General features: G+C 35.3%; 3 protein-coding genes and 1 long non-coding RNA gene across 15 annotated transcripts; 2 read left to right on the top strand and 2 right to left on the bottom strand.

Moving 5' to 3' along the window:
- The first annotated feature begins 6,512 nt into the window (after nucleotides 1-6,512).
- CNT2 (Concentrative nucleoside transporter 2) lies at nucleotides 6,513-58,441 on the top strand. Of its 6 annotated transcripts, XM_070107781.1 has the most exons (10): nucleotides 6,568-6,634; nucleotides 26,163-26,219; nucleotides 26,411-26,479; nucleotides 26,552-26,593; nucleotides 50,081-50,240; nucleotides 55,371-55,575; nucleotides 56,675-57,439; nucleotides 57,690-58,017; nucleotides 58,086-58,266; nucleotides 58,321-58,441. In XM_070107781.1, the coding sequence occupies exons 2-10, from the start codon at nucleotides 26,217-26,219 to the stop codon at nucleotides 58,416-58,418; spliced, it is 1,851 nt and encodes a 616-aa protein (XP_069963882.1). In that variant the 5' UTR covers nucleotides 6,568-6,634; nucleotides 26,163-26,216; the 3' UTR covers nucleotides 58,419-58,441. The 6 variants fall into 6 exon arrangements, with proteins under 6 accessions (XP_014095647.2, XP_036228198.2, XP_069963882.1 ...); XM_014240172.3 differs by lacking the exon at nucleotides 26,163-26,219 and having other exon boundaries at nucleotides 6,513-6,634; XM_036372305.2 differs by lacking the exon at nucleotides 26,163-26,219 and having other exon boundaries at nucleotides 6,521-6,634; nucleotides 26,423-26,479.
- Nucleotides 58,405-79,703, bottom strand: LOC106621347 (uncharacterized). Of its 2 annotated transcripts, XM_014240165.3 has the most exons (10): nucleotides 79,353-79,703; nucleotides 79,096-79,280; nucleotides 78,897-79,030; nucleotides 78,645-78,844; nucleotides 71,302-71,450; nucleotides 70,485-70,596; nucleotides 65,710-65,854; nucleotides 62,890-63,061; nucleotides 62,496-62,841; nucleotides 58,405-59,131 (listed from the first exon to the last, which is right to left on the bottom strand). In XM_014240165.3, the coding sequence occupies exons 1-10, from the start codon at nucleotides 79,674-79,676 to the stop codon at nucleotides 58,478-58,480; spliced, it is 2,421 nt and encodes an 806-aa protein (XP_014095640.2). In that variant the 5' UTR covers nucleotides 79,677-79,703; the 3' UTR covers nucleotides 58,405-58,477. The 2 variants fall into 2 exon arrangements, with proteins under 2 accessions (XP_014095640.2, XP_014095641.2); XM_014240166.3 differs by lacking the exons at nucleotides 70,485-70,596; nucleotides 71,302-71,450 and having other exon boundaries at nucleotides 79,353-79,702.
- Nucleotides 79,704-89,661: 9,958 nt separating this feature from the next.
- Nucleotides 89,662-93,407, top strand: LOC138856857 (uncharacterized). Of its 2 annotated transcripts, none has more exons than XR_011395823.1 (2): nucleotides 89,662-90,353; nucleotides 91,770-93,407. It is a non-coding gene; the product is annotated as an uncharacterized lncRNA (long non-coding RNA). The 2 variants fall into 2 exon arrangements; XR_011395822.1 differs by having other exon boundaries at nucleotides 89,662-89,973.
- Nucleotides 93,408-94,402: 995 nt separating this feature from the next.
- Nucleotides 94,403-100,039, bottom strand: zda (peptidyl-prolyl cis-trans isomerase zonda). 5 transcript variants are annotated; one of them, XR_011395821.1, is made up of 10 exons: nucleotides 99,846-100,027; nucleotides 99,373-99,784; nucleotides 99,176-99,319; nucleotides 98,886-98,968; nucleotides 98,672-98,813; nucleotides 98,451-98,618; nucleotides 98,295-98,384; nucleotides 98,099-98,239; nucleotides 94,851-96,043; nucleotides 94,403-94,743 (listed from the first exon to the last, which is right to left on the bottom strand). XR_011395821.1 is itself a non-coding variant. In XM_070107667.1 (9 exons), exons 2-9 carry the CDS (start codon nucleotides 99,751-99,753, stop codon nucleotides 94,666-94,668), a joined length of 1,227 nt encoding a protein of 408 aa, XP_069963768.1. In that variant the 5' UTR covers nucleotides 99,754-99,781; nucleotides 99,925-100,039; the 3' UTR covers nucleotides 94,403-94,665. The 5 variants fall into 5 exon arrangements, 4 of the variants coding, with proteins under 4 accessions (XP_069963768.1, XP_014095636.1, XP_069963767.1 ...); XM_070107667.1 differs by lacking the exon at nucleotides 94,851-96,043 and having other exon boundaries at nucleotides 99,373-99,781; nucleotides 99,925-100,039; XM_014240161.3 differs by lacking the exon at nucleotides 94,851-96,043 and having other exon boundaries at nucleotides 99,925-100,039.
- Nucleotides 100,040-144,179: the final 44,140 nt, after the last annotated feature.

Below are 144,179 nucleotides of genomic sequence, written 5' to 3' on the forward strand. Positions count from 1 at the left end.
TTCCACTCCTCTCTTGTGGGGAAGGCAATATTGTGGACCGAATTTAGTTTCCGTTCTATTGGATTGTGGAAATCCGTGGTTTTGGGTAGGAACGGGAATATACTGAGTATCCTTGAATGCCCCTTGTTGCATGCGACTAGTTTTGTTTCCATGAAAGCTTCCTGTCTAAGATTAATCCCAGGTAGCTCGCCTTATCTCCAATTGTTAGTCTGCAACCATTTATTATTGGCGCCGTAACTTCTGGAGCATTATGTTTTCTGGTCAACAATACAAGCTCTGTCTTACCAGCATTTAAGTTTAATCCGCACGATACTGCCCAACGATTTATATCGTCCAAGATCGTTTGCATAAGGTTTGCGAGAGTATTCGGGAATTCGTCTCTGACCGATACTGCCACATCGTCAGCGTAGGCCACAACATGTACCCCCTTCTTTTCTAGATCCACCAGCAACTTATTCATTGTCAGGACCCAGAGAAGTGGGGATAACACGCCTCCTTGAGGTGTACCTCTTATGACAGCTCTGCACATCGTTGACGCTCCCATCGTTGAAATTATTGACCTGCTCGTGAGCATCTGTTCAATTAATTTCCTGAGAGGTTCAGAGATGTCCAGATCCTTAAGCGCACTCAGTATGGCCCCAGGCTGGATATTATTGAAGGCTCCTTCTATATCTAAGAAAACAAATAGAGTGTATTCTTTAACTTCCAGAGATTTTTCAATCTCCGCCACCACAGAGCTTAGTGCTGTTTCTGTGGATTTTCCTTTGGAATACGCATGCTGCGAACCAGCCAACTTTTCTGGTTTCAGTTTGTTTCTTATATGTAATTCTATTAATCTTTCCAGAATTTTTAGAAGGAATGAGGAGAGGCTAATTGGCCTGAAGTCCTTTGGACTTGTATGCGAGCTTTTGCCTGCCTTTGGTATGTATATTACCTTGACTTCCCTCCAAAGCGAAGGGATATAGTTTAATTGCAGCGCCCCCTTAAGAATGGCAATTAACCAATTCATTATGTAATTCTGCGACTGAGCCGGGAATAGACCGTCTGATCCCGGCGACTTGAAGGGCTTAAAGCTGTTTATTGCCCAGCGTACGTTGCTTTCTGACACTATGTTTATAAGAGTGGGGTCCATTTCTGCTCCACTGTCTTGAGTATATTCCGCAGTATGGTTTTCAGAGCTGCCTGGGAAGTGGGTATCCATTAGTAGCCCAAAGGACTCTTCACTGGATACCGTCCAACTTCGGTCTGGCTTCTGAAGATTACCGATACTATGCACCGATTGTGCCATTATTTTCCTAAGTCGAGACACTTCCGCCGTGTTCTCGATATCATTGCAAAACGATTTCCATGAATTTCTTTTTGCTCTCCTAACTTCCTTTTTGTATGACCTAAGGAGGTTGTAATAATAATCCCAGTCTTGAACTGCTTTCTACATTCTTTCTGTAGCTTTTTAAGTTCTAGAGACCACCAGGGGGCCTTATTCTACCCCTGCTTCGTGTTATTGGACAAGCCACTTCTAGTGCTTGCCGGCACGATTCCGCGAGTCGATTAACGAGGATATCTAGATCCTCCTTGCTATTGGGCTGAAACGGTAGAATCATAGGGATACGTTTTTCCAGCTCTTGCATGTGCACCTGCCAGTTCGTTTTCCTATGATTCCTAAAGTTAATGCCTCTATCGGCCCTTTCCTCTATTGTACATTCAATATATCGGTGATCCGAAAAGGAATGTTCTTCGAGAACCCTCCATAGGGTTACCCTGTCAATTAGTTCTTCCGACAGAAGTGTGATATCCAGCACTTCTTGTCGGTTTCTTGTAATAAATGTTGGCGTGATTCCCTTATTACACACCAGTAACTTAGTACCTAGTAGGTAATTAAATAGACACTCACCTCTGTCATTGACATCTGTGCTGCCCCAGATTGTGTGATGCGCGTTTGAGTCGCATCCAAGTATCGTCATGCACTTGGATGCCTCGCTATCCCGTACCACCTCTTTTACCATCAGAGGTGGCACCAGCTCTTGCTCGTATGGCATATAGCACGGCACCAGCCGGAAACTGCTTGTGCCCGTTTCCCAGCTTACTGCTGCTGTGTCGTTGTTGCTGTAATTATGTAATATAAAAACATTTTTTTCTTTGCCATTATGCAGGCTCTGATTTTACCTTCACAATTAGCTATAAGTAACTTATAGTTCGGCGTCCTCAGTCCACAAATACGCCCTCCATTAACCCATGAATGCTGAATGAGGACAAATTCAGGCTGTTCCATTGCCACGCGGTTAATTTGGGCTGCTGAAGCTAGTTTGCTATGATGAAGATTAATTTATATAAGACGCATTTACTATTGTTATATCTGCGTGTTCCTGAGAGTGGCTTAAAAGCTCTTTCTCAGTATACAAGCTTGAGAGTCATAGGATCTTCCTCTACTTCGCATATCTCTTTCCCCGATGCCAGATGGTCTGCAGCATCGGCGTCCGACTTGTAAGGCGTTATCCTCACTTTCATGAACCCGTAATTTATCTCCCCGCCACTTTTCGCCAGCGGTTCGATGGATTCTTTCGTTAATAACAGCAGAATCTGCATCGTGTTGCAGGCTCTTATGAGCTGCATAATCTGGTTCGGCTGTGATGGTTTAGCTGGGATCCATACCCTTGCCCTTGGTCTGGATGGTATGTCCTTCTTGTCCACTGCTACCAATTTTGCCCCGGGGTATACCTCTCCCACCTTGGCTATAGCAGCTTTGTATAGAGCGACCGATCTCTCGTCGTCGCTAGTAATCATTTTGATCTGGCCCTGGTACCAGCCGGCATCTACGCATGACGGTGGCGGACCCGGATTACTTAATAGCACTTCCAGTGCCACATTTGTCAGCGCAGCCTGCACCAATTTCCATTGGGCTCTGGGGATTCTTCCTTCGGGAACTCCCTCATCCAGAACGCCAATGACAATTCGGTTCCGGGCCACTTCTGCAAATGATTTTGCGGGCGTTATACCCTTGGTCTTCGGCCTCTTGTCTGACGGCTTTGCCTCTTCAGCTGACCTCTGTCGCTTGGCTGCCTTTACCGGCGGCTCCAACTTGAAGTTGGGTATGACTGCTCTCGCGTAGTCAATCGATGCTTGGAGCTCCTTCGTTACCTCCTCTTTCGTTGGCGGCTTTAGCTCTACCAACCTTAGTAAGTATGCGGCGCGTCGTCTCTCCCCATACTTTGCCTTTGACGGGTCCTGCATGCTAAGCGCAGGCCACTCCCTGGCAGATGCACTTCCAGCAGCAGCCCCTTTGGCATCTCCTCCCTCCCCTGCTTCTCAGCCGTGTTTTGGCTGCAGGGTTTGGATCTGGCTGCCTCCGGCGCTACCACTTTCTGTGGGCCAGCTTTAGCTTCTGTCCCTTTACTAGTGCTTGCCTTGTCTTCTGGACCAAGCTTCGCTCCTGTCCTCTTAGTGTTTGTTGAGCTCGCTCCAAACGCTGCTCTTTTTTGGGAGCAACTAGCCCCCTCCGGCTTTTTTCCTGGAGATCCGGGCTCTCTCCGATTTTTGTTTTTAATTCTGTGTGTTTGTTTATTTGAGTTTTGGTTCATTGGTGGTCCCACGAGTGTGGGGGAAAGTATGTCCGCTTGCGCATAGCCCCCGTTGCGCAAGTAAGGCTATCTTATTACGGAGGGCGCCAGGTATCCGTAAGCTCCGTTCGAGACTGGGCTATTTAAGGGCCCCCATCCAGGTCCCTTTATAGTACCCCCGACCATGGTAAGGCTCCTTATCTGTATGCTGTGCTATTGAGGAACATCGAACACACAGATAAGAAGTCTGACCTTAGCTAGATTCCTCATGCCTACGGCAGGGGCGGACTGTTACCAGCTCGTCCCCGCTTGTGTCGTGAATCTGTGGTATCTATTACCAGTCGGCACCCTCGGGGAGGGTTCAGTGGGGGATTTTGAACTGATATATGTGGTATAAGACCAACCGGAAGTTTATAAATCTTATATTAGGTTTATGAGAGAAAAGCATCGTATTGACCCGATTTTATCTATTTCTGATATTATTACATATTATTAACAGAAAAAAATGCTCCCTGAGTTTCAGTAAGGTTCCTCACATATCATCATCACATAAGGAGTAAAATCAACGGGATGGTTGTAAATTCTGTAATTATTTATATGGGACTAGCGTAAGTTTTCGTCTGATTTTACCATTTAGGCACAAAGAAAAATACATCGACTTAATTTTATTAAGATAGCTCACATATTGGCCGATATATGTGGTATGAAGTAAACTGGAAGTTCGAAAATATTTCGATAATGTAAGGGCTAAGGGAAGTATAGACCCGATTCAATCCATTTTTGACATACAGGCATACTATTATCAGAAAAAGACTTTCTCTGAATAGCAATAATATATCTCACATATTGACCGTTATTTCCGGTTAGAACAAAAAAGTTAGCACCAGGCACTGGTGTCCACAAATTCGATAGATCGGTTGTCCGATTTTGACAATTTGTAGACTCGAGATGGTATACCTCAACGCCACTATTGGTGCAAAGTTTTGTTCCGATATATTTTTGGCACTTTATTTGTATACTGAAAAGTTAAGAATCATATGAAATTTAAAATTGTGCCATATTGGAAGTAAGCGTTGTTGTAGACCGAATTCTCCTATTTTCGCACTGTTATGTGGAAATGGTTATAGAATCTCACGTACCAAATTTCGAAATTGGTCAAGTAATTGAGACGATATATGATTTCGCCTAAATGTTGGAGGTTCCACGCCTATCGTTCAATTTTGACATCGGATCCTATAAAACCCCCTTGTACCATTCCGGATGTAAAATTTAATGTCTGACACATTTAGTTATTGCTTTATCGCACTTTTAGAAGTTTTTAACAAAACCGTTATATGGGGAGTGGACGGGATTATCATCCGATATCAGCCATTTTCAGACTGTAGTAGAAAGAGTCAAAAATATTTATTCTGTGGAAATTTTGGGTCATACCTTCTGCTCAAATATAAACGAGTCTGGCTCAAACAACAAAAACGGTTAATTATTCTTCAATATTTATTTTATCCCCTTCAAAATAGTCACCATTAGAGGCGATACACATATGCTACCTTTTTTTCCAATCTTCCTAACACTTCTGGTAGGCCGCTTTAGGTATGGCTTTCAGTTCCTTCTTCGAATTCTCTTTTATGACTTCAATCGACTGAAAATGCTTTCCACGAAGCGGCAATTTGAGTTTAGGGAAAAGAAAACACACATCACACGGTGCCATATCGGGTGAATACGGTGCTTGCGGGACAATATTTACGTTGTTTTTGGTCAAATAATCGCGTACAAGACGAGATGTATGAGCTGTATTTTGGAACAAGTCGAGCAGACACACGTCTCATGTCCAAAACATCGTGAATAATGCTATGAGCGGATCCATTTGATACGTGCACGTGATAGGCAAGACTCCCCATATGCCTTCTGCAACATTTTCATTGCGTCCGTCGCACTTATTCCATTGGAATAACAAAATTTCAAACAAACACTTTTTGCTCAACGTTAATTTCCATAGTAAAATTCGAAAACACACTCGAGGTTGACTTGTTTATAGTGCCTTAAAATAAAAACTATGTGACAGATCGCGCTCAAATTTGACATGTAAACATATAACAGTCCTGCCAACCTAAGCAAAAAAAGTATGGCCATATGTCATGTCCTTGTCGAGTTATGGATAAAGTCTCGTTTTGCGTTGAGCCGAAGGTATATCTTGAATGCTTTAGGAGATATAATGCCCCTCTCTTATGCAATTCCCTGTACCAAATTGCAGATTTATATCTTAATTTAGTGCTTAGTTATGGTTTATGGATTATGCCTATCTACAATACAAACTTCTTATGGTGCCAAGAAGCATTTTTACTAAGTTTCATAAAGATATCTTAATTTTTACTCAAGTAACAGCTTGTAAGAATTTCAACTCTTCTCGTCATCCTGATCACTTGTATATATACATGTATAACGCGATACTAACCGGACTATTTTTAGGTAATACAATAACCGTTAGGTGAACAAAACTATTATACTCTGTAGCAACATATTGCAAGAGTATACAAATTAATTATTTTTTAGCTGCTTTACTCTACTCGAAAATACTTAACAAATGTCTTTATCATTTGTCAAGTATTTTAATATTATTATACAATTGTTCACAAATTGCCAGCGCACTCCCAAAAAACGTTGCCAGTGAGACGTAAATAGCCAGTTTGTATTAATTTCCGATCGTCATTTTCTCTCTTCAAACCTGTCAACTTCGTTATTTCATTATTAAGTAAGAGCTATTAACCGTATTGTATCACTGTACGCATCTACATATATATATACATATATATATACATTTTACATATATATGTATATGTATATATATATATATATATATATGCACAAATGTCCGAGTACTTAAATTTATACTGCCTTATTACATATTCACCTATTGACATATGTACATATATAATATAGACTTGTTCTACATCATTTCAGCAGTGATGGGTTTCACCCTGCGATACCTACTTTCAGTTTGCGATTATCTGCAATCCGAAAGGTTGTATTTTAATAAATTAGAAGAAGCCCAGTGTTGCAAAAATTCTAACGGATCATAATCGGTAATTGAAAAATAGATTTAAATACAGTTAAAAGTAATTTAGAAAAAAATAAATATAAGAAAGCATGCAATAAACTGCGACTTCTCTAATAAGCTGTACAGTGCCGCCTATATTGGAATCTATCAAAATAAAGTGACAATTTTGAAAGTAATGAAGTAGAAGTCCTTATATCCGAAATTGCCATGTGAAGTGACATTTCCATCTATAGGATATAAGTAAATACATAAAGAAGTACATATTGTGCATATGTATTCTCGTAGAAAATGTCTCAAAATTCGTATCTAAAAAATATTTCGGTTATACTAGATATATGATAAACCAAATGAATGTGTCATTGTTTCATCACTGGGATTGGAGGGATATAAAAGATTACATACATATATGGTAAATGAAAGCTTCCCAATATAAAATACAGCGGAAGCAAGTCAGGCTTGCACTATTTTCAAAAAGGTTCGTTAATTAATAATTACGAATAAATTGTTGTTGGCCTCGAAAGGTTTTGTAACATGTTTATAGGATTGTAATGTGTAGTGCGAAATGCTTTTTATAAGACTTTCATAGTGTTTAGTGTGCTTAAATCATAACTTTTTTTGAGTTTTATTAAAATTTAGATTAACATACATTTCAAACGCTACAAGTTAATTAAATACGATTTCATTATATTATGACCAACTTCACTCAACTCAGTATTTTGAAATGAGAACAATTGGTTGTTTATAATGATACGCAATGATTTGGGCAATTTTCATAGAATTGAAATTATCTGAGAAATTAGTACTTATGGTGAGGCTCGTACTGGGCAACTCCGAAAATAAGACCCTCCTAATATATACTAAATTCGCAAATGAGTTAAACCCTCAAATTGTATAATAACAATTTAAACAAGTAAGGAAGGGCTAAGTTCGGATGTAACCGAACATTTTATACTCTCGCAAAGTTAAATGGTATACTCGTTTTAGATTTCTTTGTGGATCTTGCCGCCTTGTTCTATGTAGACCGATATTTTCGGTAAAATGTCAACTATAGACACTGGGGTCCACATATTCAGTACCTAGGGGCTTGAACAGTTTTGGTTTAATTTAGATAATTTTTGGTCACATACTTTAAACGCATTATTCACTCAAAGTTTTACGCCGATATAATCATTGTTGCTTGATTTGCATACTGGAATGTGAAAAAATCAGATGGAATTTAAAATGGTGTTATATGGGAAATAGGTGTGGTTGTATTCCGATTTCGCCCACTTTCGTAATATAACATAGAAATATGAAAAGAATGTTATGTACCAATTTTTGTTGAAATCGGTTAAGCAGATCCCAAGGTATGGGTTTTCACTGTCAAATTTTGAACGTGGTTCCTATAAAGTCATTTCATTCCATCCCAGGTATAAAATTTAATATCTCTGGCGTGTTTAGTGCTTGATTTATCGCGCTTTTAGTAGTTTTTAACAGTACCATTATATAGGGAGTGGGCGGAATTGTCGGCCAATTTCCCACATTTTCACACTGTCGATAGAGGTGCGCTTGCTCTCAGTGAATTTTGTTATTATAGCTTTAGTGGTTCAGGAGACATGCACATTAAACCTATAAGGGGCAGGACCACTTGACCACTTTTTAAAAAAATTTTAAACTGCAGATGCATCTCTCTAATGTGATCCTGTATACAAAATCACAGTCTTTTATCTTATTGTGAAGCTTAGTTATGGCAATTTATTTTTTTTTTTGATTAATGGCGTTTTGTAGGCATCTGCAATACCAACCGTCTTACGGTACCAAGAAACATGTGTACCAAGTTTCAATTTTTACTCAAGTTACAACTTTCACGGACTGACGGACATACAGTCACTTGGATTTCAACTCGTCTCTTCATCCTGATAATTTATATATACATAACCCTATATCTAACTCGATTAGTTTTAGGTGATACACACAACCGTTAGGTGAACAAAACTATTATACTCTGTAGCAACAAGACTGTATATTACAAATGTTTCTTTTTTTGAAGATTCATTGCGATATCTTCATTGGCGCATGTGTTAGATATTGTAGTGATTTAGCAAGATGCCTCAATTTCTACTCAAGTTACCGCTTGCACGGACAGACGGACGAAAAAAGTTTAAATATTTCATCTTTTTCACAAAAATACATTCGCATAATATATTCGCTTGTTTGTCTTAACACGTGAACAGAATCGACTACAGTACTATGTTTACAAACACGTGACTTTCTTTCTCCTATGCTCGTAACACAATAAGTTACCCTGAACAACTTGTTAAAACAGTCTCAATATAACCTGCGTCAGTCCGACCCAGGTATAAATCAAATAATAATCTAGAAGCAAATTTACGCATTCCTTTATAAAATAATAAAGGAAATAAAACGAGACAACCCGATAAGTTCGATTTATTTAACCTTATCTAAAGCTTCATATTTTAAACTTTAATTTCATTTGTCGACACTATTGTGCAAATTATGTAAATTAAACTTATAAATATCAATCGAATGGTGCTCATACAGTAAAAACCAATATATTACGTAATACATAATATGTAAATATATAAGTACTATTAGGGTTGGTTTCGTGAACCTTTTCTCATATATCATACATATTATATTACTCGTATAGAGTCATCGAATTCATTTAAAAACTAATTTAAAACAAGAATGTTTAAAATATAATATATAATATGTATATATTATATAAAAACTAATTGATAATGGTGGAGTCGAGCCGCGGTCACATGCATAAGGTATTATTCTGTAATTAATTTATTTAGAAAACTGGTATTTAGTACATATGAGAATTTCACTATTTGATAAAAAATATGAATATGTGTTGTTTAATACTACAAAATGAAGAAATTTCTAGCCAATAATGTTAGAAACGTTAAAGGGTTGATGAAAGCTGTCAGACAAACTGACGGATAAGGTTCCTGCATGGAATCTTTTGTATTTGTGAAGGGTATTATAGCTTCAATTCAACCCAAGTTAACGTTTTCCATCTCCCCAGACAGGTGTATGAGTGTGTTCGTTCTGAATTTATTGCGGCAATGTTACCTTTGATGAGAAAGCATCACGTTCCATTCGAAAATTCTGGCAACACTGCTAATCTGTTGCTCGTCACTATCAAAATAAACGCATTATAAAAATTGTGTCTGCGCGCTAAGATGGAGGAGGAATTGTCAGTGAAATTTGTAGTAAATATTAATTTTATGTTCGATATAATATATTATTATTAGTAACGAAATTCAATACTTCTGAAAAGTTTTTCACTCTTATGACTTTTCATTTTTGCAGTATTCTTTAATATTCTTTGTCTGCTTTTGTCCGTATTTATCAAAAAATTGTGACCTATCTTTTTAGACATTTCGTCTGCAATTATATTCGTTAAAACTTTCATATTTCCAAGTAACACAATCTGCGCGAAATACTTACTGCAATATTGCATCAGACTATCAACTGAGCGTCAGCAACAGAGTATAAAGTTAGCAACAGGTTTGCAGTATTGCGATAATTATTATGCAGTTCACCTATGTTTGATAGACAATGTTAACACACTCTGCTTTAAGATAACAAAAATATGTAATTCTAATATTTAAGGAAAAGCCACACACACATTTTGCAATTAGATAATGGTTCATAGATTACAGAAAGGTTAAGCCCATTCAAATACAAGGTAATTTTTTAGTAAATTTAATAAATGAATAAATTCCGATGCTTCTTTGTTAACGACATATAGTATGTGAAAATGCAATTTATGAAGTCTATAAATGATAATTCGTATTACTTCCTATCCTGATTACAATGTTTTAGAACAGAACTAGCAAAGCATAATAATATTTCAGACATTATGATCAATTATTAGCAATTATAATTCGACGTTATGTACATATGTTTTATTGAAAGTTCAATTATCTGGTAACATACATATGTATGGATATAAATATTAAACATAGTACATATGTGCAGTGCCTGCGGGTGACAAGACACCTTTTTCGATTAACTCGAACAAATTGAAAAGCGCGACAATAGTTTTATATAACTCGGTTCACGTTCCCAAACGTACCTAAGGAACACCTCCTTAAATTGTAACTAGCTTTAGTCTAAAGGTCGGTTTGCTTTGTTTCACTAGCGAAACGAGTTATATTTCCTCTTCTTATCCTCATCTACAGCAACACTGTCGAGAATAATACCTAAGAAATAAATTAATTATTAACCTAATTTAGTCTAATTCAAAATAAATTTGCCTAAAAGTGTTTAAAGCTAAGGTTTTAAATTTATTTTATTTTATATATTATATGTATATATTTTTTTAAATTGAATTCATTATATCTCAAAAATATTGAATCAAAATTTTAAGTCGATTTCAACGAAATCGACGAAGTTGGGAGTATTTTTATACCTGCCTTATGCACGCTCATCAGATTTTTTGGTGGTCAAACCTTTAAAGCGTTTTCCCCACAACTTCAAATTTGGTGTCCTTTATAATTTCAAAACTCCTGCACCAATCCTTTTGAAACTTTGAACATAGTTACTGTACATAATTTTCGCGGTAATGCCAAATTTGTGAAAAATTTTTATTTTACAATAACAAAAATTAAAAAAAAAACAAATTTTATAATAACACATACAAACAAGTAAGAAAGGGCTAAGTTCGGATGTGACCGAACATTTTATACTCTCTCAAGGTAAAGTGATATACGGGATTGTGGAATAAATTTTGATTACAAGCACTACTTCCTCCATCTATGGTTTTTAATCACAGGCAAAAAAATACACTGTTATTAAAAACAGATTATCTCTAAATTTCATTAAGATTTCTTAAGTTCGAAAATATTTATATTAGGTATTTGGGGAATAAGAGAAGTATTGACCAGATTTATTTCTATTTTTATCATAAGGGCATACTGTTATCACAAAAATATTCTCCCCGAATTTCAATTCTAGAACTCACAGACTGACCGATCGGTAAAACATATTTGGTATCTGGGCCCTTGAAAAGTTATAGTCCGATTTCGACAATTTTCGGGAGTAAGACGCAATAACTTGAAGCCTGATGTTTGATTTGTATATGTTCAGTGAGTTAGTAGTAGGTTTCAACATAATCGTTATATATAACTGTATATTTATCTCGATTAGTTTTAGGTGATACAAACAGAATTTAGGTGAACAAAACTATTATATTCTGTAGCAACATGTTGCGAGAGCATAAAAAAAGGTTTTACACACAAATGAAACATTGGATTTTAAAAAACCCCTCGTGGCTTAGGATTAGCCATGAATATGAATTATATATGCCAAAGTTCTATTTTAATCTATGAAAATTAATACATAGCGTTTCATCGAAGCAAGCATTGATGGTCCTGGGGAATGCCTTTACAAGAGAGGTGGCAATATCAATGGAAGTGAACACTTTTATCGCAGAACAAACATGCATTGCAACATCCCGATAAACGCAATTGTGCTCATGAATGTTCTTATTTAGCGTGCGCATACAGCATATACAGGGTCAATTCATTGGTTATTACCGCTATTTGTGTATAGTGGTTGGTTGAAAAATTGGTTGGTCTCACCAAGAAATAGCATACTAGCTCCAAATTTTCTCAAGTTGGTACATCTGTCGTGAGAACACAAAGTTACAAGTCTTTCTGTCAATCAATTCTTTGTTTACAAGCCATTTGAAATTGACGTGTCAGATAATTTTTTAATATGGAAAAATTTAATATTGCGCAGTAATTAGATACTTTGTTTTGAAAGGTTTAAAAGCAAAGGAAATTCATGAATAATTTTTAGAAGTGTATAAGGAGTCCTCACCTTCAAAACGCATGGTTCAATTTTGGGCTGGAGAGTTTAAACGTGCTCGTACTAGGCCACGCGAAGGACGACCCAAAACCGCAACCAGACCAGAAATCATTGAGCAAGTTCTCAGACGAACGAGTACTTCATATTTTACATGGAGAAATACATATGGAAAAGCTGTTTGGAAAGTTAGTGCCGCACATGTTAACAATTTCTCGTTATAATTTAGAGCGTTTTAAGTGGAATAAAACCGATTTCTTGCTCCGTTTTATAACCATGGATGAGACTTGGATCTACCACCATGATCCTAAATTGAATCATTGTTCAGCTCTAAAGCAGGTGAAGTCACAACAAAAAAGGTTATGACATCCGCTTCTTAGGACGCAAATAGAACTTTGTTGACTGATTATCTGCAGAAAGGTTAAATAATCATCTCCAAAAATTATTGCAGTCTTTTGGATCTGCTGGATAAAAAAATTCGTTAGAAATGACCTGGTGTGCAGTGTAATAATGTTTCATCAAGACAATGCACCTGCTCACAAAAGTGTTTTAACAATGACAAAATTCAACGAATTAAAGTACGAATTGCTTGAGCAACCACCGTATTCACCAGATTTGGTTCCCAGCGACTACTACCTCTTCATAAACCAGAAACAATTTCTTCTGGAAAGCGATATTCGTCCATTGAATAAAAAAATATATTTCGTACCAAAACAGTATTTTTTCATTTCGAGCGCAGAAACTTTTCAACCAACCTGTATACACAACATTTAAAAATGTGACTATAAATTTAAGAAAGTAAATGGCACGAGGGTCTGTTATCATTACTTAGATTAACAGTTTTATAGCAGCACTTAGAGTATTATTACTCTTGGGCAATATCACACATAATAAAATATTTTTTTGACAACCAACTGTGACAACATCTTATATTTTTTTATTACTCCTTCCTATATTTGTTTATTATTACACTATGTCACAATGTGGAGCAAAAACTTACAACCGTTCTGGTAATTACCCGTATAGTTTATAATACAAAATTTTAAGATTCTTATTTCGTAAATTTTATGTAAAACAACAAAGGAAGCGCTAATCCGGGCAATTTGCGAGGCTCAAAGACTCAACCATATACCCATCTAGTTTCATTACTAAATTTTGCTTAATTTCCGAGATATTTATATTAAAATCAACCTACCTAACACAAATCACTATATTCATGAGAATGTCATGGAAAGTTGCATACCAATAATATTCGCGCTTTATTTTAAGATAACTCACAATTCGAGGGTTATATTAGGCAATAATCCACTGGACAAACGAAAATCTTTATATACAAGGTGCGTTCCAAAGTAAACAGGACAAAAAAAAAGACAGAACAAATGGATTTATCGGCAAAATCAATTAATTTTATTCAAAATAGTCTCCTTCTGCTTTAATACAGCTTTTTGCACGGTCCAAAAGCATGTCGAACGAGTGTTTTAGCTCGTTGCCCAGTATGGCCGCCAGTATGCGTGTGCAAGCCTTTGAATGGCCTCCACGTCTGCATAACACTCCAAGGTAGAATACTGCATTAACGTTTTAGCCGGGTGGAACAAATTCCTTGTGGACAATACCCTTGGAATCATGAAAACAAATCAGCATTGTCTTCACTTTTGACTTCTCCAGGCGCGATTTTTTGGGTTTCGGCTTATTTCTCATTTATGTCCTTACGACCACTTTGAAAACTCTGAAACCACTCGTGCACTCTGCTACGGAATAGGCAATCATCGCCATTAACTTGTTTCATCAATTGAAACATTTCGGTAAAAGTTTTTCCAATTTTAAAACAAAATTTAATGTTGGCTCTTTGTTCGAAGCTCATTTTCGCACCGATGACAAAAACATACTGACACTTAAAACGCAATAACTTAAACTAAAGGATAGCAGATTCTAACGCACTAGTCGACATATAGATGCCGCCACTAGAGTTTACTTTTTTACTGTTTACTTTGGAACGCACCTTGTAATATAAGGGCTAGGAAATAGAAACCCATTATTTTCCCAATAGAAGGCTTGAGAAATCTTAATCTTGCGTATTACGTAAATTGGAGTTAGAAAGATCTCATACTTTCTCAGTTAGTTTTGTGATTACTAGACTCAGTACCAGCAAAAAGAAAATACGACATAGGTATTTGACAGTTTGATTTCGTCGATTTCGTTCCGTTAATTTTTATGTCAAAGTTGCACCATGCTGTGGAAGGCGAATTGGTAAAAATAACGGTAAAATAATGGGAATTAACAAGTTCGAGCATTATGAAAGCACTACTTAGATTGTTCAGAAGAAAAAAATTGCACAAAGAGAACCTCGATATATCGGTGCTAGAAGAGTTAACGCAAAAAACCTCATGAACCAAATTTCCATCTGCGAATTGGATTAATTTCTGAAGCGGATGATTATTAGTGATGAAAACTGGGTCGCTTACGACTTGGGTCAAATTTGTAATTCGGACCTGTACTTAAGCGGTCAGCTTTAACAAATAGGAGAGAAATTGTGTTCCATCAGAACAACACCAGGCCACATATCGATAGTGACTCGTTCGAAATTTCGGGAGCATAGTTGAGAGATTCAAATGGCATGCATCCAATTTGTATTCCGGACCTGGCACCAAGTGATTACTAATTGTTCTTGTTTGTATTTTTCACACAATTCACTAACACTGATCGTTTACCCACTTTATAAAAGAAATACCCGGGAATGTTTAGAGAATATACAATAAGTAAAGTAACTTTATTTCGAAAAGTATATACAGACTTCTTCAATTAATATTTTAAAAATGTGCGCAACGATCTCTACCATAAATATGTGAATACAAATGCTGCATATATATGTATAACATAATAATATGAATTGGTTTTATTTCTAAAGTTAATTTTTTTTATAACAATGATCTCTAAATACAAAGTAAGTGCATTGTATTGTTTTTGTTCCTTATATTTTTATCATTTAAATCTAAAAATATTAAACATATGTTATCATTATTAAAAACTAAATAAATACTTAAAGAGCACATATGATTTTTTTTTTAATTGATTGGGTTGTCCAATTAAGCGGGATTCCTGTAATTAAACGAATTATTCAATTACACGAGTATCGGTTGATTGATTTCCCGTTTGAAAATTGTGCAATTATCCGGGGGATACTGTACATACATATGTAGCATATAAATCAGTGCCACGTTATGTGTCATGAATGGGTCGCCATATTGAGCGACCGTTTTTGTTTTTTTATTACTCCTATATTTATAAAGTTATTAATTAATTTTGTAGTTTCCAGCTTTTTTTTGAAGTGGGGTTTGAAGCTTTTTACAGCTAATTCCCATTAACCACCCATATGAGGAGCGCTTGGGTAGATAAATTGCAAATTAATGCATTGTGGCGCGTACTTTTGTACAATCTCAAGTGAGACTTGTTTGATAAAGTCCACAAACTGTTTTTCGGTGGCTCTTTGAGCTCCGATAAAAGTTTTGCATTGGTTGCTCATTATTTTCGATAAATAGCAGCGTCGTCCGACAAAGCGAGCAAATGCCGTGAGGAAAGCTTCCTTTGTCAGATTAGTACATAGCTCAAGGTGCAGATCTTGCACGCTTCAATTGACAAGCCGACCCTTCACACGAAGAAGACCATTCGTGTCTAGAAATCGGATTAAAACTAAGCGTGGTCTCCTATTATCAATAGGTTTTGATTCCCTCAATAGTGATATTGCGGATGAAGTAGCGGACTTGAGTATATACGATAAGAGCGATTTTTCGACTTTCTGTGGCAATTATATTGCGCATGGGTGATTGTGACCAAGAATCGGGAAATTCTATTAACCATCGGGGGCCATTCCACCAGAGGTTGGTGGTGAGAAGGTGCAGGTTTGCACCCTCTTGTACCGAGATCGACAAGATTGTCAGTTCTGTCTACGTGTCGCCAAGTTGCTGATCCTATCAGGTCAAGTATTTGAGACGTTCGGTAAGAAATATATGTATTCCATGAATATAGTAGTTTTTCCAACCAGGCGACTACTATGTCGGATTCGTGCCAGAAATATAATTTATATTTGCCATGTTCAAAAGGAAACTGATTATTTCAGATGACACATCTTTATTTATAAATATTATTAAAAGTAAACGAACCACTTTAAGGTAAATTCCTTCTGAGTTAGAAACTACGCTCAAAAACAAAGTTTGCCTTTAATACAAGTATTTGCGAGACATTATTAATAGAATAATTCGCCAAAAGGAAAGTTTGTCAACTGAGCCATTTCAGAAAATTTAAATAGAAAACGCAACTGGTGCATCAATTCAGTGGAAATTGATCGTGCTATAACCATTTGGTTTAACCAAATGCGGCCATTAGACGCTGTAATATCTGGAAATGGTCCGTGAAAAAGCAAAGCAATTGGCCATTAAAATGAATAATAATATGAAATGGGTTGCATCAACCGCGATGAGTTTCTTCACGAAATTTTTGCAAGCTATACCCATCTTGACGACGGTTTGTCTTGCTCGATGGAAGATACGTCTGAGGACGAGGTGAAAGTTCAAACTGTGCAAGTTATACCGTCCAAAAAATTAGTTTTTGAATATATACATGTTCTTCGTAAAAAATTTAAGCCTCAAAACAAATATAATGTGATGGCTTGGTTAATTGGGCAACTAGACAACTTATGCAAATTAATTTCCATTATTATTTTCCAACAACTCTGTGGATTACATTTTTAACCTTCTGTTGGTTTGATAACACGGTCAAACAGCCTCATCCTCTAGAAAGTTCTTGGACACCAATTGAAAAAGTTCTGAAATATAAAAGGAATGAAGAAATTTCAATTGAAATAAATTAGATGCCAGTTGTACCGCTAAGGAAATATAAGGTTGTCAAATATCTCCCTTCCGCTTTTTTGCTCTTCATTCAATGCTTTATAAAAAGTGCTATTCATAAAAGTCAGGGTGCCACATACAAATACATATAAAGTTGACATCAAATTTTGTTTCATGAGAGAAGGCACAAATTTTAGCTGTGCTACAATGTAAATTATTAAAAGGGAACATCGAAAATACGCAAACTCGAAAGTTCAATAACACCACGTCAAAAAGGTACCTTCCTCTCATGATAATCGAACTCAACAAGCTACACCACTCTAAGAAGGTACCAAACAAATTTTCACCTCCTTATAAGAGAATGGCAAATAATGTATGTGCAGATGTTCTTTGGCATGCGTATTAAAGAAAATTAGAATAACAGAAAGAAATAATAGATTTTGAAGAACATTTATAGAATGAGGGAAAAATTAAAATTAAAATTAAATAAATTTAATACAAAAGGTTTATAAAAATTAAAAAAGAAATAAAACAACATCTGTGATAAGATTTAAACTTAGGCAAAGTATTTGATGTAAATTTGCAATAAGGAGCTGTGCTATACAAGCAGCACCACATACAATATATGAATATCATAATTTTTTTACTTGTTTCTAATAATCAATTTGTATCGTTCAACTAGCTTCACTTAAAAATCAAAAAGTGTAGATAAAAGTCATTGTTTGTGCGGGGCAAGAGGAAGCACGCATCAGCGTACGTGTACTTATGAATGTATGTGTGGTTTTCACATTTGTATAAATACTCATAAATAAGGGAATATGCAATAAACCTAAATATATGAACATATTTTCCTGAAATATTCTAATCATTTCAGTAAGTAAAATATGTTATTTAAAAAACTGAATTGAGATTAGCTAAAATGTCAAATAATAAAATAAAAGAAAAATAAAATTTAAGTTTCATGAGTTTCAGGATCCGAACGTAAATGCTCGTATTCGGATTGACTTAACTCCTTCACGCTTACGACTTGAGCCACCGCTAAAGTGACAACGCGATCGCTTAGCCACTGTTTAATTGTTATTCTTTGCCTATTAGATATTGTTCATGCAACGCACAAAAATGTTGAATAATGTACTCGTTTGCACTCACCGTTTATATGCGTTTATTGAAAGAAAAAAAAAGATGAAAATAGATTTTACGGCGGTATCCGCTTAGTTTATTAGGAAAGAACATACAGTCAAAGACAAAAGTTTAAATACACCAATAAAATTTCACTTTTTGTTGGAAAAAATTATTTTAACAAAAGTGTAAGTGGGCAGTTTATTTATAGTCAATTATTTACTTACATTGAAATTAAAAAAAACGTTCAATATAGCTTAGATAACTGTAAATTCATCAAAAACATAAAATTACGCGGGACAAAAGTTTAAATACATTACATAGAGTTTCATATCGCGACTAAATTAAACTAAAAGATAAGACATAAAATATATTTAGTATTTTGTTGGTCCACCTCGTGCTTCAATAACTGCTTTTAGACGGCGTGGCATAGATAGAACCAAATTTTCTGTTTCCGATGGCGCAATTTCCGACCAACGCTTTTTCAAAGCTTCTTTCAAGGATGTTTTGCTAGTTGAACACGCATTATCAATTTTCCGTTCCAATAGCTCCCAAACATGCTCAATCGGGTTCAAGTCTGGTGATTGTGGCGGACTATAGAGTTGACGAGGAGCACAATCCTTCACCAAACCCGCGGTATGCTTAGGGTCATTGTCTTGTTGGAATATCCAAGAACTTCCGAGGCCTAAGCAATCCACCGAAGACTGCATATGTTGTTCCAAAATACTTTTGTAAACATATTTGTTCATTATACCATCGATAAACGTTAGATGTCCTACGCCAGCTGCTCCCCAAACCATGACGCTACCCCCCCCATGCTTAACGGTTGGTATTAAATTTTGGGTTTGATATGCTGTTCCTGTTTTACGCCAAATTTTTGTACGAGCATTGCTTCCGAAAAGGTTGAACTTAGATTCGTCAGTAAACAGGACTCTTCTCCAAAAAGATTCATCCATATCCTTGTATTTGTTTGCAAATTCTAGACGAAGTTGCTTATTTTTCTCAGATATGAGAGGTTTTTTTCGTGGAACTCTGCTTTGATAGCTATTTTCCCGTAAGGCTCTTGCTACAGTTTTTGAGTGTACAGATTTACCAGAAGCTGCAGCGATGCTATCGGCTATCTTTGGAGCACTTATTTTGGGATTTTTTGTCACTTCTTTGATGATTAAACTAACATCTCGCCGAGAAAGCTTCCTTGGACGCCCAGACCTTGGCCTATTTTCCACGGATTTGTGCGTTTTGTACTTTCGAATAATATTTTGCACACTTGCACATTAAGGATTTTCCCTATATCTCGGTAAGATTTTCCATCTTGAAAATGTTTAATTATTAAATTTTTAACGCCACTCTCTATTTGTTTTCCTTTACCAATTTTTTTATTCTATGTCCACTCTTGGAGAAGAAATTGCTTCTAATACCGAATACAAATGTATAAGTTGCTAAATCATCGCATATAACGGCACTTTTTTCTAAAGAATTTGTGAAACATATGCGATGCGTATTTTTCAGTGGTTGTATTTAAACTTTTGTTCCCTGGAATTTTATGTTTCTGATGAATTAACCGCTATTTAAGCTACATTGGATGTTTTTTTTGGTTTCAATGTTAATAAATAATTTACTAAAATTAAACTTCATGCTTACATTTGCGTTAAAATGCTTTGCATAAAAAGTGATATTTTGTTGGTGTATTTAAACTTTTGTCTTTGACTGTATATAAAAGTTAAAAATTCCACCTAAGGTACTCGGGCGAGAAGTTGCTGCGATCGGCGGACGTCTTCACGGCTCGAATGCGTACGAAAAATAAGGGGCTCTAGTCCTGTGTTAGCCCCTTTTGAGTATTAGGTTGTGTAGAGTTGTGGGGTGATGTCTGCAGGGGTGGTGTGTGTTTATATGTGTTAGTGGGTACAGTCTTCTTGTGGATTGTGTTGGTGTGTTGTCGCTCAGTGGCGTGTATGGAGGGGGGAAGCGTAACTCATCTAGCCATCCCGGCCTCCCTAGGGGAATTCTAGCCTAGCAATCGATGTAGTTACTGCAGCGTGGCAACAACGCTGCTGAAGCCAGTGTATAATGGCCTGGGCTGCCGACGCCGCGTTGATGCCTCATGTCGCCTCGGTCTGGATGGAGGAGGACCTGCTGGTCTTCGGAGTCGACCCGGACGGCTGCTCTGCTGTGATCTGCTCGCGGCATGATGGCTTGGGGCGAGTTGTCGCCCGACGGCCCGCTTTGAGGTGCGGTGCAGCATGGTGTGGTGCGGTCTATTACACAGTGTACACTCCGGAGTCGCGTGTGCCGTAGCCAAAACAATTGAGGCAGTGCCCATGGGCTTGGGCAACCTGCTGACGTTTCATGGGCTGCATGCCTCGGAAAATGCTGCAGTGTTGCAACCGGTGTGGGCGTCGACACAGGGGGCATCGGCCGCGCTGAGGTTCCCTTAAATGTCTTGAAGAAGGTGGTAGTGGTCGGGGGCCAATTTATGGCGATTGTGCCACTGTATGGGGCAGGAATGGATCGTCAACTTGAGCGATCATTGCGGTTCGAACGGTTAGCATTTTCAATGGTTTTATCATTTGCGAGTTTACAGGTTTGTAATACGATTAATTAATTTATATTGCGGATATTAATCGGCGGTTTGAAAAACATAATAACACACAGAAAACATAATTCCACGAGCGGTTTTGTTAGTGCTCCGCTTTGAGTTTGGGGGTGAGCAATCATCGTGTATGATTACACAGCGGAAACCCTGCGGTTTTGAGGGCTTGTACCACTTGTGATAGTGACCCGTAGGCTTGTGGAAGACTGTGACTTCCAGACAAGATATCGTCTACATACGTTTGAGTTTTTAACACTTCGGTTGCCAGAGGAAATTCTGACTTGGTGTTTTCTCCCAATTCGTGGAGTGTTCGAATGGCTAAATATGGAGCACAGTTGACGCCAAAGGTAACTGTTTTTAATTTATAGTCGCGGAGTGAACTATTGGGAGATTTTCGAAAAATAATTCGCTGAAAATCTTGGTCGTCTTTATGTACGACTATTTGTCGATACATTTTCTCAACGTCCCCATTAAATACGTATTTGAATATACGCCAATTTAATATAAGGAGCATTAAATCTGGTTGGAGTGTAGGTCCCGCAAATAGAATATCACAAGAGCTAGTGGATGTTGAGGCATTGAAAACCACTCTGACTTTTGTTGTTTTTTTATCCGGCTTTACTACTACGTGATGAGGCAAGTAAAATGAATAATATTGGCCATATTCTTCTAACACGCCATCGTATTCTGGCTTAAGCAATTTATACAAAGTCTTTTTGTTTTTACAAAATTATTTCGGTCGTTAATATTCAATTTTTTGAATTTCTGACAAGATTTGAGTTTGTGCCTTCCTGTACACAGTTCACATGACGTTTGTTTATATTGTTTGGATGTGAACGATTGATTTTATAAAAAGCTTCTTGAAGCTTCTATTTAAGTCGTGTTGCACGCTTTTCGTTCTGACTATTTCTTGTCTACTCTTTCTGCGATTGGATGGTTAAAAAATCTTTCATTTGTTGCCACGTGGGGCATTTTCTTCGTGATGAAAGCGATTGCTCCCATAGAAGTAATGATTTTTCTGGTAATGTGGCGGTGCATATGTTTACCAGTATAGGGTCCCAGCTGTCTGTGGGAATATTCTGTGTCGATAAAACCGACAAACAATTTGAAACTGTGGATTGAAGTTTAATAAATTCTTCACTTGTTTCCTTTTGATTTTTTGGCAAGTTCATTAATATCGATATTTGTTTATCGACCAATATTCTTTCGTTTTCGTATCTTGATTTAAGAGCTTCCTATGCCAAATTGAAATTATCGTCATTTAGTGCGAACTGTTTGACTATGACGCCTGCTTGACCTTTTGTTTTGTATCGGAGGGGATACAATTTTTGTGCATTTGATAATTTTGGGTGGTTTATGTAAACGGCTGTAAACATGGTAAACATGTCCCGGAGGGCTGCCATTGTTCATAACCACCATGAAAAATTTCTGTGTCACATGCGGGCACCTTGAGATGGATGTCTGAACTTTCCTCTTGACTTTGTATTTGTGGCAGCTCTACTCTCGGATGTGGAGTAGGTGCAATTGCTTTTAATTAATTTTAATTGATCCGAATTCGTTGGTTTTGTTTCTTCGAACTGGTCTAAGCAGTTTTCGTACTTGGCGTAAGTCGAGGATTTAAAATTTTCAGGTAGATCTGAGTCGTCAGATTCTACTATTGCGTCATATGCAGCTTGGAGACGTGTCCAGAAATTATTAATATTTTCCTTTTTGATTTCTAATACCGATTCAGAATTGTCCTGAATCGGCGAAGATGAAAATCGAGTGCAGTATCGTATTAGACTGTCACTCTCAGCAATAAATTTAGAGTATGAAATGTCTTTACCCCTTTTTTTGCTTTGTAGCACCTTGCTTTGAGCGTGTAGCTTCTGCAGGTGTACATGGACTTTTTCATTAGAAATCATTTTTGAAACTTTTAGCAACTGAGTTGTTTTAGAATCTTTTGAGTCTGAGCTCATTTAAAATATATGTTGAATTAAATAAATAGTTTCTCAGTGTAAACTAATGAAATTTCACAAATATTCTAGTATGTATGTGGTTATATGTGTTTGAGAGAAGACTCTTTGACTTAAATAAGAGTTTCGAATAAAATTTAAAAAACAAGAACGTTTTCAATTTCCGTGTATACTCGTATATTTAATCGACAACTCTTTAAAGTTAATAAGAGTTTTTATTTCCAATTAAATGAATAAATTGCACGTATTTCGTGTTTTATCGCTTTTATATTAAATTTTTTTTTTTTTTTGTAATTTAATTTAATTTAATAGATTATTAATAAATTATTTTTAATTTTATTATGACATTGTCGTAAAATGGTCCATTCACATACATTCATTTGCCGTTCTCTTATAAGGTGGTGAAAATTTGCTTGGTACCTTGTTAGAGTGGTGTAGCTTGTTGAGTTCGATTATCATGAGGAGAAGGTATCTTTTTGACATGGTGTAATTGAACTTTCGAACTTGCGTATTTTCGATGTTCACTCTTCATAATTTAGATTTTAGCACAGCTAACATTTGCGCCTTCTCTGTTTATTAACATTCTCTGATTGGGCATTTTCAAACATGGATCCTTACCATGTTAATGTAATTATTTATTAGACGGTATACAGTATATAAATGTTTCTCTATTTCGAACTTAAGTTTTCAAACATAGTGCAATAGTTCTTCACTTGTTTTTAAACATAATGGCATTAGAATGGTATAGCAATTTTGACAGTAGTTTTTAAGAAAATTTTAAGGAAAATGTGTAAAAACTCTATTTAAGAAAATTAGTTATTATATAATATAAGACATTATTGTATAAATATATGATAGAAATTAAATAGGATAAGGACAAATGATATGTAATTTGGATATATGTATTTTTTGGCAAAATTACAGGCGAATAGGCAAATCTAAAGGGTTTAACCGGTTTGTTATTTGAATTTTTTACGGAAACAGGTTTAAGTCATCATGAATTATCCGTTGTAATGACAGTCTGCTAACTCCATGTTGCGTCGAAAAGTTGCGAGTCGAAAATCTGAATCTGTCTGAATTGACGATGTAAAAGCCGCGATTGTTTGCGAAAGCATGGTACCGCTGCACTATTCATACCCTCTGGTGGGATACCGAACCCAAGCATTGATTACAAACAAAAAACTTAAATAATAACCTGCCAAATAAAAAATAAGTAAGATTTACTTTACGATTACTCACACAGAAAAAAATTTACTACGGTTTGTTTTTGTAGCACGATTCGTGGGCCACCCTGTATTAGGTATATGGAGGCTAAGTGAATTATTGACCCGATTCTACCCATTTTTGGCAAGCGATCATATTATTATCATATAAGGATTCTCTCTGAGTTTCTATAATATATCTCACAGATTGACCGATATTTTCGAAAAAAAGTTCGCAATAGGAACTGAACAGTTTTGGTCCGATTTGGATAATTTTTAGTCATAAGCTGGTACACTTTAAAGACAATATTCGTGTAAACTTGTATCCCAATGCATTCATTGGTGCTTAATTTGTATATTGGAAAATGAAAAAATTAAATGGGATTTAAATTTATGTTATATGAGAAGTGGACGTGGTAGTCGTCCGATTTCGCCAATTTTCGAACTGCGACGTAAGAATGTCAGTATAATGCTACCTACCGAATTTGGATGATCGAGCAGGTCCCAGGATATGGGTATTCACCTAAATGTGGATGGCGACAATGGCTCCTATAAAGATGTCCCCTATGATCTCAGGTGTAAAATTTTTTGTTTCTGACCCATTTATTTATTGATTTATCGCGCTTTTATCAGTTTTACCTTAACCGTTATACGAAGAGTGGGCGGGGTTATCTTTCGATTCCATTTTGACAGTATCGGTGGGGGTGCTTAAGGGATTAGTCCTGAGAGAATGTGGTTATAATAGCATAAATGGTTTAGAAGATCCATACAATAAACCTATTAGAGACCACGTACATTTTTTCAAAATTTTCAACCCACAAGTGCGCCTTGGTGCTACGATCCCCTGTGCCAAATTACAATTTTTTTTTTTCTTTAATATTTAGTTATGGCACTTTTTAGTATTATATTATATTTTTATATATTAGAATATAAAAATTATTAGCGAAAACTTGCCGCCCTAGGCTTCGGTCACTTCAGCCACTGCTTTGAGTAACGTCATTGGCTAATTTGTTAACAGGCTCCCATGGCCCTTCCATACCATCTTGGGTGTAAAATTTAATTTTGTGAACGTGGCAATGATCTGATTTGGCCCAACTGCAATGTCAATTCTCCTTAGATTCAAAGGATAGGCAGTCACTCGGAATTCAACTCGTCTCGTCATCCTTATTATTAGTTGCCTTCGATTCGCCAAGCGTTACTCTCCATCGAATCGAACAAACTACATATATTAGCTGCTCAAACGAACGGGCAGCACTTGTGGTAACCCTGCACTAACATGATTTCTGACCCAATACTGTTATGATTCTTTCTTAGTGGAGAAATTCTTTTTTTGTGTTAAACATCGTTGCTGTAACCCCTTATTATAATTTTTTTGTGTAATTACTATAGTAGATTAAGTCTTATGTTTTGAAAATACAAGAAAAGAAAGAAACTTATATTTTCATTTGAACCATTCACAATAGTAAAACTGATCTAAAATATGCAAAGCAAAACTTGGTTGCAAATGTACGAATTCAGCTCACATGTAATTTTTTTGACGAAAGAGCAGAAGCGAGTAGAGAAATTGCGAATCGAAGTCAGCTATTTATATATACGAGATGTGTTCAGAAAATAAAGGGAATTTTAAAATTTTCAATTGTCAAAACACACATCGTACATAACCCTATATTTATCTCGATTAGTTTTCGATAATCAAATAGTCGTTAGGTGAACAAAACTTGTATACTCTGTAGCAACAAGTTGCGAGAGTATAAACATTATGAAAGTAATAAGAGTCAAAGCTTCATTTTCACCAAACGACGTTCTATTTTCATTAGTTTTTAAATAAAACCCAAAAAATTACGAATATAATATGGAATATTTAATTTCCCTATTTTTAATTATCAGAAATGTGAGGTATATAAATAAGTAAAAATTGTAGAGCGTGGCTGGCAGCAAACACAACAAATAAAAAAATTTAGTTAGATATGTTATACAACCAAATGGTAACTAACTTCTACAAGTCTTTTGATATTTTTATTAGGAACTTTCATTGCATTTTGCAATTCATTTGGCATAACAATCGGAGGAATACGGAATGGTTCGTGTAGTATCAGTATTGTAAAACAACTATTTTCGATTTAAGTTGAACAAATTAAGTTTTATGTATTCGATATATATACCAATATTATGTCACTGATTGCTGTTAAAGTTTGTCTTTTAATATTTTACTAATATGCGGATATACATTTAAAATATTTTGAAAAAGAAACAAATTAAACATTTATTTAGAATATCCCACAGGCAACTGTAATGGAAATGGAAGCAGGACAGGCAAATACCGCGTATGAAATTAGTGATGTATGTATATCACCTACACACAAAAACTAAATTTTATAACTAACCATTATTCTTACTTTCTAATGTTTATAGCCAGCAGAAAATGTGGAAGATGCCGATAACTATATGAAAAAGGTAAAAAAGAAATTTTTAATTACTGTATATATTTAGGTTTTTACTAATTTTAATGATAAATTTTAAGAATGTACATACATATATTCCCATGTGAACAACTGTAACTACTTACCTAAAACTACAGGATATCAATCAAAACGCAAAAAAATATTTTAATTTTATTCGAAAACCACGACATTATCAAGAACCCTTGTGCAGCTATAAGCAATAAAAATATTACAATGGTTTATAAATACTAAAAGTGTTAGTTCATCAATCGTTTCCCCCTGGTCCTATCCTAGACTAAATAGCATGGATCCTTATACATTGTATATGAAGGCCGAGGTAATGCTTGTACCAATTTTACCCATTTCCCCTTTCAAACTACAGTATATCCATGATTATACGTTCACTTAATTTTGGTAAAATATCTTACAGATTTGTCGCTATAGATATACGATATACAGTCAACCAGAAGTTTGAAAATCTATCATTTTGTAGATGGGGACTATAGGAAGTACTGAACCGATTTTTAGCTCCAGGCCCCATTATTGTGAAAAAAAGATGTTCATTTTATTATCTTTCACTATTTAGCTGCTTGTGAAATTATGGTCTCATTTCGATCACTTTTAGCTGAGAGATGGCAAACTTTTGAAGGTATCATTTGTCCAAAGTTGTATTCTAATATCTTTCTAAGTGTTTAATTAATATACGGTTAACAGAAACTGATGAAATTTAAAATTGTGCTATATAGGAAGTAGGAGTGGATGCCGATTTCGCTCAAAACTTTGAAGTAGTTGCTGAGATATGTGATTTCAGCGTACCACCCTGCCGTACTATATTTACTTGTATTGTATAATTTAATGCTTGTGGGGTTTTTCTTTAGCGAGTTAACGCATTTTTAGCAGTTTCCAACATAAGTTCTGCATAAGGGATGGCATAAGTATCATACCATTTAATTTATAGCATATCCAGATATGCTAGATTAACTATTTCCACTAGGTTTGATTGACATAACTTTAAAAGTTTGTAAGTCATGTGCATTAAACCTATTAGAGGCGGGACCACGTCCATTTTTTTTAAATTTTTAAGCCAGATATGTCAATCTTTACAGAAATCCTCTGTTGTCATTTTTATACTCTTACAACATGTTGCTACAGAGTATAATAGTTTTGTTCACCTAACGGCTGTATGTATCACCTAAAACTAATCGAGATAGATATAAGAATATAAACACTTACTCGTATATACATATAATATAAATGATTAGGATGACGAGACGAGTTGAAATCCGGGTAACTGATTGTTATTGTGGATAATGCGGATATTGACATCGTAGTGGATATGAAAATTGGTTAGATATGCATTCCATTTGACGAAATTTGGAATATTTTTGAAAATATTTGGGCGAATTGATTAGATTACATATTTTTTTTTTGTGTTTTTAACACTGGGGTTGTCAGAGGGAATTTTGACTTTGAATCTTCTGCCAATTCGAGGAGTGTTGGAAAATTTTAGCTTTAGCGGTAGTCGTACTACGTACCGGCCATTATTTCATCGGGTAGTTGTGGCGTTTTTAAAGTCTTCATAGTACTGATCTTCTGGGGTAGAGTTCTTCTAACTCCCAACGTTTACTTAATTGTGAATTAAGGCGTTCTTTTGATATTTCGTCAACTAGAGTTGTTAACGTGGATACTGTTTCTATAGGTTGTCCATTTAGTATCCACCCAAAAATTGTATTTTGTGCCAGAAGTATGTTTGAAATTCTCTCAATACCTTCAAGTATTGTCTGTGGTATGAGATCCCCGCCTAAAAGAATATCTATTTGAGCGAGGGTGTTCAACTTTTTGCCAATGCTTGCTATTTATTATATTATGTGATTGCTTGGAAACACTTTAGAGAGTTGCGATAGGATTATAGATTTTGCTTTAATTCGATTATCCGCTTGGATGAAAATTAGGGTAATGGGCCAGATTTTATTTGGCAGTTGTAGCCTATTTTGTGCCCTAGACGCTATGTATGATCATCGTGGTCCTTGGTCTATTTTGAAGAGTTATCCTCTGTGTTCGATGGAGATGACTGCTGTGGGTAGTAATACTCTATTTTGTATACCGTTTGAGTAGCATAGCAATTTTCGGGATTTGGTACTTCTGTTGCAAATAAACCCGTAGTTCTTTTCTTGTAAGCGCTGCTTTGCGGTGAAATAGGAAATTTGCTGTAATAAAGCATTGAGTGGTGTGTTTTGTGACAATATAAGCAATTGAAAAGGCTTTTTATATGTATGCGCATTGACAAACAGTTTGTACTAAGTCGTTTTGTTCTGACGAAATTGTTTCTTTCGTTAATTTTTAATAGTTTGAACTTCTCGCAAGATTGTAGTATATTAAACTAGTGCAGGAATTTTTGATAACATAAGAAAGAAATTCATGGAAGGTTGAAACCTTCGGAAACGAAAGATAAAAAAGTAAACATTAATGAAAAAATAATTAACTGTGGGTCTGAGGTGTGGAAAAGGAAGGGGAGAAAGTTTTCTTATAGAAAACCTTTATATGGCAATGTTGTAGTTAATAAAAATATCTATAACTTTTGCCTATAGACTTTTTTAACATAACCTCAAAATATATGTGAAAAATTCAAGTTCAATAGTTTTTTGTTTTAGTAATTTTTTTGTCTACCCTTTCTGGTATTTTGTACTGGTTAGTTAGAAAATGGTAGGTGCATATTTTTACCAGTATAGGGTCCCAACTGTCTGTGGGAATATTTTGTGTGGATAGAACCAACATTCATTAATGACGTTACTTGTTTGTGGGCCAATGTCTTTCATTTTCGTATCTCACTTTTAGAGCTTCCCAAGCCAAATTGAATCGTCAGAATCTACTATTGCGTCATGAACCGCTTGGGGGCGTGTCTAAAAATTGTCAAGATTTTTCTTTTTAATTTCTAACACCGATTCAGAGTTTTCTTGAATTGGTGAACAAGAATATCGAGTGCAGTATCTTATTGAACTATCACTTTCTAACATAAATTTAACAACCTGTTTTGAGCGTGTAGCTATTGCAGGTGTATTATGATTTTGGTCCTCATTCATTGTTTTTTATGTGTATGTTAAAACAAGGAAGTTAAAATTTTGTTCAAAGGAAACTGATTCAAATGACTTGATGAATTTTAAACCGAACTCTTTTAGGTTAAATAAATTTTTTTTTTATTCCAGATTGGATTAGTAAAAACGCGTACTTTTTTTTATTAATGCCGTTTCGTATTTACTTCCAAATAAAATATTTTATTTATATTTTATTTTAAACCGCACTTTTAATTTATTAATATATTTTATGTCCTTTTTTGAGATATATTGGTACCCTAGTAGATGGACTTGTATGTAGTTACATACTAATTTATGTTTATCTGCAATTGAGAATTCGTTGAAAAGATCAATGCGCTTTGTACACAAGCAGGAATGCGCACGACCAGAGTCAAACGACGTTCTTTAATTGACATTATATTGGTACCCTGCAAAAAATGCGACAAGTCCGAGATAAGTCCGCGATTCGTCGCAAAGGAACATGTGACTAATACCACTTTTGATTTTTTTATATGAAATGAACTGTTCCCTTATGTTTGAGCGTGTCCTATGAAGAGACTAATTGTACCCTTTTGTACCCGAATACCTACAAAAGGAGACAAATCGTTTTTATTATTTAACTGACTAGTCTGCGTAATTCTTGTGTATGGTAGCATTGAATAGAAATGTGAAAAAAAAACCCGTTCCCACATAAGCTTTTTTGTCGCCCAATTATTTATGAAACGTTCATATTTATTTCTTTTAACCGCAAAAAATTTAGTTAGTTATGAAAAGTAATAACAGAAAAACTCGACAGTTGCTGGACAACGATTAAAAATAATCAATATGTTTGCAGGAGTGGAACGAGCGGGTCTATTATTATTTGAGGTTGAGTGGCATTTATATTTGGAGTTGGACAATTTGGTATTTAATAAAACGAACTATTTGTTATTTTTTCAAGTAGGAATTAGCAAAATTTCTTAAATAAAATGTGCACCGCCGGCCGCGCCACTTGTCTCATCGTAAGTGCCCGTTTTACGCTCTTCACTGGTGTGTGCTTGTGACAATCCGTGTGTAAACGTATACGTTCACTTACGCTCTTTTAGCACATGCAAGGTTTTGCGCATTCCTTTACATACATATCTAAGTATGCACCCGGGATGGAATTTGACAGAAATTTTTTCAAACTATTCATTAACAAAAAAACGAAAACGTATTCTTAATACGTGTTTATTAATTTGATCTTATATAGCTATGCCGGAGAATTACTTTCAGGTATTGACAAAATTTTCAAAACATTCATTATTCGACGAAATCGTGAATGGATAACAATCAAATTTTTTTCTTTTTAACTTATACTGAAGGTATTGTACTCACTTAGTTCTATGAATATAACAGGCTAATTTTAATATTATATATTGATTTGATGTGCAAAACGGAAATCAGAAAATCGGAATAATTATATTAGGGATATAAGGTTTCGTAAACTACATAATTTCTAATAAATCTTGTCCACTTAATTTCATTAAAGTATCACACATTATTACCAACCTGATCTGTTTAGAGATAGGTGGAATGTCGGAAATCACTATATAGAGTATATTGGGGGCAGAAAAAGTCTGAGCCGATTACACTAACTTTTGACATTGCTCAAATATAATTGAGAACATATTTTTAAGCAATTTCATAAATATATAATATAACTCACACACTCACCGACATATTTGGCATAAGGTTTATTAGAATAAAATATAACATCACTATTTGTAGTATAAGGGAGTTGGCGTAATTCATCGACCAATTTCACATATTTTGGCATAAAACTATAGTGTACTCAATATTATACGTTCAGTTAATATTGGTAAGATATCTTACATATTAACCGATATATACGATATAAAGCCAAATGGCAGTTCGAAAATCTTTAAATTATGTTTTTTGGGCTATGGAAATTAATTGATCCGATTCCCTTTTCGACATACAGGCATACTATTATCGGTGGTCATTGATGCTTGGAAAGTGAAAGAATCAGATGGAATTAAAAATTGTGTTATATGGGAAGTAAGGGTGTAATCTGTAACAACATGTTGCAAGAGTATAAAAATAATACCTGCATTGTAGAAAGGCCTACAATTTTACAATTACCTATCTAATGTCCTAAAAAATACGCACTGGCCGCTTTACTATTTGTAAACTTTTTTTTTCCTTTTCTCGAAGTTACCTTCACTATTATTAAAAATAGTGTATGTGCTGTAATACTGTATAGTTTTCAAAATATCGTATTCTTTAAGTCGCAAATAAACATTTTACTACGAAGAGATTTCAGATATAAAAAAAATATTTTCGTCTTTCGTCAAATTGTGCCAAAAAGTAGTCGATTGTGCGTAAATTGCCTACTATAGTTAGAAGGGCGCAAAAATGCACAATTAAGCGTACTTTCCCATCATTGGTATGCACGAATTGTTTGTGCGTATTTATGGATGATAGTTAACACCACCAATCTCACAAACCGCTAAGCTCTTAACTAAACCAAATTTATTAATTAATCATAAGCAAAGAAGACCGCTTAACGTTCTTCTTTGATATGTCGAATAAGCTGGAAAGGTAATCGACACTTTAGGTAAATAAGAGAATACTGTTTATGTAAAATAAGCTAGAAATATAATTAACTCTTTAAGTAATAAATAGAATAATATATAAAAAGAAGTTAAATCAAGAAATATCCGTTTAGTTATTCATCAGAATTCATCAGCTTTGGTCTTTTTAAAAATTTTCCGATTGAGCTAAATTTTTTGCAACAACAACAACAGAAAAACCTTAGCTCGACCATGCAAATAACTAAAATAAGAAGACCCGGATAACAGCTCAATTCTGCGATTCCTACAAAAGCGACCCTTCAGAATAAAAGAGCCTCTCTTCCCAGAAGAAATCAAAACAAAAAGCTAACAGGTACAATTGAATAAAAATCAAAGTGGACGGATTAATATATCAATTTTCCAAAATGTCAGTTAGTAATTTCACCCCAGAGGATATAGCTAAATTAGTAGCTGTCCAAACGGCTAATCTAAGAGCTGAAATAATAAACAATTAACAAACCGAGTTAGTATAGTGACAAATACAATACTACACAGGTGACAGAATACGAATCTCAAACGATAAATGACTATATAACTTGCAACGAAAGCTCAGATATTGTCAATCCAATGCCAATATTTTTCAGAATTTTCTGGTAAATCCTACGTCAGCTGGAGGGAAACTAGAAGACCAATTCACATAATTGATCAGGATATGAGCGGTTTGCGACAAGGACCGAAATCCTTAATAGACTATTATAATAAAGTAAATCAAAAATTGACTTTATTAATAAACAAGACAATAATGACGCACGGGACAAACTCTGAAATCACAATACCCTTGACTTTTATAACTGGTTTTAACTATCCATTAAACCAAATACTTTTCATTTTAGCACCTACAAATTTGCCAAATGCTAAAGCGCAAGAACTGCATTCGAGCACAATTTGCTCTGCAATTTTCAAAAAACAAATATGAATTTGATTCACGAACCCACCCACAAACAAATCGAAGAATATCGAATTTCCAAAAAAATTTAAGGTATTCTCAAAGGATTACCAACCAATATCAAACAAATCCAGTACCAATGCACATTGATCAAGGGACATGGATCGGGTCATAAATAAACCTAGGCCTATACAAACAATACAAAATAATAACAAGTAAGGAAGGGCTAAGTTCAGATGTAACCGAACATTTTATACTCTCGCAAAGTTAAATGGTATACTCGTTTGAGATTTCTTTGTGGATTGACCGATATTTTCGGTAGAAGGTCAACTATAGGCACTGGGGTCCACATATTCAGTACCTAGAATCTTGAACAGTTTTGGTTCGATTTAGACAATTTTTGGTCATAAGGTGGCATACTTTAAACGTATTATATTTATTATTATTAACGCAAAGTCTTACCTCGATATAATTATTGTTGCTTGATTTGCATACTGGAAAGTGAAAAAATCTAACCACTATCTAATTTTAAACGTGGTTCCTATAAAATCATCTTATACCATCCTAGAGATAAAATTTAATGTCTCTGGCTTGTTTAGTGCTTGGTTTATCGCGCTTTTAGTATTTATTTTTTATTTAGTATTTTAACAGTACCGTTATATTGGAAGTGGGCAGGATTGTCACCCGATTTCACCCATTTTCACACTGTGGGTAGAGATGCTAAAAGCATTTGCTTCCAGTGAATTTTGTTATTAAGAGAATTTTGTTATAAGAGATGGCGTTATTGTCCATAGTACTAGTGTTACGTGTCGCATCATGTCATACTATACGGCGCTGAAAACGTGTAAATTCGCGGCTTAGGAGATATGCACAATATACCTATTAGGGGGCGGGACCACGACCACTTTTAAAAACAAATTTTAACTGCAGAGGCCCCTCCCTAATGTGATCCTGTGTATCAAATAACTTTAGTTATGGCAATTTATTTGTTTTTGATTAATGGCGTTTTGTGGGAGTGGCAGTGTTCCGATTACGCCTATCTGCAATACCAACCGTCTTACGGTACCAAGAAATATGTGCACCAAGTTTCATAAAGATATCTCACCGGGTTTCAACTCGTCGCTTCATTCTGATCATTTATATTAATATAACCCTATATCTAGCTCGATTAGTTTTAGGTAATAAAAACAACTGTTAGGTGAACAAAACTATTATACTCTGTAGCAACAAGTTGCGAGAGTATAAAAAGAGTAAAAAAGCAAATAATATTATTTAGAATGAAAGTTTTAACTTTTGGGACAAGAAAGTCCTAAGGCACCGACCGATATAAATGTTGGAAAAACCAAAAATTTAAAACAAAACAAAGATAAAGATGTTTCTGAAAATGGAAACTTTTTGAATAACTTAAGGTCAGCAGAACCTTCCAAATATCCTTCGGATAAGGTAAAAAAGAAGAATTAATACAAAATTTACATGATGAAATAATTAATAAAATTTTCAGACTGCATAGTGAAGTAAATAAAATTTACGTTTTTGTACCAATGTTTAAGCGAAATAAGAATAATTGAGGAAAGGCCAATTTAGTCAAAACCATATACTTATCCAATGTCAGTAAATAATTTCTTTAATAACGAAATCCAAAACTTATTCCAAAAACAAATACTTGGGGAAAGTAAAAGTCCATACAATTCCCCAGTATGGGTTGTTCTAAAAAAGGGAATAAATGATGACGGCAGTCCGAAAAAACTATTTCTATTGAATATATATCCAATTTTAAACCTTGAGGTAATACTTACAAATTTAGGAAAATCAAAATATTTTTCCACAATCGATTTAGAGTCTACGTTTTACCAAATATTAATGAAGGAAAACGATATAGAGGAAACGGAATTCTCGGTGGAAAATATGAATTTTTCCGAATGTCAGTTGGAATGCACCAAGCATTTTTCTAAGAGCCATGGATAACGTATTAAGGGACTATATAATAATAATTTTTTCAAAAAGTTTGGACGAACACACAAAACATTTGAATTTAGTAATTAAAATAATAAAGAATTCAAATATGAAAATATCTATTAAAAAGTCAAAATTTTACAACAGGAGGTGGAATTGTTAGGATATGTAGTAGCCAAAAATATTATTGAAGCGGATCCAAAAAAGATCGAAGCGATACAAAATTATCCAATATCAATAATCTAAAGACGATTTCTTATTTTAACAATAAACGCTTTATAATTGAATATGACAAACCAAAAACGATAATAGGTGTTCTGAAAGATTATATAAACCCAAAAGTAGTTACTGGAATATACTGCACAACTGAAATGCTTTATGAAATAAAAGACGTATAAGGTGCTATAATTAGGCAAACGCATAATAGAGCATACAGGAATTGTACTGAAAGTTTGGCCAAAATTAGGCAACAATATTAAGGCCATTAATAATTAAACAATTTAAGAAATATGCGAAAAATTGCAGTATATGCAATAGTAATATATATGAAAGGCACCCAAAACAAATTCCAATAGGTGAAGCGGCAACTCCACATAGATATTTGTTTCGCATTAAAATTAAAATTTCATTCATATATAGATTCTTACTACTAGTTGTGAGACATATTGAAGACAAATTACATTTAGAAAATAAAGTTTTGGTTTTTTAAAAATGTTAAAAGTATAGTTATAGATAATGAGCCAGGCTTAAGTACAATACAGTTAAAATCTTTAATGGAACGGCTAAATATACAAATTTATTATTGTACACCACGTCAGAGAGAGTAAAACACTAATACAGGTACGGGCAAATTACCTTGTAATATTTTATTTAATAGAGAAATTCACGAAAATTTAAAAGACACCTTGAAGAATGCTGAGGAAAAGATCTTACAGTATCATAAAAAAAAGGCTTCAAAAAAATTATCATAAAGAGGAAATTATATATGAGAAATAAGAAAAAAAATTTAATTTCGGTTGCACCGAAGCTTTAATACCCTTCACAAATACAAAGGTTACTTACAAGAACTTGATTCCGATGTAATTTCGTGAAGCTACCTCGTCAAATGAAAGAGTTTTCCATGCAAGCACTTGATTCCGATCGTTCGGTTTGTATGGCAGCTGTATGCTATAGTAATCTAATCTGAACAATTTCTTCGGAGATTACATTGTTGCCTTGGACAATAACCCAAATTAGTTGCCAAATTAGTTAAGATACCTTGACAAATAAAAAAGTTTTGCATGCAAGCACTTTACTCCAATCGTTCAGTTTATACGGCAGCTATATGCTATAGTATTTCCATCTAAACAATTTCTTCCGAGATTACATTGTTGCCTTAGGAAATAACTCATGCCAAATTTCATGAAGGTATTACGTCAAATAAAAAAGTTTCCCATACCAGCACTTGATTCGGATTGTTCATTTTTTATGGTAGCTATATGCTATAGTGGTCCGATATCAGCCATTCCGACAAATGAGCAGCTTCTTGGTGAAAGAAGGATGGGTGTAAAATTTCAGATCGATATCAGACAGACGGACGGACGCTGTTCAGGGCATAAATATATGGAGAAAAGAATAAATTAAATCCTAAATATAAAAAACAAATAGCAACATACGATTTAGGAAATAAAGTTAAAATACAAAATAGAAATAGAATAATCCATAAAGATAATATTAAAATTTAAACCTACTATTTTATAGGCACTATGAAGATATATGTTAATATTTTATTGATATTTTTATATATCACTACTATAACACCGGACATAACAGACTATACAAGGGAAAGTTTCATACTTATTGAGGAAAAAAATGCAGTAATTTTCGAAAAATGTGATTTATTATATCATTTGACGAATTCATCATTACTTGAGAATATTATACAAAAATACAAAACTGATACCGAAATAGTACTACTTGATGACTCAAGTAAGGATTCAGAAATGAAAACTGATACCAAAATAGTACTACTTGATGACTCAAGTAAGGATTCAGAAATGCGAATAATAAATACATTGTTACAAACAAGTAATGATTGACACTAATAGAATAAAAAAAGGGGTTATTAAAATAGGAACAGTTTGGAAATGGATTTCAGGCACACCGCTTAACGTTCTTCTTTGATATGTCGAATAAGCTAGAAAAGTAATCGACACTTTACGTAAATAAGAGAATAATCTGTATGTTGAATAAGCTAGAAATGTAATTTACTATTTAAGTAAATAAGAGAGTAATATATAAAAGGAAGTTAAATAAAGAAATATCAGTTTAGTTACTCATCACAACTCAAAGCGTCAAGCTTCGGTTTTTTTAAAACTTACCGATTAACCTCGGTAAATTAATTTGTATGTAATATGCTTTATGTTTAAGAATGCAATCCTACTTGTTTTTGTTTGACAAAGAATAAGGGGTATTGATGAATATTTGCCAAAAGGGACTTCGAAAATATGTACATATATAAATATATATAGATATAATTTTATTAAACTGATTCTTTTTTTTCGTTTTATTAAAGGTATTGTGTAATAATCAGTGTTACTTTACCGTACCGTTTTTTTTTTGTGCAAATGATTTAAATTTAAAAATTTAACATATAGTACGCAGTGTAGGGTATAAAGTCGCATTCAGATTCTATGCCGTATATTTATATAAATGTTCATACACATATACTTGTACTTACATACATATTTGCGCGACGAAAATAGATCGCGAAAACAGAATCGGTAAAACAGATATTTTACGTATACACTAATACAATAATAATATATCTACATATGTAAAGAAGCATTTTAATATTTAGTAAATATACGGTTTTTGGTATGAAATATATTTTATTTTTTAATATAATCACCCTTTACTTCAATACATTTATTTCAATGATCCTCCAATAATTTTATGTCATCCCTATAATGATTTTCCGAAACTCTGCAAAATACCCGTCTACGACTGTAATAGCTTCTTCATTTGACGAAAAACGCTTTCCACGAAGGAATCGTTTCAGGTTTCTGAAGAGGTAGTAGTCGCTGGTAGCCAAATCTGGTGAACACGGTGGATGCTCAAGCAATACGTACTTTATTTCGTTTAATTTTGTCATTGCTAAAACACCTTTGTGAGCATGTGCATTGTCTTGATGAAGAATTATTTTCTGTGTTGCAAACCAGGTCTTTTCTCACGAATTCATCATCATCATCATCTAGCTAATCCAAAAGGCTGCAATAATATTTAGAGTTATTGTTATACCATTCTGCAGATAATCAATCAACGAAATTCCTTATGCATCCCAAAAACTGATACCATAACCTTCTTTGTTGATCGTTGTGACTTCGCCTGAACAACCTTCGGAGCTGAACAACCAGCTTCAGTCTGCAAACGTTCTTGTTTCAATTTAGGATCATGGTGGTAGATCCAAGTCTCATCCTGTCTATCCTATTCCTGCTAAAACGCTCAAAATTATGCTGAGAAATTTATTTTCGATCCAGTTTTTGTTGAATTATTAACATGTGCGACACTAACTTTCCAAACAGCTTTTTCAAATGTAATTCTCTATGTAAAATATAAAGTACTCGTTCGTCTAAGATGTTTATGGCATAAGCAATTTCATCAAACTTGGATCTTCACTAGCAATATTATGAACTTGCTCAATGATTTTTGGTATGGTTGTGGGGTTTGATCGTCCTTCGCGTGGATCGCTTTCAAGCATAATACGAGTACGTTTAAACTCACCAGCTCAAAATTGAACCATGCGAATTAAAGGTGAGAACTCCTTATACACTTCTAACAATTGTTCATAAATTTCCCTTGCTTTTTGCTTTTAAACTTGTAAAACAAAGAATATAATCACTGCGCGATATTAAATTTTTTCCATATTAAAAAAATACTCTGACACGTCAAATTCAATTGGCTTGTAAACAAAGAATTATTTGGCAGAATAACTTGTAACTATGCATGTGTTCTTACGACAGATGTACCAACTTGAGAAAAAAAATTTGGAGCTAGTACTGTAATATAGTACTATATAAATATATAAATGATCAAGATGACGAGACGAGTAGAGATCCGATGACTATCTGTCCGTCAGTTCGTCCGTCCGTCTGTCTATCTGTGCAAGCTGTAACTCGAGTAAAAATTCAGATATATTAATGAAACTTGGTGCACATGTTCCTTGACAAACACGTACATACAAAACCTTTAAATTGTCATGACTAAGAATAAGTTATGATCCAAAACTGTAATTTTATACTTAGGGGGTCGCAATAGAAAGAGGCATATGTGGGCTATAAGTTTTGATAAAATGGAAGTGGCCCCGTCCTCTTATTGGTTTAATGTATATATATCCTAAAACACTAAAGCTACAATAACCACATTCGCTAAGGACAAATCCTATAAGAATCCCTACCTAAAACTTTCCATAAATAGTTCCTTTAACGTCTGTCACCTTATGACCCAAAATTGTCAAAATCACAGTTCCTATTGCAAACTTTTTATCTAATCTTGAGACGATTTCTTATTTTAACAATAAACGCTTTATAATTGAATATGACACACCAAAAAATATAATAGGTGTTCTGAAAGATTATATAAACCCAAAAGTAGTTACTGGAATATACTGCACAACTGAAATGCTTTATGAAATAAAAGACGTATAAGGTGCTATAATTAGGCAAACGCATAATAGAGCATACAGGAATTGTACTGAAAGTTTGGCCAAAATTAGGCAACGATATTATGGCCATTAATAATTAAACAATTTAAGAAATATGCGAAAAATTGCAGTATATGCAATAGTAATATATATGAAAGGCACCCAAAACAAATTCCAATAGGTGAAGCGGCAACTCCACATCGATATTTGTTTCGCATTAAAATTAAAATTTCATTCATATATAGATTCTTACTACTAGTTGTGAGACATATTGAAGACAAATTACATTTAGAAAATAAAGTTTTGGTTTTTTAAAAATGTTAAAAGTATAGTTATAGATAATGAGCCAGGCTTAAGTACAATACAGTTAAAATCTTTAATGGAACGGCTAAATATACAAATTTATTATTGTACACCACGTCAGAGAGAGTAAAACACTAATACAGGTACGGGCAAATTACCTTGTAATATTTTATTTAATAGAGAAATTCACGAAAATTTAAAAGACACCTTGAAGAATGCTGAGGAAAAGATCTTACAGTATCATAAAAAAAAGGCTTCAAAAAAATTATCATAAAGAGGAAATTATATATGAGAAATAAGAAAAAAAATTTAATTTCGGTTGCACCGAAGCTTTAATACCCTTCACAAATACAAAGGTTACTTACAAGAACTTGATTCCGATGTAATTTCGTGAAGCTACCTCGTCAAATGAAAGAGTTTTCCATGCAAGCACTTGATTCCGATCGTTCGGTTTGTATGGCAGCTGTATGCTATAGTAATCTAATCTGAACAATTTCTTCGGAGATTACATTGTTGCCTTGGACAATAACCCAAATTAGTTGCCAAATTAGTTAAGATACCTTGACAAATAAAAAAGTTTTGCATGCAAGCACTTTACTCCAATCGTTCAGTTTATACGGCAACTATATGCTATAGTATTTCCATCTAAACAATTTCTTCCGAGATTACATTGTTGCCTTAGGAAATAACTCATGCCAAATTTCATGAAGGTATTACGTCAAATAAAAAAGTTTCCCATACCAGCACTTGATTCGGATTGTTCATTTTTTATGGTAGCTATATGCTATAGTGGTCCGATATCAGCCATTCCGACAAATGAGCAGCTTCTTGGTGAAAGAAGGATGGGTGTAAAATTTCAGATCGATATCAGACAGACGGACGGACGCTGTTCAGGGCATAAATATATGGAGAAAAGAATAAATTAAATCCTAAATATAAAAAACAAATAGCAACATACGATTTAGGAAATAAAGTTAAAATACAAAATAGAAATAGAATAATCCATAAAGATAATATTAAAATTTAAACCTACTATTTTATAGGCACTATGAAGATATATGTTAATATTTTATTGATATTTTTATATATCACTACTATAACACCGGACATAACAGACTATACAAGGGAAAGTTTCATACTTATTGAGGAAAAAAATGCAGTAATTTTCGAAAAATGTGATTTATTATATCATTTGACGAATTCATCATTACTTGAGAATATTATACAAAAATACAAAACTGATACCGAAATAGTACTACTTGATGACTCAAGTAAGGATTCAGAAATGAAAACTGATACCAAAATAGTACTACTTGATGACTCAAGTAAGGATTCAGAAATGCGAATAATAAATACATTGTTACAAACAAGTAATGATTGACACTAATAGAATAAAAAAAGGGGTTATTAAAATAGGAACAGTTTGGAAATGGATTTCAGGCACACCGCTTAACGTTCTTCTTTGATATGTCGAATAAGCTAGAAAAGTAATCGACACTTTACGTAAATAAGAGAATAATCTTTATGTTGAATAAGCTAGAAATGTAATTTACTATTTAAGTAAATAAGAGAATAATATATAAAAGGAAGTTAAATAAAGAAATATCAGTTTAGTTACTCATCACAACTCAAAGCGTCAAGCTTCGGTTTTTTTTAAAACTTACCGACTAACCTCGGTAAATTAATTTGTATGTTTAAGTATGCAATCCTACTTGTTTTTGTTTGACAAAGAATAAGGGGTATTGATGAATATTTGCCAAAAGGGACTTCGAAAATATGTACATATATAAATATATATAGATATAATTTTATTAAACTGATTCTTTTTTTTCGTTTTATTAAAGGTATTGTGTAATAATCAGTGTTACTTTACCGTACCGTTTTTTTTTTGTGCAAATGATTTAAATTTAAAAATTTAACATATAGTACGCAGTGTAGGGTATAAAGTCGCATTCAGATTCTATGCCGTATATTTATATAAATGTTCATACACATATACTTGTACTTACATACATATTTGCGCGACGAAAATAGATCGCGAAAACAGAATCGGTAAAACAGATATTTAACGTATACACTAATACAATAATAATATATCTACATATGTAAAGAAGCATTTTAATATTTAGTAAATATACGGTTTTTGGTATGAAATATATTTTATTTTTTAATATAATCACCCTTTACTTCAATACATTTATTTCAATGATCCTCCAATAATTTTATGTCATCCCTATAATGACTTTCCGAAACTCTGCAAAATACCCGTCTACGACTGTAATAGCTTCTTCATTTGACGAAAAACGCTTTCCACGAAGGAATCGTTTCAGGTTTCTGAAGAGGTAGTAGTCGCTGGTAGCCAAATCTGGTGAACACGGTGGATGCTCAAGCAATACGTACTTTATTTCGTTTAATTTTGTCATTGCTAAAACACCTTTGTGAGCATGTGCATTGTCTTGATGAAGAATTATTTTCTGTGTTGCAAACCAGGTCTTTTCTCACGAATTCATCATCATCATCATCTAGCTAATCCAAAAGGCTGCAATAATATTTAGAGTTATTGTTATACCATTCTGCAGATAATCAATCAACGAAATTCCTTATGCATCCCAAAAACTGATACCATAACCTTCTTTGTTGATCGTTGTGACTTCGCCTGAACAACCTTCGGAGCTGAACAACCAGCTTCAGTCTGCAAACGTTCTTGTTTCAATTTAGGATCATGGTGGTAGATCCAAGTCTCATCCTGTCTATCCTATTCCTGCTAAAACGCTCAAAATTATGCTGAGAAATTTGTTTTCGATCCAGTTTTTGTTGAATTATTAACATGTGCGACACTAACTTTCCAAACAGCTTTTTCAAATGTAATTCTCTATGTAAAATATAAAGTACTCGTTCGTCTAAGATGTTTATGGCATAAGCAATTTCATCAAACTTGGATCTTCACTAGCAATATTATGAACTTGCTCAATGATTTTTGGTATGGTTGTGGGGTTTGATCGTCCTTCGCGTGGATCGCTTTCAAGCATAATACGAGTACGTTTAAACTCACCAGCTCAAAATTGAACCATGCGAATTAAAGGTGAGAACTCCTTATACACTTCTAACAATTGTTCATAAATTTCCCTTGCTTTTTGCTTTTAAACTTGTAAAACAAAGAATATAATCACTGCGCGATATTAAATTTTTTCCATATTAAAAAAATACTCTGACACGTCAAATTCAATTGGCTTGTAAACAAAGAATTATTTGGCAGAATAACTTGTAACTATGCATGTGTTCTTACGACAGATGTACCAACTTGAGAAAAAAAATTTGGAGCTAGTACTGTAATATAGTACTATATAAATATATAAATGATCAAGATGACGAGACGAGTAGAGATCCGATGTCTATCTGTCCGTCAGTTCGTCCGTCCGTCTGTCTATCTGTGCAAGCTGTAACTCGAGTAAAAATTCAGATATATTAATGAAACTTGGTGCACATGTTCCTTGACAAGCACGTACATACAAAACCTTTAAATTGTCATGACTAAGAATAAGTTATGATCCAAAACTGTAATTTTATACTTAGGGGGTCGCAATAGAAAGAGGCATATGTGGGCTATAAGTTTTGATAAAATGGAAGTGGCCCCGTCCTCTTATTGGTTTAATGTATATATATCCTAAAACACTAAAGCTACAATAACCACATTCGCTAAGGACAAATCCTATAAGAATCCCTACCTAAAACTTTCCATAAATAGTTCCTTTAACGTCTGCCACCTTATGACCCAAAATTGTCAAAATCACAGTTCCTATTGCAAACTTTTTATCGAAACTGTTGGTCAATTTGTGAAATAAATTATTGAAATTCGAAAAAAAAATCTTTGTATGTCAAAAATAGATTGAAGCGGATCAATACTTACTTTAGCCCCGATATACCTAATATAAAGATGTTCGAATTTCCGGCTGACTTTATTTCGCAAATATGTAAGTTATATTAATAAAAACTGTTTCATCCCACATACCGGATTCAAAAAAAATTTAAACCCAAAAACTCCCAACATCGGGATTCGGAATAATGAATGTTGAATTCTTTCGCAACATTTTTTAATCTTAAGCCCTTCCTTACTGGTTTATTACAAGTTTTATATCAGATAAAACTATTTTATACATACATATAATAAAATAATAAAGGATATAATACGCTTACTTTGATTCCTTCAAGGGTTAATGTATGTATGTATCATATATGTATACATGTGTCGCAAATCTCCTTCCCTTCTTCTGAAGGTTTCCAGCTGCTTATGGGCTTCTGGTGCATTTTGTTTTTTAAATCCATGCCCGTTTGTTTATACTTATGTTTTTATATTGAGGTTTGTTTTAGGTATCGCGCACGGTTTTTGGGTTCGATTGTTAAAATCTTTTGCATTTTTTGTATATATTTTTATTTTTTGAGTCACACGCACTTTTATATATATGTTTGAAATCTTTATGTGTATATTATTTGTTTTTTTTTTTTTGGGTGTATGTTAATGCACTTGTCACACACTTTGATTATTAATATGTGTATAAGTATAGAATATATATACAAGGTGCGTTCCAAAGTAAACAGTAAAAAAGTAACAAAGTAAACTCTAGTGGAGCCATCTATATGACTTCCAGTAAAAATTTCATAATATTTCATCTATAGGATTGAAGTTATTGCGTTTTAAGTGTCAGTATGTTTTTGTCATCGGTGCGGAAATGAGCTTCGAACAAAGAGCCAACATTAAATTTTGTTTTAAAATTGGTAAAACTTTTACCGAAACGTTTCAATTGATGAAAAAAGTTTATGGCGATGATTGCCTATCCCGTAGCAGAGTGCACGAGTGGTTTCAACGTTTTCAAAGCGGTCGTGAGGACATAAATGAGAAATGAGCCGAAACCCAAAATCGCGCCTGGAGAAGTCAAAAGTGAGGACAATGCTGATTTGTTTTTATGATTCCAAGGGTATTGTCCACAAAGAATTTGTTCCACCCGTCCGAAACGTGAATGCGGTATTCTTGGAGTTTTGAAGCGTTTGGTGCGCTGTATTCAATGCATTTTCCGATGAAAGGAAAGCGTTATGCAGACGTGGAGGCCATTCAAAAGGCTTGCACCGGCATACTGGCGGCCATACCGGGCAACGCGCTAAAACATTCGTTCAACATGCTTTTGGACCGTTCAAAAAGCTGTATTAAAGCAGAAGGAGACTATTTTGAATAAAATAAATTGATTTTGCCGATAAACCATTTGTTCTGTCTTTTTTTTTAAAGTCCTGTTTACTGTGGAACACACCTTGTATATTTATATATATATATTTTTGCTTTTCACTGCACTATTTCCTTAGTACTTTGGTATTTTTCTGTTTTCTATACACACTATATGTATTTGTAAAAGCTAAAACTATAGATTCCATTCGTTATGGTTCGAAGGACCATGAATCGAAAGTGCCCAATTTTATAAAAGCGCGATTTGTGTCAGCTACCAAAAAGTGGTACTTTATTTTTATTACAATTCTCACTGAATGTAACTTTAATTTAAATAACGATTCGATGTGGAACGAAATATGGAAGAAATGACCATAGACCGAAGGAGTTGCGCGCAGGATTTGTGCTTTAGAAAAAAAGAGGTGAATCAGCTGGGCGGACCATCCCTTTTGTTAGTTGGGGTGTGGAGAGTCAAAATGTGTGTTGTCAACTTGTGTGGTGATACCCCGCGGGATCGTGTATGATCCGTGTATGATCTGACTAATATCAGAATTTTCAAAAATCCGCTTGATTTACTCCATGTATGTTGGTAATAATATGTGAGGTATATTAATGAAACTAAGAGCATTTCATTCTGTGAATAGTATGTTGTATTGTTAAAAATTGATATAATCGGGTATATACTACACCTATCTCTCATAGACTTAATGTAAGATTTTCAAACTTCCGGTTGGCCTTATACCATAAATAACAGTGAATATGTAAGATATCAGCCCATCTCTTTATCTGCCCTCAATAGAGCCTATATAAAAGTTTCCGACTTTCCACCTGACAAAACGTGGTATAGTTTTATAAAATTAAATGAACAAGTTTTCTTAAAAATTACTTGATTTACCGGTGAATATGAACGAAATTGATCTAGACTTGGTCCAAACCTTATATGCCTAATATAATGAACTGCGATCCTCTGGTTAACGTTTTCACATCAACTCATTATACAATATTGTATACGTTCCACGAAACTTGGCCGTAAAGCGAAAAGCCGTATAAGGAATCGGTTATTATACTTTGGCAACTTGTTGCTACAGAATATAATAGTTTTGTTCTCCTAACGGTTGTTTGTATCACCTAAAACTAATCGAGTTAGATATAGGGTTTGGATACACATAGCCAATAAAGTCTGCGTTCACCCAACACATTTTTTTAAGTAAAGTAAAAACACAATGTAAATGGGTAATTCTATTCAAATTTTCTGCATGTATTTCTTCTTGCAAAAACAAAAATGTATATTCCTATTTTAGTTTTTGTGATAACGGGATTTTAGTGTAAGAACAAGTAAACATAGGCACCACTAAGTTTGCGTTCAGTTAGCTTGAATTGGAAATACCCTTACTTCTCATGAATTTGTTCGTTCTTTTTGTGTAGATTCTATTGTGCTTTAATATAATTAGTCGCTTAAAGAGCTCGTGGCGCGTTTTAATAATATTTCAAAAAATTAAAACCAAAGGAAAAGAAATTAGTCTGTCGGAAAGAAAAATTATCATTAAGTTGTGGAAAGATGGCGAAAGTTTCAGAAAATTGGGCTATTGGAAAAACGGAATTTTTACGTCAAAACCGCGATCTGGCCGTCCGAAAATATTATCAGCTCGGGAAGAACGGAAAATAATATATATGGTGAAAGTTAACCATCGAATTACGTCCACAAAGATTATTGAAAGCGTAAATATAACCATTAAAAAAACAAGCTATACCGAAACTGCTAGAAAAATTTTACGAAAAGCTTGATATCATGGTAGAGTCGCTCGAAAGAAACCATATATTTCACTTGTAAACAGGTGAAAGCGCATTGAATTTGCTCATAATTTTATAAATTAACAATTACAATTTGGAACAAAGTGCAGAGAATCTTGGCTTATCTTCGACGTTTTGGTTCCAACAAAATAATGACCCGAAGCATACTGTGGAAACAGTTAGACTTTGGCTCTTGTACAATGCTCCTAGACAACTTAAAACGCCCCCTCAATCACCTGACCTCAATCCTATTGAGCATCTATGGGATCTGTTGAAAAAAGAATTCGTCAGCATACAATAATGACTAAAGAGGCTTTGTGTTTAATACTTTTGTAACTAATTTTAAAGCTGAACGCAGACTTAACGGTGCCTATGTTTACTTTTCCTTACACTAAAATACCGTTATCACAAAAATTAAAATAGGAATATACATTTTTGTTTTTGCATTTTGAACTTAAAAATATAAAGAAGAAATACATGTAGAAAATTTGAACTGAATTACCTATTTACATTGTGTTTTTACTTCACATAAAAAAATAGTGTCGGGTGAACGCAGACTTTATTGGCTATGTGTTTATAAATGATCAGGATGAAGAGACGAGTTGATATACGGGTGACTGTCTGTCCGTTCGTCCGTCCGTCCGTGCAAGCTGTAACTTGAGTAAAAATTGAGATATCTTTATGAAACTTGGTACACATGTTTCTTGGTACCGTAAGACGGTTGATATTGCAGACGCCCACAAAACACCATTAATCAAACACAAATAAATTGCCATAACTAAGCCCCACAATAAGATAAAAGACTGTGATTTGGTAGACAGGATCACACTAGGGAGAGGCATCTGCAGTTAAAATTTTTTTTTAATTGGGCGTGGTCCCGCCCCCTTATAGGTTTAATGTGCATATCTCTTAAACCACTAAAGCAATCGTTTTTAGCCCCTCTATCGACAGTGTGAAAATGGGGGAAATCGGTTGACAATGCCGGCCAATTCCCATATAACGGTACTGTTACAAACTACTAAAAGCGCGATAAATCAAGCAGAGACATTAAATTTTATACCTGGGATGTTATGAGATGACTTTATAGGAACCACGTTCAAAATTAGACAGTGAAAACCCATATCTTGGGATCTGCTTAACCGATTTCAACAAAATTCGGTACATAACATTCTTTTCATATTTCGATGTTATATTACGAAAATGGGCGAAATCGGATTACAACCACACCTACTTCCCATATAACACCATTTTAAGTTCCATCTGATTTTTTCACTTTCCAGTATGCATATCAAGAAACAATGATTATATCGACGTAAAACTTTGCGTGAATAATACATTTAAAGTATGCCACCTTGTGACCAAAAGTTTTCTAAATCGAACACAAACTGTTGACTTTTTACCGAAAATATCGGTCAACATAAAACAAGGCGGCAAGATCCACAAAGACATTTACAACGAGTATACCATTTGACGTCGGTTACATCCGCACTTAGCCCTTCCTTACTTGTTTTAATACAAAATCATACGAATTAAATGCGGTTCCAAATTTGTTGAATATATAACATGGTCTTTTTATTCCATTTCAATCAAAAAAAAAATACATAACAAGTATTTACATATATTTATAAACAAGTTAATAATTCGAACTAATTCGAACAAAATGCAATATCTATAAACAAAAGTGAAACGAAAAAAAATCGCTCTTGGCTGTGCTGCTAAGAAAATGTGCCCTGCGCGGAATGCCTTAGGAATACGGATGTTTTTTGTTGTCATGTGTTAAATTTAATATTTTAAGTTATTTCCGTTATAAGGAAACATTTTAGGCCGCATATCGAAAATGTGCTTAATTCAAGAAGGCCGTTATAGCGAAATGCCATATAACGAGCGGACGTATAGCGAGGTAGCAAAATTTATACCAAATATTCAATTCTTTATTGCTCTCGATTAGTTTGTATTGTTACAAACATCCGTTAAAACATCAGTCTGATGTATCAGTTATAATGAACCAATCGTATCTCGGTAATCAATAATATATATATCAGGCGTTGTTAATCAGACAAGCCTAGGTATAATATTATATTTCGTTTAAATAAACTAAACCATTGACAAGTGTAGTGCAAAACTTTATTATTATATTAATTACTCCAGGTTTTTTAATTTTGCCAATGAAAACTAAGTGGAAATCCAATGTACTAACTTCTTCAGTTTTTACATGTTTATAAAAAGTTGAACAGATGAGAATTTCGCATATTTTCATATTCGAATTTATTAATCGAACTAATATAAAACAAATGGGTTAAAAAGTGTAAACGTAAATTTTATTAGCCCATTGGACCCTAAAGAAAAATATTTTAACAATACAATTAGAAAACGAAGTCAACTCTCTTTTAGAAGATGATTGAAAAGTCATACGTTTTAAGATTGCGAGTGTATAAAATATACATATGCACGTACATAGAGCTGAGTGTAAAATCCCACGGTAGGTTTTTTGAAAGTGTTCGATTTAGTGAATAAAAAGCACTTTATGATTCAAACGTTATGCTAACTCTTTTGTACTTGTATTATTAAAGTAAAGTTAAAAATTCAAAAAATTCTTAAGTCCCAAAAAAGGTTGAACTTTAAAAATAGTGTGAAATAAGTTGATCCAGTTACTGAATAGCGCTATTGGCAGAGGATTTATTAACAAAAGATACAGTACAGTTTAAGTTCAATGTACCAAGAGCAATTTAAAAATGTTGCATTTATAGTGAATATATGATAGTCGAAGCAAATAAGGTGATGTAGATATGACGTTTAAGGATTTTAAAGCACTTGTGCACAAATTAATATATGCATTGCGACTTGAATGTGGTATACTTACTTTTTAAAATGTACAAATGTACAATTATATACAGGTGTTTTCTTTTGGTTTCTACATACATATGTTTGTATGTGTTTTCATAGAATCTAAGTTTTGATAATCTTATCTTATATGTGTTTTGCTTTCAGATCAACAGAAGTGAATCTGCATTGAAATCCAAAAGTAGATCAAATATATCAAATATAAAACGAAGAATACGAAAAGCTTCTCAAAAGGGCCTAACAGTGGGAATACACCTTGTTGTCGCGGGATATTTCGCCTATGCTACGTATCACTATATCAATGTCGGTGAGTTTCTTATTGAAGGAATTTTAATGTTCTGAAATAAAGGCTATTTTTAATTTAATTTAATTTTTTTCTCTGTATTGAGTTTGAGTTTAATACTTCTTTTTGCTAATTACAATACTAATTAAACAAGAAAAAATGCATTAATTTGGAACTTTAGGCAAAGTGTTGACCTACTGCTACGCTACTTGCATTGGATACATACATGTCTATAAGGTGCGTTCCAAAGTAAACAGTAAAAAAGTATCAAAGTAAACTCTAGTGGCGCCATCTATATGTTGACTAGTGCATTAGAATCTGCTATCTTTTATCAACTTCCAGTAAAAATTTCATGACATTTCATTTATAGGATTGAAGTTATTGCGTTTTAAGTGTCAGTATGTTTTTGTCATCGGTGCGAAAATGAGCTTCGAACAAAGAGCCAACATTAAATTTTGTTTTAAATTGGTAAAACTTTTACCGAAACGTTTCAATTGATGAAAAAAGTTTATGGCGATGATTGCATATCCCGTAGCGGAGTGTACGAGTGGTTTCAACGTTTTCAAAGCGGTCGTGAGGATATAAATGAGAAATGAGCCGAAACCCAAAAAATCGCGCCTGGAGAAGTCAAAAGTGAGGACAATGCTGATTTGTTTTTATGATTCCAAGGGTATTGTCCACAAAGAATTTGTTTCACCCGTCCAAAACGTTAATGCGGTATTCTTGGAGTTTTGAAGCGTTTGGTGCGCTGTATTCGATGTGTTCGGCCCGAATATCGCGAAGATGGAAGTTGGCGTTTGTTGCACGCTAATGCGACGTCTCATCGATCGACGCTTATGGCCGATTATTTGACCAATAACAATTTGACATTTTAACAATCAACCACTCCTCGTATTCACCAAACCGGGCACCGTGCGACTTCTACCTTTTCGGAAAAATGCATTTGCCGATGAAAAGAAAGCGTTATGCAGACGTGGAGGCCATTCAAAAGGCTTGCACCGGCATACTGGCGGCCATACCGGGCAATGAGCTAAAACACTCGTTCAACATGCTTTTGGATAGTGCACAAAGCTGTATTAAAGCAGAAGGAGACTATTTTGATAAAATTAATTGATTTTGCCGATAAACCCATTTGTTCTGTCTTTTTATACTCTCGCAACCTGTTGCTACAGAGTATAATAGTTTTGTTCACCTAACGGTTGTTTGTAACACCTAAAAGTAATCGAGTTAGATATAGGGTTATATATATATAAATGATCAGGATGAAGAGACGAGTTGAAATCCGGTGACTGTCTGTCCGTCCGTCCGTAAAAATTGAGATATCTTTATGAAACTTGGTAGACATATTTCTTGGTACCGTGAGACGGTTGGTATTGCAGATGGGCGTAATCGGACCGCTGCTGCGCCCACAAAACGCCATTAATCAAAAACAAATAAATTGCCATAACTAAGCTCCGCAATAAGATACAAGAATTTTATTTGGCACACAGGATCACATTAGGGAGTGGCATCTGCAGTTAAAAAATTCTTTTTAAAAGTGGGCTTGGTCCCGCCTCTAATAGATTTAATGTGCATATCTCCTAAGCCGCTAATGCTATAATAACAAAATTCACTGGAAGCAAATGTTTTTAGAACCACTACCTACAGTGTGAAAATAGTTGATATCGGGTGGCAACTCCGCCCACTCCCCATATAATGGTACTGTTAAAAACTACTAAAAGCGCGATAAATCAAGCACTAAACACGCCAGAGACATTAAATTTTATCTCTGGGATGGTATGAGATGACTTTATAGGAACCGCGTTCAAAATTAGACAGTGGGCGTGGCACAGCCCACTTTTAGGTGAAAACCCATATCTTGGGATCTGCTTAACCGATTTCAACCAAATTCGGTGCATAACGTTTCTTTCATATTTCTATGTTATATTGCGAAAATGGGCTAAATCGGACAACAACCACGCCTATTTCCCATATAACACCATTTTCAATTCCATCTGATTCTTTCACTTTCCACTATGCATATCAAGCAACAATGATTATATCGGGGTAAAACTTTGCGTGAATAATACGTTTAATGTATGCCACCTTGTGACCAAAAATTGTCTAAATCGAACCAAAACTGTTCAAGCCCCTAAGTATTAAATATGTGGACCCCAGTGCCTATAGTTGACCTTCTACCGAAAATATCAGCCAATCCACAAAGAAATCTCAAACGAGTATACCATTTGACTTTGCGAGAGTATAAAATGTTCGGTTACATCCGAACTTAACTCTTCCTTACTTGTTTTTTTTTAAAGTCCTGTTTACTTTGGAACGCACCTTGTATGTAAAATTATATGAACAGGCAAAAAAAAAATTCATAATGATCGGGTGATTTGTCTTCGAGCTATCATAGGCAAATTCGAAAAATGTTTAAAAATAAACTGGTGGACCGGATTGAACTGAGCAGCTACACTTTAAATGGCCGCAACTATTGAGATATCGATTTGAAATTTTAGCATGTTATATTTAAAGGCATAACCTAACGAAGCATGCCCATTAAGTGTTTAAATAAAACCGCTTTGTAGGGCACCCATTTTAAATTCGTAACTAGCTGCCCGTTGTGTTATTAAAACTTAAACGGAAGTTATCGTTTGAAAAGAGACGGGCACATTAAATATATTAGGTGTAGTTAAAAGAAATCCATTATTTTTGCATGAAATTGAATGCTTTAATTATTACTTTTTGTATCCAGCCTTATTCAAATGGTTCTAAACGTTTTTTTGGAAAATCGTAATCGATGTTTGGACTCGGTGATTTCCATTATTTGATACATTTTTTCGATAACTGGTTTTCCAGAGCATGGTGCATCTTTGCGTTTTTAGTACGAAATGTCATCTTTCTAACGCCATCTAGCCGAACCCGATCGGATTATACAACGCGAGATACAGATAAAGAACGCCATCTATTGGAAAAATGGATTTCTTTAATATACACCTATTATATATATATATATATATATGATCAGTATAATCAGTATGATGATTTAGTCATATCAGTCTGTCTGTAGATACGCGAACCAATCTCTTAGTTTATGAGATATCGATCTGAACTTTTGTACACATACTTTTTCCCCAAAAAGATGTTCATTTGTCGGCATAGCATATAGCTGCCGTACAAACTGATCGATCATCTTCTGTGTTATGAAGGTATAGCTTTGGCGCAAGTTAATATTTTTTCTTATTTTCCTTTCAACTCACAAGTTCATTAATTCAAATATTTGATTAACAACGATATTCCAGTTTTTAATTTTGCTTAATAAGTATTAGTTCTCCTAAAACATGTGGCGACACAATGACTTAACGTCTTCGCCTGATAGTGCTACCAGAGATAAAGGGATGTCCAACTCATTCCAGCGTAAGAGCGCCTCAAAACTATTATTATATTATTATACATAAACTAGTTAAGCATCTGGAGAAACTATTTGAATAATTTTTTGTAACTTTTTTTGTTATATTAAAACAACTGATTTTTGAACTTTCAATACTTAATAAACTGAATAAATGTATTAGCTCTCAATTAATAAATGTTTTTCTACCATTTTACCATAAATTAAAAATTAATACTACGAGGAATGGCATCACAAAAGATTACATTTCATACATTTTAATTTCGCGTTTTCTTTAATTTTCATTGTTTTCCAATTTTTGTTAATGATCTTCAACAGCGGCAACAAATCTCTTTGTTCACATATTTTTTTGGTAGGGTTTCCATCTAGCCGCAGAGAACGTATATCATAGAGAAGGTTCAATTGCGGACCAGCGTGTGAATTGTCAAAACCTAACAAGATTCTATTAGTGGATTTTACCACATCTGGCTCGGAAGGAAAAATTTAACAGTGGCGCGTAAAGAGAGCTGAGAATTCAATGAAAATTATACTCAGAGATTTGCATTGATATTGCAGCTGCATGTTAGCCTTTTGGCTTATATTTTTATACGTTTATATGCAATCATGTTTATTGATATGAATATCATTTTGCGACTCTATTAAATTATGTAATCTTCAAAATAATATTTATAGTCAGTTTCGACATTATATAATTTTAATAATAATGATATAGTTTCTCTGCTAGCCGTCCCTCTTTTTTCAATTGCTAAACCTCCAGAGCTTCGACAGTTGACTGAGTTCCGGAGATTTTGACGTTTAGCAATTGCTCTCTCATTTCCAGTGACAGATGAGTTGGGTATATCTCTATCCCTTCTCTGATGCTACTATCACTAAAAAAAAATTTACTATCGTGTAGTACACTTTTTGAGATGATTTGTAAAAAATTCAGATGAAGCAGACTCATAGTTTTGTTTGACTACATGTAGATTTTAGTAAAATTTAAAAAAATTCTACGTCGTTTTAATGTTTTATATTGCGACGAACATGGATGCGAGAACAAAATAGAATCGACGATAATGATTAATAAAACGTTACGTTGTTAGTATTAGATATAAAGATAAGTGTATAGCCATTTAAATGAGACTATTATTTAACAATCTAGTAATCGAACCAAAGATTGAGTTTCAGGGTAGACGATTTATCGAGAAACCCGTTACAATATCTTGAGAAATAAATCGCCTATAATATAAAGTTTTCGTTTTTTCTAAATAAATATTAGACAATCCACGTATTTGTACAAATACATTTGAGTTGAACAAAAACCTTATCAGTCTTGCATTCAAAAATTGATTTGCAAAATCAACCTCTCACATGTATGTTTATTACTAAACCGAAATAAATTTGATATACCATTGAAAAATAGCCTTAAATATTGTTAAGATTCATACACTTCAACCGAATTTTTTTTAGAAAAAATGCAGTGTGGTTGAAAACCGTAATAGGGGCCTTAGATTCCCCAGAGTGATACCCAAAATATAATGCAATCGTCCAGACCTCCTAGTCCCAATATATCCTACTAATTTTCCACTTTTCTCCTGACATTAAACCGTTTATGTTGGTCAAAATTAAGGATATTTTAATTAAATTAATTTGACAAGTTTTCTTAGACATAATATCGTATAGCACTGAATATGAATGGTTTAAACCTCATATCCTCAATATAATAATTTTCCGGTCCTCTGGTTAAATTTAAATATTTAATATTATTATGATTTAATTTTGCGTAGAGAACAACGAGTGCGATTCCCTTCAACCAAATAAATTATGTGGCATTCAGTTCTGCAGTGGTTATGGATTATTAGTACTACTATTGGCATTCGTTTACCTTGGCCTCTTATATTTCCAAATCATAAAACCGACGGTAGGCAGGAACTTACATCGGAATTATATTTATCCATTTGGAAAGCGATGGAAGAAATTCAGTCGAACAAGGTAAATATTTACTTATTACTATACCTATTATTCGTCGGGCAGTGATCAAAAGCTGGATAAAAATTTTGCGAACGAATAATGCGGATAGACATGTGTATATGTAGGTCAATATAAAATTCTCCTGTTTTCTTTGTTTTATGATGATATTAATAACTAGCACAGGTTTTTAATGTATAACACTGACAAACAAAAGTATGTCATATAAATCATTAATAGATGATTATATTATAATTTTTTGTAAAATTTATGAACACAATTATTATATTATTTATTTAGTTCTTTTTAAACTTACTTGTTTAGTACTTCTTTAAAAGAGATTTTGTATGCTTTTAGTGCTCAAAAAAAGTAAAGTAGATTTAAATGATCTACGGAACTATTTAACCAAACCTGATACAGTTATGAGACGTATTGTTCCTTTTATTTTACTTTTGTAAAGGATTCAAGAATATCAAAATTAAGCATTTTTACTTAACTTTAGTACTTTTTTATTTCAGTTCGCTCTTCATTCTCAAACAGCTCTTAAAAGATCTTAGAGAATTAATAATTTGAATTCCTGTTAACAATCCTCGAAGACTTTTCCTATAAATCATCCATTTTCATAATTTTCCTGGAATACCATAAGCCGCTGAATAATATACTTGTACTTCTGTAATAAGTGCAAAGTCAAAACAAGATTATTATTCTTAAAAGTGACAGAATGTGAGTGCAGTTCGCAAAACTGCATTGACGATCAATTTAAACTATATTGGAGTACTTACAAAATTCCTCTCTGTTCTGTACCCGTGAACCAACTCATGGCCCTCTGTTTTTTTGTTCTATAGATTTACATACAACAAAAAAAATTTGTTTCGAAAGTAATCTCCCGTAAATACTCTAAGAAGTCAAGATTTGAGATTATTTACGAAAGTAATATACCCTGGATCCTCCATGGAGTACTTTAATGATATGTTAATGTGTTTTGTGGGTAATGTTGAAGTACTTTGTGATAATACATGAAATACCCGTGATTATAGCAGCAAAGTTATACTATTGTACAATTTGAAAAGTTTTCATACATACATATTAATTTACATGTTAATTTAATTTTCTTCCACTTTAGACTTGTATCCGGTATAATGCTCATAGTTCTTGTAATTTTGCTGGCAGTGTTTTTGTATTTTGCAACCAAGGATGATAGAAATAAATTGAGATCGCTGTTGGCTCCATGTTTACTCATATTAGCAGGTTACGTATTTTCTTCAAATCGCAAGGCAATCAATTGGCGAACCGTGATATCGGGGATAGTATGCCAATTTATTTTGGGTATCCTGTGCATTCAATGGGATGTTGGACGTAAAATCTTCGAATGTCTTGGCGATAAAGTAGCCACTTTTCTTTCGTTTAGTGATGAAGGTAGTCGTTTCGTATTTGGAGATGCAGTAATCGATGAAGGAATTTTCGCTTTTGCAATTTTGCCGGTGATATTTTTCTTCAGTTTCTTTATTTCAATTTTACACTATTGGGGTGTTATGCAATGGTTAGTTATGAAACTCGGTTGGCTGCTGCAGCAAATTTTGGGTACAACTGTTTGTGAAAGTGTTACGTCAGCCGCTAATATATTTCTCGGCATGTCAGAGAGTCCAATGCTTATTAGACCATATCTTAACAAACTTACATCCAGTGAATTGCATTCAATTATGGCCTCTGGATTCGCAACAGTCTCTGGAACGGTATTGGCAGCATATTTATCCTTTGGGGCTTCGGCAGCTCATTTAATAACTTCAAGCGTTATGGCAGCTCCAGCGGCTTTGGCTTTTTCAAAACTTTACATGCCGGAAACGGAGGACAGTCAAACTTCTTCAAAGAATATTCAACTGGAGAAATCGTACGTTAATATAGCTTATCAGCGGACAACGCTCATTTTATAAAAATTTTTAAACCACACACGATTTTCATATCACATATCAATTATTATTGACATTATGAGCCGATTTATCTTTATTTCTTATTGCCATTATCTCGCTTGTTCTTACAAATTTACATATATTATTCTTATACTCTTATGTATGTTCATTTATATTTCATAATTCCATTAAGGCTGATATGTCTATTTCATTTCATGTACAACAATACAGAGAAGACTCTTCACTACTGGACGCAGCGTCGAACGGAGCCAATAATGCCATACCAATCGTGGCAGGAATAACTGCCAATATCGTCGCTTTTGTTGCGTTTGTAGCATTCCTAAATGGCGTCGTTAACTGGCTATGTTTTTTAGTTGGGTTGGAAGACATAGATTTTGAATGGATATTTTCAAAACTTTTTATACCACTGGTGTGGACGATGGGTGTGCCCTATAAGGACTGTAATATTGTAGCACAAATTATCGCCACTAAGTCAATCATAAATGAATTTGTGGCTTATGAGCGTTTGGGCGAATACATCAAAAGTGGAGAACTGGAAGTAATAATTACAGCTCACAAACAAAAACACCATATAAGAACACCTGTGACTTCATTTTAATTTTATAGGCTCGCAGCATAAGCATAACAACATTTGCAATTTGCGGCTTTGCAAATCCGAGTGCCCTGGGCATACTCATTGGAACCCTCAGCGCTATGGCACCAAATAGGAGATATGTGATAACTTCGGTTGCCATGCGCGCATTTGTGGTTGGCAGCATAGTGTGTTTTGTATCTGCTAGTTTTGCGGGTGAGTTTTTTAGATTTTTTCACAAAATATTTTAGTTAACAACTGTTTTTCTAGGCCTTTTACTCCAGGAGGAGCAGGAAAGTCGCATGTACAATAAGTTCCTTAATGCCCCAGAACGGAAAAATATAACAATTGCTATTTTTATGTCCTAATAAAGTTTCTACTATTAATTTTACACATCATAGGTTTAAATAAGTTAATAGTTTAGGTATTAATTGTGATGATCAGTGATTTCTTCAATATCGTTACATAATTTTTTTAATTTTACAAATTCATTTTCCCTTAGTTTCTTAGAAAACATGGTAATTTTTTGTAACAATCGATTGATATTTTGTATAGTGTCTTCGATTCCACTTTCGTCGTAGGCTATATCTTTTCGTGGGCGTTTATGATGAACATACGCGGGCCTTAATCTCATCGCACTTCCACCGTTATTTTCAATGTTGGCGTAAAACTTGAAATCACCTGCAGAATTAACCGATGCTTCAAGTGCTGTTTCAAATGTGCTAACTTGAATTATATCAGGTATTTCTACTTCGTTGTAAATGGCTTCGGCAATGTTTCGAACAATCGAATAAGCTTTCTGCTTACGGAAGCTGTGGATAATTAACCAAAACGACAGCATCGGAAAGTTCATTCCATTGTGAATATTATCTTTAATAAACGTAATAATTTTTAACTGCGTTTTTTCATTTATATGTTTATTCGCCATAAGTAATAATCCAGCACTCATCAACCTTTTGAAAGATGGTTTCGCATTTATCAAGCAAGGCTTACAAACTTTTGTAAGTAGCTCCGCAATTTTCTGCTGTAAGCAATCAGAGACTTCCGCTTTATATTTCACAAGCTTGTACATGTGCGCAACCTAAAATAAACGATTGATTTTTTTTATTATATTTAAGATTTTCCCATTGATATTATTATTAATCCTACCCTCTTATACGTATTATTATTGTTTGCCATTACTTGGAAGATACAAGTTATATTTATTTGAACGTAAAAAACAAAAGGAGAAAATTTTGAAAAAAGGAATATTTTGTTAATAAGGAAGTATGTATTTAAAATCTGTTAATTAATTCTTATAGAATCCAGTCATATTCCGTATAATTTCATTAGAAACATATTTTGTTTTCGGCCCAAGATTTTTAGTTTTCCATGCATCTATAGCGCTGTTGGCTTTAGGGCAATAACAGTTCTATTGTGTATCCATACTATCTGGAGTATAGTATACAGAAATGTTAAAATAATGCAACTGATCTTGAGCTGCTGTATATGTATACTATATGAATTTTAAAATTTTAGTATATTGACTAATTCTAAGAAAAATATTTATACTTTATTTTTTATTTACTTATGAGTGTTTCTAATTGATCTAAAAAAAAAGGTTGCTACTTTCATACTTTATTGTTGTAAAATATTTTTAATGAATTTACATTATCTATTGATATGTTAATCTATCAAGTATCCTAAACTTAACAATTTAAATGCCAGCAAATACTTTAAACGGTGATTTTTCAAAATGTAAACTCACGGTTGTTACCGACAACTATAATCCAGTAGTCAGACTCAATTCGAGTGCTGATTTGTACGTTCGTCATGAAATTGCTAGATTCGTGCAAAATTATTTACTATCAACTTGTACAATTATAAATATTAACAAGTAAGGAAGGGCTAAGTTCGGATGTAACCGAACATTTTATACTCTCGCAAAGTCAAATGATATACTCGTTTTAGATTTCTTTGTGGATCTTGCCGCCTTGTTCTATGTTGACCGATATTTTCGGTAAAAAGTCAACTATAGGCACTGGGGTCCACATATTCAGTACCTAGGGGCTTGAACAGTTCGATTTAGACAATTTTTGGTCTCAAGGTGGCATACTTTAAACTTTATTATTCACGCAAAGTTTTACACCGATATAATCATTGTTGCTTGATTTGCATACGGTGCCACGCCCATTCTCTAATTTTGAACGTGGTTCTTATAAAGTCATCTAATACCATCCCAGGTATAAAATTTAATATCTCTGGCGTGTCTTGATTTATCGCGCTTTTAGTAGATTTTAACAGTACCGTTAAATGAGGAGTGGGAGGGTTGTCACCCTATTTCCCCCATTTTCACACTCGGTAGAGGTGCTAAAATCGCTTGCTGCACATAATAATGCACATTTAACCTATTAGGGGGCGGGACAACGCCCACTTCTAAAAAAAATTGCAGATGCCCCTCCCTAATGTGATCCTGTATATCAAATAACAGCCTTGTATCTTATTTGTGGGCGCAGCAGTGGTCCAATTACGCCCATCTGCAATATAAGCGTCTTACGGTACCAAGAAACATGTGTACCAAGTTTCATAAAGATATCTCAATTTATACTCAAGTTACAGCTTGCACAGACGGACAGACAGTCACCCGGACATCAACTCGTCTCTTCATCCTGATCATTTATATAAAAGCCTATATCTAACTCGATTAGTTTTAGGTGATACAAACAACCGTTAGGTGAAAAAAACTATTATACTCTGTAGCAACAAGTTGCGAGAGTATAATGACTGAGTACGAAAAAACCCGGAAATGTATAGTAGGCTTTTCTTTCTATTCGGTATTATTTAATTTAGTGCCTTTTAAAAGTAGTGTTTATTTGTTTAAAAATATAAAAAAAAATTCGACACAAGGGCACATTGTTATCGGGAAAAGATTACCTCTGAATTTCAATAATATATCTCAACTGGAATAGTTGTGTGCAAAGTGCAAAGTTTTATATACCGTAAAGTGAAAGAATCACGGGGAATTCGCTCATTTTCGTAACGTATGGCGGCGCCACGCCCAGTGCCCAAAATTTTAGCATCATCTTGATTCCATCATAACCGTCATATGGATAATGGCGTGGTTATCATCCGATTTCACCCATTTTCGCACTGTTTGAGGATTAGCCTCAGCATGTTTGGATGCTTTAGCTCCTGCTGTTGTGATTCTCTGTACCAAATTTTTGTGTTGTACATAAATTCGGAGTTTAGTTCTATGTAACGAAATTCATGGGTTGGGAAGTTAGAACCATAATATAAAATATCGGTTAAATTAAGTTGTAAATAAGTTTTAACCCTTTCTCTCTTCATCGGTATACCAGAATTAAAAAAAAAATTACTAACCGAATATCGCTAATCCAAATGCATTCATAATAAGGGGTTAGGCCTGTCTAAACCTCAAAAAAGGCCTAACTTTGATAATTCATTCTTTTAGTAAGGAAAGGGAAACGAATTTCACTCTGTCACGTTTTATTATACATGTAATTGGGTGTGTAAATAAAATTTTATATTGATAATTTGATACAAAATGGTGGCTACTGGCCAATATTTGGAAGCACCTTTTTCAAGAGAGCCTCGACGGGTGACGGTATTTCGCAATCGTGTTATATGAAACAAACAAAAAGGCCGGATCTTAGTCTACATAAAACTTGCTAGTAAAGTACGCACGTTTTTAGATATATATAAATTTTTCGCAAAATGGCAGACCCAGTTTTTACAGTTACATCTTTCGGTTCAGGATGATAGATAAATGTAGAAACAAAATACAAGCAGTGACTTAATAAATTTAAGGATAAGAACATAGAACATACAAAAAGTGTTCACAATTTACAGGCCATTTGACAGTTTTTCTTTGTGCGTTTAGAATATGACGTGCTAAAGCTGACTGACCAAAACCCTTTGATACTACAGCGAATCGGATAGGGGAACAATTTTTCTTTCTACCAATTGATGTTTTTATGACCCTGACGTGTGCTTTAAGCCAACAATATTTTAGATTTTCCTTTAGATCCTTACTGGGCCCCAACTCTTTGATAACGCGTTTAAGAGAATTTCACCGTAGTCTTATTTTAATATCAAAATTAAATCTTCTCTATCCTAAAGTTACGAAAAAATGCCGAATGGCTTAACTTTGCTTTAATTTGCTGAATATTGCCAAAATATTCATTTAACATTGTTTTCATTTGCTTATGGTCACAAATTTTTGAAAGTAGAGTAAGATAATTTAGTATTGTACAATTACACTAATATATAGGAATTGTTAAAATGTTATACTACTCTTACACATACTACTAATTTATAAAAATTAATTAATACAGTGACGAAAATTAATAACTCAAAAGACTTTAAACCGTGAGCCCGCTAAACTAACTCTGATATATGCATAGGTGCGAATAATAATTCTACGAAACAAATGAAAAAGTAATTACAAGTTTATAATAGTCCTTTAAACTCATCGCATGGCGATCAAGAATTTCTATCAATCTGCTAAGTTTGCTGATAGCTTTCGAGTTCAACAGGTTTGTATCCGATGTATTGCTTCCATTGTTTATGCAACGAAGTATGTTGTAATTATTTTGTAAGTTAATCGAATGATGAAGTTGATGATCGATATTTTCTTCCAAATTTAATCCTGAGCATAAAATTATATAATGCTCTATAAGGTGTTCAACATTAAGGCGCCGGTAATTTGAGGAAAATTGAGCGAAACGATTATTTGTTTCCACCCAGAACTGAAGTCCATCTTTGAGCTCATCAGCTCGACCGTCTTTACAGCTGTAATATTATAAGTTAATAATTAATAACAATAAAAAATAAATTCACCTTGATACTAATATCAGCAACTTAGTGCATGCAAAGGATAACGCTGAGTTTCCTTTTATAACATATTGCTGCATGTTGCCTAACAAAGTCCCGGAAGAATCCAACAGAGTCAAAGTGGCATACACATCTATTATTTCATCAAACCGAACTGCATTCACGAATATGTCTAGTCCTTTGAAATTTGAATGAAATTTTATGATATGTTAAATATTTTTAATTACACAATTATTCATACGATTTTAATTGTAAATTATGCCAAAGGAAAATTTTGAAATATATCATTACAAAAATGTAAGGGCATCGACCAAAATAACTTACCTTGGCAATTAAGATTCAAACTACATTTTGTTCGATTAGTATATCTAGAATTATTATTATTAAGGGGGTATTCTAGTCTAGAGGCATGAATATTAGGTAATAGTGTCGTAAAAAATAGGCAATAAATATTTTTACCATCCATTTTTCTATTAGTTATTTATTAACATTACAAGAATACAGGAAAAAATCAAAAAATAAAAAAGGTAAACAATTCAAAAATTATTTCAACCCTGCTAACAATCTGAAACCAAAAAAGAAGAAGTAAAGAACGGTTAAGTTCGGGTGTAACCATTTTATACTCTTGTAACTGTCATATAATATTTTGTGTGTATATTCATATTTTGCTAAGATATCTTACTCATGGATCAATATATACGTTATAAAGCCATGGGAAATAAGGGTAGTTTTGACCCGATTTTATCTATTTTTGGCATTATTACATATTATTTGATGAATAAGACGGTTTCTGTCTTTCATTAAGGTACATCACATACCATCACCAATATATAACGAGTAAAGCCAACCGGATGTTTGCAAATCCTGATATTAGTTATATGAGGGCTAGAGCTCACAGATGTACCTTAATTAAAAAACCACGCCCGCTCAATTTTATTAAGATAACTCACAAATTGACCGATAGGTATAGGTATATGGGGGCTAAGAGAAGTATTAACCCGATTCAATCCATTTTGACATAATATTATCAGGAAGGGATTTTCTCCAAATTCTAAATATGTATCTGATACATTGAACGATAATTTCGGTAAAAGTCAACCATGGACTCTTGGGTCCACATCTTCGGTATATGGGAGCTTGAACAGTTATTGCCCGATTTTGACAATTTTTAGCCTTGAGCATATCTTGAAAAAAAAATCTTTTGCAAAGTTTTATTTCAATAAATTCATTAGTGCTTGTATACTGGAAAATCAAAAAATAAGATGGAACATAAATTTGTGTTATATGGAAAGTAGGCATGGTTGTAACCCAATTTCTCCCATTTTCACACTGTAACATAGGATGCATGTCAGGATTTGGTTGAAATCGGTCAAGTGGATCGCGAGATATGGGCGGTGCCACGCCCATTATCCAAATTTGGTATTGGCTCTGATTAAGCTCAATTATGCTATTCTACGTATAACATTTAAAGTCTTTGACTTGTTTACTTAATGAGTTAACGTACTTTTAGTAGATTTAATCAAAAAAATATTGTGGAGCTTAGTTATGGCAATTTATTGGTTTTCGATTAATAGCGTTTTGTGGGCGTAGCAGTGGTCCTATTACGTCCATCTACAATACCAACCTTCTTACGGTGCCAAGAAACATGTGTACCAATTTTCATCAAGATATATCAATTCTTACTCAAGTTAAAGCTAGTAACGGGAGGTATAGAACTTTAAATTGCAATAAAACAACGGATTATTCGATTGACATGAACTTTATTTATTATGGCCTGGACATCATGGTTGTTCAATTCAGGAATGAAAAAGTTAGAAATCATGCTCAGCTCTATACCGATCACCATTGACTGTAACGTTTTGGCCATCATCGTTTTTGAAGAAGTGCGGACCAATGATTCCACCAACCCATAAAGCGCACCAAACAGTCAGTTTTTCTGGATGTAACGGGTTTTCGACATACACTTGAGGATTAGCTTCACTTCAAATGCGGCAGTTTTGTTTGTTGACGTAGCCATTCAAGCAGAAGTGCGCTTCATCGCTAAACAAAAAAAATGAACGTAGTGTGCGATACGTATTCCGCACAGAACCATTATTTTCGAAATAAAATTGCACTATTTGCAAGCGTTGTTCAGGCGTGAGTCTATTCATGATGAATTGCCAAACCAAACTCATTGTATAAATCTACTTTGGCTTATACAATGACCAAACTGAGAATAAATCACTTGACAGCTGTATATCGGTCGCCATCTTGAACAGTAATGCCAACTTAAAGTTCTATACCTCGAAAAAAAACACCCGATACAAACGGCGGGTTAGTTTTGGGCGATAAAAACAACCGTTTGTAAGAGCAAAATGTCTGGAACGACAGAAAAGTCTGAAAAATTTTTGTACCATTTTTTTGTTTTTTTCGAATTTTCAAAATTAGTAAAAAAAAAATTTTATTTGGGAATACGGCTAGTTCGAGACAAAAATTTTAGGTAAATCAGTCCAGTAGAACCTGAGAAATCGTGGGTATCGTTTTGAAAAAGACGGTTTCAAGAAAAATGCGTTTAAGTTTCAGTTCCAGTTGAACCAATTTGAATACTGGGATTGCAAAAGGCCTATATGTCCGAAAAAAAATTTAAATTTTGAGAAATCCTTTAATAGACAGGAAGATAAATTTTGAAATTATAAACAAAAAATATCGATTTTTTTTATTTCTAGAATACCGCTTTAAATTTATAAAAACAAAGAATATGTTAACACAACTAAATTTATTAATGCAATAATATCACTTTCATGTAACAAATAATTTTAAAAATGTTAACTTAATATATTTACTCACTTTGAAATAAGCGTTTCAAAATTTGGATAATCAGTTCGGCACTGCTTACAAAGTAATCATCTTTTTTATTGGAGATGTAACAACGAAGGTATGTTAGAATGAACTCGTAGGAATAGTCTCTTCCTCCAATATAATTTGATATCAACTACATCGAAATAAACAAATTAAATCATGACTGAGAAGTAAAAGCAACCGATTAAAAAACTAGAATAATAATATACTATTAAAATTTCACTGAAATATATAATCTAACCAAGTTTGAAATAGGTGAATTTTTTGAGTAATTTCACGAGATCGTACTTTTTTACTCCTATTGCAATTAAATTTTTAGTCTGAAACATACCACATAATTTTTTTTTTAATTTTCTAAATTTCTTAAATTTTTTAAATAAAAAACAAGTAAGGAAGGAAGGAATTGCAACTTGCAATGATCAAAGCCGAAGAAATATCTTCAGGTGTTGGCAAAACTTTATTTTAAGAAAGGTTGTGAAGGAATTTAACATTAATTGTTAGACGAAGTTTGACTGGATTACGATCAAATTAACTTATATTTTACTAAACTCACATATTTGCCGATATATGCTCTATAAAGTCGCTGGAAGTTCGAAAATCTTTCTGCTAGGTATATGGGGGCTAAGGAAAGTATTGATTGTACCAGCAATTTTTCATGTAGAGGCACACTATGGTATTATGAGAAAAGGATTCTCTCCGAATTGCTATAACAATCGCACAGATTGACCGATATTTTCGATAAAAAGTCAGCCATACAGACATATTCCACATATTCAGTATGTGGGGACTGGAACAGTTTTGGTCCAATTTTAACAATTTTAGACGCGAGATGACATACCTTAAAGTCACCATTTGTTTTGTTTTGTAAAGTTTTATCCAGAATGTTAAAATAGTCCTATGTACCAAATTTGATTGAAATTGGTCAAGTAATTCTGGAGATATGGGTTTTCACCTAAATGTGTAACACCTTTACACGCCCTTTTGTACCATCTCGGGTGTAAAATTGTATGTCTCTGGCGCATTTATTTATAGATTTATCGCACTATTAGTAGTTTTTAACAAAACTGTTATATAAGGAGTGGGCATGATTACAATCCGAATTCACCCATTTTCACGGGTCGGTAAAGATGTCATAAAGATTTGCCCTGAGCAAATTTAGTTATTATAGCTTGAATGGTTTAAGATATACGTACATTAAACTTATTACTGGGCGGAGCCACGCCTCCTCTTACATTTTATTTTTCAACATACATAATGCAATTCGTCGTGCCAGCTAAGTTATGACACTTTGTAGGTTTGGTTAGATTAATGGCGTTTTATGGGCATGGCAATAGTCTGATTCCGCCCATCTGCAATACTAACCACCGTGGGTGCCAAGGAGCATGTGTACGAAGTTTCATCAAGATATCTCAATTTTTACTTAAGTTATCGCTTGCATGGACAGATAGTCGCCCGGATTTCAACTCGTCTCGTCATCCTGATTCAAAATTATTTGTCATATCGAAAACGCTGAGGCAAATATGTATTTGTGGTTGTTTTTGCTAATAGAACCTCTTAGTGCCAGTTCACACACGAACTCTTTCGTCGCCCTGGTAACTTGTTTATTGTGGGCCAGGGGACGACGAGGAAAGGCGAAGGGACCGTGCCACTCGTGCTCGGTTGGCACGCTTTGTGTTCTTGTTCATAACAGCTCGCTGCTACCCTTTTCAGCATTCCTTTTCAAATTCTTTGAATGGTTGCATGAGCGCTCGGTTTCAAATGAATATATGTATACCATTCGTTCAGAAATTTGAATTCTGTTATCTATTTTTTGTATGTAATATGCATATACACATAGCCAATAAAGTCTGCGTTCACCCAACACATTTTTTTTGTGAGGGCACAATAGACCATAGGTCGCGGTGCATACCTCGAAACTAATCTAACACATTTTTTTAAGTAAAGTAAAAACACAATATAAATGGGTAATTCTATTCAAATTTTCTGCATGTGTTTCTTCTTGCAAAAACAAAAATGTATATTCCTATTTTAGTTTTTGTGATAACGGGATTTTAGTGTAAGAACAAGTAAACATAGGCACCATTAAGTCTGCGTTCAGTTAGCTTGAATTGGAAATACCGTTACTTCTCATGAATTTGTTCGTTTTTTTTGCGTATTGTGTTTTAATATAATTAGTCGTTTAAAGAGCTCGTGACGTTTTAATAATATTCCAAAAAAAAAAAACCAGAGGAAAAGAAATTAGTCTGTCGGAAAGAAAAATTATCATTAAGTTGTGGAAAGATGGCGAAAGTTTCACGAAAATTAGGCAAACTATTGGAAGTACGTATTCTTCTGTCCAGCGTGTCGTAAACAATTTAAAAAAAAAAAACGGAATTTTAAGTTAAAACCGCGATCTGGCCGTCCGAAAATTTTATCAGCTCGGAAAGAACGGAAAATTATAAATATGGTAAAAGTTAACCATTAAAAAAACAAGTTGTACCGAAACTGCTAGAAAAATTTTACGAAAAGCTTGATATCATGGTAGAGTCGCTCGAAAGAAACCATATATTTCACTTGTAAACAGGCGAAAGCGCATTGAATTTGCTCATATTTATATAAATAAGTTGCCGGAATTCTGGAGACAAGTAATATTTTGGGATGAAAGTAAATTTTGCATTTTTGGTATAAAAGGTCGACAAATTGTGTGGCGCAAGTCAGGAACAGCCCTTGAAAAGCAAAATCTTGTTGGTACAGTTAAACACGGAGGGGCGGAATTATGGTGTGGGGTTGCATGGCGGCTGGTGGTGTGGGTCAGCTTGAATTTATTGAATCCACAATGGATAAATGGGGTTATTTGAACATTTTAAAAAACAATTTGGAACAAAGTGCAGAGAATCTTGGCTTACCTTCGACGTTTTGGTTCCAACAAAATAATGACCCGAAGCATACTGTGGAAACAGTTAGACTTTGGCTCTTGTACAATGCTTCTAGACAACTTAAAACGCCCCCTCAATCACCTGACCTCAATCCTATTGAGCATCTATGGGATCTGTTGAAAAAAGAATTCGTCAGCATACAATAACAAGTAAAGAGGCTTTGCGAAGTGTTATGAAAGAAGAATGGTCCAGATTACAGCTGAGGAAACAGATAAGTTGGTAAGATCAATGCCAAATCGATTGAACGAGGTTTTAAAACAACGCGGCTATCCAACAAAATATTGAATTTAATTTTTTTCTTATAGTTTAATACTTTTGTAACTAATTTTGAAGCTGAACGCAGACTTAACGGTGCCTATGTTTACTTCTCCTTACACTAAAATACCGTTATCACAAAAATTAAAATAGGAATATACATTTTTGTTTTTGCATTTTGAACTTAACAATATAAAGAAGAAATACATGTAGAAAATTTGAAGTCAATTACCTATTAACATTGTGTTTTTACTTCACTTAAAAAATAAGGTCGGATGAACGCAGACTTTATTGGCATAGAATAATAAAAATATTTTGAAAAATTGTAAATAAGGAGAAAAACAAGATACTCAAAATTCAATTTAAATTTTTATTAACGTATACCGGTATTAAATGTAATAATATACGAGAATACATAAAAGAATTCTAATAAATATGGTAACTTTTCTTTTTTATATTTACATAAAATATCCAGATGCCTTCATACTTATGTTTTTTGTTTTGTTTTAACTGCAAAGAATTTAGTTCGAATATCATGTTATATAGAACAAGAATTTTAATTAATTCAAGGATGTTTTATCATAAATAGAAAAATGTATGAAGTAAAAAAATTATAAATTTTTAACACTTAAAGATTAGGAAATTACTGTTATAAATTCGGCCTTGAAAATATTAGTAGCGGGTATTCAATACATTCTGGCGGATTAGGGAATTTCCGACTTAATTATTTCTTTGAAGCTATGAAGCGGGTAGGTATTATGCATATTGTTCTACCACATTCATGGTAATTCATTGCAAGCAAAATGTGAGACCATCATCCCAACATACAAATGCAATATGCAACACTCTAAGTGTCACGTAGCCGAACCGCACAAACATTTGCGAAAATTTTATGAAAAGAAATGACGGAAAACAGAAAACTCGATTTGAGTTGCTGGACTCTTTCTGCTCGTGTGAATGCACAGAGCGACACCAAAAGAGAATTTGCCTATAATGAAGACCAAAGAGTCCCATGTAAACGCAATATAACGGATCAATGCTCGAATACGACCAAAAATTTATTACCCTTTGCAGTTCTTATGAGAGCGCAATGTAAATGATCAGTCACCACCGCTTTTACCGTCCGCTTCAACAGACCATACGGTAGGATATCCGCGAAAATTGGATTGGGGTGGTCAATCTTGATATTTTTAGTAATTAAAAAATTAACTTGAATATATTTGAAATATTCTTAAAATAACTCAAAATCGAATACATTTATTTATAAATAGGTAAACTATTTTTAATAGTTGGATTTTAGTGTTGAGCTTTTACATTATGAAAAATTATAACTAAAAAACTAAAAGTGTGAAAAATTGTGTATAAAAATAGAACAATTGCAACATTGGTGAAATGAAAACAAAAGAGAATAACTGATTTCTGCGTTGCAACTACGGACATAACTTTTAACAAATTTGGTTTGATAAGTACGGAAGGGAGGAATGTCGGCGACTGTTTGTGCTATAAGGCTTAGATCAACAGTACTTAACGATAGATGTGCAACAATATCTTATGTTTAGCATTAAGTATTTAATAGTTAAAAATATTTCCTACCTTTTGAAGTTCATTATTTTTATATACCAATAATAGTATATTAGATAAACCAGTCAAGACATATTTCTTAGTGCAAGTGAAAATGTTGCTCCCTCGAAGACAACTAGGCGCCCTAGAATATTCGATAAAAATTTTATTGAATTAATTGACACTTTTTTTTTAAGTTAATAACCTAGTGATAGCACCAAAGTCGAAGGTGAAATAATTCTATGAAAATGTAATTATTTTGCTAAATATACTGTAATCATTAAAAGTATGTACTTAATAGCAGCAATACTTTGGAATGAAAACTATGCTTTTTCATAATGCAATTAAATTTTAATTTTAGCAGTGAAACAACGGATACAAAAACCAAGCGTGACCTAATATGATATGACTCTGTTTTGGTAAATCTACGTAACACCGAGCATATAACAACACATCAGACGTAATGATTTACCAAGCTTAGCACTCTATGGAGTATAGCGTTTGAAACGCATTTTTATTTTAAATATTGGTTTATATCTCATAATCCACAAATTTTCATGCGGTTAGTATCGGACAATGAACAGACAACATTTTTTGTCAGTATTACTGTTTTAAAAAAACTCTTTTACGAATTTATCTTGTTGAAAGGCTAATTTAAGCGGCATTTGTCCTCTAAGAGAACTAGGGCCAAACTAGCCACAATTTGGCTAAATTTGGTTTTTTCATTAATAAAGTGCTTTAAGTGCTTTTGATTAAGTTGATTTCAGTTTATGAAATATAATATATATAAGGGTACATATGTAATATCGATTAATATCACTTAATATATATAATAAATATAAGCACTTACGACATGGAAAGGACTAAAACATCAAAAAAATTTTTTACTTCAGGAAATTCCGAGTGCTTAAAAACGGTCGTAATTCGGTATAAAATTTCTAAATAAAATGCAGTAATTCGCAAGTACTGATCCACATATTTATCATCCTCTCCAAGTTCCTGTAAAACCCATTAAATAATAATGTAAAGTATTTTATATAAATAGTATCATATATCACTTAATAAAATTTGAAAAATGTAATAAAATTTTAAAAACGTAAATTGAACAAAATTTCTTCCATTAAATTTCTACTCTCATTCACGTTCATGATAAATAATATTTCTTGAAATGAAATGATGAAAGAGAAAAGTCAAGAAAGTTATTCACTCTAAAATAACACTCGAGTCGTTGATCATAATTCAGACACACTGGGGATAATTTTTATTGACAGTAAAGTAATTTTTGTATCCATTGTGTCTATATAAATTACATGATTTAGTTAAAATTTAATAGTGTATATACGAAGCTGATCGTGAAACCGGATCGTTATTATCCGTTAAATAAATCAATTTTCTGGTGCGGTTGTTGTTATTGCAAAGTATATCTAAAAAAAACAGAAATGATTAAAGGGTAAGATTAATACCCGCCATAAAATAAGGTGGTACGTGACCCTTGCATTTCGAAAACAATATATGAAAAATTTCTTATTTTCTATTTTATTTAATAATATTTTAATGAATTTTGAAAGAATCTTTTGAAGAGATTTTATAAGTTTTTATTTAAGTCCCTTACCTTTTTTATACTCTCGCAACATGTTGCACAGAGTATAATAGTTTTGTTCACCTAATGGTTGTTTTTATCACCTAAAACTAATCGAGATAGATATGGAGTTACATATATATAAAAACAGGGTGACGAGACGAGTTGAAATCCGTACCGTACAAGCGATAACTTGAGTAAAAATTTAAATAACTTGATGAAACTTGATACACGTCCTCAAAACGCCATTAAACGAAAAAATATAGAGTGTCATAACTAAACACTAAATTAAGATACAAAATTGTAATTTGGGATCGCAGTGATAAAAAAAATAACCAAATAATAACTACGTCAACACCCCAAATAAAGGTTATGTTGAAAATTACTAAAAATGCGATAACTTACTGAATAAAAGAGCCTCTAACAGGGTGGCTGGAAAGAGCTTTATGGGAGCGTAGTACCACTTTTAGGTGATATCCTATATCTCAGGAACTACTGGACCATTTTCAATTTGGTGTGAGATTACCCAATCATTTCTATCATTCGATTGACAACGCCTACTATATGGAAAACTTATAAGTTCTATCTGGTTCTTTTACTTTACAGTATACAAATCAAATAACAATACAGTTATTAGGGTAAGATTTTGCACAAATAGTGTTCTCAACGACAAAAAAATCGTAGAAATCGAACTATAACTTTTCAGGGACCCAGACACCAAATAGGTAGGAAAAGTGCATATGGCTGATTTTTTACCGAACATATCGGTTAGTCTAGGAGTTCTTGTATTGAAATTCGGGAGAATATTTTTGTGGTAACAGCATGTCCTTGTGCCAATAATGGGTAAAATCTGGTCAATACTTCGCTTAGCCCAAATATTGGAAATTTGTAAGAAATTAAATTCCGAAAGAATCTCTTTCTAATAGTGTATCTTCTTGCATGTGATTGTAAAGAATGGATACAATACCTACTACTTTTAATTTAAATATATACTAAAAACTAGTTGTTGTTGTTGTTCTAACGGGTGTCTAGCCCCCGCTTGGATGATAAGTAATAGTTTGGTTGTCGTCGAGGTCATCTAACGGGAGGCCCAAGAAACAAGCTGTTTTGACAAGGCCGGATCATAGGGAAAAGTTTGTTAGAAGAGTTGGGTTTGTTGGGCATGCAAAGAGGTGGTTAGTATCATGCGGAGACTTATTGCACGCAGGACAAATATTTGGAAAGTCGAGGTCTATTCTGGATAAGAAGGAGTTTAACCTGCTACAATATCCAGAACAAAGTTGCGCGAGGGTCACTCTGGTTTCGCGAGGCAACTCAAGCTATACGTCTGCGATGGGTGGTGGTTTAACTCCTTGTACACCATTCACTGAGAGGGAGTCGATAAAGGTGTTGATGGCTCCACTGTGAATGGCGGTCAGTACTTTTCTTTAGTTCGTTACGTCCGAAGTCCGTTCAGCGTACTGCCTGATGTCGTCGACGTAATCAAGGAAGGACCTCTTGATGTTCCTATTTCTGCGAAAACACCCCAGCATAAACTGCTTGGAGAGGAGCTCATTATGTTCCTTAACCGGAAGCATAAGGGCCTCACTGTGCAGGTGTTCTATTGGGGACATCAATTTGTATCCCTTGATAGTCCGGACTGCAGTAAGTCAAAAGCAGTTGCACTACATCCTGGCGCCCATATAGGTGGTGCATAGTTTAGGACCGGCCGGCCGATTGCCTTGTATGTTACCAACAACATTTCTTTATCTTTTCCCCAAAAGCTGCCGGCAAGCGTTTTGAGGATTTTGTTGCGACTCTGTACTTTGGCAGTTATCGCGGTCATATAAGGAGTGAAGGAGCAGAGACTGTCTATTGTAACGCCTAAAATTTTAGGGTTATTGACTGTCGGAATTTTTGTGCCATCGACTGAAATACTCAGATCCAGTCTGTACTCCTTCCGTTATTATCCGTTAAATAAATCAATTTTCTGGTGCGGTTGTTGTTATTGCAAAGTATATCTAAAAAAAACAGAAATGATTAAAGGGTAAGATTAATACCCGCCATAAAATAAGGTGGTACGTGACCCTTGCATTTCGAAAACAATATATGAAAAATTTCTTATTTTCTATTTTATTTAATAATATTTTAATGAATTTTGAAAGAATCTTTTGAAGAGATTTTATAAGTTTTTATTTAAGTCCCTTACCTTTTTTATACTCTCGCAACATGTTGCACAGAGTATAATAGTTTTGTTCACCTAATGGTTGTTTTTATCACCTAAAACTAATCGAGATAGATATGGAGTTACATATATATAAAAACAGGGTGACGAGACGAGTTGAAATCCGTACCGTACAAGCGATAACTTGAGTAAAAATTTAAATAACTTGATGAAACTTGATACACGTCCTCAAAACGCCATTAAACGAAAAAATATAAAGTGTCATAACTAAACACTAAATTAAGATACAAAATTGTAATTTGGGATCGCAGTGATAAAAAAAATAACCAAATAATAACTACGTCAACACCCCAAATAAAGGTTATGTTGAAAATTACTAAAAATGCGATAACTTACTGAATAAAAGAGCCTCTAACAGGGTGGCTGGAAAGAGCTTTATGGGAGCGTAGTACCACTTTTAGGTGATATCCTATATCTCAGGAACTACTGGACCATTTTCAATTTGGTGTGAGATTACCCAATCATTTCTATCATTCGATTGACAACGCCTACTATATGGAAAACTTATAAGTTCTATCTGGTTCTTTTACTTTACAGTATACAAATCAAATAACAATACAGTTATTAGGGTAAGACTTTGCACAAATAGTGTCCTCAACGACAAAAAAATCGTAGAAATCGAACTATAACTTTTCAGGGACCCAGACACCAAATAGGTAGGAAAAGTGCATATGGCTGATTTTTTACCGAACATATCGGTTAGTCTAGGAGTTCTTGTATTGAAATTCGGGAGAATATTTTTGTGGTAACAGCATGTCCTTGTGCCAATAATGGGTAAAATCTGGTCAATACTTCGCTTAGCCCAAATATTGGAAATTTGTAAGAAATTAAATTCCGAAAGAATCTCTTTCTAATAGTGTATCTTCTTGCATGTGATTGTAAAGAATGGATACAATACCTACTACTTTTAATTTAAATATATACTAAAAACTAGTTGTTGTTGTTGTTCTAACGGGTGTCTAGCCCCCGCTTGGATGATAAGTAATAGTTTGGTTGTCGTCGAGGTCATCTAACGGGAGGCCCAAGAAACAAGCTGTTTCGACAAGGCCGGATCATAGGGAAAAGGTTGTTAGAAGAGTTGGGTTTGTTGGGCATGCAAAGAGGTGGTTAGTATCATGCGGAGACTTATTGCACGCAGGACAAATATTTGGAAAGTCGAGGTCTATTCTGGATAAGAAGGAGTTTAACCTGCTACAATATCCAAAACAAAGTTGCGCGAGGGTCACTCTGGTTTCGCGAGGCAACTCAAGCTATACGTCTGCGATGGGTGGTGGTTTAACTCCTTGTACACCATTCACTGAGAGGGAGTCGATAAAGGTGTTGATGGCTCCACTGTGAATGGCGGTCAGTACTTTTCTTTAGTTCGTTACGTCCGAAGTCCGTTCAGCGTACTGCCTGATGTCGTCGACGTAATCAAGGAAGGACCTCTTGATGTTCCTATTTCTGCGAAAACACCCCAGCATAAACTGCTTGGAGAGGAGCTCATTATGTTCCTTAACCGGAAGCATGAGGGCCTCACTGTGCAGGTGTTCTATTGGGGACATCAATTTGTATCCCTTGATAGTCCGGACTGCAGTAAGTCAAAAGCAGTTGCACTACATCCTGGCGCCCATATAGGTGGTGCATAGTTTAGGACCGGCCGGCCGATTGCCTTGTATGTTACCAACAACATTTCTTTATCTTTTCCCCAAAAGCTGCCGGCAAGCGTTTTGAGGATTTTGTTGCGACTCTGTACTTTGGCAGTTATCGCGGTCATATAAGGAGTGAAGGAGCAGAGACTGTCTATTGTAACGCCTAAAATTTTAGGGTTATTGACTGTCGGAATTTTTGTGCCATCGACTGAAATACTCAGATCCAGTCTGTACTCCTTTGTCCAGTTTGTGAAAATGGTCGCTGTGGATTTAGTGGGGGAGAGTGTCAGACTCCTTGCAGAGAAGAGACGAGAAAGGTCGAAGGTAGCTGTTTACTTTCGAGCACATGTCATCGATTCCATTGCCCGACGTCAATATCGTGCAGTCATCAGCGTACGAGGTCACGGAAATTCACGCTGGTAGTTCCACCCTGCGGAACCCCTTGTTTAATTCTTTTATGTTTGGAGTTTTGACCTTGAAACAGTACGGATAAATGCCGACCGCTCAGGTAGTTCATAGTCCACCGCTTCAGCCCTAGAGGGAGCGTTGATTGTTCTAGGTCCTCAAGTAGCGTTGTGTGATTGACTGTGTCAAAAGCTTTTGACAAGTCCAACGCTACGAGGATCGTGCTCTCGCAGGGTGGCTTCCGGTTAAGGCCATAAACTAACTGGACGTTTATGACGCTAAGTGCTGTAGAGGTGCTGTGTACTTTTCGGAAGCCATGCTGATGGTCTGCTAGACTCAGGTGGTGAGTGAATGTCGGGAGTAGCAAGGCCTTCAAGTGTCTTCACTACTGGGGAAAGGAGTTATCGGGCGATAAGACTCCCCTTTTTTAGCGGGTTTCCCTAGTTTCAGTAGTGGGACCACTCTTCGACTTTCCGCACATCGGGTATTTGAAGAGTGGACATCGACAAGTTGAGGACCTTGGTGAGGTAGCTTACTCCCGTCGAGCCTAGATGTTTTAGCAGCAGCATGCTTATTCCGTCAGGGCCAATGGATTTAGACGATTTGGTCTTTTTGATGACACTCTGAACCTTCCCATCGGTGAAATTAAGTGGTGCGCAGTCGTTGGGCATTTTGCGCAGCCGTCGGGTAACACATTGTTTGGCCTTGTCGGTTGTTGTTGTTGTAGCGACAGAATTCTGCCGAGTCGAAGGATTTTGCCCTTGTCGGTCGAAGGGTGCAGTGTAAACTGGTTCAACCCGTTCGTCATGCCTCCTCGCATTAGACAACGGCTTGACAGTAGTCCAAAGCTTACTCACACCGGTTGAGAGATTGTAGGACTTCAGGTGCTCTATCCATTTTGTCCGCTTATGTTGATTTGCTAATACAGCTACTTCGGCTGAATTCGCGATTGTCTCGCTCGTTTGCTAATACAGCTGCTTCGGTTGGGAAATTAGGGTGGAGTTCCGATATTCTTTCAGCCGGTATGAAGCGAGCAATAGCAGCAGCGAATTGCGGAATTGACGCTCCCCAACGATGACGTCCGTAGGAATGGGTAATGCGCTGAAGGTGCTATCAGTAAATTCTGTGAAGCCGACCCAGTTAGCTTTGGTAAAGTTAATAAAGGTGCGGTTGTCCACAGAAATAAAGTCAGGAGGTTTCTCGATCGAGATAATTATGGGCAGATGGTCTGATGCGAGAGTTAGCATAGGTCGCCAGGTTATGCTTTTTATCAGACCACCGCTAGCGATGGTAATATCAGGCTAGCTATTACAGGTGCCTATAAGTCTGGTTGGCGCTACGTCATTCATTATGCAGAATGTCGAGTCGTCAATCTGTTCCGCCAGCTTCATCCCCCTAAGATCGTTTGACAGGCAGGAATGCCAAAGATCGTGGTGCGCGTTATAGTCGACTAGCACCAAACAGACTGAGAGTCATGCTGCCTTGTGCTCCTTAGGGCCGTAGAAGTCCTTTCTTGGTCACTCGACTGGAGTGGCGACGCAGTGCGCGAACATGGTGCAGATTGCACAGCCGTTGAGACAGGTGTCGCAGTATTGCGTTGGTAGGATGGAGCCACGTAACTCGTGATCCACTCCCTATGGGTCTTAAGACCTGAGCAGGTCTTAAGTTGACTCCATACATTGCATGTGTTGCACCTAATCGAGGTGAAGTTTGGATGGAGCCTTTTAGCGCATATTAAGCAAAAGAATTCCTCGGGGCCCGGGAATGTAATGACGACAAACTTAAACTAACACTTACCGATCCAAACAGGGTTAGATCGCCGAAATAACAGCCCTTGGCCGGATAAAATCCGGGTCAATTCGGTAACGTAGAACCGGCTGTTGTGGGAATTGTAAGATGTAGAGAGAATAAAATTTTCGGTTACACCCGAACTTAGATCTTCCTTACTTGTTTTAGCTAGTTTGGATACCACGAAAATACTACGTTACCCCGCTTCAGTTGCGAGAGGATAACTACTGTCTGTAGGAAAATCCTCTTGATATTCCTGAAAGGCTGCTCTGCTTTAGGCAAGTGTCTGCTGAGATGGTTTTGGCTTAAAGATGGGGTGGTTGACGAAGAATGTTTACTCGCTGGTAGAGGAAGAGAAAAAAGCTGGGAAGGTAACGTTTTATCTTTCAGTATATATCATCATCATTACCCGATATGATAATCGTACAGTGATTAGGAAACGTTGACAGTATTCTGATTAAGGGAAATTAATTATTTTTACATACAAAGGTAAGTCTTTCGCAAATTTAAAATCCAAAACCGGTACGAATAATTGTCAAAAAAAATTTAAGTCTAATACCGCTTACCTTTTCATAAATCATCACTAAACTCCTTTCCGCATGTCGTAATAAAATACGAATAGGCGATTTTTCTTCAAGATGCTTATAACTTTTTGCGAAAGCACCATATTTCAAAGTAAATTTCGCAACAAATTTCCAAGCTTCCACCTTGGTTTTAATTTTTATAAATTTATCATTCGACACACCTAAACATAATCCTTTAATATCTACAAAATGAAATATAAAACATAGGTTGCATTCATTGTTTTGTCTGCTTACAATGGAAAATACCGCAATATTCCTCGTCACTTATTTGTCCATGAATTTCAAGACAATCCCATAATAGCTTATGTGATACGTTATGCAGGAAATTTATCCATTCTATTTGAGATGTCAAATTAGATTCTTTGGAACTAAAATAATTTTTTTTTTAACTTTAATCATTTCTAATTTAATTTAAAATGTTTAAGATACTTACTTTATTTCAAAAAATCGGCATGATTTTTGGGTTGAATCCAAAATAAGGTCAAAAAATAGACAAATTCCAGTTACATTAAATTTGTGATCACTAATATGAATAGATTTGAGAAATTCCGAAGATTCATTCAGCCAACAAGTAAGTTGGTTATAAGTTCTATCATTAACACATGTCCCATTAAGAGCCTTGTAATAAACAGTAATCGAAAAATTATTATCCAAATATACTACTATACCTAAGTATGATTTAAAACAAACCATTTTTTCGAAGTAAACTTGGCAGCAAAGCGTTAAAAATCCCCAATCAGTCCGACAAAAATTTTCATAACTATAAACCGTTTGCAACTTTTTCACCCACAGATTTAATACATCACCAGCAGTAATATCGCCGCATTCAATTGCTTTGGCAATTATACCGAAGACGTATTCTTTAGATATATTGTTGGAAATAAATTCTATATCCGAATATACAAGCTGTGTATAAGTAATGTCAGTACTTTTAAAATTATCCATCGTCATATCAAAATTTAAACTTTCTCTGAAATTGCGGGCAATTGGAGCTAACACTGTATCGATATACATAGAGACTGATGAAGTTACATTTACTATCGTAATCAATAATTTTATGAAATGATCCCACCCCTGCAAGTTTACTATCTCTACATTTACACACAGATTCTTTTGTAACCCAAACCGATTTTTGAAGGAGAAGGGACGACGAGGAAAGACGAAGGGACCGTGCCACTCGTGTTCAGGTGCCACGTTTTGTGTTCTTGTTCGTAACATCTCGCTGCTACCCTTTTCAGCATTCCTTTTCACTTTCAAATTCTTTGAATGGTTGCAAGAGCGCTCGGTTTCAAATAAATTCGTTCACAAATTTGAATTCTGTTATCTATTTTTTGTATGTAATATGCAAATATGTATGCATAGAATAATAGAAATATTTTGAGAAATTGTAAATAAGGAGAAAATTAAGATATAGATTATGGAGTAAAGAAATTATGAATTTTTAACAATTAAAGATTAGGAAATTTCTGTTATAAATTTGGCCTTGAAAATATTAGTAGCGGATATTCAAAACATTCTGGTGGATTAGGGAATTCCCGTCTTAAGTATTTCTTTGAAACTATTAAGCGGGTAGGTATTATGCATATGGTTCTACTATATTCATGGTAATTCATTGCCAACAACTTAACACTTATTGCTCATTATTCGAGCTTTCAACTTCTTGCTTATGTCTCAATTTCTCTTAACACGACAACACTTTAACTAGAACGAACAGTGTTACTGTAGAAAGGAAAATAGAGCTGTCAAACCACCGAAATTACAGTTAATTTTTAGCAATGGATTTCCATATAGATATTTAGACATCTATTCCTAAACATTAGCAATGTGCAGTCTCCATTGCAAATTTAATATAAAGATATGTGTATTTAATGCAAGTAGCATAACAGTAGGCTATCACTTTGATTAAAGTTCTCAACTACAAGAATGATAGAATTCAAGATTACACCAGCCGCAATTCTTGCGAGTTGAGAAGAACAAGCGTGAAAAACTGTCAAATAGCCGGTAAATTGTAAACAAAAAGGTAAACACTTAAAAAAAAAAAACAAGTGAAATTAATAGAATCATGTTGCGTGACAATATTTGCCAATTAAGTGGATGGTTGCAAAGAAGAAGAAGTTTATGGTATTGTACACAAATATACACATATCTATACACATACAAGGCATTCTTCCCAATTCTTTCCATGCAGGTACCATAGCTTGCTGCTCTCGTTATAGCAGGGATAATGGGATGCCCAACTCTTTCCAGTGTGAAAGCGCCGCAAAATTAGCGTTTTTTATAACATTTTCCATTGGAGCCAGATCGGACAAAATAATAATTTTTGGAATTTAAATTAAAATATCCATCATTTATTAAGATTAAATATTATTATATAAAATCAAAAGAATAAATGTATTAGCTCTCAATTAATAAATTTTTTTAAAAATTTTCAATTGAAAATCAATACCACTTAGCATGACATCACAAAAGATATCATCACATCCATTTCAATTCCGCGTTTTTTTTTCATTTTCATTGTTTTCCAATTTTTGTTAGTGATCTCTCTGTTTACAATTTTTTTCTGTAGGATTTTAATCTGGCCGTCCCTCTTTTTCCAATTGCTAAACGTCAGACCAACTGTTTGAGTTCAGTAGGTTTTGACGTTTATCAATTGCGCACTCATTTCCAGTGAGAGACGAGTTGGGCATCTCTTTATCTCTGCGTTATAGCCTGTGCCACAGTATGAGAAAAGAGTTTTGTGGCCCTTTTTACTATTTGCCTTTTAGTCCCGGTGACATTTAAGTAATTGGCAGAGATTTTATGAGTAATGGGTAAATCTGCCGAAGTGCATAACATAAGCTCCAAAATAATATCCTTTTTAACAGGCTTCCCATTTAATAAAAACCCTTTATCAAAAAAATGTTTTCGAAGAAGTTTTATTAAATGAGGATCTCCAAAAACGATTATTTCACACAAAAAGTAAATGAATAAAAAAATGTAATTAACGTTGTAACATATCAACAAAACAAAATATGTGTCTAGGTTTTTTTTTAATGTTCAGCTCCGCAAAAAGTTATCTGTCTAATCTAAATCACAGACTATCCCAACTACAGTGTATCCAGTTGAGTCCGACGGTTTATCGTAGCAGCTTAATCTCATCAAAACTCAATATACATAATTTTTGAATATTGTCCATGAGCGTAAAAGCAGAAAATATTTTAAAAACTTGTTTGACTAAATCTCTGCTGATGTCGATTTTTTGGTATGATAAAGATTTACTTACTTTTGACGACTATGCTCCTTATTTAATGTTTTGCTGTGAATATGTAATATAAATTACATTAGTTGTCTTAATAAATTGCCAGGGAAAGAGTTACTTACATTTGGCTGCGTAATTTTGTTAATTCTCCTCAAAATAATAAATAGATGTATCGTGGATATTTAGATGTTGAGGCTTCTTCATTATCTTTGGGGACGGGCACATTCTCTTTATTCTGTTCATCAACAGAGCTGGATGCTTATAGTAAATTTTTCGTCTCCTTCAGTACCAAAAAATAATTATTCTTCAAATGAGTTTAAATTAAATACATAAATATTTGTAATAATTACTGATTTACCTTTATTTCTGCATTATATTCAAAAAAGTAGTATCCCTCATTTTTTGTTCCTTCAGCTCAAGGTCCTTATTTTTTGTTGAAAGCGCTTTTCCAGCCCCGCACTTCACCTAAAGTCTTTTTACAAATCCTAATACAAATATTACAAAAAGTTAAATACAATTTATTAGTAGTATTTAGTTTATAACATCGTCATTCACAAAATTATCCCTGCAAATTTAAAAAAGATTTACGATTAAATTTTTCATTTCTCCTACAAAAAGTTATAAATTTTTGGCGACTTTTATATCCGAAGGAAAACTGAAAAATCTTGTTTTCATTAGTATATTTGCATATACTATTTTGTATTAATTGTAACTTGCCACTGCATTTCATTTTAAAAAATCAATATTCTTTATACTAATAAATTTAAATAAATACAACTTCAAACAAATTAAGTTAATTTCATGAAATAACAAAAGTGTTTACATCTTTGTTTACTATTTACATGCTTTTCTATGTTTTTTCATCATAACTCGTAAGAATTACGTCACAACATGGCGGCATTATGTAATTAGTTTTTGTAAGAATTGTCACAGCCTAAGCCGACTTACCGAAACTAATTGTAAATCATTTGCGTAATCTTGTGTCCTATCATTCTTGCTTAACTAGAAATAAATCAGAACGCAAATGAATACATTTTTATACTGTTGCAACATGTTGTTACAGAGCGATTGGAGCAATCGAGTTAGATATAGGGTTATATGTATATATATAAACTATCAGGTTGAAGAGACGAGTTGAAATCCTTGAGAAAAATTGAGATATCTTGAAGAAACTTGGTACATATGTTTTTGGCGCCGTAAGACGGTTGGTATTGCAGATGAGCCTAATTGGACCATTGCCACGCCCACAAAACGCCATTAATCAAAATCCAACTAAATGCCATAACTAAGCTCCACAATAAGATACAATACGGTTATTTTGTATAACGAAACCCATTAAAGAGGGGCATCTGCAGTTTAAATTTTTTGTTTGAAGTGGGCGAGATCTCGCCATCTAATGATTTTAATGTGCATATATCTTAAAACACTAAAGCTATAATAACCAAATTTACCCAGGAGAAATATTCATAGCACCACTATCGACAGTGTAAAAATGGGTGAAATTGGGTGACAACCCCGTTCACTCCCCATATAACGGTTTTGATTAAATCGATATTCGAGTTTACAACTTATTGCTCAAAGCTTAAGTGCTCTTAACACGACAACACTCTAACTAGAACTGCTGCACAATCCGGCAGACCTTATATAGAAAACCTTTAACAAAAGTTCGCTACTAGAACATTCTGGCAACTACGATCGTCCCGATTAGACATATTTGCGGTACCAAACGCTTCAAGCCGTTGCAGATGAACCACCTTCATTTTATTCCTTGGCTTTCCAATATTCTGTACACGATACGCTACATCGTTGAGTCGTTTAATAACCTGGTATGACGCAATTAGACTGTTTGGGAGACAAAGCTTTCGTTTCGGGTTATATAACAATACCCAATCGCCTTCAATAAACCCCCCACAGTTTTTTGCCTTGTCATATTTTGCTTTAATTTTGTCTTACCATAGCATGTACAGTGTATCACAAAATAAGTATGCACTATGTATGTGCGTAAAAAAAGTCATATCAATTGCTAAATAAAAATAAAACTTGTCGTGTTTTTTACAATAACAATTACACATAACATCGCCTTCTTGAGTATGATAGATCGATGTCATTCACATTTCCCGTTATTAAGAACCGTTGGATTTTCTCAGTAAAAACCAAAAATCATTTCACATAAATATGTATGCAATTCACCATTTCACTATGTTTTCGGCTGGCACACAGTATTCGTCCCCTTCAAAATCACTAAATAGCTATTTTTTGTTTAAGATATAAAGATTTCCAAGTTTTAATAATATTTCAAGCGTAAATTAATTTAAATTTTGATCAGGGCGCCGCGCGGAAGAGAACTATCACAAGATTTAAAGATGTTATAATAAAACTACATAAAGAAAAAAAAGTCAGAGGCAAATTGGAAAAATAACAAATAAAAGTAGTTCTACTATTCAAAAAATAATAGAAAAATATAAAAAAGGGGGAAATACACAAACTAACGAAAGATCTGGGCGGCCAAAAATATTTGATGATACATGTGAACCCAAAGAAGAGTGCACCAAAAGTGAGTACAGAGATTGAAAACGAGATTGGTAAAACCTGCAATCCCCAAACTATTCGTCGAATACTGTATGATGCTGGCTACCATGGTCGTAATGTCCGCAAAAAACCATTCATAAACAACACTAACAGACAAAAAAGATTGAAGTTTGTGACGAAAAAAAATACAATATTTTTGGCTCGAAAGTGCGGCTAGATTGGGACTTGAAGAATCATTTGTAATATAACACGACAATTATCCAAAACACACCGCTCGCATTGTTAAGGAATGGCTTCTTTACAAAACACCCAAACAATTAAAAACACCAGCCCAATCTCCTGATGTCAACCCTATCGATCATTTATGGGATTATTTAGAGATTTTATTAAGAAAATCAGAAGACACCAAATAACCAGCAAAGAATCTTTGAAAGCTGCGTTAATCGAAGAATGGCGATAGATTTCACCTTCAGTAACCCAAAAGCTGGAGAAGTCCATGCCATCCAGGTTGAGTGCAATTAAAAAATCTAAAGGATATCCAATGAAATATTAACCGTCCATCAAAACTCAAAAATAAACCCGTTAGAACTGTTTTTTCCCAATTTATTTTTAGTGCATACATACTTTAGTGACGTAGTTTTAAGCTATTGGAACATTCTTTTCTGTAATTTGAAAAATTATTACTTTAAGTTTGGGTGAAATAATTAAAAAAATATAAAAAAAAATTGGTTAATAATATTAGTTTTAAGGCTTTTTTCGCATGACAAAACAGATAAACATGCTGCATACTTATTTTTGTGATACACTGTATATTCCTCATCTTATATTCTAGGGTGCTGTTGAATTTCTTAGCATTCCTTCCTCCGTTGGCTTTAATTCCAAATTTCAAATCATTCGGTAGTCGCAGATCATTACCAAAAATTACCCTAGCTGGAGTCTGCCCCGTTGTTTCATGTACAGCAGACGAAAAGCCATCAGGAACAAGGATATATGGCTATCCCAATCTTTTTGATACTTGTACAAAACTTTTCTCAAATATTCCTCCAAAGTTTGATTGACTCGTTCCACCATGACATCGGACTGCAGATGTAATGTAGTTGTACGGGTTTTCCGGCTACCTAGTTTCTGGCACATCTCCTGTATTAGAGCTGATTCAAAATGTCTCCCTTGGTCAGAATGTAATTCTATTGGAACACCATATCTCGATACCCAATTGTTGATGAATACATCCGCTACTGTTCCTGCCTCTTGGTTAGGAATTGCGTATACCGCTAGCCATTTGTAGAAATAGTCCATGACTACCAAAACATATTTGTTTCCTAATTTACTGATAGGAAATGGACCAACTACATTCATGGCAATTCACTCAAATGGCGCACCTGAATTGTACTGCTTCATCTGACCATGATTCCTGAACCTCGGCCCTTTAGCAGCAATGCACTAGACACAACTAGCAATCCACTCCGTAACTGATTGACGATGTATATGTGTCCTCCACTTGGACCGTTGTGCAGCTCGTTGAGAGCTTCGGGAATTCTTACTTTCGGAACAATCATCAGAGTTCGGGAACTTTGCCCATCCTCACTTTCCCATACGCGATGCAAGCAGCCCGATACTAACTTTAAAATATTCCATTGTGCCTAATAAGCCTTTACGACTGAGCTTTCTGCAGCTATTTCTTCTGTCGTTGGATGTTTATCCATCTCCAATCCATGTATTACACTTTTCAATTCTGGATCTTCTTGCTGACATTTCCATAGCTCCTCCGGGTCCCAGTCTGATGTCATAGTAATTAATCGGACTTCTATAATGTCTTCTTTGGCCTCAGCTTTCGAGCAATGTATGCATTCCAAATAAGAGGACGGCGGGACATGGCATCAGCATTTCCATGACTACTACCTACTACTATGTTCTATAGAGAAGTCGTAACTTTGGAGTCTATCAACCCACCGTGCCAACTTCTGGGTTCCGGAATTGTAGAAGCCATTTTAATGCTGCATTATCAGTCATATAAAGGTACTTATGAAAATATTGATGCACTTCACCAATGCCAGTAATTCCCTCCGAGTAACACAATAATTTCTCTCTGGCTTGCTTATTTTCTCGCTGTAATATGCAAATACTTTCTCATGCCCATCGATGAGTTGTGATGGAACGCCTTCTACTGCAAACCCACTAGCATCCGTATCCAAAATAAACGCTGATCCTGGGATCGGGTATGCTAACATTGGCGCATTACTTAACCGTGGATAACTGTCTTTCTTCGTTACATCATTCAACCTTCTATAATCCACACAGAGTCTCATGTTACCATCTTTCTTCTTCACAAGTGGTACAGGTGAGCTCCACTTTTGTTCTTCCTGGTTTGGCATCGTCTTTAGCAAATATAGATAAGTATCTGAGAAGAAGTTGTTTAGCCTTATTTTGATGGTTTGCCTCTAGTTCCTCGGCCCATGTGTTAATTTCACTCGATATGTAGTTTTCGTCCATGGAATCTTCCTCAACACCTATTTCGCAATTTATCACGGCCTCAATCTTTTGACACTGTCCTAATATAGCTCCTTTGGAGAGTTAGATTGGTAACTTGCACTCATTAAGTACTCTTTCTGGAACACGTTTATCTTGTCTTTTCATAGACAGGGTTTCGCCTATAAGTAAGTCTGGTGTAGATTCTTTTGTGGACTCAACAATCCACAACTTGTTTGGCCCATAGTCTCCATCTATTTCTCCCTAAATAACTGCTTCTGATTTTGGTGGAATCTGCTGGCTATCTGCTGTTATCACTCGTCTAATGTTGTACTTATTATCGTAACCGAGCATAAGTGGCACTTCTTTATTTGTATAGGTCATAATCCTGTTCTCTATGTCAATTTTGATTCCTTGATTCGCTAGAAAGTCTACTCCAATTATGACTTCGTCGACGATTTCTGCCACTATAAAATTGTGCAACACTGTTGCCTTTCCAATTGCGATTACTCGTATTTCCGCTTATTTGTGAAATGGAGATTACATGACATTTGCTTGCGGGCTGGCTTGCTTTAGTTTAACGATTTGTTGGATTTGACATTTTCTTGATCTTCCTCAGCTTAGAGTGGTTACGGTTGCCTGCAATATGGCCACTTTTTCCGCAGTTAAAGCATTTAACCGTACCATCATTTTTCTTACGCGCTTCCGTAGATTTTTCTCTCCTCGTTTCTAGAGTCTTTCCCCAGGTAGAGAAACTCATAGACCTGTACAATAGGGGTCGAATTCCAAGGAAGGTGCTGTTATGTGCTCAGCATACCCACAGCATAGGCAGGTTGGTCGACACTGCCTTGCACTCGGTAGTGTCATGGCTAGAAGGAGCCTTAAACTATGCTGTGGGTACCTTCCTTGATATCGAGGGGACCTTCAACAACGTACTGCCGGAGCCGGTTATTGGAGCTTTCAATAAGTTTAAGGTCGAAGCTTATCTCAAGCGTATCGTCAATAGTCTGATATGGGACAGAACGGTTGTGGCGGAGTTGGAAGGCCACTTCGGAAAGTAAATAGAGGCACCCCGTAGGGTCACGTTCTTTCCTCTTTGTTTTGGATCCTGGAACGAGGCTGCCGAGAGGTAGCTCACGCGGACGATGTAGCTCTTTTGGTAAAATGAAAATCTCCGTTTACGATCTCATCCAGAAAGAAATAGATTAGCCGTAAATTAAATTAAATTGAACTAGTTTTATTTACTAGGAGATACACAATCTCTGATGTACCTCTTCCCTCATTGGGAGCCTCTATTCTTTATCCAGTGAACAGGACGAAGTACTTAGGGCTTATCCTGAATGGGAAGTTCTGATGGAAGCCAAAAATCGAGAGGAGGATGAGGAAGGCATCACCTTTTGTTGTTGTAGAAGAGCAATTGGGTAGAGGTGGGGTGTGGCACAAAAATTTTCTGGCTCTATGAAACCGTAGTTAAGCTAATAATGTTTTACGGGGTCGTTGTGTGGTGGAAGGCCGTCGGAAAAACTACAGCTGGATATATGAGAGACCCAGATAAGGGACACTTTGAAATTCTCCACTTCTTCGATTCCATTTCTTAGAATCTAGACCACTGTCGTTTGAAGAGAGTGCAGTGAGCTTTTTTACGGATGGATCAAATTTAGAAGTCAGGGTAAGGAGGTGGAGTCTTCTGTCGGGAGCTCTTCATTAAGTCTAGTTTCAGAATACCAGATCACTATAGCGTCTTTCAAGATAAGGTGGCTGCTATCTAGGTAGAGGTAGATATACTGCTCCTCTTTAGCAACAGTTTCAAGTTCTATGATCCCTCTAACGACATGGTGTGTTTTGGCACCATTCAATAACCATTCATGCAAACAATCTATGTTTTAATGCATATCCAATCCCCACATGAGTCGCTAGGCTCATGTCGTAAACACGGCAACAGAAGAGTTCCAGGTGAGGCAACGAGGCTTCGAGGAAGTCTACCACTACGATGTGTTTAATCATTAAAGGTGGGTAGTTGCTACTTAGGTCCCGCTTTGTGTTTATAACCATCGCGGAAGCTACCACCTCGAATAAGGGTTAATTTCGACATGGGTCTAAACGTCAAGATTGGAAAGTCTACAATGGGTAACCGTGTATCAACATATCTCTCTGCTCCGGCAACCTACACAACAGATTTGGAGGTACAAAAGTCAACAACATTAACACGAATTCTATACCGGAAATCACAATTGAGGCCCTATGCTCCAGTGGGAAATACAGATATAACCTGATACGGCCTATCTTATCTTATAAGAGCGCAACGTAAATGAACACTCACCACCGCTTCTATCGTCTGTAACGTGAGATTTCCGCGAAAATTGGATTTTTCCGTAAAAACAAGGCAGCTGATTGCTCTCTTACAACGTAGGGTTACAATTCTCGATATTTTGTAGTAATTAATATACAAACTTGAAAATATTTGCATATTCTTAAACTTAATCAAAATCACAGACGAATACATTTATTTATAAATAAGTAGACTATTTTTTATTTACAAAATAAACTTGTATATATTTGTCTTATTCTTAAACTAACTCAAAATCACAATCGAATGCATTTATTTTTAGGTAGACTATTTTTAATACTTGGATTTTAGTGTTGAGATTTTACATTATGAAAAATTATAACTAAAAAACTAAATGTGTGCAAAATCATGTATACAGATTGAGCGATGGCAACATTGCTCAAATGTGAGCAAGAGAGAACAATTGTTTTCTACGTTGTCACTACGGGCATAACTTTTGACAAATTTTGTCTGATACGGACGGTAAGTACGGAAGGGTGGCACATCGTACACTAATTCCACAATAACGATCTGCTATTAAAGGCTGACGGAATGGCAGCTATAAGTAAGAAAAGAAAACTCGAATAATGAGTAATAAAACGTTTAGTTGTTGGAATTAGAAATAAAGATAAGTGTTTAGCCATTAAATTGGAACTTTTATTTAACAATCCAGTGATTGAACTCCAAAGTAGAGTTTCATCGTACCTGATATGTGGAGTAAATCCGTTACATTATTAAAAACGATTAGAGAGGTAAGTTAAATGTAAGGGATTGTGAGGAGAATGTAAGAATTCTTAAACAAGTTTCAAGTTATCAGTCCCCCAGATTTTATCACCATTTTGGACTTTTAGATACTTTGTGATTTTGTTGTTTTTCAAGACAGGTGATCGGATATTATTATGGTTACTAAAACTAGAATTGGATTTATCAAATTGATATAAATTAATACTACAGTTATAGTTTCCACCTCAATTGCATTTTGGTTGAAGTTTTGACATTCTGTATTATCGTTATCGTCTCAATCCGTAAAAAATATCGGTTGAAGTGTTTTCGATCTTCAACTTTATTGTGGTATTATGGTTTACAACTTAGTGCGGTTCATTTCGGAAACTTAATACATAATGGAAAAGGGGTAACTAAGCTTTAAAATAATTTCATACTATTTTTTTTTTAAATCGTCTTATTTTTACGCGTAGATTACAAATCCGTAAGCGGAAAGTGAATTTTTTCAATATTTCTATTTTGTTTCAAATTATTTAAAAAAAAATCGTTATTTTATTTTTTTTATAAATATGCATTAAAAATAAAAAATTGTGATACATTTAGTTTAATTATTTTATTATTTTCTTTGAAAAAATTACATATTGTTCATGTTTTTTGGGGTGTTTACTCCTCTTCTTCATAAACGTTTTTGAAACTTTATATTAAAATATCAGTGTTAGTGCACTTTTATTGTGATATTAATAATTACACATACTCTGCATCGTGATGAAAATTATCATTGAGGTTGAGAGCAGCAAAAAGAAGTTTGACGCGATTGAACTATGAACACCCCGGTTTTGGACCGACCAGGGTTATTTTTTTGAAGCGCGGCCGAAGGCCGCCAGTGCGGAAAGGAGTTCGACAATCTCCGATATTCGTCCATACCATCAGAACACGGCGCAAAAGAAATTGTGACTGTTACATTTCTTCAGTATATGTTTTTCATAAGAAAATGTTTAACACGCTGAACTGGTAATTACAGCTAAGTGATCTGAATTTTACAGAATTTTGCCGCTACAACAACAACAACTAAGTGACTTGAATATGTGATATGTGCAAAGTGTGTTAAATAAATTTTGAAAAATATACATAAATTATTGAAAACATGCACTTTCCGCTCACGGATTTGTAATCTACGCGTAAAAATAAGACGATTTAAAAAAAAAACATTTAATTTGTGAGGCCTCCTTAGTTGGGGGACCTAAACTGTACATTTACCATAAATATATACAAAAAATCAAGGTTACAACAAAATTAAAAAACTTTTCTAGCTCATGGAAAAAATATCCCAAAACTGGATTAGCCAAGTTACAATTTGAAAGCAGTAAAACAAAAATTACGAGCCTGTGTTAAATGTTACGAACATAAGGAGTCGATACAATATACCATTTCTAACAATGCACTTTTTGAGTAAAATTAAATATTTATCACGTTTTGCTTCTCTTCAGTCATTTGGGAATTATCCAATACAAACATATACAGTGTTCCATATTTATTAGAACCTCCTAAACAACTACAGAAATCGTTAAAATAATTTCCACTACATTGTTCATAACTACCGTTAGCAAGGAAAGGGAAAGTAGCGGCCAATGTTTGTGGAAATGTGCCTTCATCTCATTTAGCAAAAAGCTAAATGCTTCCTTATCTACACAAAACAAACTTTCGCCTCAAAATTAATCTATTCTATTCTATTCTATCTACACAAAACAAACTTTCTAACTAATGTCCACTTTAACATTAATTCCCCTTGAATTGTTTTAATTTTTCGTTTTTTTCCATTTTTTAGATTGGCAAAAAAGAGTTTGATTGCTATCAAGGTGAATTGATTTTACTTAAATTCAACGAGTGGAGTTACAAACAATAATTAAGGTATAAGATGTTTGCCCATGCCTGTCGAGGGATGACTGCTATAAAAACTGTTTTTATAATCGGTGAACTTATTTCTATTGGATATTGTAACGAATTTCTCGATAAATCGTCTACCTTGTAACTCAATCTTGAGTTCGACCACTGGATTGTTAAGTAAAAGTCCCAATTCAATGGCTATAAACTTATCTTTATTTCTATTTACAACAACTTAACGCTTTATTACTCATTATCCGAGTTTACAATTTCTTAGTTATACCTTAATTGGTCTTTACACGGCAGGACTTTAACTAGAACTGTATTCTGCAAAAGCCGGGAGCCTTATATATTAGAACGTTCCCAAAACATCACCACTCAAACATTCTGGCCACCATGAATTTCGCTATCTGCATGATTCTTAGAAATTGTCGAAAGCCTGTTTCTAGCTATCATCCGTGCTCGTCACAATACATATGTTTGATATACGGTTGTCTATGGTTACTATATTCCACTGTATAAACCCACAAGTAACAAAAGTATAAGCTGTTTTCTAAGAACCTACACAGCTGAGAACACCTGATCGAAATCTGCCTTTTTTGACACAGAAATGTATTTCTAATGGAACACATTAATGAAAACTTTCAAGAAAAGTTTCTTGCATATTTATTGCTTTACCTCACCATCTCTGCGGTAGCAATGTAAGCGCGTTTCCGATCTGTTTTGGATGCTCGGTTTTCATATATTCAGCCATATAACATTTTCGTATGTTCTAAATTAACCTACTTTTCATAACAAATATAACTAGAAAAAATATATATATATAAAATCTGGTACAATTCAGGAATAGTAATTACATTAACAATATGAGTCGAAATAATATATAATAAAATAAATATAATAAAATTAGATCCAATTCCATTGTATTCATCAAAAAATACAAGTCAAAACAATCTACTTGTACTAATTTCAACAAAAACCAAAATAATTAGAAAATACCAGGTGATATTCTGGAACAACAATAATATTAATAAAAACAATGTACTAAGTAATAAATAATATTTACACATGTAATAAAAAACATCCTTAAAGGGAAATATTTTAAAACATAACACGGCATCACATTATAGCAGAAATGAGGCATTTAGACGTTTTAGTAGTAGAATACTAGTAGGATACCCGTACCAAATGCGAAATTAGTACTTTAATATTTCGTATTAAGTGTGACATGTTTGCGTATGTGTTAGTGAAAACTTAGGATTGGTTACATGTAGATTTATACAAAGCTATAATCGCACTAGTTTCTACGGAATTGTATACGTCAGCTGTTTGATATGCCGCTGCCGTTTTCAAAATGTTCAAGAAACTGGCTTCAGGACGCCATTTGCAGACAAGGAAATTTCGTTGTCGCTACGTCGTGTAGTGCAGTCGTCTATGTGTTTAAAGCATAAGCATTCGGTGTATTTTGTTGCTGTGCACTGCTGCAGTTCCCTCATAGTATAAACCTACATATAATATATATATATTGTAGATTTATAGAAGAGAATGTTCTCAATGAGTAATAAACGCTTATATGAAGCAATTTTCTAGTTTAATTTGTAGTGTAATTAGCAGACAGGTATTTTATATACATTTTATTAATTTTTCTAATATATTTAAAAATTTAAATAACAGGATAAACATTTAAACTTTTTTTTAACTTCAACTGTCAAAATTTGGCTTTTAAACTTTTTAAAATGTAAAATTTATTTACACCATAGTAAAATTTTATATCCCAATTCAACATAGAGAAAAATGTTACTGATAGGGTTAAAGAAAATATGTATACGTTTTTATACGAACGTTTCCAATCGAATAGGACATTTTTTAATGCGCAGGAATCTAGTAATTTCAACAATCAGACAATTAATTTTTCGCACACTAACTACAAAGGAGTCACAACTCAAAAATTTTTAAAATTATTTTTTTCATTTATCACAATATACTTATCTACCTACCCAAGAAATTTCAGTCATCACTATCTTATTTAACTGGAAAATAACCGTTAGGTGCGTTGTTGTTGTAGTAGCGGCAAAAACATTATTGAACTAATTTTGAGGAATGGTGCCGAGTTGACAATCCTTGGACGCATAAAAATCCGGGTCCGTTCCGGTTACTTAGACTAGACTGTCGAGGGAACGGGTGTTAAGTAAGTCGTTTGCATCGTTTGTGCAGTATCAACTAAAAATCACTATTTGTAGTTAGGTCGCTAGTACTGAAATAAATCGTAAATTTTCCGCTGTATTCTGCGAACTTGTATCTCTTTGTCTGAAAAATGTGATTTTAATACAGATGAATTATTTGAAATGTGTCAATTTCGATGAAATAATTAAATTATCACGATGTTAATCGATGCCTTGACATAAAAATGTTTCTTAATTTTCCTGTTAAACTTAGTAAAACGCTCTTTAAAGAAGATATTCAACGTTATGGACGACATGACTGTAAAAAATTAATAATTTTTACAGTAAGTGTTATAAATCTGACGTCTAATCTTTGTTTTTGATCACTCTATTTTTGGTAATGTAAAAACATATGTTCTGGAAGGATATTTATATCATCTCCAATCTTCCTTTATATTAAAATATATTTACGAATAAAAAAAGAAAACACTTAAATCCCACACTATAAATCACTAAAAAATTTACAAAATAAACAAATAATAATTGAACAGGAATTTTATCCGATTCTAATTTTCTTGTTGTTAAATGCTTTATCAATTTTTTAATTTTTGATTATTAAATGAACTGATTTTGTAGTTCGTCGCAAACAGTCGGCTTTTATCTTTTTGTGCACTAAATCTAGTATTTGTATCTATATATAGCAACGCCGGCTACACCAATTAAAATTGATCCCATTAAATATCCTATAAGTTTAAGCTGAAAAGATAAAAACAAACATATATGTAATTAATATATTATGCTGATAGAAGAACAGACAGCAGATAAAACCAAACATATATGTAAATAATATATAATATAAGTACGTATAGGCGGTCTTCGATTTGCCAATCGGGCAGCAGTTGTGGTGCAACCCTGCTTTAACTTGTCTTCTGACTCATGCGAAATTGAATCTGTGTTCTGATTTCTTCTTCTTTTGCGTTAAATACGTTGCTGTAACCATTTTTCTATAAATTATTATAATTGATTTTAAGTCTTATGTTTTAAAAAAAGAAGAAAAAAAATGTATTTAAAATTCCATGTCATTTCTACCATTCACAATAGTGAAAGTGAGCTAAAATATGCAACACAAAACTTGGCAGCACTGAAGATTGAAGTTATACCAAGGTATCCGCATACGCTCCTGCTTCAATTCAACTCGATAAATTTGTTGGTGCTTTTACGTGTAAATTTTTGACAAGAGAGCAAAGAAATGACCAATCGAAATATATATAGCTATTACATATATTGCATGGATAAAATGATCCAAAACTCTTTGATTCGAGAGAGCGCTGTCAAAGTCCACATTTTTTATAACATTTGACAGTGGTGCTACTAAGGAAAGAAATAAGTTTTGATTGAATTTTTTAATGTATTTCTTGGGTATTTTTTGGTTTCCAATTTACAGAAAAATATACATAACTAAAATTAGTTTAACAAGCTAGATATCCTATATGACTTCTAAATATAAGTACATGTATTTTTTAATCACAAAAGATTTTCAAAATTAATGTTTAAAACTAAATTTAACAAAATATTTTAATATTTCAAAACACCTAAAAGTTTTAAATAACCTTAAAATTAACCTTATTTCTTTTTTTATACACTCTATAAATAAATCTTTTGATAATTTATTCGGAAGTTAAAGTTTACATAACATTTGCTCGGAATTCTAAGCAAAATATGTATATACGTTGACAATTGGTACTGCTTAACAAAACAATACTCTGCGACAAAATAACCGCTCTTTCTAAAAAACAAAACTATATTAAATCTCTTTAAATAAAGATTACAAATATACGTAAAAGTCAACAAAAAATCTGATCTCACAAATTACCTACTGATTTCGCAATTTATTTCTGCGGGATTCTTAGTGGTAGTTCATTGTTTTGCTTGTCATCTGTTCACTAGCTCATGAACTCGTGGTTTTTCTTGGCAGCACTGAAAGTTCATGAGCTCTCTCAGAAGGCAAAGAGAGGCTCTCTCAGAAGGCAAAGAGAGGAGTTTCGGATCATTTTATCTATGATATATTGTTAGAACATAGAAAGGGTTCAATTGTAAAATATTTAACACACATATTATTTATACATTTATACACTAAATGTCAAAATATGGCAATAAGACACGTAAAAAGTGGATAAAAGTGATGAAAGTTCTACATCTGAGGAGCTATACGACCAAAATTAGGGCATAACATTATTTTCAAATTATTGTTATAGTGTGTAAAAGAGTGAAATTGGACTACATGCACTCCTAGCTCAAAAAACCGTATATTTCGGTCAATATGTGTTTATTTAAATGAAATAATAATAACCAAACGATTACCCTCCTCCCGGTCAACCGACGTGATTGGCGCAATCCGCATACGTGCGGAATTAGCCGAGTCAGAAAAGGCAAGACAGTTTTTTAAATGTTGAGATCTAAAACTGCTCAGCTACAGCAACAAAAATTTCAACAGAGAAGATTTATAGTTACGATATAATAAATTGTTATATTTTCATTTATTAAGAGAAAACAATAAAGTCTTTTTTAAACTGCCTCGAAAAGCGAACCGGGATATTAAATTTATTTTCAGACAGGAGAAATCAAGGCCTTGGGATCCATGTTTCCACACAGGGATTGTATCGCCTCACTAGCACCCAGCAGAATTTTGGAATTTATCAACATGCTGGGCCTAGATGATTCGATATGACTTAGGGGAGGGCACAATAGACCATAGGTCGCTGTGCATACCTCAAAATTAATCTATTCTATTCCGTGTATATAACATCCGTATGCTTATGTTCCCTAAAACCCAATGATACATGGTTTACAAATTCAAGCAAGTTTGTTAGAGTCGATTTCCCTTTACGAAATCCATGCTGAGATGAGGAAATTAACGGAGAAATCGAAAAGGTTATATGGTCATTGATGATATGCTGAGATGAGGAAATTAACGGAGAAATCGGAAAGGTTATATGGTCAGTGATGATAGCTTCAAAAAGTTTAGGTATAATTGATAGTTTTGCGATACCTCTATAGTTTTCAATGTTGAAGGAAATATACCGTGTTTAAGTATTCTTGTCAAAGGCAAGTAAATATATTTGGCACTATTTTTTAGGAAGCATGAGGGTATCATGTCTGTGCCGTAACTAAAAGATGGCTTTAACTTATTTAAACTAAGTAGGACGTCTTTTTCAGAAATAATTAGATCGTTAATTAAAGTATTCGAACACAGCACGTGTTGATAACAAAAAATTTTGGAAGAATTATAACAGTAGTTTGAACGAAATTATGTGAATTAAATTAATTTTAAATAATTTCGCGCTGAATATAATTTCATTCATATCGGTCTAGACCTTGGTCTATCACCCCTATAACGCCATCAACTCTTATTAGAGTAGATTGAAACTGCTCTGGGGTTTCAAGTAGACTGGCTTCTGCCTTACGCAAACAACAATCTGAAACAGTTAATGTCCAACGCAAGCATAATGGCAACTATAATCCGACAGCTTTCCGCAATAGTAACATCAAATCTCATATTACTAATATAATGACTTCCGATTAGCTGGTTGATTTTTTCTTCATATATAACAAATATATACACAATACATTAAATAGAGTCCCGTTAGTTATGTGATATATGAGTACATCTAATTTGATAAAAAAAGAAGCAAAATTTGGTAATGGAACTAGGTGAGTCTATGGCTTATAATATAAGTTAGGGAGATACAAAATATTAGAGAAAAAAGATTTTATTCCATTCACGGGTTCTTCGAAAAATTAATTTTGAGTTCATTAGCAAGATTTTTTAGTAAAAACTTTGTCGACACCTGAAAATATTTCACCGCCTTAGAGCCTCAACAGTTGCGAGATATTTTTAATAATTATTTTTCAATACCAATGTAATTAAAAAAATATGTTGTCCAAGATAAATATGATCCGACAAACGGAAACCCAACAATTTACTAATTTAATATGTGATATATTTTTGAATAACACAGTTTTGATAGCGTGATATGTCATAATTGTTGGCTACTTGGTATCAAAAAGGATTTGGCAACAATCTGTTTAAAAATTTATACCAATTGCATACCTTCGAGCTTTCAATGTTTTGTTGCTTCTGCGGTTGTTTATGCTTCTGTTCAAGTTTTTTTGCTTGTCCCAGCATTTTTTGATACATTTCTTTTTCGTTGTGTTCTTCTCTGCGTGCTTTGATTATCAACTTTGCTAAGTCCTGTGTAATAAAATTAGTTCAATATGTTTACAACAAAACTATTAATAGCACAAACCTGCTGTATTGCTTTACTATCTGGTTCGAATGTAGCAGCCTTTTGTAATAAAATAATAGCACCTTTCGTATCTCCTTTTCCTTCGAGAATCTTTTCAATGAGTTACGTTTAGATTATTTATGAAATAATGCAAAATGAAGATTATTATATACTTACTCGTCCCTTTCGATACAAAGCCTTAGAATTGCTTGGCTGGCAACGTAGTACGTTCTCTACCGACTTCAAAGCAGCATCAAACGCTGAAATTTTTATTTGAGCCATTGCCAGATTATTGTAGACAACCAATCTATCCTCGAGTAATGTTTGCAAATCGCTATTAGAAAACTTATACACAGAAAGGTAAATATGTATTTAAATAAGTACAAATATGTACTCACTTCCAAATCTTCCTTATCGAACATAGAATCAGGATCACCATCGCGATCATCCAAGAATTCTAGTGCACGCCTATACAACTGAATAGCCGTATTGTATTCATTACGGTTATACCAGAAGTTTGCCCGTTCCTTTTTACGTGTTCTATATGTATATAATACATTAATGATTAAAATATATATATATATAAGACAACATGGTGTTAATATTACTAACCCGTAATTCCTGCGTACTTCAAAGGACTTTAAATCCGAAAAATCCTCATTTTTACAATTTAGTAAATGTACTTCATATATTAGCTGTAGAAATTTAGAAAAAAATTATCAGTTATTTGTACTAAAATAATAGTTCAAATTTGATTGACAGAATATTAACATAATACCGGATGGATCTCAATGAATTTTAATTCACCAGCTTTCCGAAAGCCTTTTGTTTTCTTCTACCCGGCAATATGTATAGAGGAGTTTCAAAGTGTAAGTTTGTATACGGTATATTATTTTTCTTACTGTTGAATCTGCAGGCACGCTGGCGCTTTCATTTTCATCATTTTTTAAACCAAGGCTACCATAAGCAAATCTTGCATCGATAGTAACTTCAGCAACTTCGCCAATGTTCATTAAAGGAATAACCATGTCGAGTCCTTGTACAACCTAAACATTAAAATGTTATTATAAAATATATACAGCAATATAAATCCGGAAACCTCGTAATCGCCAACGTGAATTTGATAATTTTCCTTTTTCTCAACAACGATTCCATTAGGCATTCGACCATTAAATGTAACTGTTACCAGATCTCCTCTTGCTGGCCGAGCAATTAGTTGAGACTGTTTTATAACACGTTTAACTAACTGGCCATTACCTAACACATCACACGGCTCATTATCTCCAATTGAAACACCAACTCCACTCCCTTCAAGTTTAATATTTTCTTGCTGATTTTTTGCATTTTTAGTCCCAATTTGAAAGCTGTCTTTTTCCTCTCCTTTAACATCCGATTCTTTTACATGTGCTGATTTAGTTTCTAATTCGTTTATATTGGAAAGGTCCTCAAATGAACTACTACTGGATTTTTCAGTGTCCATTGTATGCAATGTACTTTAAAGTAGGTTTCTACTGAAAACGACAAATTATGGTAAATTATTTTCATGCGGATAAAAGGTATTATTCTCAATACCTAGAGTAAAGCGCGTTCTAAATATTGCACCAATTTTAATAAACTATATTGTGGTCTACAAAATATTCTATGAACTTACAAAGGAATTTTTTTACTAAACCAATTCAATTTGTGGAAATTCTTAATTTTCCTTCGTCAGCACGCAAAATTCAGCATACAGCTGGTCAGCAATATATCAGTTTTACGATAGTAAATATATATCGTTACCGAAGAGTTCGATACAATTTAAGGGTAACTTCTAAACTAACAACTACATTGCGCGCGTAAGCGTGGGATACGATTTGGGTATGGGTACGTATTAGATGGCATTCAATGGGTACGTATTAAATGGCATTCGATATACCATCCCACGATTTCAAGGTTAAGAGGGGTATGGTTGGATAGAGGAGATTCTCCAGATAAAGAGCAGAGAATTTTCAATTGAAAATTAATACTACTTAGCATGGCATCACAAAAGATTTCATCATATAAATTTCAATTTCGCGTTTTCTTTCATTTTCATTGTTTTCCAATTTTTATTAGTGATCTTCAACAGCAGCAACAAATGTCTCTGTTGACATATTTTCCTGTAGGATTTCAATCTGGCCGTCCTTTTTTTTCAATTGCTAAACGTCAGACCTCCTGAAATTTGACAGTTGCCTGAGTTCAAAAGGTTTTGACGTTTAGCAATTTCCAGTGAGAGATGAGTTGGGCATCTCTTTATCTCTGATTTAACATGTACGACAATCAAGCGTACAATTTTTTAATACTTCGTGTAATGTATATATTTATTAAAAAAAAATGTGTGTCATATTGTTTGTCCCGTTTAAGCTTATTGGGGCTTTAAAGGTCATTACCCTATCTGCCTCCACGCTGCAGGGTTGAGAATCTTACCAGATGCCAGCTGCAGAAGCTATTAAAAGAAGGCGAGGTTGCGTTTGCGAAATTAAGACTTAAACACTTGGGAGCTCACACTTTCAGATAGCCCACTGAGCCAGTAATTAAACGCCCAATTTGTATTGACCTAGAAAGAACTTACCGATCCAAATAGGGTTAGATCGCCGAAATAACAGCCCTTGGCCCGATAAAATCCGCGTCAATTCCGGTAACGTAGAACCGGCTGTTGTGGGAATTGTGGTATTGACCTCAAGACGCTTCGTCGACTTAAAAGATCGTAGTCGTAGGTTGTTGTTGTTGTAGAGGCAGAATTCTGCTGATTTGACAGTCCTTGGCAGGAATAAATCCGGGTCCGTTCCGGTTACGTAGACCCGACTGTTGTGGGAACGGGAGTCTCTATTGTTATGGCTTCACAAACGACTACATAAAGTAGTCCGCTATTAATGAGCCGCCATTAAACTTAACCTAACCTAAGGCTACAGAGTTCTAATTAAGTGACTTTTATGCTCACGTAAATACTCGCAGTTCCTCTGATTCTGATCACTGGTGTACGTATACTATCACTTACGCTCTTTTAGCACATGCTAAACTCCTGCCCATCCCTGCGCATGACAATGTATCAAAAAATTTAACTAATAAGATTGACTACGTAGGATAATTACAAAATATAAATTAAAAATCAAGTATAAACAATGTTCTAAAGCACAAAGGACAATGTTTTATATAAGTTTAAGATTGCATACATTGCAAAAAGCAAAAATAGTTTAGATTTAACAGAAATAAGAGTTATACAATATTTTGCTATGTATATAAGAGTTATACAATATTTTGCTATGTATATAACATAATGTTACGTATTTTTATACTCATAATATTAATAATAAATAATAACTTATTTGTAAGTATTATACAAACAGGGTGAGTTTTTCTAAAAGTGTGTGAAGGTTCTGTCAACGAGAAAATTTCATATGAGGAAGAAAATGAGCGAACAGTAAAAAGACGGGCAGTCAGTCGATAGCTAAGCATTATCCAGGCGCACTCGCTCTTTTAGTTTCTTGTCACTTATCTCAAATCTACAATCATGGATTTATCTATGTCTACAATTGGGGACCCTTTTCGAGACTAAATTTGAGCTAATCGAGAAAATAAAGCATAAAATTTAAAGCCATTAACCAACAAGCGAATTTCGTCCAGACTGTTCTATGAGAAGCAGTATCATTTGAAGCAGTCCCTAATAGTGGAAGCGAAAAGTGAACGTAGCGGTTGTAGTAGAGCTTTGCAGCTAAGAGTTTGAAGCAAAGCGATTTTCATCAGCAGCAAACTATTGAGAGCCGATACATAAGAGCAGTTTACTTCAGCAGCGACAGCAAAGTTAAAAACTGTTGGAATTTAAAATTTTGCCATACGAAGACGAAGGGGAGTTAAAGAAGAAGACACAGAGCCGAACGAAGACGAGGAGAGACGCTAAAAAAGATTAAGTATAACAGAAAGCTGAAGGTAGACGAAGAGGAATGGAAGAAGGAGGAGTAAGCCGAAAACCGAAAGAAGACGAAGGTTATCATAAAAAAATTACACGAAATAAATAAGTGTGTATATTAAAAGCATATAAATCTAATAGGAATATACGAATATGTAAACACTCAGCCAACATATGTATTTACGTAAATAATGTAATAAATGTTTGCGAAATGCAATATTTGATTAATGTATGTTTATAAAAAGTGTTTACGTTTAAACTGCAGTAAGGTGAAGGAATTCGTTTTAACCCAATTTGCATTAACAAATTTCGAATTCATGTGAAATTTATACAAACAGGGAGAGTTTTTAGTACAAATTATGTAAAAACGTTAGCATTGATCGTTGAATTACTAAGAGCTAAATAATTTTGACGCAATTTGAAGAATAAGATAAATTACTTACTCTATTTTAAATCTATACATTTTATAAGATAACATTTAACTACTTTATTTATATTTAAGATACATAAGTAGTTTTTATAAACATTTTAACAATTTACTAGTAAACACAGTAGCGACAATGAAATCAATGCGGACGCTATTTTAAAAATTACCGTGACGACTATGAAAGATAAGTTGAGAGAAATGGATTAGGAGTGAAGTGAAGCGAGCGATTTGCAGTCGAACCAGTCAGAATGCGATTTTACTCAAAAACAGTCTGAGTCACCTATACCCATACGCCGTCCGCATTGTACTCTTGAAGAAAGCCTTTCAACTTTTGATGGAACTGATACGTCTGATATACAGAAGTGGATTGACCAGAAGAAAAAGTGCAGAAATTGTAAATTGAAATGAGGTATACAAATTTATTTACGCGAAACAGTTGTTGCGTGGTGCTGCAATACTTTACATAGGTAGTCAAACCGGCCTATGTGATTGGAATTCCTTCAAATTAGCACTTAATAATGAATTGGCAATAAGTTACTAGCAGCAGGCGTGAATAAGACGTTGGAAAGAAAACAGAAGAAGAAATGGGAAACGTATCGTGAATATTTATATGCTTTGATAGATATAGCAAAATCAATACGCTTGGATGAAGAAAGTTTGTTGTAATATTTCAGAGGCGGTTTTCCTGGATTTAAATATAGCAATACTTTGCTTTACCATGCTAAAATAGTGACCGAGCTTAAATAATAGTTAGCAGTTTATGAAATCCTAAGAAAGTGCAAGAATACAATGAAGTTAATCAAAAAAGTATAATTCTTCGATTAGATCAAAAACCGAAAGGAGATTTGAAAAAAGTGGTGACCTATCGCACATAACTAGAGATTGTGCGAGCAAGCAATTCAAATAATTTAAATGTCAATGTCATAGCTCTTTTGAGTGTAAACTACCAAAGAGTGCATACACAAAGCGGGTCCAGGGCCATGTAGATTTAATTGATTAAGTTAATGAAATGGGATACATTTAACAGGATGGGCAAATATATACAGCTAATCCCAAAACAAAGACAACTATTTGGTAACGGTGCAGGCGAAATATCCACGATAGGAAGTATTAAGATACAGGTGCTAATCGATGAGAGCAATGTTAATCTGACGTTTCAAAAGGTAGTAATAGGAGATATTACTTGTATATACGAAGCGATTCTTGGTAAATCAATTTTCAAACAGTTCAAAGAGAGGGTTACTATACCAGTTAATGAAGATGTGACAGCAGAAGGAATCGAAACAGTGATGATTTTATGACAGATGTTTTCTCAAATTTATGTTTTAGTATAGATTTTTAGGAACAAGACATTGATTTGAGTCACCTTAATAAAAAGAGGGAAAAGACGGTAAAACAAATATCAAAAACTATATACCGTAGAATAATGATAATTCACCAGTGAATAATACAATTATCTCACTGATGAAGTTCCTGTTTACCAACCAACTCGTAGGGTGTCTTATGAGGACCAACAAATAATAGATAAACAAGTCGCACAGTGTTTAGATGAAGGCATAATACCATAGATAAAATGATCCGAAACTCCTCTCTTTGCTTTCTGAACTTTCAGTGCTGCCAAAAAAAACCACCATGAGCTACTGAACAGATGACAACCAAAACAATAAACTACCACTAAAAATCCGGCAGAAATAAATTGCGAAATCAGTGGGTAATTTGTGAGTTCAGATTTTTTGGTGACTTTTACGTATATTTCTAATCTTTATTTAAAGAGTTTTAATATAGCTTTGATTTTAAAAAAGAGCGTGTATTTTGTCGCAGAGTATTGTTTTTCTTACCAGTACGAATTGTCAACGTATATACATATTTTGGCTAGAATTCCCAGCAAATGTTATGTAAACTTTGAATTCCGAATAGATTATCGAAAGATATTTGTTTATTCAGTATATAAAAACTAACTAGTATTCATGTTTAGCTTATTTAAAACTTGAAAGTGTTTTGAAATATTAAAATATTTTGTTAAAATTAGTTTTAAAAGTTAATTTAGAAAATATTGTGTGATTAAAATATACACGTACATATATTTAGAAGTCATATTAGGATATCTAGCTTGTTAAACTAATTTTAATTATGTATATTTTTCTGTAAAATGAAAACCGAAAAATACCCAAGAAATACATTAAAAAATATCAAAACGTATTTCTTTCACTAGTGGCACCATTGTCAAATGTTATAAAAAATGTGGACTTTGACAGCGCTCTCTCAAATCAAAGAGTTTCGGATCGTTTTATCCATGCATAATACGTCCAAGCTGCTCACGTTACGCTTCATTTGTAGTACTCGTGTCAAGAATTGCAAAGCATTGTATAAGCCTACAAGTAGCCAAAGAATCAGCTGTTTTCGTATGTGTGTGAAACAGCCGTGATCACCTGATCGAATATGCCTTTTTTTAACACAGAGTTTTAAATAAAAGGTTTTGTGTAACAATTTGCACTTAAAATGGAAATATCTGGAAAACTGTACGTTTCCGGCGCCAATAGTTATATATATTCGTGATCTGGAGAATCTCCTCTATCCAACCATACCCCTCTTAACCCTGAAATCGTGGGATGCTAAACTAAAGTTTTCCCATTGCTTTTCCTCACCACCTCTGTGTTTGTTTCCCCAGGACTAAACCGGTAAACTAAGAATTTAAATATTCAACAGACAAAGAATTTTTACTCACAACAACATAAACATGTAAGTTAAAAGAGATAAAATTGGAAACATTTAATAATATTTCAATACAATAAATAATAATTTAAATAATACTATGTAAATTTAATCTTTAGGAACTAAAACAACCGAAAAATATTTGAATATGGAATAAAAACATTCTTAAAGTTATTAATTTTAAAACAAAAACGGCAACACACTAGAGCAGATTTCTGTCATTTGAACGTTTTAGTAATAGAATATGGGTTGTCAGCCCGTACAAAGTGTGATTTTAGTAGCAGAATATTGGTTGGCAAATCGTACCAAGTGTGATTTTAGTAGTAGAATTTTCGAGGCAACCCGTACCAAGTGGGATATTTTTGCGTGTGTATTAGTGAAAATCTTAGGATTGGCTACTTACAGATTTATACAATGTTGCAAAGTGACAACTCATTAGTGCCGTTTCACACAGGGATTCAAAAGAGTCTCATACCAGTTTATTGTGGGCGAGGGGACGACGAGGAAAGACGAAGGGACCGTGCCACTCGTGTTCGGGTGGAACGCTTTGTGTTCTTGTTCGTAACAGCTCGCTGCTACCCTTTTCAGCATTCCTTTTCACTTTCAAATTCTTTGAATGGTTGCAAGAGCGCTCGGTTTCAAATAAATTCGTTTACAAATTTGAATTCTGTTATCTATTTTTGTATGTAATATGCAAATACGTATGCATAGAATAATAGAAATATTATGACAAATTGTAAATAAGGAGAAAATTAAGATATAGATTATGGAGTAAAGAAATTATGAATTTTTAATACGGAGTAAAGAAATTATGAGTTTTTAATACTTAAAGATTAGGAAATTCCTATTATAAATTTGGCCTTGAAAAGATTAGTAGCGGATATTCAATACATTCTTGTGGATTAGGGAATTCCCGTCTTTAGTATTTCTTTGAAACTATTTAGCGGGTAGGTACTTGTATTATGCATATTGTTCTACCATATTCATGGTAATTCATTGCAAGCAAAATGTGTGACCATCATCTCAACATACAAATGAAATACGCAGCACGCAGTGTTGCGCAGTCGAACCGCACAAATATTTACGAAAATTTTGTGAAAAGGAATGCAGAAAAACTAGACTCGAGTTGCTGGACTCTTTTTGACCGGCACTTAGTGCCGTTTCAGACAGGGACTCAAAAGAGTCTCATACCAGTTTATTGTGGGTGAGGGGATGACGAGGAAAGACGAAGGGACCGTGCCACTCGTGTTCGGGTGGCACGCTTTGTGTTCTTGTTCGTAACAGCTCGCTGCTACCCTTTTCAGCATTCCTTTTCACTTTCAAATTCTTTGAATGGTTGCAAGAGCGCTCGGTTTCAAATGAATTCGATCGCAAATTTGAGTTCTGTTATCTATTTTTGTATGTAATATGCAAATACGTATGCATAGAATAATAGAAATATTATGACAAATTGTAAATAAGGAGAAAATTAAGATATAGATTATGGAGTAAAGAAATTATGAATTTTTAATACGGAGTAAAGAAATTATGAGTTGTTAATACTTAAAGATTAGGAAATTGCTATTATAAATTTGGCCTTGAAAATATTAGTTGCGGATATTCAATACATTCTTGTGGATTAGGGAATTCCCGTCTTTAGTATTTTTTTGAAACTATTTAGCGGGTAGGTACTTGTACTATGCATATTGTTCTACCATATTCATGGTAATTCATTGCAAGCAAAATGTGTGACCATCATCTCAGCATACAAATGAAATACGCAGCACGCAGTGTTGCGCGGTGTTGCGCAGTCGAACCGCACAAATATTTACGAACATTTTGTGAAAAGGAATGCAGAAAAACTAGACTCGAGTTGCTGGACTATTTTTGACCGTGTGAATGCCCAGAGCGACACCAAAAGAAAATTTGAAAAACATCAGACTCTTTTGCATCCCTGTCTGAAACGGCACTTATGGAGCAAATTCAACAATGTCTATTTGGATAAAGGTATGTATGTATATAGCGGCCTTTACACGGTCATTCATGTTTGCAAGCATGTGCGGCGTAATGAGTAGAATGAGCGTGTAAACATAATAAATTCGTGTTTGTCATACATGTGCGATGGTTTTTAAAAATTTTTAAAAACATGATGTTGTTATGAACATGTTTTATGGTGTAAACGCTTGCATCATGCACGCAGTATATTTTTTCAGTCGTAAACAAACATTGAAGCGTAATGACGTCACGGATAAACGAAGAACTGTGGAAGGACTTCTTTGAAATTTATCTAAGTGTTCTGGATTATAATTTTTAAAAAAAATCATATAATATAAAAAAAAACATATAAATAAAAAAAATTATAACAAAGAAACAATACAAGTCATAATAAAATATCCTGGTTTTATGATGAACGTTTTAAATTAAATTAGCAAATAAAATTTAGTTGCACGTTGTTCAAAAATATTTGTTTCGTTCCCTGAAATGTCGTTTCACACTGCTTTTGTTAGCTATTTTTAGCGGGTTTATTTCTGGCATCCCGCCTTTTTTGACATCAGCTGTTCGAATTTCACTGATTTTAATAATCAGGGAAAGATAATAACAGAAAAATCAGCGAAAATGAGAGAGTCTCGCTTCATGTCATCCTTGATGTTGCTTCGTTCACAAATAACAGAGAAATAAAGTATGATTGCATGTTCGACCGTTTAAAGTGCCGTTTCAGACAGGGACGCAAAAGAGTCTCAAACCAGTTTATTGTGGGCGAGGGGACGACGAGGAAAGACGAAGGGACCGTGCCACTCGTGTTCGGGTGGCACGCTTTGTGTTCTTGTTCGTAACAGCTCGCTGCTACCCTTTTCAGCATTCCTTTTCACTTTCAAATCCTTTGAATGGTTGCAAGAGCGCTCGGTTTCAAATGAATTCGATCGCAAATTTGAGTTCTGTTATCTATTTTTGTATGTAATATGCAAATATGTATGCATAGAATAATAGAAATATTATGACAAATTGTAAATAAGGAGAAAATTAAGATATAGATTATGGAGTAAAGAAATTATGAATTTTTAATACGCAGTAAAGAAATTATGAGTTTTTAATACTTAAAGATTAGGAAATTGCTATTATAAATTTGGCCTTGAAAATATTAGTTGCGGATATTCAATACATTCTTGTGGATTAGGGAATTCCCGTCTTTAGTATTTTTTTGAAACTATTTAGCGGGTAGGTACTTGTACTATGCATATTGTTCTACCATATTCATGGTAATTCATTGCAAGCAAAATGTGTGACCATCATCTCAACATACAAATGAAATACGCAGCATGCAGTGTTGCGCGGTGTTGCGCAGTCGAACCGCACAAATATTTACGAACATTTTGTGAAAAGGAATGCAGAAAAACTAGACTCGAGTTGCTGGACTCTTTTTGACCGTGTGAATGCCCAGAGCGACACCAAAAGAAAATTTGAAAAAGATCAGACTCTTTTGCATCCCTGTCTGAAACGGCACAAACGAAAACCAGTTTTTTTTGCATCATACCATGTTTGCATACAAAAATGACCGTGTAAAGGTCGCTTATCAATGTTGGTATCATATGTATTATAACGTGGTTCGTTTAATCAAAATGCGTACGCAGTTCAGACACGCAACCAAATGTTTTGGGAAGTCAATTGCAAGGTGAATTCAGATTCATTGCTTTTAATTTAAGCTCTAGAGAAAATAGAAAAGGTATTCAAGTTAGCATCAGAAACAGAATTGAGGATAAAAAATGTGAATACCTTAAGAGCTTTTAGGCTATATTGTAGAGAACGGGACTATCACACCAAGTGATGATAAAATAAGAGTTATAAAAAATTTACCATTACCGCAGACTAGGAAAGCATTGCAAAGATTCTTATACTGTACAAGTATGTCTTATTTTCGCCACTTTATTAAAAATTACCCCTAATTGCAAAATCGTTATGTTGAAGAAAGGTGCAAAGCTTAGAATGGACGTCAGTCATTTAGTTTCGTTTCAGTATCTGAATACAGCTCTTATTTAACAACAGCCCCCACAATGTTTAATTTAAATGCATCAATTTATAGTTACGGCCTTCTAAAAAGGAACTCCGAGGATCAACAGTAAAATGATTATTGACTGTAACGCTTTCTTTATGACTTTAGAGAAAAGGACACACATTTACGCATAGCACGATGGGCAATGTATTTTTAGGAATATTCCAAATTGAACACCGACGAGAAACACAAATAAAACATGTTGATCCCCTTAGCAGGATTTGCTGTATATAATGTTTCTACACTAGGTAGAAAAAGTCTCCCCTCACCAATTCGTGGAATGTGTTTCAATAAAAATATTATTCAAATATATACGTTTTTGAAGTTCTTTTCAGAATATCAGATGCGCATGCTAATAGCATTACAGTCGCCAAATTTCATGGAATTCCTATGTGCGTTTGCAAAGTTAACGGCATTTTTTGAATTCTACTAATGGAAAATAAACAGAAAAAGTATCCGCGCACAGCTTTAATCGGAATGAGTGTAAAAGGCAAAGAAATAAGTGTTGATGAGCGGAAAATAATATTAAAATTAAGGGAGGACGGTAAAATCTTTCGTAAAATTGGACATACAGCGGAACTTGTTCGCTTTTTTCTTCTTTACAATGCAACAAACAGCTACATTAACCTCCACAATCACCTGACCTCAATCCAATAGAGCATTTATGGGCTCTATTGCAGCGCAGAATTCGCACACATACGATTACCAGCAAAGAAATGCTCAAGACCGTTATATTGGACGAATGGAGTAAAATGTCAGCCCAAGATACGAGAAAATTAGTACATTCCATGCCTAAACGTCTAGCAGAAGCTCTAAAATTTCGGGGCTACCCCACCAGCTATTAAACTTTTTGTAATTACTTGGTATTATTGTGTTCTGGTTGATGAGCGAAGACTTTTAAGTTAATTGTTTTTAAAATGAAAATGAACTCTGTGGCTTTTGTTTATTGAATAATTTAAAAAAAAAGTAGATTTTTTTAAGCGAAAAGATATGATTTAATAACACAAAAAAAAAATTCTTAATTGGTCAATTGGTCAAACTTTTATTTTAGTTCAAAAGATTTTGTACCCAGTGAGCGGAGACTTTTTCTACCTAGTGTATATGTATAGTGATATTCTATACAAATGCCAAGCTTTATAGTTAATTGTGTTGCCAGCACAGATGGATAGAGAGATAATAAGTAATTCGAAATCTAGTAAAAATGTATGGCTGATAGATAAAGAAAATAAAACCGCTTGACATTCCTGATAGACCACATTGGTCCTCTCACAACGATACGAAAGCGGTATAATTATATTTTCGTAGTCGTTGATATTTTTTCCAAGCTTAGGTGGCTCTACCCGACAAAAGATACTGGTACGGTTGAAGTAATTGATCGGTTGACGAAACAGGAAACCACGTTTGACAACCCGAAATGAGTCATTACAGATAGAGGTTCTGCATTTACATCGCAGACTTTCGAGGATTATTGTAAGAAAACTCACACAGAGTACCCAACATTTACTCATAACGATTGCCCTGAGGGAGTGGCCAAGTGGAGCGGATACATAAGATAGTTATACGAATGTTAGCAACACTGTCGGAAGATAATCTACATCATTGGTACAAATACATTGGCAAAGTTCAACAATACGTCAACAATTCTCCTCCGAGCCGAGCACATGGGGCTTTCAGAATCACCACGATTGAACGAAAATATGGAAACTGAAGTGATTGAACCGGTTGAGGAAATTGCAATGAGGCGCGACAATTAAATAGACAGAATATTTCTGCTATTCAAGAAGAAAATCGTCGAAATTACAGCCGCAAACGCAAAGCAAATATTAATTATAGTATAGATGACCTAGTATTTTTATAATATATAAGTATTAAAAAGTTATCACACGGACATTAAAAGGTTAAAAGATCGATGAAGTCGAGGGACCTAATTTGATCTCAACAGTAACAAGACATGGAGTTCAGAATTCGGGTCGATTCCTGGCAACAGGAAGTAGACGTAACTTTTTAACTTTTGGTCGTAATCAAATGCGTCCCTGAAACTGATGAAGATATGAAGAAGTAAATAATCGAAAGCAAAAAGACAGGCACTCAGCTGATTGCTAGGCATTACCCAGCACAGTAGTAAACCTTTTCCTGGTAGCAATCTTGGATTCTCAATGGTAGAAACGCAGTAGTAAATGCTGGGGAAATTTTATTTCTCAAATAACAAATGATGATATAAACGTCATAGTGTGTCATATTTTGTGCTCAAAAAATACATTTACTTTTAATCAAATATTCTGTAACTAGCGAGTTGTTATGAAAAAAAATGCAGCCCTGGTGCCAACAATTTCTTGGTGGTGAGTTTTCTCTAGGCTGCATTTGTTTACATTTGACAAGCACATAGCAAATATTTTTATACTCTCGCAACATGTTGCTACAGAGTATAATAGTTTTTTGTTTAATAATTACGAACTAGAACGAATTTTAGTAATTTATATATGTATACTTTCTTCAAGGTAAGGTTAGGTTAGGTTAGGTTAGGGGGTCGATCCCAAGAAGGATCACACTTGGACAGCTTAAACGCCGGTCCGTTGTGGTACCCAAAACTCCTATGAACCGGATCCCATACATGTCGACAAAGCGCTTTGTGCCTATGACAAACTTGTTGAGACGGTCAATATCTGTTTCGGCCAAATCTTCTGGCCCCCAAAAGTGTGATTGCCGAGATATTTCAATCTCAACCTAGCAAAAGCCGGACAGTGGAGGAGAAAGTGCCGGGATGTTTCCACTTCACTCTCCTCCATACAGCTTTGACAACTACCATCGGATAGTATTCTTAGCCGCACCGCATGAGTTCCCATTGGACAGTGCCCAGTGAGAACTCCTACCATGGCAGCGAGGTGAACTTTGTTCAAGGCGAGAAGATCCCCCGACCTCCTGCGATCCACTCTCGTCCAGAAGGATCGCGCAGGAGCTGGTCGTCGACCAGCGTCTCCTGAGCGCATGCGAGGTCCATTGGTCCAGAGCCAGAATGCAAGACGTTAGTGGAGAACCAACTCGATCCCAATCCGATGTGAGCGGGGCAAGGGCGCCCCCCCTGGCCAGCTCATCGGCCTTGCAATTCCCAGCACCCAAACGAGCCTGATATTGAAGTCTGAGTAGCCTGATGCTAATTCTAGTGTGGACAGACACTCCTTGACTAGCTTTGAATGCACGGTTCGCGCACTCAGGGCTTGTATTGCCGCTCTGCTGTCTGAGTGAATGTTCACCTCTCTAAACGAAGCTGCACTCCGCCACCTTCATCGCGGCCACTTCCGCCTGAAAAACGCTACAGTGGTCCGGTAGCCTGAAGCAAAGATTGACGGAGAGCTCTATACAGAAAACCCCCACTCCAACTTTCCCTCCTAGCTTCGACCCATCCGTGTAAAAGCTCACCGCGCCTCTTCTCCAGCGACTTCTTCCCCTCCACATCTCCCTCATAGGGATATGAGCAGAGAAAAGGCCGCCTCGAGTGGCCGCTGTGACGCAGTGATCCAAATTTTCAGGAATGCAGCTGAAGGAGGAGAGAATTGTGGCGTGTTTTTGTTCGGACCTCTTCAAAAGTCCAGCTTCCCTGAGCCTAATAGCACACCTCGCAGCAATGCACCTACCGGCAATGTCCACAGGTGCTACATTTAATATAGCGTTGAGAGAGATGCACCGGAGATTCTGCTGAGCGCCGCTCTTTGGATTCGCTCAAGCTTTTTTGCCAGGGTAGTCTTTTCGAGCGCCCTCCACCAGACTAACACACCATAGAACAATATTGGCTTGACTACGGTTTCGTAGAGCCAGAGCACCACTTTTGGTGAGAGTCCCCACCTTTTCTCTATAGCTCCCCTGCAGCAATATAAGGCGACTGATGCCTTCTGGACTCTCTTCTCGATGTTCGGCCGCCAAGAAAGCTTTCTATCAAGGATAAGCCCTAGGTATTTCACCTTATCAACAGGTTGAAGACGTGAACCCCCGAAAGAGGGGAGAGGCACATTTGGGATCTTATACCTCCTAGTAAATAAAACCATTTCGGTTTTACTTGGGTAGGTTTAGGTACCCTTCGATGAGCTCATAGACGGTTTTCAGGAATTTACGTTTAACCATAAGAACCACATCATCAGCATAGGCTATCACCCGGCAGCCTTGCTCCTCGAGTTCTATAAGTAGGTCGTTTACCACCAAGATCCAGAGCAGTGGGGAGAGTACTCCTCCCTGCGGAGTTCCCCTACTAACCTTTCTGGTTGAATTGGCACTACCCCACTCCGCTACGACAGTTCTGTTGCAAAAAAGACTGAAAATGAGGTGTTTGAAGTTCGATTCCACCTCAAACTTTTCGAGGGCTTTAACCATTGCCTCTGGCCGCACGTTATTGAAGGCCCCTTCGATGTCGAGAAAGGTGCCTACTGCAAATTCCATGTGCAACAGAAACGAGGATAGGCTCATGGGTCTGAAATCTTTTGCACCGGCATGAGAGCTTTTTTCCGGCCTTCGGAATAAACGTAACCTTAACCTGTCTCCAGGCCTTCGGGACATGGCCCAATCTAACACAGTTCGCGTAGATGGGGGCCAGCCAGCTACATGACAACTTAACCGTGCGCTGTAGTTGCGCCGGTATGATGCCATGAAGGGCTTGAATGATTTCAGGGCCCAGGTAAGGTGACGCTCATCCAGAAGGTCCAAGAAGCTCCCCCAGTGGCACTTCTTCAGTAGAGCGATTCAGCGGAAAATGAGCATCTAGGAGTAGCTTCAGCGATTCCTCGCTACTCGTAGTCCACCCGCTATCTGCATTTCTTATTTGCAAGAATGCGTCGAAACCTTAAGGGCTCGTGACAACCCTCTACGCTGCCGCAGAAGGCTCTCCACGAAGCCCTCTTGGCTTTATTCAACTCGGACTTGTAAATGGCCAGTCCGGCCTTGTACAACATCCAGTCGTCACCAGAGGCACTTTTACGGGCTTTATTGAAGAGTCTTCTATTCAAAGATCTAATCTCCGTTAGCTCCGAAGTCCACCAAGGGGGTTTCCCTTTACTTTTCTGAGTTTTCAGAGGACAGGAGCTTTCAAGAGTAGTTCTACTAACAGAGCTGAAAACCTCGACGAGCTCCTTAATCGCGTCCGCAGATAGGATCGAACCTGTCAGGCGCGGTTGGAAGAGCTGATAGAAGCTTCCTGCAATACAGGACCCAATTGGTATTCCTGACGTTTCTGTAAGTTCTATGCTTCGGGCGCGAGGCGTCCCAGCTGAACCCAATATATTTATGATCAAAAAAGGAGTGGTCGTCTAGAACTCTCCATTTCGAGATCAAGGGAGCAATTTCCCTAGAGGCTAGCGTGACGTCAAGGACTTCTTCAATTTACATTTAAATGTTTATTTTCAATATAGAACTTTTAGAATTTATAGAACTTAATATATAAATTATATAAAATTTTTGCTGATGATTCCCTCCGGGCCCGGAGTTCTCGAAAAAATTAAGTGAATAGTTAAAAAAAAAATGCTTTTGATAGGTGATTAGTTCGAACATTTATTTAAACGTTGTGATTACCGGTAAAAGAACGTTTTTTCGCCTTTATAGATTGTCACGACAAAACCGGCAAAACTATTGCCACTATAATTTGCAAAACTTTTGAAATTACAACATTGGAAGATTGCCGAGGACAGAGCTTCGATAATGGTAGTAATATGAGCCGTAAATATGAAGGAGCGCTAAATAACATCTTACATAAAAATAAGCATGCAGCTCTTTCGCCCTGTGTTGCCCACAAACTGATATTGGCTGGACTCGACACGGCTGAAAACTGCGCTCGTGAAATAACTTTTTGGTGTCGTTCAAAAAAGTTTCTGTATTTTCAGTAGCAGCATACAACAACGGTAAATTCGGAAATCCAAAATACCCAATTCACTGCACTGTTTTTCTAATACAAGGTGGTGTGCTAGAATCAATGCCTTCTAGTGATTTGCTAAAAATCTTCCGGATTGATAAACGCTTTGAAAGAAATTAAAAACTCAACTTTGCGGCAGAAACTCGTCGGGAGTTTGATAGAATTTTGAAATATATTCAGTCAAACAATGAAAGAAAATTGGTCAATGCTACTATGACGCTGAAGTTAAAAATATTATATGGAAAGTAGGGCTCTTAAAATTATTTGAATAACCTGAAAACCGATCATTCGATTAGCCGGCTTGTAACCATTCTATGAATATTAACCGTATAATACTATTCGAATAGTCGTTCTCCTGTGACTATTCGAATAGTTGCTATGCTTCAAATATTTGAATAAATGAAAATTGTTTGAAATCCAAGCAGCCTTTGATTTGTGCCCATAATTTTATTACGAATGTTTCACTTTTTTCAATAAAAATAAGAAAATAAATGAACGCTTACTATTCGAATAGTCGACAACGAACGGTAAATCGAATAGTCGAAAAAGAGCGGTTAATAGAATAGTCGACGATTATATAACGGATAGTACAAATCTAATATTATTATTCGAATATCCGCGAAATTGGATTTTTCCCATAGAAACGAGTGAGCTGAGAGAGAAATCTCTTACAACGCAGGGTTGCCCTTACAACGGAAGGGAGGAATGACGGTGACTGTTTGAGCTATTAGTCGAATACCAAGAGCTCTAACAAGCAAATCCACAATAAGCCTTCTTGTGGATTTGCAATTTCTACGCGACCAGTGAAAAGCTATAATTGTTGCAGATAATATATACCATGTCGAGACGACTTTACCATCAACAAGAAGAAAAAACACGCAAACGACCTATATGAAGAAGTGGAATAAAGTGGCAGTATAGAAGAAATTGAATTCAAAAGAAGTCGTTTTTATTTCTGTCAGTTCCATGATATGAAAGAAGATGAACTCAAATGCAAAAAAATTTTCAAAAAAATATTCCGTTGATGTATCTAATAAGTTGTCCAGTGAAGCCTTACTCCATACAACTTAACGAATGCCATCAATGTTCGAAGATTAGGGAGACTTTTTCCAAATATTTGCATCGCTTTGGGAATATTTTACACTTTACCTGTTTCTGTTTCAAATGGTGGTTTAGTGCTTTAGCAAGAATCAAAAATTTTCATCGATCATGCTCGTCACTACGCAGAATTTCAGATCTAGCTACACTGTGCCTAGAGGCAGAATCAGCCAAGAAGTTGGATTTACAGACTATTATCGACGCATTCGCTGTCGCCAAAGCTCGAAATATTTACTTGTAAGTTCCAAAAAATTGAAGTATTGGAGGATTTTAAACTGCATGTTCAAAAATTTAATCATCATAGATAAATAGATTTCAAAAGAACCGATTTTTCATTAGTTAGATCGTAAAAAAAATGTTGTTTTTATAACATTAGAAACGTTCCTGTAGGGAACGGTGGACGCTCTCGGCGGCCCTGTGTGGAGGCGAAGTAGTTCGTATAAATATTTATTATTAAATGAACATGTACCTAAAATTACATGTAAACTATTCTAGCACTTTCTTTCTTTTTATCATTCATACATTGTAATGCTCTTAATACATTTAAATAAAGTTAATCGTTCTCAAGAATGATAGAAAACAAGTTTACGTCAATCGCCATCTTGTGACGTAATTCTGTTGAGTTGAAAAAAAGAACCATCGAACAGCATTGTAACAAAAACGTAAATACTTTTGTTAATTCGTGTAATAGACTTAATTTATTAGCTAAAACTTAAACTTTTACTGAAATTAATAATTCATTAATAAATTACGGAAAAATTTGGTCATTTTTAAATAAATACACAACAACAAAAATACAACATAATTGCCAATTAAGTGAATGATTGTGATTGCGATATATCCAGCAGTAGTACACAAGCATATACATACATATATTAATAATAGTTCTGATGTATTTAAATGAACTTATAAAGAAAAGACTCAGAAATTACGTACATTATTATAAATATATATATTAATAATGATTCTGATGTTTTTAAACGAAGTTATAGTGAATAGACTCTGAAATTATAATTATTATACCTATGAAATTAATTTCTCCTTTAAAAAATTAACAATTTTTATATCCGAAGAAAAATTGAAAAAATCTCGTTTATATATTATATATAATATATTTTATAATTTGCATAATAGTTATTGCAACTTTCCACAGATCAGGGGTAAAGGCAAGGATGACCTGACGCGAGACCAGAGAACGTGTATCGTAGAGAAGGTTCATGGTGTGCCGATTGTCAACATGGTCCGCTTGACGGAGGGTTACTCGCCCAGAGAACTTAGAAAAACGAGAAGCTGCAAATTGAATTTTGTATGATGCTCGATTGGACGGCTAACAGAGCTGAAAAATTCAGATAAGGGAGTTCACCAATTCCTGTAGTATTTGCTGTTAATTAACATAAATGAGACTTTACAACAACGTTCTCTTGCGGAAATACGTATCTCCCAACATAAAGAGAAAAATGAAATGAAATGAATGAGAAAACAAAATATACAAATGTCACTTCACATTTGCATGATTATTTTTTGCCATATAAACGATTTTTATGATGAAAAATTGATAAAATATGATTTTTTTGCACAAATGCTACATTGATAAAATGTGAAAGATCATGCAAAAAATGATATTTTACTATTTTCATAATTTTTTAATTTCAATTGTTACAGAATTAATAATTTACGTACGTACATATGTATATCAATATGTTATATTATTTAATATAATAATATATTATCCTTTATCAATAAATACATGTCCGCGCACTGCTCTATATGTAAGTATGTATGTACAAATATGCGATTGACCTTGCAAAATAAGTAATGCATACGCAAATCTACATATATACATATATGTATATGCGTACAAATGTAAGTATGTGAGCCAATAGAATAATAATAAAAAATACAAACATTGTTATACAAAAACAACAATTGTCTCAAATATCATGAGCAGCGTCAAAAATCAGTATGGCAGCCAAATTGACAAATCCTAAATTTATAGTAAATCACACAACAACAACATTTTCATTCATGAACGCTGGCGTACATGCAATAAGCTAAGTCGTTTCATTCATTCAAACGCCTTACACATCTCCCCGAGCATGCGTTTGCCTGCAAGCGTCTTTTCGCGACGATGGCAAAAGCTAGAAATTATAAATTTAACAACTTTTTTATGTTCCCTCTAGAAGGGAAAAGTGACAACCCTGCAAGCCCACAAAACACAAAAAAAAGTGACAAAAGTTGCAACAAAGCGTTTGTCGATTTAAAATATTTTACAATCCTAAAATATTTTAACGTGACTTGCAAAAATCTGCGTCAATATGTATGCATGCTCATATATAAACTAACATATTTACAATGATTTGTGGACAAAGCTGTTAGAGCGTCAAGGGAAGCGGTAACAATCGGCGAGCGTTCGTTTATTTTTCGGCACATCTCAGATTTTCTACCAACAACACAATGTTGTGACGCTTTGTCGTCGCATCAGTCCTTCGATTATGTAGTATTAACTCCGAGGCATTTTGTTATTGGTAGTGCACTTAGGGCACTCCCAGAGCGGAAAATGTCAGCTAACATCAGCAACGTACAACGATGGAATCAGGTCACAAGCAATAAACAGATGTTTTGGAACAGATGGTCAAATGAATACATCATCGAACTTCAAGTACGATCAAAGTGGTTTTCGGAGCGACCAAACATCAATAACAACTCAATGGTTATCATCCATAAAGAAAACTTACCACCACAAAAATGGCATATTGGAAGAGTTATAAACTGTATTCCAGGAAACTTAAACCAGCAAGCAAAATGTGAGACCATCAATCCCAACATATAAATGAAATATGCAACACACTAAGTGTTGCGCAGTCGAACCACACAAATATTTGCGAACATTTTATGAAAAGGAATGACAGAAAAACTCGAATTAAGTTGCTGGACTCTTTTTGGTCATGTGAATGCGCAGAGCGACACCAAAAGAGAATTTGCCGATAATGAGGGTCAAAGGAGTCCCAATGTAATAGCACACTAAGTAAAGTTCATTCGTATCTTTCCCTCAACGGTTCAAATAAATCACGTCAATCATCATTTTATATTAGGTTTGTATCTTTACTGCTAACTATCTTTAGCTATATGAAGTGATTATAAAAACAACATTTGATATTTTCTCGCTCGTTTCTGCTGGTTTTCCGTTTCTTTACATTTTCGTTATTTTGCTCTTTGTGAGAGTAACTGTAAATTTTCTTTCCCTGATAACTAGCAGTCCCTATCAGTTAAGATACATAGTTATTTACACTCACAGCGATCGGTTGTCATGTCATCATCAGAAGACGATTTATATTTATTGGCGACTGTTAATTGAACTCTTTAATTGAAAAAAAAGTAAGCTCATAGGAAAAAGAAGAAATAGTGGTATGTATGATACAAAAACCGAAAGCAAGTTACAAATAAAAATCCTTTAGACAATTTGAAATTATCAAGCAAAATAAAAACATATGGAAACCGCTATCTCTCCGACTTTTTTCGCTTCTTCTCAGCAAGGAGATTAACACCTTCCCACAAAATCCACAGCGACCATATTCCCTAACTGGACGAAGAAATACAAACTATATCTAAACATTACAATCGATGGCATAATAATTCAGACAGTCAATTACCCTAAGATGTTAGGTGTAACTTTTGACAGCTTGTGCTCATTCTCTCCTCATACGACCGCGATAACTGCCAAAGTACAGAGCCGCAACAAAATCCTAAAGTCGCTTGCCGGCAGCACATAGCAAAAATACAAAGAAACGTTGCTGGCAACATACAAGGCAATCGGGTGGCCGGTCTTAAGCTACGCTGCACCGATATGGCCACTTGGATGTAGTGCAACGCAGACGAAGAAGCATCTGACATGTCAGAACACTGCACTCCGGACTATTACGGGATGCCTCTTGATGTCTCCGGACGAACACCTACCCAGCAAGGCCCGTATGTTTCCGATTAAGCATAACAACGAGATCAATCCCAAGCAGTTTCTGCTGGGACGTTTTCGCTGAAACCCTCCTGCAGTCGTCTGCTTGAAGCCGATCCGCCTCAAGAGGTCCTTCCTTTACTAAATGGCGTACTTGGAGTCAAACCACTATCCATTGCAGACGAAGAGCTTGAGTTGCCACGAGAATCTAGAGTGACCATTGCGTAACTTCGCTCTGGGTACTGTAGCAGGTTTAACTCCTACTTATCTAAAATCGACCCAGATATACTTGTATAAAATATATGTGTATATGTAATAAATATATGTACAGTATGCAACGAGTCCTCGCGTGACACAAACCACGTCTTTGCATGCCTCACGAACCCCACACAACTAATACCGTTCTCCATGTGGTCCGACCCCGTCGAAACAGCCGTTTTCTGGGCATACCGTTATGTGACTTCAATGACAATAAATCTGAACCTTACCACCCAAGCGGAAATTACCATAACTTTCTGCCAATTAAATTAAAAACCCAATGATTTTAATTATGAAAAGTTCAGTAAATCTTAACATCACTTTAATAAAATATTGTATATTATAAAAATAAAACAAAACAAACAAATTTAAATGACATTGCCGAACAAATAGTGCATACACAAACCAACATACATACATATGTATATGCGTACACATGTATTGTAAATATGTGACCCGCAAAAACTGCAAACGTTCTACAAAAACCTCAATCGTCACAAGTCAATATGCCAGCCAAATAACCGAAGCCCAAATTTATAGTAAATTACACAACAACAACATTTTCATTCATGAACGCAAGTGTACTTTCAACAAGTGCCTTTTCGTGACGAAGTCTAAAGCTAAAAATCATAAATTGAACAAATTTCTGATGTTCCCTCTAGAAGGGAAAAGTTGCAACCCCACAAATATGAGTATTAAAATATTTTAGAATAAATGTGACAACATAGTATATTTGTCGGTTATTACTCAAGAAACTATCACATGTTAAGTACATTCAATTCTATGAGGAATTGAACCACAATAAATCCTGATAAATCAGGAAACACTGTGATTCAGTTATTTATAGAATTGAACTACAACAAATATCAATAACTCACCAAAGATTCGAGAACCTTTTTTCATTCTACCTCGATTATATCTTCTTCTTCCAATTTTTGCTTCATCAATTTCTGCTATAATTCCAGGTCCACCAATCAAATCACTGTCCACCAATCTTCGTACTGTTTATCAAGCGCTATTCCACAAATTTCCCGACAAAATTAATATCTGTCAGCAACAGTTTCTGATGAAATTTGTTTATCTGTTAAACTACCTTCTCGGATGGCTTGTAGAAACGTGAAATCGAATACAAATGCATATGTTAGTATCATCACTGCACCAGGTGAAATACGTGAATTTTCAAACCAAGTATTTTGAGCAGCGGATATTTCATGAGAATTTGTTTTTTTTGATAACGGCACCGAAATGATCCGCAAAAGTCTTTCAAAAAAAGCATTTGCCGTTTATGTTTTTACAATACATTTCTTCTGGTAATAATTTCAATCTTCGAAGCCACTGTAAACACTCATGACGATTTCTGATTTTTTCTCCAATTGTATAGAAATTCAAAACTTCCATTTTAACTAATTTATATATAATTCTAACACTTTCTTTACAGCTTTATTGACTCGGATAATCAATAAAAATTTAAGATTGGAATTGCAATCAATAAATTTTAAGAATGAGAGCCATGGCGCTAGTACGGTCAAAGTTGGAATTTAATTTGCGATCAATAAAAGCAATTAATAATTTATGAGAATAAGAACAACGGCGCAAATACGGATAAATGTCGAATTTAAATTATTTTGGCGGGTAATTTTAGAATTTGAAATGTTGGCGATAATTTTTAAGAATGAGAGCAGTGGCGCTACTACGGAAAAATGTGGAGTTTAATGTATTTTCATATATCAAATTTGAAAAATCTTCTCTTTTATTATAATTATAATTAATAAAAATTGAAGTTTAAAGAGAGTGATATATCCTCTTTAACATTGCTTTTTTTTATTCAGATCTCCTATTTGAAATGGCGGCCTTTGGCCGCGCTTCAAAAAAATAACCCTGGTCGGTCCAAAACCGGGGTGTTCATAATTCAATCGCGTCAAACTCCTTTCTGCACTGGCGGCCTTCGGCCGCGCTTCAAAAAAATAACCCTGGTCGGTCAAAACCGGGGTGTTCATAATTCGAACGCGTCAAACTCCTTTTTGCTGCTCTCAACCTCAATCTTAGATAAAAGAATATTTAATTTTGTCATGAAGACACGTAAGGCGTTTTTCCCATTCTTATCATTTAGACATTTAATAATCTCTGTTTGATTAAACGTAGTGTTAATTTTTATTAACTAAATTATAATAATATAATACATTGACTGACCCTTGTCGAAGAGTACTCATTTCCTGTTCTATGATAAGTAAGTTGTCTGCGTATGCAAAGTCAAGTCGACTTATTATGGCGTCAAATTGTTGAACCAAAAATTATCGCCAACATTTCAAATTCTAAAATTACCCGCCAAAATAATTTAAATTCGACATTTATCCGTATTTGCGCCGTTGTTCTTATTCTCATAAATTATTAATTGCTTTTATTGATCGCAAATTAAATTCCAACTTTGACCGTACTAGCGCCATGGCTCTCATTCTTAAAATTTATTGATTGCAATTCCAACCTTAAATTTTTATTGATTATCCGAGTCAATAAAGCTGTAAAGAAAGTGTTAGAATTATATATAAATTAGTTAAAATGGAACTTTGAATTTCTATACAATTGGAGAAAAAATCAGAAATCGTCATGAGTGTTTACAGTGGCTTCGAAGATTGAAATTATTACCAGAAGAAATGTATTGTAAAAAACATAAACGGCAAATGCTTTTTTTGAAAGACTTTTGCGGATCATTTCGGTGCCGTTATAAAAAAAAAAACAAATTCTCATGAAATATCCGCTGCTCAAAATACTTGGTTTGAAAATTCACGTATTTCACCTGGTGCAGTGATGATACTAACATATGCATTTGTATTCGATTTCACGTTTCTACAAGCCATCCGAGAAGGTAGTTTAACAGATAAACAAATTTCATCAGAAACTGTTGCTGACAGATATTAATTTTGTCGGGAAATTTGTGGGATAGCGCTTGATAAACAGTACGAAGAAGAAGGTTTGATTGGTGGACCTGGAATTATAGCAGAAATTGATGAAGCAAAAATTGGAAGAAGAAAATATAATCGAGGTAGAATGAAAAAAGGTTCTTGAATCTTTGGTGAGTTATTGGTATTTGTTGTGGTTCAATTCTATAAATAACTGAATCACAGTGTTTCCTGATTTATCAGGATTTATTGTGGTTCAATTCCTCATAAAATTGAATGTACTTAACATGTGATAGTTTCTTGAGTTAATAACCGACAAATATACTATGTTGTCACATTTATTCTAAAATATTTTAATACTCATATTTGTGGGGTTGCAACTTTTCCCTTCTAGAGGGAACATCAGAAATTTGTTCAATTTATGATTTTTAGCTTTAGACTTCGTCACGAAAAGGCGCTTGTTGAAAGTACACTTGCGTTCATGAATGAAAATGTTGTTGTTGTGTAATTTACTATAAATTTGGGCTTCGGTTATTTGGCTGGCATATTGACTTGTGACGATTGTGGTTTTTGTAGAACGTTTGTAGTTTTTGCGGGTCACATATTTACAATACATGTGTACGCATATACATATGTATGTATGTTGGTTTGTGTATGCATTATTTGTTCGGCAATGTCATTTAAATTTGTTGGTTTTGTTTTATTTTTATAATATACAATATTTTATTAAAGTGATGTTAAGATTTAATGAACTTTTCATAATTAAAATCATCGGGGTTTTAATTTAATTGGCAGAAAGTTATGGTAATTTCCGCTTGGGTGGTAAGGTTCAGATTTATTGTCATTGAAGTCACCTAACGGTATGCCCAGAAAACGGCTGTTTCGACGGGGTCGGACCACATGGAGAACGGTATTAGTTGTGTGGGGTTCGTGAGGCATGCAAAGACGTGGTTTGTGTCACGCGAGGACTCGTTGCATACTGTACATATATTTTATACAAGTATATCTGGGTCGATTTTAGATAAGTAGGAGTTAAACCTGCTACAGTACCCAGAGCGAAGTAACGCAATGGTCACTCTAGATTCTCGTGGCAACTCAAGCTCTTCGTCTGCAATGGATAGTGGTTTGACTCCAAGTACGCCATTTAGTAAAGGAATGACCTCTTGAGGCGGATCGGCTTCAAGCAGACGACTGCAGGAGGGTTTCAGCGAAAACGTCCCAGCAGAAACTGCTTGGGATTGATCTCGTTGTTATGTTTAGGATTTTGTTGCGGCTCTGTACTTTGGCAGTTATCGCGGTCGTGTGAGGAGAGAATGAGCACAAGCTGTCAAAAGTTACACCTAACATCTTAGGGTAATTGACTGTCTGAATTATTATGCCATCGATTGTAATGTTTAGATATAGTTTGTATTTCTTCGTCCAGTTAGGGAATATGGTCGCTGTGGATTTTATGGGAGGGTGTTAATCTCCTTGCTGAGAAGAAGCGAAAAAAGTCGGAGAGATAGCGGTTTCCATATGTTTTTATTTTGCTTGATAATTTCAAATTGTCTAAAGGATTTTTATTTGTAACTTGCTTTCGGTTTTTGTATCATACCTTCATCCACTATTTCTTCTTTTTCCTATGAGCTTACTTTTTTTTCAATTAAAGAGTTCAATTAACAGTCGCCAATAAATATAAATCGTCTTCTGATGATGACATGACAACCGATCGCTGTGAGTGGAAATAACTATGTATCTTAACTGATAGGGACTGCTAGTTATCAGGGAAAGAAAATTTACAGTTACTCTCACAAAGAGCAAAATAACGAAAATGTAAAGAAACGGAAAACCAGCAGAAACGAGCGAGAAAATATCAAATGTTGTTTTTATAATCACTTCATATAGCTAAAGATAGTTAGCAGTAAAGATACAAACCTAATATAAAATGATGATTGACGTGATTTATTTGAACCGTTGAGGGAAAGATACGAATGAACTTTACTTAGTGTGCTATTACATTGGGACTCCTTTGACCCTCATTATCGGCAAATTCTCTTTTGGTGTCGCTCTGCGCATTCACATGACCAAAAAGAGTCCAGCAACTTAATTCGAGTTTTTCTGTCATTCCTTTTCATAAAATGTTCGCAAATATTTGTGTGGTTCGACTGCGCAACATTTAGAGTGTGTTGCATATTTCATTTATATGTTGGGATGGATGGTCTCACATTTTGCTTGCTGGTTTAAGTTTCCTGGAATACAGTTTATAACTCTTCCAATATGCCATTTTTGTGGTGGTAAGTTTTCTTTATGGATGATAACCATTGAGTTGTTATTGATGTTTGGTCGCTCCGAAAACCACTTTGATCGTACTTGAAGTTCGTTGATGTATTCATTTGACCATCTGTTCCAAAACATCTGTTTATTGCTTGTGACCTGATTCCATCGTTGTACGTTGCTGATGTTAGCTGACATTTTCCGCTCTGGGAGTGCCCTAAGTGCACTACCAATAAGAAAATGCCCCGGAGTTAATACTTCATAATCATTTGGATCCGATGACAGTGGTGTTATTGGACGAGAATTTAATACAGCTTCTATCTCTTTCGATCTCTTTTGATGGTGCGGTTGAGGTGACCCTTAGCCGATTTGACTGCTGCCTCCCAAATACCGCCGAAATGAGGTGCTCTTGGAGGAATAAAATTGAAATTTATAAATTTATTAGGACAATATTTTATTGTATAATTGCATCTTTGTTTTCGGTTTTAAATATAAATCACTTTAATTCAGCTAGTTTGTTGCAAGCACCCACAAAATTTGTTGCGTTATCGCAAAAGATCAGAGGGTAGACCTCTTCTTTATCATGCGCTTCAATGACGCTAAGAAAGTGTCCGTGGATAGATCCGATACTAGTTCGATGTGAACCGCCTTTATCGCTAGACAAACGAAGATCCCAATGTACGCTTTATAAGGTGTTTTGCCTCGAATATGCAAATATACGTTGACTAGTCCGCAGAAATCAATACCGCACCCACAAAAGGACGAGATGGAGTTAATTGCTCGACAGGTAACTGTCCCATTACTTGGTTCATCAGCTTTGGCTTATAGCGTATACAGGGTGGCACGATCTGACGATACGTCTTTCTAAATCGCGCGCATTGACTATCCAAATCTGATGTCTTATCAGTGCTAAGAGTGCCTTTGGTCCTGCATGGAAGTGTTTCCGATGTAGATGACGAACGTAATGCACAACTAATTCGAATTTGTTTGGCAACAGCATTGGGTGTTTCCTTTCTTCTGGAATATCTGCTGATTTCAATCGACCTCCAACTTTGAGCATTTGAAATCCTTCGGTATACTCGAGAAAAGGATATAAATAACGTAACGGGCCATTTATCGTAAGCTCTTTCTGTAAAAGATGAATTTCATTAGCGAAATGTATGTGCTGAATATTCCAAATTATGCACAGAAAGGCATCATGTAACTCTCGTGGGGAAAGTGTTAATGAGTCATTAAGACTGGCACCATGTCGAAATTTATTGATGAAGCGAAACATCCAAGCTATTAATCGAAGGCTACTGGTGTAGTTACTCCGCTGATTCACAATTTCCAAAATGTAATTGGTGCTAACAATTCTATTGACTGCTGATTTTCGTTTCTCCATATTGACAACTTCCATGTCGATATCGTCGCAGCTGTTCTTTGGCCATTTGTCTGAGTTTTCGTATAGAAACTTTGATCCGGTGTACCATATTGAATTAACAAGTTCGTTTACAGTAAATCCTCTAGAGGCAGCATTCGCCGGGTTACAATGCGTTGAAACATGTCTAAATGGGCGCCGTTGGTTAAATCTTGAATTTCCGAAATTCGATTACCAACAAAAGTCGAAAGTGTTGCAGAATGCACCTTAAGCCAATGTAATACTATTTGTGAGTCTGTCCAAAAAAAAATGTTAAAAGATTTGTTAAAAATTGTTGGTTTAATTTTTGCTAAAAGACGAGCAAGAAGACGAGCGCCGCAAAGTTCTAATTTGGGTAACGATTGGTTTTTGGTGAGTGCCACTCTGAACTTCGCAGTGGGTAGGCGAATGGTAGTAGTAGCAGAGAACGTATATCATAGAGAAGGTTCAATTGCGGACCAGCGTGTGAATTGTCAAAACCTAACAAGATTTTAATAGAGGATTTCACCACTTTTGGCTCGGAAGGAGAAATTTTAACAGTGGAGAGTGAACAGAGCTGAGCATTGTATGAAAATTATGCTCAGAGACTTGCTTTGATATTACAGCTGCATGTTAGCCTTTTGGCTTATATTTTTATACGTTAATATGCAATCATATTTATTGATATAAATAACATTTTACGAATTTTTATGAATGCATGCAAAACTGATAAGATCTTTTAAATTATGAAATTTCGAAATAATATTTATAGTCAACTTGGGCATTTAATAATTTTATTTATTTTTTACCTAATATACATTCCTAATATTTATTTTTTATCATATTAATCTTATATAGTCATATGTATGTACGTATGTATTTGAATGTACGCATTCAGAAAGTCAAATCATGATTTTATCACTTATCAATACACTATATGTGCCCGCATTGATTTATATGTACACGCATATATCTACATAAAATTGCCGAACAGATAATGCATACACAAACCAACCTACATATGTGTGTGCGTACACATGTAAATATGTCACCCGCAAAAACTACAAACATTGTTCTACAAAAACAACAATCGTCACAAGTCAATATGTCAGCCAAATAGGCGAAGCCCAAATTTATAGTAAATTACACAACAACAACATTTTCATTCATGAATGAAGGCGTACTTTCAACAAGCAACCTCGCTTCATTCATAAAAACAGACACCCTCTCATCTCCCCGAGTATGCGTTTGCCAACAAGCATCTTTTCGCGACGATGGCAAAAGCTAAAAATCATAAATTGAACAAATTTCTGATATTCCCTCTGGAAAGGAAAAGTTGCAACCACGCAAGCCCACAAAACACAGAAAAAATTGACAAAACTGGCAACAAAGCTTTTGTCGATTTAAAATATTTTACAATTTTAAAATATTTTTCCGTGTCTCACAAAAATCTGCGTCAATATGTATGCATGCTCATATATAAACATACATATTTACGATGACTTGTGGGCAAAGTTGTTAGAGCGGCAAGGGAAGCGGTGACAATCGGTGGCCGTTCGTTAATATTTTTTCGGCACAGCTCGGATTTTCTACCAACAACACAATGTTGTGACGCTTTGTCGTCGCGTCAGTCCTTCGACACAGTGACTCTTTGACAAGAAAACAAAAAACGTGAGCTTCGGCCATTGGTTGTCCGTGGCAACGGAGATTTCGCATGAAACAATGAGTGTACATATTTACATACATACGTTGCATATAGACAAATTAACAATTATAATGGGTACTTTCATATTTGTTTACATGCAAACATAATTATACATATATAATATATTTGAATAAGAATATTTGGGACCGCTTCGTCTTTTCTTATCGGGTTATGTCAAGCAAGAGGTGTACAAAATCAAACCCAGAAATCTGACTGAACTGAAGCAGTCCATTAAATAGATATTTGAGGCAATCCCGACTTGAACCCTCCAGCCCGCATTAATTTTCTAATTAGGTGTCCAATATGCATGGCTGAGCATGGAGGAATAATTAATTGTATAAAATAAAATTAAAATTTTCTATACAATACAACAAAGTTTGATAAAAAGAAACTTATTACGGTTAATTTTTGTAGCACGATTCGTGAGCCGCCCTGTATATGCATAATATCTTAAAATTATATGCAAAGTCGTTTGCGTATTGTAAATATACGAATTTGTAAGCGTACATTTCTTAACATTGAATTTAGCATTATTTTTCTCATTTAACATTCAAAATGCTCAATTCGCTATTTTGCGCTCCGCAGGGGTAAAATTCTGGTGAAATCCGCTTAAAATTTGTTTGAGGTGAGATCCTCTTAAGTTGGCGAGTAACCCTCCGTCAAGAGGAACATTTTGACAATCGGCACACCATGAACCTTCTCTATCATATACGTTCTCTGGTAGTAGTGCCACATTTGTTGATAACGCGAGTATATAGTGCGCAGCCATATGCACGAATCGATGCGTCACAAAATCCATGTATCTGAAGAGATTCCACATCTGTCGAAAGCAGGGCCTCGGCACTTTAATTAGTGAAAGATCCGATAAGCAGTTAAGAAACTTTTTCCAAGCAATTTCAATGTTCTGTGGCACAGATTCATTCCAATCCAACTTTAATAGCCATATTTCTTGCAACAAAATTTTTGATGTTATAATAACAGGAACTAAAAGTCCAAGTGGGTCGTAAAGTGATGATGCATCAGAAAGGATGGAACGTTTTGTAAGTCGGCCAGTCAGTGCTAGTTTTGCTTCAAATGAAAAAAAGAAACAATCAAGATTTAGATCCTTTAAGGTTTAGATCCTTTATAGAGTCGTATTCTGTGAATTGATGATGATTGGAATACCACTTTGTTAATTTAAACTGTCCTAATTCTAACAGTTGTATTACCTCTTGCTTTATCTGTGCAAGTTCGGTTAGAGTATCAGCACCACAGAGTAGGTCGTCTACGTAGAATGATGACTTCACGATTTGTGCGCCAATTGTAAATTATTCTGAATGCTGTTCAGCTAGATATAACAAACTCCGTATAGCAAGATATGGTGCAGCAGCCATTCCATACGTTACAGTATTTAGTTGATACGTGCGAATATCTTCAGTCGGTGAGCTCCTCCATAGAATGTACTGGAACTTTCGATCATCTTCGTGCATTAATACTTGGCGATACATCTTGACTAAGTCGACAGTGAGTGCAAACCTGTGAAATCGAAAACGAATAAGAAGAAGAAAAAGTTCGCACTGAATTGTAGGGCCAATCTGAATATCGTTTAATGATTTTTGAGATGTGGTGTGGGACAGGAAGCGTCAAATAGAACTCGAAGCTTTGTTGTTGTACTTGTTGGTTTTAGCACACAATGATATGGTATATAATAATGCGGTTCGCTGAGATTTGGATTTTTTACAACGCTCGTATGACCCAAATTCTCGTAGTCTAATCGGCGTTCTTGTGCATTAAATCGTCTCAATGCCGTAGTATAAGACTCGCCCAAACATGTCGGATCATCCTTGAAAGGTAATTTGACAACTATTCTGCCGCAAGGTCTTCTTGACATAGTTGAATTGTATATGGATCGCAACTCAGTTGTTCACGAGTCCAAGCCTCTGGAATGGTAGTGATTTCTTCCAATTTCCACAACTTTTCCAATTTGGTATCTAAAGATTCATTGGCTAAAAATAAACAAGATGGTTTGGATATGTTGTTAATGCTCGTCGTTCCATGTTGAAATATTGATTTCAGGATCTGGTTGATAAGCAATGTGCGATGTAATGCAAAAAGTCAATGGAAGTTCGAAACCAGTGACTTGCGACTTGATATTAGTTGAGGTTTTGAATTAATTATTTGTCGACGATGAACCGATGCTTTGTAATTGTATGTTTTGCTTATTTCTTGGCAGAAGCAACTTTTGCGAAAAATCATCTGTGTTAAAATTTACCTGTGAACAGGAATCTAGCGATGCTATACCCAATCTGTAGCTCCCCGATGCATCACGAACGAAAATTTTTGCTGTTGCAAGGATGACGTTATCCAACGATGAATTATTCCTGTGTGTATGCGTGACTGCCTCTTGTTTTGTAAATACCTGAGTAGGTGTTTGTTGGACTGGTAGAACCGCGGTGGAGTAAACTGTGGTGTTGTCGTGCACAAACCTTGCACCTGGGTGATGATGGACAATTGGCTACACGATGTTCCTTTGATTGGCAATTGATGCAAAGTCCAATTTTCTTTGCATGGTCGAAACGTTGAGTAATGTTTAGTGACTTAAAGCGTTCGCAATTTAAAACCTTATGGTTGTTACTGGAACAGAAAGTACAAGTTATGTTGGAGCAGGAAAAAGTATAGCCTCGTGGTTGATTCCTTGATTTCGAAGAGGAGTATTTGTTAGCACCTTGAGTTGACGAAGTACCAACATGCGTGTTGTCCAGTGTTTTGTTGTCATACCGTACCTTCAACCGTTCTAACGCCTTCGGGTAGTTTTCATTTGTCACTTGAAACGCATTTACAGTTTCTAAGGCTTGATCCTGGAGACAATTTCGCAAATGGTTGAATTTTTCGATATTAGTTAAATTGAATTCACGATCAATTATTTGCTTGAACGAGGTGATAAAATTTTGATAATTTGAATACTTGCCATAAGCATAAGTGGTGGAAGTTTTGAACGATAATATCCAATGACAATAATGTCCAGCGACGATAATGTCCAACGATGCAGTCTAATACTGACCACACTCCAAAATGATGTGCAAAAGAACAAAAAACTCACTCGTGCCCCACGTTGGGCGCCAAACAATGTAGGGCTTTTTTTGTAACAGCGCAAATATCGAAAAATCGAAAAGTTTAAGCGAAGTTGTATCAGCGATAAAATAAAAAGGGCAGAGTAATGATGCTATGTGTGGTCAGCTATTAGACTAACTTTATTTGCAAAATTCTTCTCCTTAAATAATATTCTAAGCAATATTGCAATACTGTTCAATACATAATTTCCGTTAAGTACATAGTTTTGTTTTCTATTAGTGCATATATACAAAAGTATGTAAGTTATATAAATTTAACAGTTCATAAAAGGAGAATAACCCAAGTACATACTTTGCTCTATTGCTCCTTCGTATAAGTTAGGTTTTCTTTGGTTAAAACCAGTAAAAAAATATAAAAATATATTTTTTAGTGAAGCATAGCTCCTTTATTGAGTGGTATCTTAATTAACACTTAATCTTAATTCTATTTTTACTTAACATTAAGCTTTACTTCTAAAGCAGCGCTTTGCTCTATTGCTCCTTCGTATAAGTTAGGTTTTCTTTGGTTAAAACCAGTAAAAAAATATAAAAATATATTTTTTAGTGAAGCATAGCTCCTTTATTGAGTGGTATCTTAATTAACACTTAATCTTAATTCTATTTTTACTTAACATTAAGCTTTACTTCTAAAGCAGCGCTGCCGTTGTTGTTTACGGGAAACGGTTGACATTCCGTTCCCACAGGAAGAAAGTGTTTGGTCAGCACTTTTCAATTGCGCGTGCAATATGGCCTTCAGGTGAAGAGTCGTATTGCACTTTACGTTTAATTTGAGAATTTGGTATTATTAGGGAGGGATAGCTTATTTGGTGCTAACTCCTCCGCCCTTAAATTCGAACGTCCTCGCTCGACGCTCTTACAAAAAATCTTGACAAATTTTGAATACCAATTTCATTTGTATTGGTTTCAGTTATATTAGAATTATTTTTAATTTTAATTTTTTTGAACATTAATATTATTAAAATTAATATTACAAACATTGATAATATATTTATCGAGAAAAATACATTATTTTGTTTTTTTAATAGATTCAAATGTATAGTTTCGTTAGTTTGAAATTTTTTTATCGATTCTAATGACAATATTTCTTCTAAATTATTATATTTAGATAGTGGCTGTAATATTGCTGGTAATGGCTTTTTTTCTGTTATCATATTGGAGTTGTACAATATTCCATCTATTTCTAAGCTAGCATTATAATATTTTATTAAATATGTGCCATTTACCATTAAACTTTCATTATTAATTTTTATTACATCATTGAATTGATTTAAAAATATTAAGTCGCTCGAAATTTCTTCGACCGATTTTATATGTTCATTATAAATTTTCTTACAATTTTCCGTTTTACTATTTAATAAATGTGTGATACACGCATCATCTGATATATCTTTTACTGCGTTTTTAGGGCAAATTGATATGCTGTTATATGATTTACAATTGGTATATATGCCATAAACTTTGTTGGGACATAATAATATTAGTTTAAACATTATTTTATTTATTACTTCGTTTTTCTTTATTGGTCGTATTTCTGTAGACCTACATTCTTCAATTCCCGTTGTCGGTAAACTTATTATATAAATTACACAATCTAACGTTTCGTCTATATTAAAAAATGGTATATTTTCATTTTCTATAAATTTTTTTGTTTATTCATTTCTTTATCTGATAATATAAATGAATTTACTATATTGGCTTTGGCCCAATGAATTGCGTAAGCCGTACTGATTAATTCTTCTTTTATAATTTCTAATTCGAATTTGATGGTTAGAACTAAGTCATATTCCACCTTTTTGTCTTCTTCAATTGTTTTTGTTAATTTATTTGTGATATTAATTAATTCATTTATTTTGTTATTCATTAATTTATTTATAATAACTTGTTGGTTATTATTTTCTAAAACAATAATCATTTTGTTAGTTAAGATCTTATAGTCGCTATGGTCAGGTTTTTCTGCTATCCATTTCCACGCGGCACCTATAATATCTAGTGATCTCTTTTGTAATTTTTTATTAATTTTATTTGAATTTAAGTAGGTTTTGGATTGGTTTAGCAAGGATGAAGAGGGTGTGCCATTAATTTTTCCATTACTATTGTTTCAAGAGTACTAATTATATTTTCGTACTGTTCTGTCTCTATAATATGAATAATTTTAAAATTCCCTGTTTGCAATTTTGGACCAGCATTGTTATCAATTGGGAAGAACTGTAATTTAGAATTTGCACATTTGCTGTAGTTACCGCAGCAAAAAATCTAAAAAGGAGAGGATAAGGGTTTCATTTTTTAAAATAGTAGTTTTTTTATTATTATTATTATTCTTTATCCTTTTATAAAGCTTTTGTGGACTATTTTGCCGGATTATGTTGTAACTGTGGAGTTATGATTTTCTTTTACTATTTCTTTTTTATATTTTGAAGTCAGTTGCCGTATCTTTTATTAATTTTGATATAAATTGTTTGTCCAATGTTATAGTTATTAAATGGTTTTCTGTTTTTATTGTGAAGAGTTAAATCTTGTTCCTGTTTCTGTCTCAGTCTCTGTATATTATTTTGTCTTGCTTTTTCATATTGCTCAGAGTTGGTATATATTCTTCGTCAAAAAAATGATTCCACAGGTTTTTGTCCTGTAGTTGGATGTATGGAATAATTGTATTCGAAAACTGCTCTATCTAGAAGTTCTGGAAAGGATCTTCCTATATTCTCTGATTTTAAACATCTTATTATTTCTGATAAAGTGGAGTGGGAACGTTCAACTTATTCATTAGCTGTGCTGGTGTGTGGAGGTATTCTATGTATATTAATCCTAAGTTGGTCTTTTAACAAAAAAATTATTGAGTTGGAAGATTTTTCGTTGTCTATTATAATATTCTGCGGTACCCCAAAATTGAAAATGATTTGTCTAAGTGGTTCTCGTATATCTTCTGAAGATCTTGATTCTATTAATTTTGCTTGTGCGTATTTGGAAAATTTGTCAACTGCTGTTAATATTAAATATTTGTCAGCTATGTATATATCTATATGTACTATTTGACCTGGATATTTTGGAATTGGGGTTGCTTGAATTTCTGGATTATTAGGGTGTCTATCGTATTTGTTTACTGCGCAAATGCTGCATTGTTTAACTATTACTTTGATTTTTTGTAACATTTTTGGAAAATAAAATTTTTCTAAAATTTGTTTTTTATTTTCTATTGCATTTCGATGAGCTCTTTTATGTTCTATTAATATTTGGTTTTCCTGTTCTTCATTCGATTCTAGGTCTTTAACTTTTGTTTGTGTGTGTCTAACTTTGTAATTACTAAAATGTATTTAGTAAATTTCTTGATTTCTGCCGATTATTTCTTCTGAAGTAAATATTCCATTTATTACTGAAGGGTTAAGTCTTCTTTTTAAAATTGCTAATAAGTCTTCTGTTGAGTAATTTGGTTTGATTATTATATGTTTATGGTAAGTTGGGAAGGGTAATTTAAATTGATAGCTATTTTCTTGTCCTATTAATAGGAAGATTTGGTTTTTGAAAATTTTAATTGGGGCTTCTACTGAGGGAATTAGATTATGAGATGAGCTGTCATCTGAGTTTGTAGCTATTGATAATGAGTTGTCATGTTGGATTTTCCAGGCTTATATTTTAATTCATAATTATATTCTTCTAGAATTGATTTCCATCGCTTTAGTTTTGAATTGTTGTTTTTTTTACTGAGTGCATAGGTTAATGGTTGATGATCAGTATGTATTATAATTTTAGCTTGACCATACAGATAATTTCTAAGAGAATTGAGTGCCCAGATTATGGCAAGCATTTCTTTTTCGTTAACTGCATAGTTTTCTTCTGTTCTGTTTAAGGTTCTAGAAATAAAAGTAATGGGTTTACCGTCTGTTGTAAGATTAAATTCTATATTATAATTCGGATATTGAAGTACGCTCTCATTTCTTCATCACGAAGTAAGTTCGTAAGTGGTTTTGCTAATTTTGCGTAGTCTCTTATGTAGCGTCTATAGTATCCTGAGAGTCCTAAAAATGATCTAAGGTCTTTGAGTGTTTTGGTATATGGGACATTTTCTCTGGCTTTTACTTTAGATGGGTTTGTGGAAATTCCAGCAGATGAAATTATAAATCCCAAGAATTCTACTTGATCTTTATAGAATTCGCATTTGTCTGCTTGAACTTTCATATTAGCTTTACGGAGTGTATCGAAAATTGTGTCTATATGTTCTGAGTGTGATTTTGCGTCTTTGCTAAATATTATTGTGTCATCTATATAGACGTAACATATTTTTCCAATGTGTTGTCTGAGTATATCGTCTAATGTCCTTTGAAATATGGATGGGTCATTCTTTAGTCCAAATGGTAGTCTAGTGAACTCATATTTTCCGTTGTTCACAGAAAAAGCTGTTTTCTCCACGTCAGATTCTTTAGGAGGAATTTGATGGAAACCACTTTTTAAATCGATTACCGAAAGTACTCGATTTTCCCCTAATTGTGACAGTACTTCGTTTATCTCTGGTATGGGATATCTGTCTGCAATAGTAACCGTATTTAGTTTTCTGTAATCAATAACCAGTCTGAATATCTTCTCTCCTGATGTGCCCATATGGGTGAGTTATATGGTGATCTGGATTTCCTAATAATGCCGTCCTCTAGTAATTTATTTATTTGTTTTTCTACTTCTTGTTTTAAACTAATCGGATATGGGTAAGATTTTGAATAAATAGGTGTGTCTGAATTGTTTCTGATTTCTGCTACTACTTTTGTTGTATAAGTTAATTTTTCGTTGGGTTCTGAAAATAAGTGTTTGTGTTTTTGTATAAGTTGTTTAATTTCGTTCTTTTCTGAAGATGTCATATGCTCATCACGGATTTGGATTGAATTATCATCTTGAGCCTTATATTGATGGAGTTGAAGTTTCCGTCTATTTGCTACAATCATAAAATTTTCTCTAGTATGTATTACTGCTGATAATTCTTTTAGACTATAATTTCCAAGTATTGCATGAAAGGTTGAAAGAGCTGGTATTAGAAGAATTTTAATTTGCATTCTTCTATATTAAATAAATTTAAAAAAGTGTGATGTGTAATTTTTATTTTTCCGCCAACAGAATTTGCATAAAAATGGTTATCATTCCTTTTAGGATTCGGTACTAAATCTGATGTGATATAATTTTTATTGGAGCCTGTGTCTACTAATATTTTTAAAATTTGTCCGCTCTTCGTTTTGCATTTGAAATAAGGCAACGAAGAGCTATTTAATCTAAAAAATGTACATCTGTCAGATCTAGGAATGGTTCATTCTCATACCTCTGTGTTGTATCGGAACGATTGTAATTGTAGTCACTATTTAGGTAGTCGTTATTTTGGCAGTCATTGTCGTATTGATAATTGTGTTCATTGTTCGGTTCGAGTTCTGAGTTTACATGGAAGTTTCTTTGAATATTCGGTTGTGGGTGGTTAGTTATAGATGACTGATATGGTCTTTTGCCGAAATCTTGAGCTGGGGGTCGGTTTGTATAGTTTATAGCGTTCGTTGTTAAACTAACATCTACATCCATTGGCTGAGGAGGTTTTGGTGGTCTTGGAGGAGAAGATCTTTGTTGTTGTTGGTTGAATAAATTGTTATTTTGAAAACTGTTGTAAGGATTGAAATTTTGATTTGGTGGTGGAATGTGAGCTAGTTCGGGATGGAATTTATTTTGGAGGAATTTTTGGTTTGTTGTTTGGGTATATTTTGGTTGGAAATATTTTGATTGAACGAATTGTTGTTGAGGATATTGTTGTTGTCGAGAGGGTTGTGGGTAATTGTATTTTTGGTTATTGGCATATTGTGCTCTGAAACTCTGATTCTCGAGTTTCAAACAAAGATGTAGGGCTTCGGAAAGACTTTTTGGTTCTCTAATTCCAAGAAGTCTGGAGAGATCTCCTGAGAGTCCTCTAATAAAGGTATCTAGTGCTTTAGCACGATAGTTTTCTGTCAGTAGATGTACTGCTTCTTCTCCTACCTCCATGCATCCTATCTTGTTAAGAATTAAAGATAGATGCGAATATACTTTTTGGTAGAGTTCGTTGATGGATAATATACCTTGTACAAGACAGGTCATTTGGTATTCTAATGTACCTATGTCTCGTTTGTCAGCATAGTGGGTTGTTAGGCAAGGAGATATTGCCGTCCAGTCTAGAGGTGTGTTGTACGATTCTAGTGCTATGTCTGCTTTCCCTATTATCTTGTTTCTAATAACATTTAGTATACCAAAATATCGGGGCGTTCCCTTCGTAGGTTCATATATCCTAAGGATACGTTCTACGCTTTTTTTCCAGGTACTGAATTCTGAAGCGTTCCCTGAAAAATCTCTTAATGAACGTACCACGTCAGGAATTTTGTCCAATTCACTCATGTCATTTCTAAATCGTTCATCTATTGTCTGGTCTGTAATGTTTTGGTTTGGATTATTATTTAAAAAGGATTGGATTATGTTTTGTTCGTCTGTTTGAAGAATTTGAGTCACCATGTTTTTTATTAAATTATTTATTTCGGGTGATACTTGGGGAGCAGGATTAGGAGTGGTTGTTTGAGTGGGTGTAGGGTTATTGCTTAGCAATGAGGGTCTAATTATATTATGCGGGCTAGTCATTTTGAATTAGTGTTTGTTAATAATCTCTGGAGGGTCCCGTTTCGTGTATCGCAGAGTTATTTTTTTGTTATAAATGTTTTTTTTTTCAATATTATAAACTATACAAGTCTTTGTTTATAAGTATATATTTTTTTCTTTATTTATTTGTTAATAATCTCTGGAAGGTCCCGTTTTTGGTGAATCGCAGAGTTATTTTTTGTTATAAGCTGGAGGGTCCCCCCGTAGGTGGTGAATCGCTGCTTGAATATTTTTTATTATAGGGTGTACGACCCTGGTTTTATGTTTAGATATTAAAATTTGAAATTACTCACAAATATTTTAAAATAAATTAATATAGTAGTAATAATATTTGTAAGTAGTAAAACAATTACAATGTTGCAAACATAATTTGTATTATGGTATAGAATTCTTAAGATATTACATTTATTTGAGCTATAGATCTAGCTTTTTTTCGGAATTTATTTATTATTTTATTATTTATATATATCTAGAACTTACGATAGTAGGATAATCATTTTGGTGAAGCAGCTGACGTTTTTTCCTTCGTCGTCCTTTTTGCATCTGCTACTAAGGGGGAGCCTCTGCGAATGGCAGGCACCTTGCCGTGGTGCAGGGGCTTAAGTCGCAAGGCATCTCGGTATCTCCCACCTGGTGTGTGCGGTGCTTGCACCCTCACACTAGTTGTCAGAAGTCACATGCGTGCGACAACCAAGAGCTGCCACCTCCTAATCCAGGGTGTTATGCGACTCCCGTGCCCATTGGATGATTTGCAGCCAGGAGGTTAATTCGGCTGTATTATAACGGAGCCTTCCCAACACCGGGCCGCATTGGGAAGTAACGGTGGCCTTACCTTATCACTGGTGGTGCTCACAAACGGAAAAGGAAGAGGGGAGGCAGACTACCCCCCCTGCCCCCAACGGGATGTCCGGGAGGACAGGACGATCCCAGAAGAAAGGGAATGAGTGGTGCCAGCCTGAAGTGGTACCTGAGGCACCTCCAGGAGGGAAGAACTCCGGAAAAAGCCGAAACCCTAGCGAGAAACAGGGTGAGAGGTGACAGCACCTCCCCGGCTTCAGGAAAGCAGAAGGGTGGTAATACTGCGGCCACTAAAAAGCGAAATGGCAGCAATCGAGGCCACTGCCCAGAAAGCGCAACTCAGCCCGCGGGCCGAGGTTGCGAAAGGGCAGCTCCCTCGACCACCCAAGCGGCTAAGCGTAAAAGCGGACAGCTGACGCCACAGGAGCCGAACAATACCAAGCGGCAGAGGGGCAACAACGCACAGGCGACTAGTGGCCACCGCTCCGCCCCAAACCCCCCCCTGCCAGTGGAGGGACAGCGCAGGTATGCGGACGCCCTCAAAGGCATTTGCATGGCTGTGCTGCCGCTGAACTACCCGGCGGAGGCGCTGGGTGCGGAGGAGCTCACATCGCTCCAGGACTTACTCATGGAGGAGGTATTCAGAGGGTCTGGATACAAGGCCTCCTTCCATGGGGTATATTTCAAGGGAGGCATGCTGCAGGTTGACTGCAAGGATGAGAGGTCGGCTTGTTGGCTGAGGGAGATCGCTCCCAAGCTAACAGGCTGGAACAGCCCCATCCTCTGCGCGAAAAAGGGGGACGAAATTCCGCCCATGCACAGCATGACGGTCTTCCTCCCCAGATGCGCAGGTAAGTCTTACGAGTTTGATTTAGGACTCATTCGCAATCAGAACGATGGCCTCGACACATCGGCCTGGCGGGTGACCAATAGCATAGCGGAGGATTCAGGATGGAAGCTCCACCTCTGCATTGATGACGAATCATACAAATTCGTCAGGAGGGTGAGCTTCCGCCTGAACTATAGGTTCAGCTCGGTGGTCCTGAGGCCGTTCAAGTCAAAAACGATCACCGAGGGCGATGCGGGGAAGAAAATGCAGGTGGATGAGGTTGCGACTCAACCCTGCGCAAGTACGTCGAAGCAGGCGGCAACTGCTGAGACAATGGCGAAGGTCCCTTCCGAGAGGACGGGCGAGCAAGGAGGGGCGCTACCCTCCAGTCAGGAGCTTCTGGAGGGGCTCACAAACCTGGCGGGAGACATCGCGGAGGACGGTGAGCATGAGGACCAACTACTCATGGAGCCGATCCTGTAGTGAGGCCGTGCTTAGAAGTTGCCCAGGTGAACCTGCATCACGCGGCGTCGGAATCGGCGGTTATCGCGAGCAGGTTCACGATGGATGGACTGGGCATACTGCTGATCCAGGAGCCATGGGTCAATAAAGGAGAGGTCAGGGGCTACAAAACGGAGTCAAATAAGGTAATCTGGGATCTCTCAAATGAGAGACCTAGAACCTGCATAGTACTTAGGAACGGTATTGACTTCTTCTGTATTTCAGAGTTCCTAACTCAGGACCTGGTCGCTGTGCAAGCGAGGAACGACGAAGGAGCGGACTTCGTCGTGGCAGCGGCCTATTTTCCGGGGGAGACTCCGACAGCACCCCCAGAGGCAGTCGGCAACCTGGTGGAGTATTGCAGGAGGAATAAGCTGCCCCTCATCATGGGCTGCGACGCGAATGCCCACCACACCGAATGAGGCAGCACGGACTGCAACACACGGGGTGAGTCTCTTATCGAGTTTATAGTCAGTAAGAATTTAAGTATAGCAAACGTGGGGTGCCCACCTTTGTAACTAGTGTCAGAAGGGAGGTGCTTGACATCACTCTCAGTAACGAGTCTGAGGTAGGGCTGATCTCACAATGGAGGATATCATCGGAACCCTCCATGTCGGATCACCGTATCATAAGATTCGTGCTGGGGATGGGGGTCAAGCAACTCCCTCCCAAACGTATCCCTGGGAACACGGACTGGGCCGTTTTTAGGGAATCGCTTGCAACAAAAATTAGCAGTAGGGAGCAGCTGGATAGAAGCGCAACGGCTTCTGGATTGGAGAGCAGACTGTCTGCCCTAAACCAATCCATTATAGAAGCTTATCATAGCAGCTGCCCCCTAAAGACAACCGCCAAGGGCGGTAAATGCTCCTGGTGGTCTAGTAAACTCTCAGTACTAAGAAAAACGGTGCGCAAGCTATTCAATAAGGCTAAGCGCACCGAAAACTGGGAGGATTACAGATGCAGCCTAACTACTTATAATAAGGAGATTAGGACCGCGAAACGGAAGAGCTTTAGGAAGTTCTGTGAGAGCGTCTCCTCAACCCCAGAGGCAGCTAGACTGCATAAGGCTCTGGCTAGAGGCAAGACGGACACGGCATTAGCGATTAAACGATCTGATGGGACTTATACGTCCAGCGCAGAAGAAAGAGCTACGGCTCTTCTACTAGCGCATTTCCCGGAGACGATTCAAGAAGACCATATTCGATCCATGGTCAGCCTAGCGCTGGCGTATATCCCAGAACCATGGCGCACCGCAAAGGTGATCTTCATACCCAAAGTAGGGAGGAAAGACTACTCATTGGCGAAATCGTTCAGGCCAATCAGTCTTACTTCCTTCCTACTCAAAAGTATGGAAAAGATCATAGACCACGAACTACGATCGAAGATGCTGAAGGTTTCACCGCTTCATGAGAAGCAACATGCTTACAGAGCAGGCAGGTCAACAAACACTGCTCTGTACCAGCTAACCTCAGAGATCCAGAATTCGTTAGATGGGGGCGAGGTGATGCTATGCGCCTTCCTCGACATAGAAGGTGCCTTTGCACTGGAGAAAAGGAGTGTGGCAGCACCAGTGTGCAGATGGATTACAGCCGTACTGCGCACTAGGGTGGCGGAAACCGCAGTAGGAAAAACTAAAATTCGTCTGGGAACAACAAGAGGCTGCCCACATGGTGGAGTGCTATCCCCCCTACTTTGGAGCCTAGTTGTGGACGATCTTCTTGAGCGGCTGACTAGCAATGGAATCCGCTGTCAGGGATATGCGGATGACATTGTTATCTTAGCTAGGGGAAAATTTGGGGACACACTCTGCGATATCGTTCAGAGGGGATTGGGACTGCAATGGGATGGTGTAGTGGGGTTGGCTTAAGCATCAACTCCGCTAAAACTACAATCATTCCCTTCACCAGACGGAGGTCACTGCCGGGCCTCAGGAGTATATCCCTGGACGGCAGAGTGGTTGAGATGGCCAGCACGGTCAAGTACCTGGGCCTCACGCTGGATTCCACACTACGATGGAATCGGCATGTGAACCAAACCTTAACCAAAGCTACTAAAGCACTCATGGTGTGCAACCGACTTGCTGGAAAATCCTGGGGGTGCTCCCCAAGGACTATCAGGTGGATGTACACCATGATCGTGAGACCAATTATCACGTATGGAGCGGTATCGTGGGGTTCGAAAGCATCGCAGACTTCGGTAGGACTTAAACTGTCGAAGCTGCAAAGACTTGCCTGCATCTGCGCGTCGGGAGCAATGCGAACGTGTCCGACCGCAGCACAGTCATGCTAGAACTTTCACCGCTACATCTGGTAATCAAACAGACTGCCAAACGAACTCTGCTCCAAATGACAGCAGAGGGAGCTGGCAAAGGGAAGGTAATCTCATCCCAACAGATGAAAGAGCTAAGTGAGGAAATACCACTAGCCCTTCTCCCAAGGGATAGCATTACCAAAGTAGTAGACTTCAGCAGGAAGTTTCAAGTAACCCTTGGCAGCAAATCTGAGTGGAATGACTCTTCACTGGACCGGCTGCTAAGGGATAGCACCATCAAGTGGTACACCGACGGGTCGAAAACGGAGGAGGGGATTGGTGCAGGGGTCGCTGGGCCAAGCACCAAACTCTCCATTCCCATGGGAAGTTTCCCGAGCATTTTCCAAGCCGAGGTCTATGCTATAAGTCGGTGTGTAGGGATAAACCTCCAACGCAACTATCGCAATAAAAGTATTGCTATACTCAGCGATAGTCAGACGGCACTAAGAGCGATCTCTGCCTATGAGGTCAGATCTCTTCTAGTGATGGAGTGTATAGAACGGCTGAACAGCCTATCTGAGCACAACCGAGTGCACCTTATTTGGGTGCCTGGCCATAGGGGTATAGCTGGGAACAAACTAGCTGACGAGTTAGCCCGCTCTGCAGCCTCTACAAAAATGGTAGGGCCGAAACCATACATAGCGGTTGGTCCACATACCATCAAAGAACTCCTCCGAAGGGAGGAAAGAGCAGGCAGGGAGATACATTGGCAACAACTCCAGGGCATGCACCATGCCAGACTGCTATTGGGGGGTTACGACCTCAAGCGGTTCAAAGCCATAATTAATCTCCCCAGAAACAAATTCCGGCTACTGGCAGCGTTCTACACCGGCCACTGCAGGCTCAAGAAGCACCTCTTTAACATGGGCATAGCCTTTTCTGCAAACTGCCGGTTCTGCGACATAGAACCGGAAACCCCTTAGCATCTGCTGATGAACTGCAAAGCAGTCTGAAGACGCAGAATCAAGGCCCTGGGATCCATATTTCCACACAGGGATCGTATCGCCTCACTAGCACCCAGCAGAATTTTTGAATTTATCAACATGCTGGGCCTAGATGATACGATATGACTTAGGGGAGGGCACAATAGACCATAGGTCGCGGTGCATACCTCGAAACTAATATAATCTAATCTAATCTACTAAGGGGCCCCCTTCTTCACACTCTTCTAATCGGTATTCCAATGTTTATTCGCTGGTA

Source organism: Bactrocera oleae, chromosome 4 (genome assembly GCF_042242935.1).
Source record: "Bactrocera oleae isolate idBacOlea1 chromosome 4, idBacOlea1, whole genome shotgun sequence".
In the NCBI taxonomy this organism is placed as follows: Eukaryota; Metazoa; Arthropoda; class Insecta; order Diptera; family Tephritidae; genus Bactrocera; species Bactrocera oleae.

Coding starts and splice junctions, on each gene's coding strand:
- CNT2 (XM_014240167.3), top strand. Junction 26,480..26,551: donor CCGCGTATGAAATTAGTGAT/GTATGTATATCA, acceptor TAATGTTTATAG/CCAGCAGAAAATGTGGAAGA. Junction 57,440..57,689: donor AATATTCAACTGGAGAAATC/GTACGTTAATAT, acceptor ACAACAATACAG/AGAAGACTCTTCACTACTGG.
- zda (XM_070107667.1), bottom strand. CDS start 99,753: ATGGACACTGAAAAATCCAGTAGTAGTTCATTTGAGGACCTTTCCAAT. Junction 99,320..99,372: donor TTCACGTTGGCGATTACGAG/GTTTCCGGATTT, acceptor TTTAATGTTTAG/GTTGTACAAGGACTCGACAT. Junction 98,814..98,885: donor GAAGTACGCAGGAATTACGG/GTTAGTAATATT, acceptor ATATACATATAG/AACACGTAAAAAGGAACGGG.
- LOC106621347 (XM_014240165.3), bottom strand. CDS start 79,676: ATGTATATCGATACAGTGTTAGCTCCAATTGCCCGCAATTTCAGAGAA. Junction 71,451..78,644: donor TAGTGATGATTTATGAAAAG/GTAAGCGGTATT, acceptor TGGGTTTTACAG/GAACTTGGAGAGGATGATAA. Junction 70,597..71,301: donor GTTTTAGTCCTTTCCATGTC/GTAAGTGCTTAT, acceptor CGAATATTCTAG/GGCGCCTAGTTGTCTTCGAG.